Source organism: Podarcis erhardii (genome assembly GCF_964252035.2).
Source record: "Podarcis erhardii genome assembly, chromosome: 3".
Lineage (NCBI taxonomy): Eukaryota > Metazoa > Chordata > Lepidosauria > Squamata > Lacertidae > Podarcis > Podarcis erhardii.
This window is the reverse complement of record NC_138507.1, coordinates 32,930,912-33,075,090: the sequence shown is the minus strand read 5'-3', so window position 1 is coordinate 33,075,090 and position 144,179 is coordinate 32,930,912. Positions and strand designations below refer to the sequence as shown.

Genomic DNA, 144,179 nt, shown 5'->3' with positions numbered 1-144,179 from the left:
GTGTTTTAAACTTTACTAATTGTCTTGTCTAAACTGATTACTTTAAACCTTCTGCTAACACACGTAGTAGGGAAGATAAATTGCAAAATATGTCCTATCCTGCCTATGAAATCAATCCAACACTCCCCAAAAGCTTGATGTCACTTTAATGAGATGTGTTAATTTAAGACTTTAAATGTGTAAAGAAAAGGATCCCAAAATATTCTGTTAATGTAAGACTTTAAATGTGTAAAGAAAAGGATCCCAAAATATTCTGTTGATGCTTGTTTCATTGATATATCTCATTCTGCCCTTTCTCCCAAGCACTGAATGACACAGTTACTCAGTGGAATATCTGCAGGAACAGTTGAAGCAGCAAGCTGACGAACATTCTGATACACATATGATATGATGCCAAAATATAATAAAATTTGGAGATGTTAAAGGCAATCCAGCTAGGGAGATAAAAAGTACCCAAAGAGAAACTTGGAGAATATCCCACTGCAGAATAATTGGAAAAGTATATTGTGTAATACCCAAGAGCAGATGGAGACAACAGTAGCTGGCAGAAAGGATTGAGAGACCCCTTTGGATATACCAACCGTGGTTTAGCAGACCTATAATCCATTAAGTGCAGAGTCTCAGAAAATAGCCCTTTTTTAAAGCATGACATCAATAAGTAATCTATAACTAAACACCAAGCCATAAGCAATATTTCACTCTTATTAAATCTTATTTCACTCTTATTAAATCTATTTGTTTATCTAGCTAGAGGCCACTTTTGACAGCAGGATTACATTTCAAAGAGCAAACTGTGGTTGTTGTGCTATTCCTTGCTTGTGTTGGAACGTTTGACTGTCGCTCCAGAGCTAAAGTAATCACATTTGCTGCAAAAGATTTCCTTGAAAAAAAGAAAGAAAGAAAGAGGATCTAAGTGCTCTACAAAAAAACAAAAAGGGTTTTGTGATTTGCAAATAAAATATCTTGAAAGCATGTCTTCATACAACTTCATAATAAAATATATTTAATGATGTAATTATTATCATAATCACACTCAGCTTCAATTTCAACAATAATAATTTATGTTTGTGTTAGATTTAGAATAATGAAGACTTTGCAGGTGAGCAAGAGGCATTATGCATTGAGAATGTTATAGGGGATATGAAGGGTGGGGAGTTCTGTCTATTTCGTTACTGTATGTTTTGGACAGCAACAAATTCTTGGAACTGCAACCAAGTTTAATGTGGTGCTTTGAAGTCCCTAACCAAGCAGTAGGGCTCACTATTCCATTCTACAGACAGCAGGAACACTTAAAAGCACTTATCAGTTTCCTGATTTATTTTTATTTTTTAGCATGAGAAGAATGAGAGAAACTGAGTGTAGAAGCACTTAATACTATTACATTCTGTTTCATAATGTAGAACCAGCAAGAACACTAGAAAAGTACTTATCAATTCCCTGACGTATTGTTATTTTTAAGTGTGAGAAGGATGAGATAGTTTGAGAGAAGCTGAGCAATGAAACACTTTGCCACAAAGAAAGTACTGTGGCGTTGAATTTAGCAGTTTCCAGAGATTAATTACAAACCAGTAGGAAATGATGGAAATGGTTGTCAACTGATTGTGCCAATGGCCTCAGTAATTTTCAACTGTCTCAACTAGGCCCTGTGGGTAGAAAGTTTGAGAACCTTTACCCTGTTTTAATGTTTTGGTTTGGACTCCCAAGCCAAGCAGTAGGAACTGTATACACTGTTCCATGCTGTTCCATAAAGTACAAATAGCAAAGCACTTATCTCGTCTTTGATTTTCTTTTTTTAATGTGAGGATGAAGTAGAAAAGGGGATAAAACTGATTGTGTGTTGAGGCCCTGACGTGACCACCCTGTTCCCTAAGGTATAAATAACTAGAAAACACACAGAATATTGGTTTTGGATCAAATAAGACCACAACTTTATTGGTTTTTGTTGTTGTTGTTTAGTAGTGACCCCATGGACCAGAGCACGCCAGGCACTCCTGTCTTCCACTCCCTCCTGCAGTTTGGTCAAACTCAAATTGGTTACAAATGTGAAACTAAAAGGACTGGCAGGCCAGCAATTTATCCCGGCCCTGGACACCAGGCCAAGTGCTGCCATTGGGCGATAGTCACATGCCCAGAGAAAACTCTCTAAAATCTGCCACCATTGGCTGATTTCGTGGCAGGGAGTCAATCTGACCTGCAATTAGCCAGTTCACAAGGAGGCCCGGGGCCTGCCTATAAAACCGCCTGCCCTAGAAGGAGTGAACGGACACAGATAAAAGGAATCAGATTGAGTTATTTTCCTATCTGTGTCCTTCCTTTTCAGAATTGTGAACCAACAATTGCTTTCACATCATTTTTCTTTAAACCTCAAGACATGGAGGGGGCTCCAGCTTTACCATTCCACTCTTCTGTTTTGGCAATCCTCCATCAATATTATTCTGCAAAGGTTCTGTGTCCTCTTTTTAGCCTCCTCATTCTCTGCTCCATTTTCATTCGCCATTTCATGCATCTCAGCTGTGAACAATTTCAGTTGCTCATCCAGTAATTGCCGCACAATGCCAACAGTCAGTGGGGTGTGACACATGGAGGAGGCTCATCGGCACGGATAAATGGCATACTTTCTCTAGCTGAGAAAAGAAGGGCAGTTCAAATGGAGATTCAGATTCAAAAACTCTGTCACCTCAAATACAATGCTTTGAAGTCCACACATACAATCAACCATCAGCCATTCCAAGTAATAGTAACTAGCAATACAATTCTTTGTATGTCTGTTCAGAAGTAAGTCGCATTAAGGTCAATGAGAGTTATTCCCAGGTAGGTGTTTGTGGGTGCAATTCTATGCACACTTACTTGGGCCCATTGAACAAATTGGGAAAGGCTTCAGAGTAAGTGGACTTATGATTGCCCTGAATGTGATATAAAATGCATGTGTGAATCCACCCAGTGTATACAGGTATCTCCTCTGACAGCATGAATCACTCTGAAGGAAGCTGATTTACTCACTACACTGAACCTCCAATAATTCTCTGTTGCATTCTGTTAATCCTATAAATATCACCTTAATGAACTTAATGAATTTGCCACTCACAACCTAAAATGGAATAATGCACTCTTGTCTTATTTAAATACTATCATGCAGTTTTGGCACAAGAAAGATAGCTCCCCATCTCAGCACAAATGGAAATACAATTTTTAGTTTCCACAGGAATCTATCAAAGAGGAGTTGTCACTTTGTTTTCTGAATAATTTCTTAAGGTCAAATGGCCCTGATCCAGCTACATATATTAGAAATAAATTCCACTAAAACCAATGGAACAAGTTAGTCATGACTAGCTCAAGTTCCATTGCTTATAATGGAACATGCAAGCTTATGTAGACAGCGTCTCATTTTGTTCAGCGGGCGATGCTCCCAGGTACACAGGACTGAAAACTTAGTCATGACTAACTTCAGCTGGATTGGAGTCATCACATATCCAGAATCAAGTAAAGTAAATCCTAATGGCCTGTGGTAGTGTTCTTCACAGTAACAGGTCACGGTAAATTTTAGGACTGATAGCAGGCTTTTAAGCAGCTTTAACTTCAGCCACCTTAGTTCTTTCATCTTGCTTTTCATGCCTGTGCATCTGAGTCACAGCTTCATTGCAATGAACAAAATATCTAACATGATGCAACTGTAAACAATTGAGATTTGCTGTCTTAGTTCAACAGGTCAGAAAATGTCTTGGAACATCCTGAGTACTTCTATGTGAAGAAGGATGTTTTTCAGAGGAATGTACAGTGGTACCTCGGGTTAAGTACTTAATTCATTCTGGAGGTCCTTACTTAACCTGAAACTGTTCTTAACCTGAAGCACCACTTTAGCTAATGGGGCTTCCTGCTGCTGCCGGGCCGTTGGAGCACAATTTCTGTTCTCATCCTGAAGCAAAGTTCTTAACCTGAGGTACTATTTCTGGGTTAGCGGAGTCTGTAACCTGAAGCGTATGTAACCTGAAGCGTATGTAACCCAAGGTACCACTGTAAATGATGCAAAGAGCAAAGACTGTGAAACTGTAAGATAAGTGCAGGCACCAGCAAATCCATAAATTTGCTTTTGAAAATTACAAGTATTTTGCAGATTTCTGTCTAAACTAGATTTTATTTCTATGATGATTTTGCTTAGCAATTTGATTTTAGAGTTGCTTTTGTCCCTGTAGAGCTTATACAGTAATGTCTTTTTCTAACACCACCATATATATTTAGATTTCTGTCATGTCTCTGCAGACTTTAGGGCAGAATGATAAACACACTCCTAATATTAATTTGCAAATAATACATTACGGTAACCATTTTAACATTTGTACCAGGCAAATGCACCTGAATTAGAACATATGACTGTGAATTAACTGTGCACTAACCTTCAGGTCTCTGTTCCCTCTCTACTCTTGAAGTATGCAAAACATTGCTGCAGGCCTACATTAAGAGTTCAGTCAGGGGTGGTTGTGGCACATGCCAAACTCAGTTTAATGAAGCTGCTTAGTTACTGAAAGTAGTTGAAGTTCGACAGAAAACACAGTACCAAGTACACAGCCAAGATGGTCACTATTAAAAGGAAACCTACTGCTAATAAGAAGACTTTCTGCTTATCTGCCTGAGTGGTAGCAGCAGAGAGATTCAACAGGGAAACAGGGTACGAGTAGTTCAAATATATCAAACACACATATCCTGGGAAACACAGCTCCACCTCTGTTAAGAAGAGACTAGTGTAGTCCAACCAAAAACTGATTTGTAGTAGAGCCGTTTCCCTTCCCAGGGGAAACTGAGCCAACGGCAGGTCACAAGCATGCCCCATGCATTGGGGGGGGGGGCGTTTCTAGCCCCTGCATCATAGGGAGTCCTTGGCTGCATTACTCCTTTGGCCGACCAATCCAGTCGGCCAGGGGGTGTGGCTTGCTCTATTTAAGCAGCCTGTGGCCAGGGACTCGCCCTTCTCTGTTCCCACTTGCACAGTTTTCCCTCCCTCCCTAAGGTTAGGTTCTTAATCCTTTGACCTTGCTGTGGACCTCGGTTGGTCACCTGTTGAAGGGGCCTGGTAGGAATTTTATCCACTTGGCAAATTGGCACCAGCCATTTGGTTTTCTGCCTACCTCATAGCAAATTGTAAAGTTTGGCGGTTAGGCATTGGAGCGTTCGGTTGGAGGGGAGGGGAGGTAGTGCCCATCACCTACCCCTCCTATTTCAAGGGTATTCCGTTAAAGGAATCTGAGGGGCATGGTCTGTGTCCGAAGCCCAGGCAGGGGCTAGGGCCATGGCACAACCTCTATCGGTGACCCTGGGGGGAGATCCTAGTTGATGTGCATCAACAGGGCTCCCCCTACTGGTGGTTAACCCTTCTGAGACTTCCTGCAGATGGGCAGGAGTCAGATATAGTCCAATGCCTAAGCCAATACCACTCACATTCTGTCGCCAATAAAGTTGTGGCCTTTTAGCCCATTAACCTAAAATACTGGTGTCAAGTGTCTTTATTCCAACAAAGGGGGAGGGTTCTGGGCCTTGTCACACAACTCTTTTCAGTTCACCTGTTCCTGCCTCCCTTCCTCCGAAATCTTTGTAGTTGCATCAAACAGGTTGCATCGCTGTCATGAGAAAAGCTGCACCGGATGAAATTCTTCCTGTGATGTAGTTCTTAAATGTGCAGGAGGCATCTCAGTTGCTAGCTCTAGCAACCCGGGCACAGAGCCTTATGGATCAAGGCAGCAGCACCAACTCTAGAAGGCGGAAGGGGCTTCAGCCCCCTGAATATTTGTGGGTAGGGGGCTGAGCCCTACCCCCCAATACTGAGGGGCCGCCATCCCCCGCAGCCCACCACTGGGCAGCGCTTGAATGCCAGACAGGCAGAGGGGTGTGTGACATCATGCATATGATGTCATGCAATGCCAGGCCCCCTCAATCTGGGGGGCACGTCAGCACCCCTGGATCAAGGAAGCTTGTTGCTATTGTTTTATTGTGACCCAAGCGAGTGGTGGCAGTCTTGACAGAAAACCAGAGCAAAGCTGAGGGAATATCATGTTCTATTAGATGGCAGGTTAGATTTTCTTTATTGTTGGGAAACTGTGTACATGCAGCTACTCACACAGAGTCAATTAAGGTTTGGCAGCCAAGCCGCCAAGTCACCAATTGCTTCCGTGGATTCTGCGTTTACTCTGCTGGGTCTGGCTAAGGTCCTGCAACTGGTCAGAAGGTTGCGAAACACTAAATAGGTTTTGCCAATATTTATTTCTTAAGGGCTTAATCCAAGGACACACAGCTGCACTATTTGTTGAATACCAGCAAAGTACATTGTTTCCACTTGTAGGTTAAGTGTTCATTGCTGGATGTTCATTAAGAGTCTCTGTGGAAAGCCCTTGAACATTCTGCTAGTCAGAGATGGAGGGCATATTATTGTGGGGGTGAATGAAATTTCTGGCCACCTGGGACACAGAGGAGTTGTTAGATGGGAACCAGTGTAGTTAGAGTGTCAGACTAGGGCTTAGGAGGTCAAGGTTGAAATCTCCATTCAGCCACAAAGCTCCCTGGGTGACCTTGGGCTGGTCAATATTTTTTAGCCTAACCTACCACACAGGGTTGTCATGACAATATGTTTCTCTCTGTATTTAGATCTCTCCTCCCCCCCCCTTTCCAGGCTGTGAGTCCTGGAAGACCTGCTCCCTGCCTTGCAGGCACCCCCCCCTTTTTTTAACCTGGCCTGGGAAGGCACAGTCCTGATTGACTCCAGCTACAAAAGCTGAGGCTGCTGAACAAAATCTTGGGTTGGAGTATTGCTTAGGGTTGGTTTTTTGTTGTTGCTGGAAATTGCTTTATTTGCTTGAGTACTTTTTAATGTTTTATTTATTGTTTATGGCTACTTTTGTTGTGTTTTGAATTGTGTGGTGGTTTTTTTTTCATGTTGTAAGCCACCTTGAATTTTAGCCGTTGAAAGGTGGCATACAAATAAAATTATGTATGTATGTATGTATGTATGTATGTAAATTGTGGGACAAAAGTCTTGGGTGGTGACTGTTATTAACCCAATTGTATGCCGATGCTTTAGTGGTGGCAGTGAAAGGAGAGGGCATTTCCTGTCATGTCCGAGGCAGCAGTATTTCATGTTAGATGCACAAGGCTGAGTTGTACAACTCTGTCTCACTTCCTGGAAACCTCATCAACGTAAACAACTTCCTCCTCTATCTTGCAATCAAAACGATGGATCTATGGGACGGAGACAGATTTGTTTTGGACTATTAGTTTTGCATTATTAGATGGTGTGAGAGGGAATCTCAGCGTCAAGACCTTTGCTGGAAATGAATTAGGAAAACCAATTGCTACTTCTGGTACCATTACAATGGATCCAGCCCAGCCCAAAACTGGGCAGCTAGATACTTTATTTCCTTGTGTGCATATTTTGTTTAACCAAATATATTGTATTATTTGATATATGGCTACAGCACAAAGATCCAGCCATGTAGCTAGTTAGAAAAGACCTTGACAATTCTAAGAAGAAAATGTTTCTCTCGCTCATGCATGCTGTGTGTGTGAATGTGTGTAGTTTTCTCGGAAATCCAGTGCTTTCTGCACTGTACTCTATCCTTATAAAGTGGAACTAAAGTAAGGCACTAAATTGGTCGGATGTCAGCATTTAAGACACATTTTGAAATCTGCCTGTTTTTCAGTCTTATGTTCATGACAGGAAGGTTACATTTAATAGCCTGTTCCTGGACTCATTTCTCTAACATTATATTTAATGGCCTTCACTTTCTGCTCTGCTCAGTAGGATATATTCACTTACACAACTTGAAGATAGAAATGGAAAATAACGACAACAATAAATAAAGTAACCTTTCCACCTGCCATTGAGTTTTCTGTTAATTCACGTGAGTATCCCACACCATCACATTCATTCCACCTGCCCTTTTTCTTTCTCTTGCTGGTTTGTAGTCAGTTGTGAAGTACCCATCACAGAACCATTTTCTCACCCAAAGAAGGACTCTTGGTTTGAAATTGTGGCTTATGATTTGGTTTTGGTAACAACTTGTACCACACTTTTCTACATTCTGCCATTGTGTGGTCTATAATGTGCTCCCCCTCTGTCATTATATATTCTGCAACTGATACTCTGTCTTTTCCCCCCTTTTCCTTTTCTAGCAAATCACTTGGTTTATACACCTAGGTCAACCTGCACACAACCTGCATTTTCTAGTGAGAGATCACTCAAGTGCTTCTTCTAGATTGATATCTAGTGACAGCAGCCATGTTTCTGGAGCTACAGTAGATCATTATAGATCATTAGGACACTTGATAATGTAGCAAGGAGATTGGTAGTGTTATGTATTGAAGTTCTCACCCTGGCCACTAGGAGTATCATGTGTATAGTTTTCCTTCAGGTCCAAGTCAGTTACTTTAGGCGGGAAACCCTGGGTTGTTGTTGCTACAATGTTGACAGCTGGCTGCCTATAAAAGCAGGCCAGCTGAGCTGTTTGCTGTTCAGTTCTGTTCCAGCTTACAAATAAAGAGCTGCTTTGGAGAAATTGCTGCGTCGTCTGCTATGTCTACCCACTATTTAACAGGTAGCATGAAGGTGTAGGCCAAAGAGGAGGTGATATGGAGTGCTGTGTCCCCATCCCTCGTGTTTGACATTTGTAGTGACCTGGAAGTTGACATGAAGCTGAGGAAGGGTTAGGCAGTGGAGAGAATGGATGGCTGGTGAGGCCCAGGGAGGCCACAGGAGCAAGTATAACATGGCTAAGGGGTTAGGGGAGAATGGCAAGAGGCAGCAAGGAGAAGCAAGAAGAGGAGGAAGTGGGAAGGTACAGAGGAGAACTGCAAATAGTGGTGGGATACAGAAGTGGAGGAAGGGTAGAAGAAAAGCTAATGAGTTGTTTTCTTTTTCATAGGCAATTATAGCCAAGTGAGATTGTCTTCCACGGACACGGTCTTAACAGTGTGTCTGTAAGTGACTGTGGAGGCCAATTCTGGATCCACACATCCTTCCACAGTGGAGACATAAATTTCTGGATGGGAGTTGATCATGGTATGGGTTTGCCAAACATGCCTTCTTCTTAGTACATTTCTTCCTTTTGTCCTGAGTTCGAGCGTCTTCGAAGTCCATGACATCTTTGGTAAAGGCTGTTCTCCAACTGGAGTGCTCGCAGGCCAGTGTTTTGCAGTTGTTGGTGTTTATCCTACTCTTTAAAGTTTTGCCTTGAGGGAGTTTTTAAAGCTCTTTTGTTGACCACCAGCTTTACACTTTCCATTTTTAAGTTCAAAATAGAGTAGTTGCTTTGGAAGACAATAATCAGGCATCTGAACAACATGACCGGTCCAATGAAGTTGATGTTGAAGAATCATTGCTTTGACACTGGTGAACTTTGCTTCTTCCAGTACACTGGCATTAATTTGCCTGTCTTCTCAAGTGATACGTAGAATTTTTCAGAGACATTGTTGATGGAATCTTTCGATGAGTTGGAGATAGCTTTGTACAATAGCTTTGTAAACAAGCATTTGGGTTTCCCTGCAAATGTCCTGGTCCTCAAACACTCTCCACTTCAATTGGGAGAAAGCTGCACTCGCAGAGCTCAGGCGATGCTGGATTTCGGCATCAATGTCAGCCCTTGTGGAAAGATAACTGCCCAGGTAGATGAAATGATTGACACTTTCCAACGGTACACCATTGAGTTGGATTTGTCGTGCTGCAGAGGGGTTGTTTTGTGCTTGTGGGTGCAGCACTTTGGTTTTATGGATGTTGAGCAATAGGCCAAACTTTTTGTAAGCTTCTGCAAAGATATTTAGGATGGTTTGGAGGTCATCATCTGAGTGTGCATCTGAGTTGTCATCAGCATACTGAAGCTCTATGACGGAAGTGATGGTACAGTGGTGGTGAGAGGAGATGTAGTTAAAAGTAGATGTGAAGGGAAGAGAGAGAGAGAGAGAGAGAGAGAGAGAGAGAGAGAGAGAGAGAGAGAACTGGAGCCCAATGGAAGAAAAGTATGGCTAGGCTGAGGGATATTTTCTTTTCCCCACTTTAATTTATATACCACCCTTCATCGGCAGATCTCAGGGCCATTCACAACATAGTGGGTTACATGATTTCCCCACAGGCAACCTAGATCATCTGGTCAAGTGATTTCATATAAGCCCCATAAGAATGGGGAAAAGGTTCAGGAAGCATTAAATATTTCCTTTTCCAGTGCCATGCTTCTTATGTAGTCTCTTTGTATCTGTTTGTCTTTCAAACCCTGGCTTGATCCTAATCATGGATTTCCTGTATCCTGTCTCCTGTACCAGCCCTTCTCAGATCTTCATTATCTATGAGGACTGACTCTACAGTGGGAGGATGACAAGCTCAGCTGCCCAACCTATGCAAATCCACATGGCCACTTGGAGAGGGAACCTCTACAAACATTCCAATGACTGTGTAAGGCAGAGGCTGAAGGATGCTCACCCTCCCCACATGGATTCAGTATGTCCATGCCTGAAAGAAAGCTCCTAGGTAATTCTAAAGGGGGGGGGGAGGCAGGTTGTAAACAAGGTTTTTTTTTGTATTATGAGTTATTAGGTCATCAAGCATAGATGCATTTCCGCCCTCAATGCTTCTTTGTTTCACTAGCTATAATTGGTTTGTCTTTCCACAGGCTCTTCGTCTTCCCCATCAGCCTCTCTCGATGCTGGACATAATAAAAGCTACACCCTGAAGAGTCATGTAATCCATTTAATGGAAAGGATGTTGGGATGCAGTGACTGAGCAAACACTCGGGTACAAAAGTTCAGGGCCAATTCTAGACAGGCTTTTAAAACATGAAGGAACTGTCAAGCACTGAGCAGTCCCCTGATAATTAAAATTGGTTGTGGTCTCAGTCTTAACCTTGACTTTCTGTACGCTTCCTTGAGTATATTATTAGTACTTTAATCAAGCCTTTGAGGACCATCCTAGATAATGAAGGAGGTGTGTGAATAAATACACCATTATCTGTAAATTTTCACAGATATAAGCTATGGAATCAGGGCAACACACACATTTTTCAACTGGCAGAATTAGCAGCTGAGTTGTAATCTGTTCCATGCATGCCCAGGTCCCAAGATGGATTTCCTTCCTTCCTTCCTTCCTTCCTTCCTTCCTTCCTTCCTTCCTTCCTTCCTTCCTCTCTCTCTCTCTCTCTCTCTCTCTCTCTCTGACACACTTACACACACAGCAGCTTTTTGAATGTTTTACTATGACTATGTGTTCATCCTGTTTCTTTGGTCCTGTTAAATAAGCTTTAGAATTCAAAAACTTTATATTTTGATGACTTGATTTTTTTCCCTGTGGATTTATTCTATTAATATTACTTTTGAATACACACCTAATATTATGGCTCAGGGGGTTTACCTGAGAGCCAATTTCTAGGATTTCCCCAAATGTGCTGAGATGTAAGCAAAAGTCATACCAAATAAAACACGATTAAGTTTAGTAAAAACTATCATCCTAAAATAATTACAACAGAAAAATCTAATAACCAAGAGTTGCCACTTGCCTTATCAGAAGGAAACATTTTAAATATTTTGTTCACCGTCTGTTGTAGTCATACAACAAAATAGCCACCTAACAACTAAAAAAGTGCTTAATTCAGTGCTGCGCCAATTCAATTTTGCTCTCGTTGGTTAAAGAAAGGCTTATTAATCAGGTGGTTAACCTTCAAATTAAACCAATTAGCGATTGCAACATTAGTTTTACTGTGGATTTTCCGGAACCATACGCAAGATTGATTCCACAATGAAATGGCCCACTTTGACTTCAACATTTTTGCCAATATAATTAACTGGCAGTCTGTCCCGATTAATGTAGCAAGATACCCCCATGCATACTGGCAGGAAATTTGGTCCCAAATGTTTAAATCTCAGCTTCAGAAATAAGCAAATAAATAAATTAGTGCAACCAGCTATTGAAACATTCCCAGCATCTGATTGTGACACCTCGTTCAAAGTGATAATTGAACTATATCCATTATGCACTGCTGATCGCATGCGGCTGATAACTGTTGGGAGACAAACACCTAGCAGATGAATTGCTTGGTTGTGGCCACACAGTAATGAAACAAACCCATATAACTTATTGTTGCATTAAAAAGCTGCTATTAGACATCATGATATCTGGAAAGGATGCAGAGAAAGGTTAGATGGAGCACAGAAGGCAGAAAACACACCCACACTTCGTCTCTTTTTTTCAGACTGCATACATACTAGACTTTTAAAGCACCCCCTGAGAACTGTAATTTGTTCAGGGTGATGGGAATTTTAGCTCTGCAAGAGGTAAATTACAGTACCCAGGATGTGTGTGTGTGTGTGAGAGAGAGAGAGAGAGAGTTTTTTATTTATACTTTTCAAATTTATACATTTCATTAGTTTTACAATTCATTTATCATTTCAAAATTTGACTTCCTTCTCCCTCTTTCTGTGGTTCCTTAAATTTATTTTTTAAATATCTTCTGCATATCCAAATTCATTTAACTTGCTCATTTAGTTATCTACTATACATATATACTCTTCTAAAACTGCAGGTTATCACAATTACCTTGTGTGTGTGTGTTTTAAAAATCTATACCAGGCATAGGAAAACTCGGCCCTCCAGATGTTTTGACACTACAACTCCCATCATCCATAGCTAACAGGACCAATGGTCAGGGATGATGGGAATTGTAGTCTCAAAACTTCTGGAGGGCCAGGCTTGCATATGCCTGGTCTACACAGCCTCAGTGTCAAAGAACAGGTGAAGGCAACATTTTTACTATCTGTGAACTTTTGGATGTGGGCAGGGTGTTTTTTAATGTATCTCACTTTGCACTTGGTTTGAATGTATCAATGTGGGGTTTATTGTCTCTTTGGTTGGTTGTAAGTTGCTTTGGGTTGCCTTGGTCAAGATAAAGTCACCGACACATTTAATAAATAATAATGAAAACAATCTTTTAAAACTACAAAATGGTTTTGGTAGTAAAGGAAAACTAGGAAATCATCTCATGCAGTAGACTTATAGTCTATTTCACAGTAATAATAACTGTGATCTTTGAGACATGGGAAAAAGATAATAAAAATAATAAATAAATAAATAAATAAGGAAGGAAGGAAAGAGGTAACAAAATTCTGTAATGCTAAAAAAACACCCAGATACTTTGAAAAATAACCATGATTGGAATAACTGTCAATTTATCTCTGGCCTTAGCAAAGCCCATGTGAATTTGCAGTCTACCAGAAGGCAAACTCCTGGTGGACTGTGAATTTTGTGAGGAAAATTGTATTACATAAGGTAAGCACATTGTTTTATTTATTTGGTTGGTTATTTAAGTTATTTATTATCTTGCTGTTCAGCTAAAGCTCTCGGGAGCTTTCTGTAATAAAAGAAAAAAACACAACAAAATAATATACAGTAGGTCAGGTAAAACTTCAGGAATAATTCATTGTAAACAAGTTACATTTAACAGTGCTCTGTACATTAAATATTTCACCTTTCTTTCTTTCTTTGTTTCTTGGTGACTGAAAAAAGATTTTGTGGAAAGCAGAAATGAAAAGGATGCAAGATGCCCAAGATATTTAGTAACTCATATATAATTTTCTGCACTGGCTATTTACTTCTCAACTCTATGCATTTGGTAAAATTCAGCTATCTGGTAACGAGGTGTATCTGTAGGATTACTATATGGTCAAGTATATGACCCTCCCATTCTGAACAGAGGAGAGATGAAAAGAGCTTCTCTCTTTCATGTTCTCTCCTTTGAGGTTTTATGCCTAGTCAACTCCCCAACCCCACCCAACCACCACAAGCTCAGATAATGTGTGACTGGAGAATGAGAGAAAGGACCTTTCTCTACCCATCTCATGTGAAGCAGGCCCTGGTATATTCCAAAGGGGGAGGAGAACAGAGCTAAAGGAAGCTGTACGAAACAGTTAAAAGATAATTCATGCATCCAGCATGTTTTATTCCTAACAGATTCAGAGATTGCCCTGGAGCATGATTATATATTGACATTTTATGTTTTTTTGAAGATTGAATCTTTTACTTCAGGCATGCTCTATATGCAAAGAATCAGAGTTGCAATAATAAAGCAATATCCATGTCTTTTGTTTCAGCTGACTAAACTGACTAAATTATTTGCATTTCTAATTACTAAGCTAAATATAGGAAGCTTAGTAATTGCTCACCTAGGACCTTGGAGGCAAAGGTTCAAATCCACACTCAGCCATGAAGCTCACTGGGTGACTTTTGGACCAGTCACTATCTCTCAGCCTAACCTGCCTCACAAGGTTGTTGTGAAGATAAAATACAGGGGAAGGGTGGGGGAGAGCTATATATACCACCTTGAGCTCTTTGGAAGAAAGGTGGGATATAATATATAAGTAGAAACAAAGAAAAATGAATTCTGAGGTTGTGGAGAGCTCTATAATGTTATGTGGGGTTGTAGGGGTAAAGGTAAAGGTAAAGGGACCCCTGACCATTAGGTCCAGTCATGACTGACTCTGGGGTTGCGGCGCTCATCTCGCTTTATTGGCCGAGGGAGCCGGCGTACAGCTTCCGGGTCATGTGGCCAGCATGACTAAGCCGCTTCTGGTGAACCGGAGAAGCACATGGAAACACCGTTTACCTTCCCGCCAGAGCGGTACCTATTTATCTACTTGCACTTTGACGTGCTTTCAAACTGCTAGGTTGGCAGGAGCAGAGACCGAGCAACGGGAGCTCACCCAGTCGTGGGGATTCGAACCACCAACCTTCTGATCGGCAAGTCCTAGGCTCTGTGGTTTAACCCACAGCGCCACCCACGTCCCATGGGGTTGTAGGGGAAATCGCCTCAAATTGCCTCCCCTCTGGTAGGAACCTTTGCTAGATCTTGGTCCCTCCTGTGAACAAAATGAAATGGGCCATTGGCTCCAATTCAATATTTTTATTGCGTTGCCTCAGCAAACTCATGTTCCCAGAAGGCATTTGCTAATGGAATGAGAACATGGGGGCAGAGAAAGGAAGGGGTGAGTTGCCTTGTAACATGTAATTCTGCCATTAAGTGTTGCAAGGTCTGAAAACTTTAAAGATCGTGGTGCCCGTATCAGGGAAGAATGTCATTCTGAAGCGCTCTGCGTCTTGTACTGATGTGTTCAGTACGAAGGTTAAAGTAAAAGTATGCTCCCGGGATTACCCTAATCTATACCTGTTGTCCAGACATGGTTGTGCAACTTCCTTGCGCTTCCCTGTGGGATGAGAAAGGGGGAGCTTAGCTTGTTAACATTCTGGGGAGCCCGGGCAAGCTCTTGGGATTTTGCAAGTTGCGTTTTCAGATGACTCAGTAGGGAGTTTCCTCAGCTTTATGTAGTCATGCCTGTAAACAGGAGCCTTGGTTCATTGGAGTCTTAGCTGCAAAGGGTGTGGTGTTACAAAAGCCCTTTTGAATAGGGTGGGGATAATGTGGCTTTATATTTCACCACCTTGCAGAGGATACGAACTCTTTTTACGGTATTTGGTCAGTCACGCACAACAGTGCTGGAAAGATGACTTTAGTTTTTAGGGAACAATCCTAACTCCCACCCACCCCTGCCAGAAACCACACTCCCTCTCTGCCCTTGGACTTTATGCTTATGCCTACCAACAACAAATACTGTCAGGGGAAGGGCTCCTCCACCTAATTCAACACACACACACCAATGCTGAATAAGCAAGGTTTGATTGTTCTACCTGTCTCTGCCTGTATCTCTGTGTATTTGTACTATTATTAATTACTACTGGTTTTCTATCCAGCAGCAGATGTCTATCCCACCCTTCCTTCTGTTGGAGCCCAGGGTGGCACACAGCGGCCACAAAACACAAGCACAATTAAACGACCATTAAAATAGTAACTAAAACCTGTATAAAAACTCAAAAACATGAAGTACCATGCACACAGTAATACCTGAGAAGGTTAGGTAAAGGTAAAGGGACCCCTGACTATTAGGTCCAGTCGTGGCCGACTCTGGGGTTGCGGTGCTCATCTTGCTTTATTGGCAGAGGGAGCCGGCGTAAGGCTTCCGGGTCATGTGGCCAGCATGACTAAGCCGCTTCTGGCAAACCAGAGCAGCACACGGAAATGCCGATTACCTTCCCGTCAGAGTGGTACCTATTTATCTACTTGCACTTTGGCGTGCTTTCAAACTACTAGGTTGGCAGGAGCAGAGACTGAGCAATGGGAGCTCACCCTGTCACGGGATTCAAACCGCCAACCTTCTGAGCGGCAAGTCCTAGGCTCTGTGGTTTAACCCACAGCGCCACCCACGTCCCTTTGAGAAGGTTAGAGCAGGCTAAAAGGTGCACCATCCCATGTGAGAATTATGCAGCCAATCCCAATACTAGTCAAAAATTTCATCTACATGAAATTTTTGCCAATTTCCCCCCTGTGACCCATTGAAAAGCAGCAGTGGAGAGCTGGGGGGCCCTCCACAGCAGCACAAGATAGGATGGAGAGGGGTGGGAATGGGAATCAGTAAACATTACCTACCCCACCACTTCTTCCAGCGGGAAGCATCTGCTGGATCCTGGATCCCTGTGCAAATGGAAGGATCCCTTCTAGAGCCATCTTGTTATATGGAGCAGATGGGGGGGAAAACAGGTTGGAGGAATCCTGGATATAATTGCTGTTTCCCTGGAGAATGTGTGTGTTATACACCATGAAACTGATCAACATCACATTAAGGATAGGGAAGCAAAAATTTCACACAAGGCCTAATGAAACGTATGGGATTCGGTGTTGCTGGCTACTAAATAATAATAATAATAATAATAATAATAATAATAATAATAATAATAATTATTATTTATCATTTATACCCTGCCCATCTGGCTGGGTTTCCCCAGCTACTCTGGGTGGCTTCCAACAAAGTATTAAAATACAGTGGTCTGTTAAACATTAAAAGCTTCCCTAAACAGGGCTGCCTTCAGATAACTTAGATATGCTGATGGTCTCTAGCTTACGTGGCTTTGAAGCAGTGTTAGATTACATCAGTGGAGGATAAGTCTGTCTGTGAGCAAATGTGAAATAAAAAGGGAACCTACTGTTTCAGAGGCAGTTTGCCAATGAACACCAGTTGTGGGGAGCATAAGGCTACTCTGGCTACTAACTATGATGGCTATGCTCTGCTCCCACTGTCATAGACAATAGCCTTCTCAATCCAAGTTGCTGGAGACCACAGTAGAGGCAAATGCTGTTGAACTCCTGCTTCTGTTTTCAGGCTTCCCATGAGGATCAGGTTGGTCACTGTGAGAACAGGAAGCTTGACAAGATGGGCCCTTGGTCTGATCCAGCAGGGCTCTTCTTATGTTCTTGTGACAATCAGGAAAAACAGTAGCCTTCATGCTCTACTTGTGGGATTCCTGGCCACCATGTGAAAGAAGATATTTGCCTTTGGCCTAACTCCAAAGGGCTGTGCTTCTGTTCTTATATTTCGCTGCACAAGGGCAGTCATTAGACCCATCTCCTGGAGCTCTTTTCTAACATCTTAGGAACCCATCTTAGGAAAACAGGCACAATTTCCACATGAATAGCTAAAGGCTCACCTAACCCAAATTGGAATAAACAAATGCGTTCTTTCCTGGGCCTCCCATAGTGACTCTGTACTTGAGAGGGAAGGTTGCACATGAAGGCATTGAGAAAGATTCTCATTTGCACAAATAGCCTCCGAGATTATTTTGGGTGTTTGACTAAGGAACTAAAGCTGACTTTTATAACCAGTAAATTGGTATTATTAAGATACCAATCCTTGCCTACTCCAAGGATTAGAGTTGTCTGAATTGGAGGCAGCCTTGAGATGTATTTATTTATTTGCATTTGTATCTCACCTTTTTCTCCAAGTACACGGAGCTGGAGCATGTGGCCTCCCTTTTCTCATTTAATCCTGACAACAACCATGCAAGGTAGGCTAGGCTGGAAGACCAAGATTACCCAACGAGCTTCATGGCCGAATAGGTATTTGAACTGTGGTCTCCCAGGTCCTTGTCCATCACTTGAACCACTATCCCACATGCGGTCCCTTTCACTTGCTTCACAGCCACTGCCAGGATTTTGTGGGTAGCTGGTGGTAGCGGCAACAACTCTTCAGGACATAACATCACTTAAAAATATATTTTTATTACATTTATACCCTGCATTTCTTCTGTGATGGAACCCAAGGCAGCATACATGTGGTTCCTAGGCAGTCACCCATCTACAGAACCAAACCTGCTTAGCTTCAGCAAGGTGGCAGCCTCATGACCATGCCCTGAGACACCACACAGAGGATGTCCTGGGAGAGGTGGAGGCTGGCTGTCACTGCACAGTAGCTGTTGAGAAGAGTAGCTGCCACCATCTGTGAACCATTTCCCCAATTTCACCAAAAGAATCCGAGCCACCCAGTGGCAGAAGTGGATGGCAGTCTTTTCCTCGACAAGACAGAAAGCTGCCTTATACCAGGTCTATTTACTTGTACAGTGGTACCTCGGGTTACATACGCTTCAGGTTACAGACTCCACTAACCCAGAAATAGTACCTCGGGTTAAGAACTTTGCTTCAGGATGAGAACAGAAATTGTGTGGCAGCAGTGGGAGACCCCATTAGCTAAAGTGGTGCTTTAGGTTAAGAACAGTTTCAGGTTAAGAACGGACCTCCGGAACAAATTAAGTACTTAACCAGAGGTATCACTGTATATCTAGGCCAGCACTGTCTACTCTGACTTGCAAGGGGTCTCCAGAGCCTTGAGTGGAGCTCTTACCTATCAACTGCAACCTGATTACTTTAGCTGGAGATGCCCAGGGATTGAGCCCTAGACCTTCTGCATGCAAAACCATTTGTTCAACTACTGAACTGTGGTCTCTCCCCTAACAGGGTCAGTTCTATAAGAACCTGGTTCTACTGAATCATATCTAGTCACTCATGGCCCTTAGACACTTCCTACTAGAGGTCAAGGTTGCCACCATTCAACATGGCAGGTGGCATGTCCCCTGTACAAGTAGGGCGGAATGAGTAGTGGAACAACAGGCTGGTTGTGAACACCTCCTAATCATGGATATCTGATCTTTGTTTTAATAGTTTCATTTGGAGTTGGAAAACAGTTTCGGTCATCATTAGAGTCATGCCTTGCATTGCATAGGATGCATGTTTTAAGAGCGGATATGACAGACGCAAACACAAATCCCCAGGGACTTGGAAGGGGAGGAGCAAAATAATTAGCTGCTAATGATACACAAGAGAACCAGAGATAAAGACTTCAAGAAAAAGCAACCAGCCTTGCAAGATCCCCTCCAGCTTCCTGCAAAGAAGCCTTCTTCCAGAAGTCGGGGCCTGGTTTACTCAATGCTACTTTTTATGTGATGGATGCAGTGCCGGGGGAGAGAACATCTTTCAGTCTGATGGCTGTATTCCCTCATAAGCAACCATTCCAGTGATGGGTAGGACAAGAGGCAAAAGTAGACATGGTCAGATGCAAAAGGGGACACGGCTACAAATGGAACTCTTAACTTTGTACAGTCGGCTACCCTCCAGCCATGCAAAATCCAGAGTTTTCTGTACCCCTGAATCTCTCCATCCAGGCAAGCAAAAGGCATTGTCACTGTCCACCCAGGGCTTTGGAGCAGGGGCAATGAGGAATGTGACCTGGGGAAGAATCTGAAGGACTGAACAGAGAGGGCTGCATGGCTGCATTCAGCCCCTATGGTTTGAGGTTCTTGGCACTCAGTGTAATGTGTAGCAAGGCTCTGGGGTAGAAGATGCATGACTTGATTAGTGAAACAGTGAATTATTTTCTTGCTTTTGATCTGGAGAGCTCTGGATTTGTTTATTGTTTTCTTTCACAGCCCACTCCCCTGCTTCAGCAACAGGGATTGAAAGAAACACGGCATCCAATAGGGAGAGGGAAAACAAAAGCATGAAGTTGAATTTACATCCTTGCTCTCCCGTGCTCCCGTGTTGCAGAGGGTTGGGCCAAATGACCTTTGGGATCCTTTCCAATTCTATGAATTCAGTGAGGATCTAAATCACTGGAAGCTGCTTTAAGCCTCAGTTAAATCACAGGCCTCACTCTTGAAAATCTTTATATTGTCTGCATCTTTAAGTTAGTATACTAACAGCACATTAGAGAGGCAAGATGAAGAGTAAATCTGTTCAGTGTTACATTTTCTCTGGTCTATAAACTGGACCAATGTGCTCAAAGAACCTAGTAGAGTGTGTGTGCATTTTATTTTTTTAAATTGAAGTGAATGCACCTTCTCCTATTCATTTGCAATCCATATATATTAGAGACAAACAATGAATGGGTGAACCAGCAACGGGGAAAATCATAACACCATGTGGAAGAAAAACTCCAGAGCTCTAAACAGCAGAGCTATAAGCAGAGTCTCCACTGTGATCACTGAAGAAAAACGGCAAATTAGAGGGTTAAAAAGGAGAAATGAATTGAATATGACAACAATGAAAATTAAATGTCAGGCTATCAGAAGCGAAACGGCAAATGGAATGATATTTTCTTTTCAATTGTACATCTCTATAATCTAGAGCTTATTGGTCCTAGTTCAGAAAAAGCCATTAGCATTTAAGTCCTATTGAAACATATCAAAGGGAAAATTAGTCACAACTAACTGATGTCTGATTGATTTACACAGCACGATCAATTTGAGAGATTATTTAGCTGGAACTTTAGATTTTGCTTTGTTTGAATTTCATTGAAATTGTGTTGTATGCTTTTATGATTTTATGTAGGCTGCTTTGTAAAGTGTTTTTGCCTTGAAAACCAGCTTACAACTGAATAATGAATAAACAAATGGATGTGATCCAAGCATAACTAACTTTCCATTTTCTTTAAAATATCCATGTCATCTCTTTGGCTATATACGCACCATACATGTAAAGCACCCCCTCAAGAATCCTGGGAATTGTAGTTTGTTAAGGCTGGCAGGAACAGTGGGGGCAAACTACAGTTCCCATGATTCTTTGGTGATGTGCTTCAAATACATGGTGCATACAAAACCTATAAGGTTTGTTGAAGGAAAGAGTTTTTAACTCAATTAATGGTACAGTACAAATCACAAATTTGAACTCTTGCCCAATCATGAAGCTCCCATCTGGACTGGGCAGGACATTGCAAACATCTGGGGTTAGTGATATGCATAAAACCATTCCTGAACACTTGGGATTTAGATGTGGAAGACATTGAAGAAGTTGATAGCAATGTAACCTTTTATTTTGATCTACTACTTCAGGGATAGCTCTTTCAAATGAACAATAAAATGGACTGCTCCTGGGTCTAAGCAATTAGACTTAGCTTGCAAACTTGCTTTTAACCACCTGGAATAATTTCACTCATTTATTTTCATTACTATTGGCCTTTGGAATGTTTTGATTACACATTTCAATCGAGATGCTTAATTATGGAGAGTTGTTTTGATTGGTTCTTTAAAAATGTGACATTTAAAGGATGGAACAAACTCCTTCAGAACGGCAACAGAACAGTTTGTGAGTCACCCACCAAACCTCATGCAGCTCACCAGGGTGGCCTGTCAATTACTGGATACAACAAATGTCCAGCAAAAACAGGAACTGTGATGATAGGGCTGCATCTAATCTATTCATCAGTCAAATTAATTGAAAGCCTTTTTTAGGAATTAAAAAGTGGCCTTAATTAATTGGGTAACAGTTTTTTTAAAAAATGAGGGGGGGGGGATGAGAAAAATATTTTTTAAAAAATAGAGGTGGCAAGTGACATCTTAGGAGAAACATGTCCCTTTTTTCTTATACAGAAAATAAAATTCCCTTAGGGCTCAGATTCATGGCATGCAGTCACAAGGAGTTGTGCATCCAGTACCGGTGACCCAATTTTGTGGCACCCATTCCTGTTGAACTTCTTGTATTTAACTGAATTTTATTTTATTCCAGCAGGCTTTTTAATCAAATTCTGGTTTTACGGTTTTAACTAATTTTTAGTCTTGCTAAACTATACCGGGTCTCCTGCACACTGCTTAGAAATGCTCCTGATATATATATAGAGAGAGAGAGAGAGATAGAGAGAGAGAGAGAGAGAGAGGCTGAAATAAAGATGAAATGAAATACATAACATGGTACCCTCTCTCTCAAAAAACAAAAACAAAGAATGATCTCCCTTCCTTAGTGGCTTCTTTCATCGTTTCTCTGGAAATGCCATCCTTTGTCTCCCCTCATTTTACAGACATCCAAACAACATTGTTGTCCTTCCAATGCATTCTCCATGTTCATAGAATCATAGAATTGTAAAGTTGGAAGTTGGAAGTTGGAAGGGTGGGGGGCATCTGATCCAACCCCCTATACTTTTCTATACCCAAGTTATATTTTTATGTAACATACAGGGTGTCTAGTGTGATCAGGCAAAGCACTGTTCGAGCTCTTAAGGGCTTTAAGTTAAACACATCCTTTGAGCAAATTCAGCCACTGAGTGGCTTCTTGATTAGTGTGTGGAATCAAAGAAGCGGCAAGATTAAACACAGAGAGACACCACATCTACACACACACACACAGACACACACACAGATTTTTTTCCACTTAGGAAAGGCAGGTGCTCATTTTTTGTTGCATACTTTGTGTGCAATGGGTAGTTAAGCCCTGATAACTAGGGTGCTCTCCTCCTATCCTGTCTGGAGCCAGCCATGACCAATCACTTTGTCCACATGGGCTAAACCATAGTGCATGAGCCTAAACAAACTCTGGTAGGTTTCAGAAGAAGCCAACTTCTAATCATGAGCTATTGGTGCTGGCTTGTTAACCAGTGTTTGTTCTAAACCAGGATCCCTAGTTTGAACATAACTCCAAGTTGGGATTCTTCTAAAGTGAAGCTATGCTGTACCAAAATCCTCCCAGTCACACAGTGGGAGGAGAGCACGAAGGAGTATGCAATCCCAAGTCCCTCATAGTTTAATGCTAAACTATTGTTATGCCAAACTATGGTTTAGCACTGTGTGGGAGCATGACCATTATTGCTTACCATGTGGAGGGAACAAGGAAGAGCCATTAATTAGTGTGCACATTATGGGATGCTAGCACATGTTCATCACACACTAACATTCAAAGCTAGAAAGTACTAAAATCATTTAATAAAATGTTTCTAAGCCTCTTTGTCACTATGCAACCTAAACTGTGATGTCTAGGAGAATTATGGATGTGGGCTTTCTATTATCTAACAAATCTCAGAAATAAAGTTCACTTCAGGGCAAAAATACTTTGATGTCTCATTCATAATGTAAGGCTCCCCTTCCCTCCTTTTTTGGAGCTGAAAAATCACAAGTGGATTAAGGATGTAAACCAAATGATTGCTAATAAAACCTTTATATTACCAAACTACGAACAAAACTTCACTTTAATAGCATGGCTTTAAAATTTATTGCTGCATAGTTATGCAAGATGTTATTGGTCTTATTTTTCACATCTCTTTAAAAAAAATGCTGAAGGCCATAAAATACAATTTTATGACAAAGCAAGTTGGCGCTTTTTAAGGCCAGCAAGCTCTTGCCTATAAATTCTCATTCTCTAAAGTCTGCCTCCCCTCATCTTTAGATATATACAGCAAATGGTAATAACTTAATGGTTTGTTAAACATAAGAATATAATAAAGCAAGTATGAGAATGGGCAGACTGAAATACAGTTGTTCTCTGCTTCCATAAATGAGCACAACCATCATTTTGAAGCAGCTACTATATTAAAAAAGATAGTGATATGTGGGTTTTCTGATCCGGAGACTGTTGCCTGCAGAAAGATCTGAACACGCTAATAATGTATGTGAGCACCTCCTGCACTGAATAGATAGTGGTTGCAATTGTCTTTGAAGGTGAGGCATATGGCTTAGAAAAAGAGCCAAAGGCCAAATAGAGAAGCCTGAATTTGGCCCTTAGAGCTGAGGTTCCCCTCTCCTGTGTTATGGATGTTTATACTCTCTTACTCTCTAATTTCCTGTTTCTTTCCCCTAGCCACAGTTTGATGTGATGTCTCAACTGGCCAGCCATAGCTAATGATTTGCCTTCAAACTGTATTTTGAAACCATGGTTTGAATTGGGTTTACAAACCATGGCTGGGAGCAAACAGTAACAGGAAGTTTGTTTTTATATATTTCATAAAATTTATAATGCTTGATTGTTTGTTTGCTTTAAAAAAACAAAAAAACCTCCTCATATCGGTTTACATAACAATAAAACAATAGTTGCCAACTGGGACGCAATATGGTTAGAGAAAACTGGGGGGGCTCATGTGTGAGAAAGGAGGAATGGTGAGTTTTTGTGAGCTTCAAGCCACTGTTGGAAAAATGAGGTTTGTGATATTTCAACTGTGCCAATAAAGCATATTTACATCCTATTGATTTTGATCCAGATTTACCTATCCGCTAGATTGTGCATGTTAACTTAAGCTCATTCTTTTACACTTTTTAAGGGATAGGCTTTCAGATTAATAGCGCCAACTCAAATACTGCACTTGTGATATGGACAACTGCAATTACAGTCTTCTCCAGTCATGTGTTACTTTAGTGTATGCACATTACTATCACTGCATGTGACAATATACATGTAGCTGCTGCTGAAAATGGAAGCCTAGTGGATATTGCATTGGAGGCGAGCAGCATTGCTTCTTTCGTTTATAGCAAGTCCAGCATTCAGAAAACAGTATATTCCCCCAACAGAAGCGCAACCTTGAGAGTAGACATGCAGACTGCATGTAAAAAGATTAGTAACCAATGAGCATTTATTGTGCATGAAAGCAATTTTATGGAAAGAGTGGCTCCACCTTGCATGTTTTGGCAGGGTTTATAAAAGAATGTTTATTGCCAGCACTGAGGTGAGTTACACCTCAAACGACATAAAAATGCAAATACGTATCAACAGGTCGGATTCCGAAACCTATGCTGAACAAAAGTTATATACATGTATAGCAGTGTTCTAACTCCTGTAGTGATTTGAGTTAAGCTTTACAAAAGCTGTCCAGCAGTCTGTACTTATTTACAGCAGGTATATTTTAAAAAATAAAATAAAAAAATTCCATAAGTAGGTTTCATTTATTTTTGTATATAAAATTCCCAAACTTCTGCATAATTCCTCGCAACTTGTTTTCATTTGGGTGCAAAGGGTGGTAGACACCGGGGTTGTAATTCGCCACCTGGTTGCTCCTTCCATAATTATTCCTAGAGGCCTTGCTATTTGTCTCTGGATAGTGAGCGCTGTTTTTCTGGGTGCTGCTTGCTTGCTGAGTTCCTGCTGGCTGAGCAGAGCTTTCCACTTTGCAAAACGGCTCAAAGCGACTGTAAATGCGCCTATCGCTCAAGCGAGGTCTTATTAGCTCATCGTTTGGCTTGGTGCTCGATAGACGAGGCGCCGCTGCACTGACCCTGTGCGGGGGAATAGCGGCCGCAGTTGCTGGGGGTACCCGATCCCGGCCTGCATTGGCACGCAGCTCCCTGACATCCTGATACTGAATTTGCTCGGTGTTGAATCTGGGAGCAGATGGGTCCCCTGGAGGTACTTCTAACAGCATATTTTCTATTGGTTTCACAACAGGCCCCCTTTTCATGTTCTCTTCCGATGGAGGTTTGAGAGATTTTTGAGACTTTGGTGATTTTGGAGACTTGGGGGATTTGGGGGATTTTGGAGATTTGGGGGACTTTGGGCTGACAGTAATGTCCTCTTTACTCTTATGTAAGCTCCCTTGTGAATTAGATGAGGAGTTTCGTTTTTTCCTGGGAGAACATTCCACCTTTATTTCAGCCACTTTGGGTCTTTGATTTTCTTCGCCTTCTGACACCAGAGTGTCAGAACTGCTACAAATTCTGTAAAAAGCAGGCGCTTTGTTTTTGGACAGGCTCTCTTTCTTCTCCGGTGTGAGATTCAGCAACGACCTCAGTTTCTGCGACCCCTTCTTCAGGAAACTTGGAGAATTCTTGTTCTCTTTCTTCGGTGAGGCATCTTTCCCAGGGTCATCTTTGCTCGATTCAGCTAGTGCAGCCACAGAGATGGACTTCGGGGTGGTGGGAGACCTGGTCTGTTCACTTTTCAGCTTATTACTGTCAGGTGATAGATGATTGGCTACATCGTATAAGCTTTTAGAGTTTTGTAGGTCCTCCTCTAGCGGTGGCTTTAGAGCTGCCGGTTGTCTGAGTCTATTCCTATTTAGTGTGCTGTAGACGTAGCTGGCTGACTCTTTGTTATTCCCAAGATCCAGAGCAGATTTTGAATTGTCAAACATTGGAAAACTTCGCCTTTTCAGTATGCTTTCATTCTTGAGAAATTCTACTGGTCTGCTTGTGCTCAGAGTTGAATATAGGTAGGTAGGCTTCTCTTGACTAATTGGCGGAGTTACACTAGGTTTCTTATCTTCTGAAATCGGCAGGTTGTTGTTTTTGACTACCTCAGGTTCCAGTGGGACGTGTGTGCTTGGTTCTGCCTCAACGTCATCAGCTGCATCTTCTGGCTTGGGAACATGGTTGGGCGTTCCTTTGGGTGTCACACTGCCATCTGAACCAATGATAGTCGAATTAGAAGAACTGGCACAGCTGTTTACTTCTTTCTGCTCTGGCAAAGTTGGCTTAAAGACAAAGGAGGAGCGCAGGCGAGAGTGAGCGTAAAGGGCATGGGCCTTGATATTTTCTGCTGCATCAAAGCCCTCACACCTATCACCTATCCCTGAGCCATTTGAGTCTGCTGGAAAATCTGACTGGTCATTTAAATACGTTTCAATACGCCAGTTGCGCAGGAAAGATTTCGTGGTACGTTCAAGGGTCGGCATTCTCTGCTGTAGGTAGCGGATGTGACTGTCTGTTCCATTGAAAGATCTCCGTACAATTGAGTTCCTGTCTGCAATATTCAGCTTCGGCTGTGGAAGCCGGTCAACCAGACTCTGTTGAGGCACATTGAGGTTTTTGTAACTTCCATGCAACGAAGATACAACACTGAGACTGTCAGATGGCACTTGCCAACCGTGAGGTTGATTATTTGCCCGGTTCATTGCCCTGTTGAGCATCATGTATGGAGTCCTTTCTGGTTTCTCCCCTGCATAGCTGTGCCTTTTCCAATGTTCATTTACATCGTTGGGCTGGTACTGCTGGATTCTACTCTGCATATGAAAACCTGGAGCAAACTGTGGTTTCTGAAAGACGTGGTTTCTAGGACCGAATGTGTCATTGTCATTTATTCCATATCTGCCTTGTTTCTTCAGAAAGCTGGTGTCTAAGTTGTGGGTTTTGTTGGGCCTCCCAAAAGGGTTACGCAGGCTAGAAGCTGAAGCTAAGGAAGACTGTGAATGCTGGTAGGCATCGTTCTCCCAGAGTGCTCGGCGGCTATTAATTCTAACTAATTCTGGAGCAAATGAGCTGGGAACAGAAGAACGGGCGTACAGTGTCCTAAACTCTTCATCAAAAGATTCAACCAGTTGTCCTGTGATAACCTGGACCATGCTGAGGTTTGCTTTCTCAAAGGACCACATAAAGCTGAAAGATGAAGAAATGACAATTAGTAATCCAAACCTGGAACAGGCAAACACTTGTTAACTAGTGGTCAAGTTACATAGTGATAGGTTTCTGTATAAGAAACGAAATCTGTTCTCCTCAGAAATGTGCACAGGGATCGTATGATCAATCACATTTTTAAAAGTGATGAGTCACCAATGCTTAAAGCTGGAGAAGCACGATACCTATTTTTACTAACACAAGCTATAAGTGGAGGTAGGTAGCACCTGCCGTCATCTTTGACAACTGGCCACTCTGGCTAAGGCTTAAGGGAGGTGGAGTCCACAACATTTGAAGGTCACCATGTTGGGGAAGGCAGACACACACACACACACACACACACACACAGAGAGAGAGAGAGAGAGAGAGAGAGAGAGAGAGAGAGAGAGAGATAGCTAATAGCAGCCATGGAACCACTTTTTCACTAGTGGTGTGTGTGTGTGTGTGTGTGTGTGTGTGTGTGTGTGACATTGTAAGCATTATATCTTGCAGACGTGTGTCTTTCTGCTTGAATAATGAGCACCACACAGGAGGCAAAAGCCCTAAACTGAGGGTTATGAAGTAGCTCCCCAAATAACTCAATGGAAAGTTTCTTCAAGGAGAGTCCCAGTAGCCAAACACAATCCCTGATAAATTGAGAGAAGCTGAAATGAATTTCAGACACAATATCATCATGAGTAAATAATTCCATGAATGGGAAAAAAATAATTTTAAATCACACAGTTAACCAGAATAGTATTTTATATTTCTATACTTACTGGTGTACCATAAACTGAAACCATGCAAATGTATTTTACATTAATTTTCATAGTTATTTGTCATGAGACTGTAGGATAGGTATTTACAGATATCAACATCACCTTACTAATATTTTCACATAGCCATGCTGCTCAAACATAGCAGTTCTGACTATCATGTTTTAAAATATTGTAAGTTTTGCTGGGATGTGTCTAACCAAAGACAATCCCTTGCATTCACATAATTTAACAAATACATATATTGGTCAAGCACTTTTAGAAACAACTTATTTGGAAAACACAACCCTATAAATCACTGCTTTGCCAGAAATCTTCAGTAAAGTATGCATTGCATCCCCAAATGGTCATATGTTTACAATCCATCTTATGCCAAAGTACAATCTGCAGAAGAATCTGAGGGTAAGAAAATGTAATTTACCTTACCTCCTCTGTCACATCTGAATGTAACAAAAAGAAGAAGCAAATTAAGAATCATGGGCTATTGTGAATATAATGATGTAACACTTTAAAAAAAAAAATCTGTCCATTAAGTAATTATTCCAACAATAAACTAGATTCAATGAGAATGAACTATTCTTATAAACCATGGGATGGCACTGAATATCATTATTTTCAATAACACTAATTATTATTATTTCTTCCAAAATCACTCCAGATGGCTGGCATGGCATTATCCAATAGGTCTGGTGAATGAGCTGGGAGCACCCAATCTACAATGCTGTTTAGGCAAAACAGATGCGGACTTAATCCATTTCTGCGTAAGAGACTGTGGAAAGTTCTAGGTTAGCCACTATGAGTTTTCTCAGAAGATGCTGCTGTTACTGATGTTTATTTGGTTCTCATAATAATCATGCATGCTCCCCCAAAGCACCCATGTTGACAGTATAATGTAAGCTGGAACCAAAAGGAAAAAGAGGGACTGAAATCTTTGTGTGAAGACATAAATTTCTCTGGCTACTTCATCCAAGCAATCTATGGTTTAAGAGCTCAGTCTTAAAGTGACAGATACCAATGGGTTACTTCAAATGTCTCCTCCTCTCAGTGTGCTATCAAAAATGCTTCTGTTTCTGGTGCTCCTGCGTAGAAGCTGTAAGTTCAGAAACCACCGTCCCAATTATGCACATGGATACCCTTATGAGCCACACATTTCACACAAAGTACCCATGGCAACAAAATGTACATCCTTCTAACAATGTACATCAGAGCCTTTGGTTTGCTCTGACAACATTCCTCTTGTTCTTAGGCTAACGGGACCCGAAGGGCTTCTTTCCCCACAAAACAAAAAACCACAAATTTCCAAAGGTAAATCAGCCCCTGTATTGAGGATGTTCTTCGGATTCATAGATTCCCCCCGGGAAAAGAGCCCTTGTTCTTCCTGCATTTGGGCTATGTAAAAATCTGTGCCTTAAAAAAACCTGACTTCTCTCCCTTCTTTTAAATTACCTATGTTTTCTCTCAGCCAAATGTTAGTTCCTCTTATCTGCCACACACAACCTTCATCTCTTCATATTTGTAACCTAATATGTACTCTCCAGCTTTCTTACATAGGGCAAGGACATTGATTATACTTGACCAGGCATAGACAAATTCGGCCCTCCAGATGTTTTGGGTCTACAACTCCCATCATCCCTGACCACTGGTCCTGTTAGCTAGGGATGATAGGAGTTGTAGTCCCAATACACCTGGAGGGTCAAGTTTGCCTATGCCTGTGCTTGACTCATCTATCTCCATCCCCTCTATAGAGTTAGTCTCACAGTTGCTGGTCTCTGTAAATAATCTTTCACTCCTGTAATAACTCTGATCCTGGCTCTTTATTCCATTGCTAACCCCCTTATTAGAAAGGTTCAGTTGTCCCCATGGCACACCATGTCTCTTGGCCCAAGACGACCCTAGCACATGTTCCTCCTGTGGACAAGAACACACAGCAACATTACACTGAAGATATATAAATTATATCTAACATGTGCATAGCTTCTTACCTATAGGTACCATACATGACTTTCTTACAGTCAACGAGAAGAAATTTCTGTTCCATTTTCCCATGGAATTTCGCCCCTGACTTGGAGTAATAATCTTGTCCTTTTACTGTGCGCACCCTCATGTTCTGAAAAAAAAAAGATGAGAAATTGTATGAAAAAGTCGGAATGCATTAATATAAACAAATACAGAACAATTTACAACCCGGTCTTATGCCTATTTTCCAGATTTGAGTAAAATCAAATGGAGGTTTAGCCCCAAGCAAGGGTACAGAGAGTTGCAGCTTTAAACACTACCTGTGCTGAGAAATTCAAAGCATGTTAATGCAGGAAAAAAACCCTAGTTTGTTTAATTGGATTAACTATCTAGTAATTGGATTTAAAACACTTCACAGTTCTTATTACATGTAGAAGGAACCCTAATCTCTTTAATCCAGACAACACCACAGAAAGAGGTTTTCATATCCATTTTAGTTAAGATAGAACCATAAAATAGTGTGTGAGAGAGAAAGATTGGGAGAGAGAAAGTGAGAGTGAGAGAGTGTGTCTGTCTACCCAGTGCTTTTTTTCTGGGGGTACACAGGAGTACACCTACCCCTAAACATTTTGTGAATCTTTTTACTTTTGTCCATTAACTGCATTTATTTTCTCCGATTTGAACTATAAAATGGTGATTTTCTTGAGTCAAAATGAGAGTACCCCTAAACATTTTTTTTAGAAATAACCACTGTTTCTACCTATAGCTGAGGCTGATCACAAGGTTTATCAATGCTTATCTTTCCTCTGCTCTTTCCAGGCTGCAATTTAAAGCTCCCAGCCAAGTGCCTCCTTTTTTTGGCCCCAGAGTTTTCCTCACAAAAAAACCCAATGCTCTTTAAAGTTCTATCAGAGGAAGCATCAATCGGACTTTTGCTCTGATTCAGCTTTAGAGAGTGGGTTTCTGCAGAGAAAGCTTAGGGAAACAACAACAACAAAAAGACAATGCTCACAGACTGAGCATTAAAACACAGATCTCTGCCTGGAAAGAGTAGGGGAAAAGTTAAGTGTAGATAAGCCCATAGTGCTCTGGTACTACACATATGAATAGAAGCACATTAGAAGAGTCCTACTGAATCAAAGGCTTCTCTAGGCCAGAAACCCATTTCCCATAGTGGTCAACCAGATGCCTATGGTATCCCGTAATTGAGGCATGAAGCAATAGCATACTGCATCTATTTCTGGAATGATCATGACTTGTAGGCAGACTGATAGCTTTACCCTCCATTAATCTGTTCAATTTCTTTTCAGAGCCATCTATTGGTGGCAAGCACATCTTGTGGAAACAAATTCCACAGTTTAACTAGTCACTACGTGAAGAAGTAGTGTCAGTCCCACTGGGTATTACGAGGAGAAAAACTGCTCCATCCCCTTTCTCCACATTGCATATTATTGTACATACTTCGCCACGGCTTCCTTACCTGCCTCCCCCCCCCCAAACTAAATATCCTTAAATATTATAACTTTTGTCATAAGTGTTGCTCCAGCCTCCAGATAATTTTGGTTGCCCATTGCTGCCATTTCCCCAGCTCTACAATATCATTTTTTTCGGTGTGGTGACCAGAACTGGCCATAGTTAGTGATATTCAGAAAAGCCGTACTCAGAGCAGACACACTGAAATCAATGCAGATAAGTAAATCCATTTACTTCTACCTTGATTTAGTCAGCTATTACTCATAATTCCAACTGTGGTCACATCATCGATTTATATAATGGCATTATATCACCAGCCTTATTTTCAATTCCTCTCCTAGGGCTCTCTAACATGGAATTTCTCACTGCCACATACTAAACCAACATTTTCAATGAGCAACCCTCATATATGCTTTTCCTGGTTAATCGCCCCATTATACAGCATATTTTTGATAGGCAAAATGTATTTGCTCTTTCGGTTACCATAGTCTCTTGATAAAATGAAGGGATCTTGCTAATGGAAGAGGACTTGTCAATTCCTCCCTTCCTCAGCAGCTCCAGACAGCACCTCTGACACTGTCCCAGAGAGTCTCTTAATCTTCTGAGATAGATGTTCAGAGAGTGCAAAGGGATAATAATTTTTCCCCCATTTCATATTTTTATTTTCTTTGTAACCACCCTGGAACTGTGGTATGTAATTTTTTGCAGCATAAAATAAAAATAAAAATATTATTTTACTAAGATTTGCATCACTACTAAGGAGCTTTACGCAGTAGCTGGTGTTGCTTCATGGGTTCCACCCAAATAATTGGTCAACTACAAGCCAGCCTAAGTCACCCTGATACATTATAATTGCGTACAATTTGCTATAAGAGGTGCAACACAAGTGACTTATAGGAGTAAAACCAACACAGTTGTGTGTGGGGGAAAAACAGGAACCTATTAAAAAAAACAAAACAGGAACACCCTCAGTTAAGGGCAGTTGGGTCAGATCAGTGCAATGATACCACAGTAGCCAATTAAAATTTGCACGCATGGAGATACAGCCTGTTTATCGCTTTGCCAGTATAAAACCTGTATTTGTGAAATGTCCTTGTGGCAGCTTGAAGCTGGAATCCTAGGGATTGCTCCATTTGAAGATCATAAAACATTTCTTTTTTAAATCAGAGAGCCAACAGAACATGCAATTGCTGTTCTAATCACACAGCACAGGATTCTGGTTGCCAAAGTTCTTTAAGGAAATACCTTCTGCGTGTCTTCAAAAGAATGGATGCAAATGGATGGAAGGAGGCAAAAAAACCCCCCACCTCCCATTCTCCTCACTACAGTGGTACCTCGGGTTAAGTACTTAATTCGTTCCAGAGGTCTGTTCTTAACCTGAAACTGTTCTTAACTTGGAGCACCACTTTAGCTAATGGCGCCTCCTGCTGCTGCCGCGCCACCGGAGCCCGATTTCTGTTCTTATCCTGAAGCAAAGTTCTTAACCTGAGGTACTATTTCTAGCGGAGTGTGTAACTTGAAGCGTATGTAACCCGAGGTACCACTGTATTCTCACCCACGCTACTGACTCCAAGTTTTGTTTGGCTCTTGGGCAAGATATCTTCAGGATGGCAAGCCCCAGCTCCACTTTATTGCTGTTTCTCCTGCCCATTCATTTGCTCTTTCCCTCTGGGCTAAACACACACTACTTCCAGAAGGAGATGAAGGCCCGTGGCTCCTTCTTTTTGCTCTCATCATTGCTCACTTCCTTGCATCAACGGTTTTAAGCAGCTCGCTCCCTGGAGATCCTGGGGTGCACTGTCTGCACGTCCCAGATGAAGCCCATCAGATTGCAAGCAATTACAGCTGCACACCTTTATCCTGCCCATGCTTGCTCAGAAAGAAATCCAATTAATTTCAATGGAATTTACTAATGAGCACTTGAGAAAGGGTGTCAGGTCATACTCCTTAACCCACTTATTGGAGGGTAAAGCTCAAATTGGACACAGTGTGACTTACTCCCAAGTAAACACAGATAGGATTGTGCTGTTAGAAAGATCTCGCTCTCTTGTCAGTATCACTGCAAAGGCAGCTTTTAAGGTGCAGTAGGATATTTGCAAGCCCCAGAGAAAGTTTTTCCTTACAGACATTGCTATATTCAGTTTTTGCAACTAACATGTCAATGTATTACCGTATTTTTCGCACCATAGGGCACACCGGACCATAGGGCACACGCAGTTTTTTTTTGGGGGGGGGGAAATCAAGGATAAAAATATCCCTGCCGGAGAGGTTGCACGCAGCTATGGAAGAAGGCAAGGCAGCAAGCGGGATGGATCCCGCTCACTGCTTTGGCTTCCCCTTTAGCCCCGTGCAGCATCTCCTTGCCGGGAGATGCTGGGCAGGGCTAAAGAAGCCATAGCCCCGTGCAGCCTCTCCCTGCCGGAGGGGTTGCGCGCGGCTATGGCAGAAGCCTGCATTCGCTCCATAGGACGCACACACATTTCCCCTCAATTTTTGGAGGGGAAAAACTGCGTCCAATAGAGCGAAAAATACGGTATTTTGGAGCACTTGTGTGCCAAATATTTTTCTCTCTCACCGAACAAATTACTTACCCTGAGCCTTTGAACTTGACAGCCTTGTTTCTCTGTCATCTTCAGAAAGTGGTTGAAGTTAGATTCATCAAGTAGAAGATACACTGAAATTCCCCTAGTAGATGCTTCTACAATTTCTTTAAAAATATCCACATCTGTAAACATATCCATAACGATGGCAACAACCTGCGGATAGCAAAAATTGTTGATAGCATTTAATGTACTGATGATGATAGCCATTATGAAACATTACAGAATTTAAAATGTGCACCCTACACATAGTGTTGCTGATGACATCTGTAATGAACCATAAGCTCTATGTACTGAACATTTCTTTCTTCCTCATACAGGAAAATGGAAACTGGTTATTTTATAAATTCTTGTGCTTAAATGTCATTCACAAGCAGTGCTTTTTTCAGCCGGAACTTGCTGGAACTCAGTTCTGGCACCTCTCAGGTGGGTGCCATCGCCATTATAAGAGAACAAGGGAGGCATTCGTGGTGAGTTCTGGCACCTCTTTTCTAGAAAAATAGCACTGTAAAGTATACGTTTAATTAAGTCATAGGACTTTAAACCCCCTCATACTTATTCCAAGCAAGTCCCACAGAACTCAGAAGGGCTGACTTATAAAGAAAGACATAAGCATTGCACTGCACACCTAACTGGCGAATTGATGTATTGTGGCACCTTAAAATATTAGCACATTTATTGTGGCAACAATAGCTTTAAGGTTTCACAAGACTCTTTTTTTGTTTTGTTTTGCTGCAATAAAATAGTGCAGCCAATCTTCTGAAGCAAATTGTACTGGTGTTGTAAAATTTTCTTTGGAAGACTGAGCTGAGAAAACTTGACATTAGGGAGTTTTTGCTGTTCACAGCCACCAGGTGGTGATGATTGTGGGGAAATGGTCAATGCAGGAGTTTACAGAAAGAAGCACTTATGAATTCTCTCTCACACATACAACAATAATACACAGTATAGTTGCTATGGAGAGGGTGGAAGATTTGGAGTGGAGGTCAGTTTTCCACTTACTGCAAGATACACAACCCAAAGAAGGCAAGAAGGTAGATTGCTCCTAAAACTATTAGTTTCTATTAAAAAAAGGACTAACGTTGGCAAAAGCCAAGGACTTTGGCTGTGAACAAATCTTATTCAAGGTATTTTTTTCAGGAACTGAGTGGGCAACCCACTTTAGCAAAGGTTGGGTGACCCACCTCTCAAAGGTGGATAAAAATTAGATGTCTAGACTTGGTTGTGTCTAAGGATGTAGATTACTGTATTGAGGTTGGAACAATGGGGCTTGGCAACAAATATGGGTGAGGATCATGACAATAAGTTGGGGGACCTGCAAAGAATTTGACATTGGTTGCCTATAATTGTAAATTTAAAGTGTCCCTCCCACCCCCCAAAACCCAACAACCCTAGGAATTGTAGTTTGTAGCTCTGTGAAGGTTAATTACACTTGCCAAGATTCTTGGGGTATGTTGTTGTTTAGTCGTTTAGTCATGTCCGACTCTTCATGACCCCATGGACCAGAGCACGCCAGGCACTCCTGTCTTCATTCTTGGGGTATGGTGGTGTGCTTTTGATACGCTTAAAATGTATAGCATGTACATACAGTGGTACCTCTGGTTAAGATTCGTTCTGGAAGTCCATTCTTAACCTGAGGTACCATTTTAGCAAATGGGGCCTCCCACTGCCGCAATGAACCAATGCCGCCGCCTTGCGATTTCTGTTCTCATCCTGAAGCAAAGTTTTTAACCTGAGGTACTATTTCTGGGTTAGCGGAGTCTGTAACCTGAAGCATCTGTAACCCGGGGTACCACTGTACAATACACTGTCAACACATTCAATGCCCAAATTTTGACCAATGAAAACAGGTTCCGTTTGCCTTTGGCTTTCTTGGAAGAGTGCTATGCACACTATTTTCCTTTCTCCGCACCCACTCATACCACAACACATAAATATGAGAGAGAAGCTCTACTGGGTACGGGAGGCAGAAGATATTCAGTAAGTGAGGCAGAGAAATCTGCTATTAATTTATTAATCCATATGGTATTGCCCACTGTGGTGGGATAGTGTGCTGCTTGTGCGTAAAAGCTTGATCCCTCTGGGGTTTGGCTGGTCATCCAAACCGATGCACTAACGGAGCCCCCAAAGCATGACTCCGTCAGTCGCTGGTAGAATCTGACAGTGGGCGTCTACGGAATTTACGCCAACATAAAAGCTCTTTGACAGACATGCGCTTTCGAGACTCTCTGCGTGACAGTTTCCGGCGAAGGGTGGGCGTTCCCAACGGGGGTCCCGTTACCTCTCCACTACTCTCACTGGAAGCATCCCAGAGCCTCCCCTCCGCTGTGACTCCTGCACTCCCCCTGCTGGTTCCCTCTTCTACTGCAGATTCTCTCCTATTCTCCTGTAGCCTGTCCACTACCTGTCTCTCCGATGGCAGTTCCCTGACATCCACCTCCCCCCCAGGGCCCCCTTCACCCCCTCCCGCCTCCTCTCCCACTGGCGGTGAGGGCGGAAAGCCCCTGAAGGAACTCTCCTCGTCGTCCGAGGATTCTAACACTTCCAGCCACGGCGTACCGTCTCTCTCCCCGTCTTCCTCTTCTTCGTCGGAGTCGGCTTCTTCACCCACCCCTGACTCTGGGAACCCTTCAAACTCTCCTTCCTCATCGGTGGTCCCAAAGTGTTCCCTTCTAAATCGAGCCACGGGTTGCGGTTTTCTTGGGAAACGCTGATGAAATGTTTCTATTAAAACCTCGTCATTGACTACCTCTGCTGGTACCCAAGTGTTTTCCGACTCTGCTTCCCCCTCCCATTCTACCAGATATTCCACCTGATTCCCCTTCCACCTGGAATCAATGATTCCTGCCACGTTCATGTCGCGCTCTCTCTCTTCTATCACGGGCGTTTGGGTGGCCTCTCTCTCACGCTCCCCCCACTCGCGTCCCTCTCGGTACGGCGACAGTAATGACCTGTGAAATACTGGGTGTAATTTCATGTGACTGGGCAGCCTGAGTTTGAATGCCACTGGGTTGACCTGCTGTATGACCTCAAAGGGTCCCAATCTTTTGGGCCTCAATTTCTTACTCCCGCCCTTGAACGGTAGCCCTTGGGTGGACAACCACACCCGGTCCCCCACCCTTATAGTTTCACCTTCCCTCCTATTTCTGTCTGCTTGCTTCTTATATTCTTCCTTGGCTTTCTCTAAGTTAAGTTGAAGCTGACGGTGGATCGCCTCCATCTCTTCAAAAAAATATTCCGCCGCCGGCACGCTCCACCTCTCCCCTCCCTCTCCTGGGAATGCCCGGGGGTGACACCCATAATTTGCCAGGAAGGGACTCATCCCTGTGGACACGTTCTCCGCGTTGTTGTAGGCAAATTCTGCTAGAGGTAACTTATCCACCCAATCATTTTCTCTGTCTTTTACATAACACCTCAGGTATTGTTGTAAAACCCCATTTGCCCTTTCCGCTTGCCCATTGGTTTCTGGGTGCCGGGCAGTTGAGAAATTGAGTTCTACGTGCAGTAAGCTCATAAGTTTCCTCCAGAACCTGGAAGTAAATTGTTTCCCTCTGTCGCTGACCACCCTCAAGGGGGCGCCATGCAACTTGAAAATATGTTCTACAAACAACTTGGCGGTTTCCTCCGCTGTGACTGCATGTGAACAAGCTATAAAATGACACATCTTGGTTAATTGATCTACCACCACCATGACAGCTGTTTTGCCTTTGGATTTTGGCAGGTCCGTCATAAAATCTATGGATACTGCCTCCCATGGCCTTTCGGGCGTGGGTAAGGGTTGTAATAGCCCCGCTGGCGCCACCCTCTCTCCTTTCGCTCGCTGGCACCTGTCGCAACCCCTGACATATTCCCGTACGTCCTCCCTCACCTTGGGCCACCAAAACTCCCTGGTAACCAACCACATGGTTTTGTGCTGTCCAAAATGTCCCGCTGTGGGGCTGTCATGCAACTGCTTGAGTACTCTGCCCCTCAGTTCCCCGTCGGGTATGTACAGTGCCCCTTTGTAATACAACGCCCCGTTCTTTTCTTCGAACCCCCCTGTGTTCTCCTCTGTCCTCCGGAGCTCTCTGAGTTTCTCTTGGGCGTATTCATCGTTCTCCGTACCCTCTATCAGTTCCCTCTGCCCCACCAATGCCGCCCCACACACCCAGCGGTCTTCAGGGATTACATGCCTTGCCTCAGGCGCTCCCTCCCCCTCTAAGTACTCAGGTTTCCTGGAAAGAGCGTCCGCCCTCACGTTCTCGGAGCCGGGCACGTAACGAATCTCAAAGTGGAATTTGGAGAACTCCTGGGCCCATCTCACTTGTCTCTGGTTCAGCACTCGGGCTGTTCTCCAGTATTCCAGATTTTTGTGGTCAGTTCGGACTTGAACCTTGTGCTGCGCCCCAATCAGCAAGTGCCGCCATTTCCGGAATGCTTCATGAATGGCGAGCAGTTCTCGGTCGTACACTGTGTAGTTCCTCTCTGATTTGTTCAACTTCCGCGAGAAGAATGCACACGGTCTCCATTCAGACGTATCTTTTCCCGGCTGGAGAAGAACGGCCCCCACCGCTCGGTCTGACGCGTCAGTCTCCACTCTCATTGGTTGTTGTAGATCCACGTGCAAGAGTTGCTCTTCCGACGCAAACGCCTGCTTTAAGCGTTCGAACGCTTGTTGCGCTTCTCCCGTCCAAACAAATTTCTTTTTGCTACTAAGACAATCCGTGATGGGCGCTGTTAAATGGGCAAAGTTTTTGATGAACTTCCTATAGAAGTTTCCGAAGCCCAGGAACCTTTGCACGTCCTTCTTGGTCTTTGGTGTTTTCCATTCCAGTACCGCTTGAACCTTGCTGGGATCCATGGCCAATCCCTTGTCAGACAACCGGTACCCCAGGAATTCCACCTCCTTGGTATGAAACTGACACTTCTCCAGTTTCACCCACAGCCGGTTTTCTCGCAGCTTGCTCAGTACCTCTCTTACATCTCGCACATGCTGCTCCTCATTGTCTGAGTACACCAGGACGTCATCTAAGAACGCTACGCAGTTCTTGTAGAGCAGTGGCCCCAGGACGTGATTCATGAATGATTGAAAACAGGCGGAGCCCCCTTGTAATCCGAAAGGCATAACGGTGTACTCAAAGGCCCCCAAGGGGGTGAACATAGTGGTCTTCCACTCATCCCCCTTTCTCACACGTATCAAGTTATATGCCCCCCTAAGGTCCAGCTTGGTAAAAATTTTCCCTTTTCTCACCCGTGTTAGAATGTCATCAATTCTGGGCATAGGGAAAGTCACTGGTTCTGACACTGCATTTAGGGCCCTGAAATCACATACAAGCCTGGGCTTGCCTGTGTTTTTTTTGTCCACAAAGAACACTGGGCTGCCCCCCACCGCTCGTGACTCTCTGATGAAACCTCGCTTGAGATTCTTGTCAATGAACTCCCTTAACTCCTGCATCTCACTGTCTGACATTGCATACAGCTTGCCCACTGGCAATTGTGCTCCTGGGAGTAAGGTAATTTGACAATCAAAGGGTCTGTGCGGGGGCAGTTTATCTGCTTCTTTTTCGCTGAATACGTCAAGCAAGTCAGCGTATTGTGGTGGCACCCTCCCTTTGTCCATCACTTCCATCCCTGCTAGAGTGCCCCTGGCGCCTGCCTGAGCCTCTCCCTCCTTGCAGTGTTCTAGGCAATGTGCTGATCCAAAGGAAACCACTCTCTGATGCCAGCCTACTAGCGGATCGTGTAGCGCCAGCCAGCTCATACCCAAGATAATAGGAGCTCCTCCCAAGGTGGCTACGTTAAACGCTATCAGTTCGGTGTGTCGTGCCACCCTCATTATCATTGGTACAGTCTGTTGGCTCACTTCTCCTCCCAACAGCTCCCTCCCATCAATCGTGGTAACCTGCAAAGGCTTACTCAATGGGATAGTCTGTATTTGGTGTGCAGCTGCAAACTCTTTGCTCATGAAATTACATGAGCTACCTGAATCCAATAGCGCCTTTATCTTCAGTGGGTGTCCGTTTGCCAGTTCCAGCAACACCTCTATCACAAGCGCTGGTCTTGGAGGTTCCGGCGTGGGCACATTCATTACTCCCTGGCCTGGCTGCTGTGCCCTGATGTTGGCAACCAGGCGTTGGCTTTTACTGGCTCCGTGATTTCTTCTTCCTCCTTCCCCCCAACAGTTCCCGCCATCCCTTGCCATTCCTTCCTTTGCGGACAGACTCTGGCAAAGTGACCTGGCTGTTGGCAGAGATAGCATCTCTTGCCGCTCTTTCCCTCCTTCTTCCGCCCTTCACTGGTGTTTGAAACTGCGCGCGCGCGCGCTGTTCCAAGTTCCATCGGCTCTGCTGGCGGGAAAGGCTGCTCCGGAATCTCTGGAATGCGGAAGTCCTTCCAACGTTCCCCCTTTCCTTCCCGCTTTTCCATAGCTCTAGCTTCCTGGCGTGCCCCAATGGACAGCGCTGATTTAGTCAGCTGATCCATAGACTCCGCCCTAGGCGCCCGGGAAAGTTCATCTTTCACTGCCGGAGAGAGACCTTCTTCAAACAGCATTTGAATAGGTTCACTAGCAAGGTCCCACCCAAGTCTATGAATCAGCATGGTGAACTCAGTCCAGTACTCACGTACAGATCGGCTCCCCTGTTTACACGCCATTAACTGCCTGCGCACCACTCCCTGCTCGATCTCGCTGGAAAACATCAAGTCCATGGCGCGGAAAAACTTCATTGTGTCCTTTAAGATTTCATTATTGGCTGCCATCAGGGGCCGAACCCAGTCCCTCGCCCCTCCCTCTAGATGGCCAATCACGTACGCCACTCTAGAGTTCTCGTCGGGGAAGTCATCAAACAGTAGATTGAGTGCATATTGCATCTCTGTCCTAAAGGCTTGATAGTTCCGGGGATCCCCCCCAAATTTCTGCACCAGTCCAGGCACCCGTCTGGCAAGTGGGGTGGTCTTCCCCTTATCTGCATCTTGAGCCCTCCTCTCCTCGAGCCTCGCCGTTTGCAGTGCCAGCTGGACCTCCAACGCCCTGTACCTTTGTTCCAGGCTTGGATCTGCGCCAGCTCCCGCTCCTGCTCCTCCGGTTCCGGATGGTTCGCTCATGATGCCTTCTGCTTGCACAAGCTGCTTTCAAAGACTGTCAGATTGCTGTGGTGGGATAGTGTGCTGCTTGTGCGTAAAAGCTTGATCCCTCTGGGGTTTGGCTGGTCATCCAAACCGATGCACTAACGGAGCCCCCAAAGCATGACTCCGTCAGTCGCTGGTAGAATCTGACAGTGGGCGTCTACGGAATTTACGCCAACATAAAAGCTCTTTGACAGACATGCGCTTTCGAGACTCTCTGCGTGACAGTTTCCGGCGAAGGGTGGGCGTTCCCAACGGGGGTCCCGTTACCTCTCCACTACTCTCACTGGAAGCATCCCAGAGCCTCCCCTCCGCTGTGACTCCTGCACTCCCCCTGCTGGTTCCCTCTTCTACTGCAGATTCTCTCCTATTCTCCTGTAGCCTGTCCACTACCTGTCTCTCCGATGGCAGTTCCCTGACACCCACTAACCCCGCTCTGTCTGCTAGCCCGGCCTTTCAGATAGACCAATCATAATCATGGACCAAGTCTGAACAGACAATCTAGAAATCCTCTGAAAAAGAATACTTCAGTGGCTCGCAACTTGATTGTGCAGACATAGACAAAATACTTTGGCAGAAGACGCTGAGCAGACCATCCTGCCAAATGGAGAGCCCTACCGCTGCCCTGGCTCTGGCTGTGCTTTGACGCCACTGAGTCACCTGGCTGAAGTAGCAACTTTATTGCTTTGCTGAGGAATGCTTTTTGAAAATCCACTGCAAGGCCAGTTTATCAGTAAGCTTATCTCATTCAAAGGTATTTTTCAGATAAGCGGCCTGGAAACCTTGTGCGCCTCAGTCTGTTTGGCCTAGTCAATGTCAGCCTGGGAGCCTCTCCCAGCTTGTGCTGTGCTTGCCAGCTGCTGTAAACTGAGAGGAGACGGGTTGGAGGAGGAGAGATGAGGAACCTGGAAGCCCTGAAGGAAGAGTTGGGGCCTGTCCTGTGATATTTTTCTAAACTGAGAGAGAATGGGCAGTGACTCATCACTGTAAGAACATAGCAGAACCAAGGCTGAGCAAGATGACCCTCATGGGCATTGCATAAATATATGCCAGATGGCAGAGGTGAACAATAGCCTGGGACAGAACAAGCACAAGTCAGGGTCCGTGTCTGACACAATGATACAGAGATGTTTATAGTCAGGAAGGGGAAGGAGTGGTTACCTTGCTCTTTCTTTACTCATATGTATGCCCTCCACCACAGAGCCTACAAAGATCCAAAGAATAATACCACATGATGTCTGGAGCTACCCTGATGGCAGTCAATACTGAAAGACTGCACTGAGGGCCCAAGTGACTGCAGCATAAAATGAACAGGCATATCCCACCAGCAGAGTTGTACTTAACAGGCAATCTTGGTGAAAACTGGAAAAGCAAAGTGTTTGAGAGGTATCAATTTTGGCAGCACTAGTTTGATGAATCAGCAGGAATAGGTAAGATAGCTTTCAGGATGATCCAAAGCCCCTTGTAATGATGTGTCGCTGAGTTTCAATCTTCATTGCTGCAAGGGCCACTGGACTGTCTTATTTGTTACTGCATAGTCAATAAGAACAACTGACTCCTGTGTAGAAACGCCACTGATACAGGGTGCAAGCAAGGAGCAAAGGACACTTTGTGTTAATTTGGCTTTGGGTTTTTTTCAATGTGGGGCGATGGATGGGGAATGTGAAGCTGGAAAATCCACTTTAAAAACTCTGTTGAAACCTCTTTGGAACTAATGGAGCTTGTTCTTAATCATTTGAAAATCACAACCAGCTAACACAGCATAGATTATTAGTCAGACTTCTGACTGTACAACTGGTTGTTTGTAAACAGCAGGAAGCATATCTGAATGGCTCCCCTGTATCTTTCGCATGAGTTTGCAATTTAAGTCTGCGTGGAGGAGTGAGAGAGCAATAAAGCAAAAGATTCAAGCGTTATTCATTTATTTGTGTAATTATATCCCTCCAAGGATTAGAGCAAGATTTTAGCTTCATGTCAACCTGAGGTATAAACTGAGAAAATGACTTGGGTGAAGCAGTTCGGCAAACCCCATTCTTCAAATATGATCATCAGCCTTGCAACATATAGATAGATGATAGATAGATGATTGATAGATAGATAGATAGATAGATGATAGATAATGATAGATAGATAGATAGTGCATCTCAGGAAACATGTCATGACAAACCAGGAAGGAAGCAAATGAGAGATTAGGGATAATTAAGACTAAATTGATTGATTTGCAGAGCAACAACATCTCAGCACCCTAGATTTGTCTCTTCATAGCTCCTTGTGGAAATATGTAAAAAAACAACCCAAAAAATCCCCAATGCTATTGCTTTGAGTCTGAGTGAACAAAATGTTTATGCATCAAGCTCTAAAATATACAAAGTATTTAGTTAAAAGTTTCTAAGATGAACATTTTTCATTACACCCCTCTCCCGAGTAGAAACACCAGAACATTCATTGATAGTAATAGTTATATCTTAAGGAACTTAAACAAGAAAAATATATTCAGCAACTTCTTTTCATAGAGTTCAGCTCTAGTTCGTATAGGAAAGTTCCATTTTACTCATATATTTATCATACACAAACAACAAACCACTTTATATTCCTCCTGTACCAGGTGTGGGAAGCCTTTGGTCCTCCAGATGTTGCTGAACTATAACTTTCATCAGCCCATCAAGCATGGCCAGGGATGATGGGAGTTGTAGTTCAGCAACATCTGGATGGTCCAATGTTCCTCACCCCTGGCCTATACAGTGAACCCACAATTCAAAGTATAATGACATTTGGTCCCAGGGAAGCAGTATGATCAGACACAGAAAAGATGCATCCATTTTCATCATATTATGGACTCATCAACCGAAGCTTCCATATATGATGGCAATCATTATCAATGGGAGGTAAGGTCATTTGGTGTCCTATTTTCATCATTTGATGATACTGAGAGTCAGAACATTGGTTTATTGATCCCAGTATTGCCTACCCCAACTGGCAGCAATTGTCTGTGGTCTCAGATAGGCTTCCTGGGAGCCAGTCCTTGGAAATGCCAGGGACTAAACTTGGGAACTTGCACATGTAAAGCTTCCTTTTCCTCTATGATATTTATTTTGAGAAGGGTCTGATACGAGGTAGAATGGACCTTCCTACAGCTTAACACCTTTGGTCATGATCAGCTGATTGCAAATAATAAGGCGATGGCAAACCTAGACAGCATCTTAAAAAGCAGAGACATCACCCTGCCAACAAAGGTCCGTATAGTTAAAGCTATGGTTTTCCCAGTAGTGATGTATGGAAGTGAGAGCTGGACCATAAAGAAGGCTGATCGCCGAAGAATTGATGCTTTTGAATTATGGTGCTGGAGGAGACTCTTGAGAGTCCCATGGACTGCAAGAAGATCAAACACATCCATTCTTAAGGAAATCAGCCCTGAGTGCTCACTGGAAGGACAGATCCTGAAGTTGAGGCTCCAATACTTCATGAGAAGAGAAGGCTCCACCTCATGAGAAGAGAAGACTCCCTGGAAAAGACCCTGATGTTGGGAAAGATGGAGGGCACAAGGAGAAGGGGACAACAGAGGACGAGATGGTTGGACAGTGTTCTCGAAGCTACCAGCATGAGTTTGACCAAACTGCGGGAGGCAGTGGAAGACAGGAGTGCCTGGCGTGCTCTGGCCCATGGGGTCACGAAGAGTCGGACACGACTAAACGACTAAACAACAACATGTGTAAGAGGTTGAAATTCTTTGCCTGTGTGTCTGTAACTATGCAGCGTCAATGCAATTGTTCTTGTACTAGTAATAATTCTTGCCTTTACTGTGCTTAGCTGTAGAGCAGCCTTCTTCCCCCTCTTTGACCTTACAGACCTCACGACAATAAGGTGTGATTTGCAATCACCAACTGTAGGTTCTAACCATAGTCATTTGCTTCATATTTTCGGGAAACCAGTAGGAAAAAGACTTGTAAACAAAACAAAACAATTTATAGGGGTTGAAATCAGTGTTCATTGCATGACTGACTGTCGGTCATGACTCACAACATCAAGAAACCAATGATCTCTAAGCTCTTGGGACAACACACACATCAGTCAAAATCCTATTATCTTACTCATTCCACTTAGTCAAGCAAAGCTGCTGACCTTGTCTTCTAGCTACCATAATGGAGTAACATTCCACCTAGAGAATCCATAAGATAAAACCTGAAATGTAGGCTGCTGCTGGAAAAGCCCCTGGTCTCCAGGCATGTAAATGTGCTTGTAAGAACATTGTGGAATTACTTCTGCAATCATGTAGCACGGTGGACTGATTAGCCAAAGTGGGGAAAGAGACAGCGTAAAACCCCAAGGAAATACAGAGCTTGCCATGCAGATTTCCCAATATCAGCTGCAACATTTAACAGGAAAGCAAAAAAAGTTCTGGTGTTTCTGCCCTCTAAAAACAGAACATAATTCTGCAGTGGGATTCTGCCAAATACAATGACAGACCCTTCCCCTAAGTGTCCCTATTTTCCACGGAAAGTCCTGGATTCACAGAAGCTGTCCCGGTTTCTTATTTCACCCCTGAATGTCCTGCTTTTCCTTAGGACGTCCCTATTTTCATCAGAGAAATATTGGAGGGTATGGAGTCATGCAACCCCTGAGCCAAGGAGATATATAACTATACAACCTTTAGAAGACATCTGAAGGCAGCGCTGTATAGGGAAGTTTAAAAAAAATGTTTTATTATAGTTTTTTTAATATATGTTGGAAGCCGCCAAGAGTGGCTGAGGCAACCCAGTCAGATGGGATATAAATAATAAAATTACTACTACTACTACTACTACAATGGAATAGGACATCCTTATTTTCATCAGAGAAATGTTGGAGGGTATGCAATGCGTTCTGCTATATCACTTCCACTGAGTGTTTAAGTCCTGCTTGCCACTTCATTAGGCTTCTATTTAGTTTGGAGGGATCGTTTGAATACAAGGTACAGAGCGGTGGGTCAGGTCACCTGTATTGCTCCCTGGATGTGCCACCATGTCCCCCACAGACTCCTCCTTAAGTGGGGCAGGAGATTGTGATCCTCAGGAGATCCAAAGCCCACCAGTTCTGGATCCCTGGTTGTATGTAAATTATCATTGCTTTCCATTTTGGACTATAAATGTACTATTACTCCAGTAACAGACTGCAAGATAACTGCAGAGAGCTGCTTTAGTTAGATCCTTGGAACACAGCAGAAAACGTGTTTAGTCCCAGTGGGAAAGATACACATGAAGATCAAGATGAAAAGCGGCACCAGGAATGTCAGTCAAGTTACTTAAAACAAAAACCAACCAACCAACCAACCAACCAACCAACCAACCAACCAATAAAGGAATCCTGAACCTCAACACACATTTATTTATGCTGATGGGAACTCAGTTGTTACAGATTGTTTTGGAACTCAACACTTTCTAAAATAGGCATTAGGCTTACTGAAATAGGCATTGCTTGTTACATTGCTATTGCCAGTACTCCCCCCCCCCCGAAAAAGAGAACTCACTATGTTCTCTTAGAATGGCAACAGCGCCCACCTGAGAGGTGGTTCCGGATGAAAAAAAAGCCCTGGCTATTGCCCTGTGCTAGCCATGATTTTACAAACATTTTGCCAATCCACCCCACCTTTACTCTTGCACCTACAGAGCTGCAGGCTTCCTATGACTCACTTATTTTACAAGAGATATAAATACAATTCCTGACATCCATATCAACTTTTGCTTAAAAAGTCCCCCACCCACCCTTACATTTCTACAGTATTTTGTCACTACTGCTCCCCTCCCCCCAAGGGTTGCCTCCTCTTCACAAGACGACTCATGCTTTCAGGGTCTGGGAATGAAGATGGGATCACCATTAGAAACCAAGTTCTCTGTCCTAAGTATTCTAAACACAGTTTGGGGCGAGTGATATACTTTTTCTTAAGCAAAACAAATACCCTGTGCAATTAAAAACAAACAAGCCAGTAATGTTTTGTCATTATTGCTATAGCAGATAAAGTAAATACAAATGGGCTTCTTTGGGAAAAGGGGTGGAATATTGAACAAATATTAAGATAAACAATAAATGTTTAATTTATTGAAGAAAAGGGTAGGAGAGGCCTTTGTGAAATCCACAAGTCCACATCCTGATTCTCCCCAATTGTAAACAAATCATGCCCACCCCAACAGCCTTCTAAAGTAAAGCAAGGGAAAAGAAAGTTCTGTAAAGTAAGTGTTCAATCACTTTTAACTAATTAATGGTGTTCTGGGCACTGTACAGATTTAACATGTATGTTTCATTTATATTTATATTTTATTGGAAAAAAATCAGTAGAGAAATCAGGTGGAAAAGGTGAAGAAAAATCAAAAAGAAACAAAAAGAAAAATGTGTTTGAAACTGATACAAGGTAGGAAACTTCTTTCACATCTGGTGGACCTGTGATGTGGTGAAAAAATTTTGGGGCCAAATTTACGAGGAATTGAAGAAAATATTGAAATATAACTTCCCCAAAATACCTGAGGCGTTCCTCTTAGGCATGATCGGTGAGGAAATTAGGAGTGAAGACCAAACCTTCTTCCAGTATGCCACCGTGGCGGCGAGGATCTTAATTGCGCAAAACTGGAAATCCTCTGACATACCCTCGATTAGAGATTGGCAAGTGAGACTGTTTCAATACATAGAGCTAGCGAGACTGACACAAAGAATTAGGCATCATAATAACGCAAAACTAAAAAATGAGTGGAACAAATTTATATGCTATATTGAAGTTAATCTGGGAATTAGTAATATAACAGCGGACGGTTCTTAACTCCTACGATGTATAAAATTAGTATAATGATATCTGCAGAAAGACTATAAGATTACTTAATCCTAAGCCGAGATGGACGGAGGTCCATTGTTCACAAATTTGTTATCGTTTTCTTCTTCTTTTTTGCGCCCTTTTTTGCTTTTTTCTCTCTTTTTTTCTTTTTTCTTTGTTGTTTTTTCTTTCTTTTTCACCTTTGTATGTTGTATGTCTGTATGCGGTTGTTTTCTAAAGTGTTATATATTTTAAACTGCTCAATAAAGATATTATTGGGGAAAAAAAGAAACTGATACAGTACAAAATATGGGTACTGTATATAAGTAGCATGATTATTCTAGTGGGTATAAAATTATTAACAAGTCATTGTGCTTGAATAAATGAATTCCAAATATCATTATATTTAGCCAGGGGTAGTCAACCTTTTTATACCTACCGCCCACTAATGCATCTTTCTTGATGGTAAAATTTCCTTACCGCCCACCAGTGCTCGATGGAAGGAGGATTCAGTTTGTGCCGTAGAACCCCCTACTGCCCACCTAGAATCTTGAAACGCCCACTAGTGGGCGGTAGGGACCAGGTTGACAACCCCTGATATTTAGCCATATACAATCTACATCTAAAAGCAATCTGTCTGTATGCTGCAAGAGTTGTCATATCTTCTACCCATCGTTCAAAGGGGGCCATGGTGTTATTTTTAAATATCAGTCTTTTGGCAGAAGTAGGGGCACAAAGAGACCATTTATATTGACCCTCTGTCAAACCACATATAGTTGGTATGTGGTGTAGGATAATATTATCATCTGACAATTTAATCTCCCGCAACGTACAGTGGTACCTCTAGTTACCATTTCGGGGTGCCATTCACACCCCAAAAGTCCCAAAACTAGAGCACCTCTTCTGCACATGTGTGTGGCGTGATTGAGTGCTTCTGTGCATGCGTGAAGTGCGCAGATCACTACTGCACAAGTGGCAAACCCGGAAGTAAACACTTCCGGGTTTGCCGCGTTCGTACCTTGAAAGTCCGTAGCAAGAGCGGAACGCAACACGAGGTATGACTGTAGTATTTCTACATCTTAATACATTCCTCCAAAAATCTGTGAGCATCGGACATTGCATAAACTTATGTTTCAAAGAAGCATTTTCTGTGTACAGAAAGGGAAAAAAGTTAAGTATAGTATAGGGGAAAAAACTTATTTATAGAACAGGACAGGACATTCACGGAAAAGAGATCTGAATGCAGCAGCTCAGTATTATTGAAAAATGAAAAAGAAAACCTTGGCATGTATGAGTGAACTTTTGCCACTATTCAAAAAGAAATCCAGCATTTTCGAACACTGCAATATTTCTTTTAAAAAATAAAATAAAATAACTTGAACACAATATTGTGTATACACTGTTCAGAAAAGTTCCAAAGTTCATAAAAGGCATCAAGTGAAAAAACATAAAATTCCTGTCTTTTACTTTTATTGGGATTTCAAGCCTTCTGGTGTAGGCTTTGCATTGTCTAGAACTGTGCACATCACACAACAGAAAGTTTAAAAAGAAACCCTATGATCACTTATGCCTTATTCAAAACAAACTGTGAAATTTCATTAAATGTCCTAAATGTGTTAGCATCCCTACACATGATGAGTCAGTAGCGGTTGCTGCATGGCTCCACCCTTACTGTGAACGTACTATCTGTAGATCTAGGGCAACCAGGAAGGCCTCACTGAGATAGAGAGCATTCACAGTGTGTTTTTCCTATGAAGTCACCTTCACAGTGCTCTGACCCAGGAAGAAGCCAAGCTGCAAAGGTAAAAACAGTGGTTGCCACCAGAGCCAATCCCATCAGTAGGAGCAGATTTAGCACATTGCCAATGATACGCAATGGCAGTCCTTGTCCAGCAACATGGGGTGGGGCAGAGGTACCCCACACATTTTTTGGGGGGGGGAGTGCTACTCCATACTGTGAAACAGTCCTGCAGAGCTACTACCTACCAGGCTGGGGCAGAGATACTTCTCCTCTCCAAAGAGTGGAGTACAGGAGAAAGGAATGCTTCCTAGGAACCCAGACACAGAGCCAAGCACGCTACCACGTTCAACACATCTTGGTATTTAATATGCAAAGAAATGCAAAAGAGGAAATGCAAAGAGTAGCAGTTGAATTGCCTGCCAGTTATCAGGATAAGAGCAGGAAGTGGGCAGGTGGGTTAACTTTTCCTTTCCTGGAACTATTTCATTGGGAAATGTCTGGGTATTGTGATTATTTTATAATTAAGAAGTAAAAGTTGATTGTTCACTGTATTAATGCATACTGCCCTTCTGGCAACGCACTCAAGGTGGTTTACAATTTTTAGGTTGTGAACCGCCCTGAGATCTTTGGGTGAAGGGTAGTATATAAATTTAAGAAATAATAATAATGAATAATATTACCCTTCATTGGTGCCAGTGAGGGACTTCTTCCAATGTAAATAGGCTCTGCAAGGGAGCAATATTCATAAGGACCACAGGAGCGGCGAAGGGATTAAACTCGCCCCCCCACCCCAACTGGCTGCAATCCAAATATGCCCACTTCCCAGCAGCTATTTGTATTTTTTAAAAATATGTTAATTTTAAATACAAAGAAACATTTAACACTGTTTTTAAAGGTAAAGGTAAACCATGAGGTCCAGTCATGGTCGACTCTGGGGTTGCGGCGCTCATCTCGCTTTATTGGCCAAGGGAGCCGGCATACAGCTTCCGGGTCATGTGGCCAGCATGACTAAGCTGCTTCTGGCAAACCAGAGTAGCGCACGGAAAGCCGTTTACCTTCCCGCTGGAGCGGTACCTATTTACCTACTTGCACTTTGACGTGCTTTTGAACTGCTAGGTTGGCAGGAGCAGGGACCGAGCCACGGGAGCTCTCCCCGTCGCAGGGATTTGAACCGCCGACCTTCTGATCAGCAAGTCCTAGGCTCTGTGGTTTAACCCACAGCACCACCGTTTGGCCCTAATCTATATCACTGGATACGAATCTGATAGCAGTCAGATTTGCTCCTATGAAGTCTTGCCATGATGGTTTAGCTGCCTTAGCTCATGCAGCTAAACCTGGTCAATTTGCTGTCTATCATGCACGGACCAAGGGGACAGAACATAAACCAATGCCACTTATTTGCAACAACAATAATAAGAAGAAAACATTACTGCAAGGTACAAATTTGCTAATGCTCGCAGCTCCTTGGCAAGGCATAATCTATACAAATCACCAGTCATCTCCAGAATGGAAACTAAGGGCCATTTTTTTCAAGATGGTGTCATGAATATGCATGGTGGTTACTAAACTAGCAGGTATTCAATGCCGCCTCACCCCTGGCTGGCTTTAAGGAAAAGTACAGTGCATTTCTCAAAGTATTTTCAACAAAGACTAGCTACCAAGCTTAAAGAGAAGCTGCCAGAAAGCGTTTCCCTCCCTAAATAAATATGTGTCCTCAGAGGGACTATATTGCCAGAGGGGAGAGGAAATTGAGTGGATAGGAGCATACGTGCTTAAAATGAAAAACATTTCTGGAAATAATTCACAAAGGTGACAGAAACTGGATTAGGAAAACACACACAGATGCTAAATTGCATGGGTTGGAAATGGGCTGTGCTATTTGAAAAACAGCCAGGGCATGTACCGTCTGTAAATGGAGTACAGGGGCCACCGGCTTGGACTTAATTATTGAAATTCAATAACTCATGGCGTTTTATTCCCCACTGAGCATAAATTACTGCTAACATGAAATCTCAGTGTTTGATACTCATAGGTCACAGAGTTGCAGTGTGGAACTGCTTGGATTGTTATTAGTTTTTAAAATAAAATGTTCATGGATTCCAAAGTAAGATCAAAGTCTTACATTTGTGGACAATGTATCTGGAAAACAAACAGACTATAAAATGGTAACAACATGACAGGTAAGTACGAAATAAAATGTAACCTTTTTTTAATCAGCATTTTTACTGCCTACTTGTATGTACAGTGGTACATACAAGGGTAAAGGTAAAGGGACCCCTGACCATTAGGTCCAGTCGTGGCTGACTCTGGGGTTGCGGCGCTCATCTCGCTTTATTGGCCGAGGGAGCCGGCGTACATCTTCTGGGTCATGTGGCCAGCATAACTAAGCCACTTCTGGCGAACCAGAGCAGCGCACGGAGATGCCGTTTACCTTCCCGCCGGAGCGGGACTTATTTATCTACTTGCACGTTGACATGCTTTCGAACTGCTAGGTTGGCAGGAGCAGGGACCGAGCAACGGGAGCTCACCCCGTCGCGGGGATTTGAACTGACGACCTTCTGATCAGCAAGTCATAGGCTCTGTGGTTTAACCCACAGCGCCACCCGTGTCCCAACAGCGCCACCCGCATCCCATTAACTTAATCCGTTCCGAAAGTCCGTTCTTAAACCAAAACCGTTCTCAAACCGAGGTACACTTTCCCTAATGAGGCCTCCCGCCGCCAGTGCCCTTCCACCGTTCAGATTTCATTCTTAGACTGAGGTAAAGTTCGCAAACTACTTCAGGTTTTGCGGAGTTCGTAAACCAAATTGTTCTTAAATCGGACTGTTCTTAAACCGAGGTACCACTGTATAGTCAGAAGGTGTCTTGAGTACAGGTCTTGTAATCTACTCAGCCAGAAGAGTAGGTGGCTAACTAGAAGTCTAGCCAACCAATCCTAAGTGACATTGCTTTCCACTTATTGTCATTAAAAAATGAACTGGTGCAATCTTTTTTAAAAAAGCATATCTAGGAATTTAAAATCATCAACAGCTAAACAAAACACAATTGGCTAAACAGTGATACCAGGCTTTAGGGGTAATCACAGCAACATGGAGCCATCACTGATCAATAGACTGAAGAACTTAAATATTGTATCTGGGCCCCCGTCAAGCAGCAACAATTAAACTTTTTCCATTTGTTAGTAGCTTAGCTTTGTGTTTAGGCAAGATTTAAGTGACTGGTCTGGTCGTATGTAAGCTGAACACTTGCATATTCTTAAAGTGATGCAAGCTGATCCAAAAACTAACAGAGGATGACTCCTTGGACAATAAGACTGCATAGGTTACCGGTTGTTCAAATCTCGCAGCATTCTTTCCTTGTGTTTTCAACACAATCACTGACAAACTCCTGGGAGTGCAGATACATCATTCTGTATGGAATGATGCATTGAAATGGGCTCATTTGCTTTATAAATGTATGTATGTGTATATATTATAAATACACACACACACACATATAATTATAAATGTATATATGAAAAGAAAGTAACTTGTATAAATCTCAAAACTTAAAGCAATATAACTATTTAATTTGAAGTTAATTTGTAAACATTTGGAAACACCCCCCCCCAATTATATTGGGGGGCGAAAAACCTCGCAATGAAGGAGAGTCCATTACCTCCCAAGCAAATCCATTCCACTGTTTGTAGGGGAGGGGGGGACACTTAAAACACTTCACTAATTTATTTTCAAAAATGAAATAACTACACTAGATGAAGACGTGTGCTATATTGCTGAACTTGTTCAATTACGTTTATTACTGGTGCATAGAGCAAACGCTAAATTAAATCCCAGAATGCACAAGCACATAATTTTCATATAGTGTGTGGAGAATATTTTGAATTCTGACTATAATTTTAGCATACTCAGATGTCTTCAGTACCAAGGAGGCTCATCTAATTGCAATTTTTATTTTATTTTTTAAAGAGCTAAGCACTCCAGTTTAATACAGGCTCACTTGAACCTAACCAAGAATGTAACCACCAGCTCCTATCTATTATCCTTGTCTATGGGGATTGCCTAATCTGTTCCCTATGTGTGACAGATGCACATGTTCAGTCCTGTGGATATACAAAGCACTGTACAGGCAGGAGCAAGGCCTTTGGCAGCTCTGCGTGCAGAGTAGCATGGACAGGAGGACAAGAGAAAGATACAATGAGGTATTATCATGGACACCTGCAGGATTTTTTTTTCCAGGGGGGAGGGGTAAATACTGCAAACATGTATCACTAGCATCAGAGAACTGGCCTACCACTACTGGAAGAAGTGATGACTGAGCTGCACTGAGGTCTGAGTAGATCTGACCTCCGAGAAACTAGTATTCCAGGTTAGCCCCATCTCCCAGTCTTTTGTTGTTTTTCATTGGGTAGAATTGCTATTCATCTATGGATTGACCTACCTCCTGACACCCTCCAGTCCTTAATTAATTGCCCTGCTGCTAAAATAAACTTAACACCCACACTGCATTTACCTAGCATCCACACCCCCCCCAAGATAAACAACGCTGGACTATACTTCATTGTTGACATACACTATTTTAATTCCCCCCTCCACCCAGTTAAATACTCCACAGGGCTGATATAACCTCTCTCAGCCACAAGCCTATCCCTTGCAATATGAGATAATAATGATGGACTTTATCCGCATTGGTGCCAGCAAAGCAATTTTTTAAAATGTTTACGAAGTTGGAGAAATAACCTTTTTGGGGGGAAACGTGAAAGAAGATTTGACTTGGAAAGGTAATGAACTCCCACTATTACTGCTACCTTTCAGTTTTGGGAGAGTCGCCCACCAGCTCCTTGCTTACCACATTACCAGCAGAATATGGACTCAGCTATACAGCTGCAAATAGAACGTTTTAAGTGCGTTTTAAGTGCACTATACAAATGTGACTCTAGATGGTGATGGTGAGCTTATGGCAAATTCAATATATCTTTAAAACTTTTTTTAAAAAGCATTTTCACAGCGGGTTTTTTATATATGTGTCTAGATTCCACATGTGTGTTGTTTGTTGGGGGTGGGGGAGGCCCTCCAGACCAAATCTTCTTGCACTCTTTACTCTCACACATATTAGGGCATCAGTAAATAAACTAGGCTAAGGTGTGTTCTCACAGTTTTGGGTCTACACTTAAGTGATATTCAAGAGAGTTGGCAAAGAATCCTGCTGAGATGATGAAAAAAGCAATTTCTCAATCCAGTCTTCCACACCCATCTCCTGCAATACATTTCCTTCTACATACAAAACATTTCCTTTTAATACAGATGCAGAAATTTACAATGCTTAAGTTAAAACAGTATATTTAGTATACACTAGACTTCAGATAGTTGAATGCCAAGGTCTTGGAAATGCAAAAGGAGATAGTTTTTTTCACACACACCCCCCCCAAAAAAACCAAGCAGGTTTTGTTTTAATGGCTTGTTATGCTGAAACTTAGATCTGGCTAATTAAATCCAGCTAAATTAAAGCACGCATAAGTAGCTGTGTTTTTGCAAGGGCTTGCATTTCTTTCAAGTCATATCGAACTGACAGTACACAAGTTCTGTCATGACTCCAAAAGCACACACACATGTATTTATTTTTACAGACAAGTTCAGTGCAGGTCAGGCCTATTTGCAATCTTCACTAGCAATCGGTGAGGTTCTTAACTGATCAGAGAAAAATTGCCTAGCCTGCTTTTCTCAGCAGCTCGGTGTATAGAAATGAACAGATGAAGGTTTTCACAGAATGGAGGTAAATGCTTTTACCATTTGCCGATCGCCGTGTCACTGTTTAAAAAGGATAGCTAAAGGCCAGATAAAATGTTAGCAACCCATTAGTAATTTCATCATGCACAACTGCAAGAAACAGTATTTTCAGATACTGTTAAGCTGGCTGTCGAATTTAGGCTACAATCCTAAACACTTACCCTGGAGTTAAATCCCACTGAACCTAATGGAACTTGCTCTGAAAAAACATTCATAGGATGAAGCAGACCTTGCCAACTTGGTGGCTAGGGCTGGGAGATGTATCAATATATCATCTAAAACTGGTTTGAAGTCCATAGAGCGATATCATTTTCATAATTTTTGACCTGGCAATGTATCGTGAATCATGATGTGTGTTAGGACTGGGTGATATATACAAAAATCATGATGTGGGAAAAACTGGGAAGCCAGCCAATGCCTCTATCCTCATTTCAGACATCGTGGCATATCATTATATCGTGATGTTTAGCTGGTGATATGCCACAATGTTGAAAAGCAGATATTGCTCAGCCCTACTGGTGACCTTCAGCTGCTTTGGAATACAACTCCCATCAGTCCCAGCCAGCACAGCAGGGGGGCAGGAGGTTGATTAAGGCTAGGATCATAAGACAGGTTAGGCTTGGCAGAACTTTAGAGCTTTTCCCATCCGAAGAGGGAAAAACAATGGAGAAAGCAGTTGGGTATCTTTAGGATTTGTGGTCTCTGTTCTCAAGGAGAATCAAAAAGCTGCTTCTAGCAAAGTAGGGTATGTGAGTGGAGATATGAAGGCTAGATCTGGTCCTTGAGATAGTTTTTTCCTGAGTGCCCAGAGAACCAGGCCTACTTTTAATCAAGATATGGTGAAATGTTTTCACCCAGTTTTCCACTCCTAAGCAGCAGATGGGATATTTAAGTGCATAAGAGGAACCCTACTGGATCAAGCCAACATCTGTCTAGTCCAGCATCCTTCTTTCCCACAGTGGCCAACCAGATGCTTCTTAGAAGTCCACAAGACAGATACAAAAATAATAGCCCTTTCTCAGTGTGGTTCCCCAGCTACTACTATTCAGAAACATACTGAATATGAATGTTCCCTATGCTCATAATGTCTGATGCTCACTGATAAGCTTATCCTCCAAGGATAGACCCAATCTCTAATAAGTGGCTAAGGAATATTTAACTATTTAATGTTGCACGTCTCTTTGAAGGCTTGTAGGCAAGATGTACATGTGTGTACGTATGCTATGCCCGAATGGAGGAGGTGCATCATTCGTGGCATGCTGTTATTGCTATATGGTGCCAATTTTCATCACATGTGAGGTGGCCAGTTTGCAAAGCAGAATTCACTTCCATAGCAGAGCACAGAAGACTTGGAGATTCTGCTGTCCTTGTACCAATCCCTGTGTATCACTCAGAGGGAGAGACAGGGCCAGGGATTCACACTGAAAATTGAAGTTGTCTGGAGGGGTCAAGAAAGCTAAACTGATGTGCCTTTGGAAATACTACGCGGTCTGCCAGCCTCATGTGCTATAACCACGTAGCAGATATTAATAGAGACATCAAGAAGAGAGTCTTTAGAGCAGGCACAGAATCATGAGCAATTTTACAACATTTCTTGTGGTTCGAGGACCCGACCCCCGTGAAGTGAAATGAAGACACAGGGACACGTGATATAAGGTTCGACGAAGGGACGTGATATAAGGACGACGAAGAGAAATGAGGCCGAAGAGAGGCTGGCGCTGCAGCATAAAGGCTGCTGGACACCCCCCCCCCATGGCACCTGGTTGGATGGCTACCGGGGGGGGCATGAGCCCCAGCCAGGTGAGCTGGAGGCAGGGGGCAATGCCCCTGCTAGGAGCGGTGTTCGGGCTCCCGCCCACAACCACTCCCCTCTCTTTCAGGGAGGAGAGTCTTTCTCAAACAAATAGAAGAGAAAATCCCAGTTAGAAGACACAGTGACCTTATTCCAGAATCTGAATTACTACAGAGGGCAGCAACAGCAGATGTTTGTACACTTTGTCATAATTACTCCAAGAGGGGGGGCAGAATTAAAGTTCCAAAGCAAGTGCATCCAGTATTGTACTCCAGAGCTCTGCACATCCAAGGGACTTGTGAAAATGTGGAGTCAATATTATAAAGATGACAATACCTGCAATACTACTTCATCTCAGGAGCCGAGTCGAGTCAAGGGCTTATATTGACTTGCATTTTTGTTCTGTTGGAACAATTTTCCATCCACAGTCTCTCATTTATTGGGTATGATTATTATGTCCAGTGGTGTTTAAACATCTTGACATAAAGGGAACACTACTGATCATTAATTACACACATGCTCTCAAAACCTGCTCTACTGTTTTCTTCCTATAATAGAACATATTTATCATTAGTTGGAAGTTGATTAATGCTTTTTTCCAATCTGAAAGCAGATTTTTATTAAGCTTTGTTGTAATAAAAATAAAGGGGGGGGGGACAGCCTCTGGTTTTCGTATTAAAAAGAAACATTAGTTCTCCTAAAACCACTGTATCACCCTACTAACTCTCTGTAATAGCACCCATCATCTATACCAGACTACAAACTTAATAACTTATCATAGAAGGCATACAGAGGAAATATGAGGGAAACTTGCAATAAACCAAAAGAAACCAACAGAACTCTCTCCTGCCTGGAATTGTCATGGACTCACAAAACAATGCTTGATAGGTGAAAATCTATTGGAGACATTCAGGACTTGAAATTCCTACTCTTCAAGCAATAGTTTAAGCACATACCACATTTATTTAGTTGCCATTTTGGTGTTAAGTGTTTTCACTTAGGAGTAAAGAATTCCCCACTTAGAGCTTCCAGTATTTTGTTTAACTTCCATAGCCGCATCAATAGTAACAGCGGCCAAAGCCATCACAAGTTCCTTAAATGATATTGGTCTTTAAAAAAGAGAGTTTCATCTTGTAAAAAAAAATAAAAAAAAAATCAGAACAGTTTTTGTGAGCTTGGAGTCACACTGTTCCTTTATATCAGCAGTTTGTGTTGTTCACGGTATGTCTTCATCATATTCCCCATTAGAATATTAATTACCGAACAAACTGGATATAACAGCCCTGATAATGAACGCTACCATGCTACTACTCATTGTCCACCCACTGTTTTCAGACTTTTCATTAGTTCTAATTCGATTATATGGTGGAAAAACTGCTCAGCCCAACACCTCTCTTTTCGCAGTGTGACATGTCTCCATTTTCAAATGATTAATAAATGCCACAATGCTTTTCAGCAAACATACCCACATTCTGAAGATAGGATCTGAATGATTTGTGCATTTGGTGTGACCACAAGCAGCAAGACAGAAGCTTTTGTGAAATTGCAATCAGATATAGTTTTCATAGTCCTATGAATTCAACCTTTATGAGAAGGAATGGTAACCTGTGCTGACCCTCCTGATGTTCTGGGACCCCAACTCTCATCAGCCCCAGTCAAAAATACGTTTATAGAATAAGCTAGCATGTTTCAGTAGATGCTCCATGGCTGGGGAATAATCTCCCTAGGTGTGCCTTGAACCCACAGTATATTCATTTCAACATGTGAAGAAACCTCTTACATTAGGCTTTTAGAGATGGAAAGCTGTGATAGGTGAAGTCAGTTTTACATATGATGCAACTTACTCTGTTATTACTTGACAATTTTATGTGAATCTTTTTTTTTAATGTTTTGCTGTGTTTTATCTTGTTGTACTCTATCCTGTGACTGTTTTTTAAAATTGCTTTTTTATTAAAGGTTTTATGGGGTTACAAAAGTACATACATAGCCACTATTTTCAGATCGTAAAGTCCTTTCTACAGATCAGTTATATTCAATATGAGACTTTGATGTTTTATACAGTATAAGGTTGGGGGAGAAAAGAGTTGGGGAGACAGCGTAGTGTGGGGAGAGAGAAAGGGGTAGTAAACTTTCATTCTTTTACATGGTATATGTGCCAGGTTTTTGTGTTGGCGTCACGTGGGAAAGGTTCCCTTTCTATTCTTTATTAGTTACCATTGGCACTGAGAGGAGGGGTGGCTTCTTCTGACAGCAGAGAGACTTGGCTTGGGGATAGGATCCACAATATAAAAAACACTGCTCCAGAATCCCACCAAACCCCTCATCTCAATCTAAAAACAATGGGAGCATAGCATAGGCTACGAAATAAACCCTACCCAATGGAACTATGTTCTAAACCGCCCTTTAAATCCACCTCAACCAAAAGAAGGGAATTCACCATGAAACTTATCTTTGGATGGTACCTAACACCCTGTGACAGTTGTGAAGGGTGATATAAAAATATCTTTATAAAATAAGTAGTCGTCAGGGATAATGGGAGTTGTAGTCCAGCAACATTTGTAGGGCCAGTTTTACAATATGCCTATGATGTCCATGTAAGAAGCCAAATATTGCTGCTCTAACCTTCATTAAATTTGCTTTTCTGTCATAAAAAAATTATTTGGGTGTTGTCCAGTGGAATCCTGGTCAATAGTTGCATCCTTTGATGTTACTTTATTGAAAACATGTTGCAATCCATTTCACTCGTCCAACATCAGGAGGACCCTACTTGTGAATCATTACCACAATGGAGTTCCAGCATGGATAGGCAACAAAGAGAAGCGCTGATGGCAACATATTGTCTAATTCTCCTTGAAAATGTATTTCAATAAATTCAGTCAAGAACTCTCAGGAATGTGTATCTCCTCCACAATCCCTTAGATCCCTTAGATATAACCAATGCACCCAAAAAAACCCCAAACAACCTTTGCAGTATAAAACTCTCCACCAGTCAGTACAGTATTTTAGTAGCTGTCATCTTCATGGCATTTCCAAGCAAAGGGGTGATGAAAATGCCTGCACTGGTATAAATTGTTATTTTCCCAGATCAGCGATTAACACTGCTGTTGAAAAGGTTTAAGGAAAGGTTTATCTTGAGGTAGACAGTACTGGCCTTTTCAGAGTGGTCTCTGGTATAACTGTGCTCATTGGTTTTCAATTTATTTGTTATATTGCTTCAAGGTCAGTTTTTCAACTTATTATTTGTTATTGTGTGTCCTTTTCCAAACATGAAAGAACAAAAATATGCAATTTGTTTCAAGTTAGGAAGTCTAAAATTATAAACTTGCTTTTTTATACAAAGTACCCTGAGGAGACTGCTTTATATTAATCGCCCCCCTTTTTTTCTTGATAGATGCCATTTCTTTTGGTCAACCTTTATATGGAGAAAAGTAACCAATTTAAACCAAAGTCTCTCATAGCTTCATCAAAGGAAATGGATGGGTTCAACCCTTTCTTGAATACCTTAGGTTTTTTTTTTATTATTATCAAAAATGCTATATGCATATACACAATAGGAATGAGGTTTGGAGGAAAACTGGGAAAAAATGCAATGATACACAATGGGGGAATAGAATAAATGAAGAGGGGAGAAAGGGTCTTAAAATAAGCCTTTAGGTTGCTGAAGAGAGAAGAACTAAAAGCCTGCTAAGAGCAGGCCTACATGCTGCTGCTGCTGCTGTGTCAGCTGGAAGAAAACAAAGCAGGATGGTGCTTGCCCTGCTCCTTTAAGTATGCGGGTGAAGACACAAATTCCCCTTAAGGAAATGAGTTCTTTACACAAAATTCAAAGGCTTTAGCGTCTAAAAGTTCCAAACATGCCTCTGTGCTGGCACAAAGCCTATGTTTATAGAATGGGTCAAGAAAGTGCTATCTGCATTTCAAAGATTTTTTTAAAAAAAAACACAACAGTATTTAAAAGATTTGTAGGGCAGTCTATAGGTCAATGAGCAGCAAGGATGGATTACAAGAAGATGATAGGCCAGCATAAAATAACCTCGTCTGAAAAAACAAACAAACTTAAAACCAGCAGATTAAAGCCTATATTCCAAAACAGCAGTTACCTAGAAATACCTCACGCAAAAGCCAATTGTAACAAGTGTAAGTTAAAGGCATTTTTAAAGGTCAGTACTGTATTGATGGACATCTTAAGGTATAGATCTTGGGGCCATGCAGAAGCTCTAGCAGCGGCGATAAAGCAGGGTCAGCCCAAGACATTTTGGCACCTAAGGTAACCCCCAAAATGGTTCCCCTCTCCCTGCCAGGGAGGAAGGGGTAAGTGAAGCTCTACAACATGAACTAGGGGTATTGAGAAAGAGGATAATTGTGTGATTGTACTCAAGCTGATGTTTATTATTGCTTTTACAAAAAGCTTTCTAAATAATTTTAAATGAAATGCCAATAGCAGCTTCTGAGGGGCAATTTTACTTGAAAGCCTGGCAGGGTGAGAGTTAAAATTCCCTCTCCATTATCTTGAGACAACTCAGCCTTCCCTGCAGTAGCTATTTACAAAACACATAGTTGCATAAATGTAATCCTACATGTATCTAATTCAGCCCAAGTTACAGTTTCTTAAATTATTGAATAAAGCTAGAATGTAGAATGTAGAATAGTCATTGGATGGGGCTGATCTTATTTCAGTTCTCATTTAAGGTGACACATGTGCTCTTCTGAGCTGGATTACAAAAAACAGACTTCACTGTTTTAGTTCGCCTATAACCATTCACTCATTTGAACTTCAAAGGGAAGTTTTCTTTACACAGTTTATAAACTGCACTGACACAGAACCCAAAAGAAACTGTAAATCAGACCAACTGATAATTTCATAGGAAAGTTCTATAATACAAGACTCAAATAAACCTCTTTCTCCACTTTCAAGTCTGAGCGATTAACTCAGTTAGTCAATCCATCCACACAACATTGACAATGGTCTTAAAGACAATGTTTTTCACTTTGTGTTGTAGTGACTGAGGTATACTGTAGTAGCCAAATAACCTTTGTGCTGTCTCATCTGTAGTCACTTGTCAGCTAGTAATGATGTCATTAAATAAATTGTCCTCTTAAATCCTACAGAAGCGGCTTAATAAAACAATGACTCAATCCAGAGTTCCATCTGAGTTCAAAAATGTTGCAAGTGCCATTTATTTCACAGGAAAGATCTAGCCCAGTGGTTCCCAAGGTGGGTGGTAGTACCTTCTCAGAGGCACTGGGATTACTTGGCATTCCATTAAGAGGGAAGGGGGCAGGAGGGGAGTAATGGGGTGTCAATGGCTATCAAACTTTGAAAACCTGGTATCACTGGATCAAGTGAATCAATGTTGTTGAATTTATTAAGCTAAATGGTTTCAACTGGATTTTGAATAAATGTGGCAATTAATTGCTATTTTAAAAATGGCTGTTGTGTTACCTTAGTGGGTTGGGCAACCTGCTATTCTTAATAATGCTTTTTACAGAGTAGAATATGGGGCACCAGGCATGAATATATGGAACAAAGGTGGTTGTGGCCTGAAAATGTTTGGGAACCATGGTTTGCATCCCAAGGTATCTGGCACAAGTAGAAAATCACTTCCTCACCTCTCCCGAAACAAATAAAAGTTCCCTAGAAGGCACAGGAATGCTATGTAGGCACAAAGCAGCACAGAAGGAATGAATATACCCTTAAATTTTAAATCACCAGGAGGAAAAAGGGAGGTAGAAACAAAAATGCAAAAAGATGATGGGGAACACACATAAATTTTGCACACATCTGTCAATACTTTGGGTGCTTATGGTGGGAAGGAGCTATAAATGAGTGCGAGTGAGTGAGTAATACCTTTGAGAGAGACATTACACTTTTAGCTAGTTATATTCTGGTATTTCAAGTTTATGTTGCAAAGCCAAACCTCGGCAGCCATTGCCAATGCATCTGTGTTGCCTGCAAGGTTATCTGCTACTAATACTACTGCAGAGGGGAGGCTGATCGCATACAAATAAAAATGATGATGATGATTGATGATCTAAATACACAAACATTTGTCTCTTCCAAAATTAGTTCACACAGAATTTAAACATACCACAATCAAGGAACAAAAATGTAGAGTGATTACAAATATGCATGAGCTGTATTGCTTTCCTGCTTCGTACAACTGGTTGTTCTCATGTTCCAAACTTCTGCAACCCATGCAAAGGAAATCACAATTAAATCCCATTGATTTAGCTACAGAAGTGGTAAACTTCCTTCACTGAAATCCACCAGCATTAAAAATGTGTTTAATAGTTTGAGAAAATAAAGAAACTAGGGCCAAATGCCAAGCTATACTGGAGATCCATTTTTGGAGCTCCGCAACTAATTTTCTCTTTGTAAAGGCACCCATGGGCCCCTCACTTTAGACTGGGGGAACAGTACATGGAACAGTCTAACCATTCCTCTGCTATGTTATCTAGATAGTCTGCAACCACATTCAGCTGCAGTTAGTCACAGCTTACCTATGGAGGGGGAAACTTGTGGGCTTAAACATTTAGATCACACACACACCAATCTATATCAGCAGCTGCTTTTTCAAAAAGGAAATTGTTTTGAAAGTTTTAACACCAGAGTTGGTGATGTCTTGCCCCAGAGTTTATTTTTCTGCTTGCTTCTCTGTTTCTTGGTTTGCTATATATTTACTACTACATTCCTAATTTATTTTATTGATTTCAACTATTCGTATGCTGCTTAATCATTGTCATCTCAAAGCAATGTACAGGAGGTCCAGTACAATAACAATAAAAATGAGTTTCAACTATTAAATCAGAATTAAATTTAAAAGCCCGGCTGCAATTGCAAAAGAAAGAGAGTCTCATTGACCATGCTGCCACAATGGCTACATTCTTATGATTCTTTCACAAGTAGCTCAACATCTGGGTGGAAGCACTTTAAGTAATCTGACAGATAAAAGTGTCCCTTTGCATTGTAATGAACTTCAGTTTCACATTGATATGGATAATGAAATAATGAAATAAAAATGTGACTTATCTATTATAAATTAGATGCTTCAAAAAGAAACTATAGAAGTTTACCTTTCTTGCTTCTTTTACCATCTTCCTAATAGTTTCCTTTATTGTAAAAGGTTGTATTCGAGGGGGATGGAAGAGCAACTCAATATTTGTACCACCATTAATTCCAGGCATTACATAAGGCCAACCCAAATCAAGATTAGGAGCTTCCACATCTGATTCCATCGGCCAATAAGTTCCTGAGGAAGAGGTATCATCAGCAGCATTGTCAGTAGGACAAACTGTGTTTTGAGGGATTTTCTGAACTGTGTTCAGTATATAATTGATTTCATCATCTGCTAGAAACTCTGCACATCTCTCCTTGGAAAGAAATTCTTGGTAAGCCTCTGAACCGCTTTCAATCAACACATCAATGGCAAGCCTGTAACATTCCTTGTAGTGCGGTTCAAGGTAGTTGTCTGATCTACAATCATCATGTAAGGATGACAGCAGAGATGAGGTTTCCATTTTCACAGTAATTTAGGAGCAAGGCTTCTTAAATGTCCATTCATGCACTATGGGATGTATCTGAGAACAAAACAGAAACAAACAACAGTCAATAGGGTGTGCAACAATATTTACATTATTTTAAGCACTGTGCAGATATAATATGAAACCAAGAGAGAGAAAAGACCTCCCTTGTTTTATCATCACATTTCTTTTTCTTTTTAAATGTTTTTAGTAGCAATTTCAACATACCAAAATATCAAAACATATCATATTCATTATTTCCCCCTTCCCCGCCCATCAAACCCCCCCCCCCGAGACTTCCCTCAGCTCCTCTCTCTGATTTCTCAGCACATATTATTCTCTGCATGTTATAAAATTATACAGATCCTTACATTATCTATCTACCATGTTATCAACCAATGAATTTGTCTATGTTTATTCAAAACCTGCTAAGGAGTCCAATTCATTTTGTTGTCTTTTTAAATAATTTGTGAAAAGTTCCCATTCTTCCTTAAAGTCACAGTTGTCCTTGTCTCACTGTTTATATATCAATTTAGACAGTTCTGCATAGTTCATCAAATTCTCTTGCCACTGTTCTTTTGTCGGGGTTTCCTCATTCTTCCACCCGTCCGCTATTAAGACTCTTGCCGCTGTTGTAGCATACATAAATAAGTTCTTTGTTTTGCTTGGCAGGTTTTGTCCTACAATCCCTAACAAAAATGCTTCTGGGTTTTTGTTTTTTTTACAAATGTCATTTTAAATATTTTCTTCTTTGCACAGTGACTGAGAGCCTATCATGGACAGACTGACCATATTAGTCTCTCACTGATGGCTCTTTTAACACATGCACATTGCAACCATCATTGTTGTCTTATTACGAGTTTAGCATCATTTGATTATAATGTCCATCAAGGCCACTTCACAGATCTAAGTTGGTTCCATTACTGTCCAGTCCAGCCTCATCTCCCATCACCCTAAGCACCTGCTTCTTAGAAGACTAGCTTGAAGGCATTCAAACAGTTGGCACTTGATGCCGGTCTGATGGGCAATGCTTTTTTTTTTTTTTTAACAGTGTCCTTCTAAAAGGCAGGACACAAAACAGACAAGGCGTTTTAGAAATGGTTAATAGAGACAGAGATACTTTATTACAAGGGAATGGGTAGGATGGCTGGGAACAAGGAGAACTATATTGCCACCTGCGAGTCTGCAGAATGAGCAATCGCCTTCCAGCTACTGACACACCCAGGTCTCATCAAACTTTCCAGACCTCTGCCAGCCTGGTTTGGGGAGTGGTGTGGTCTGTGGCAGCGGCGGCTGTCAATCTTAACCTAGAGACTGATAAGGAAGTATAACTGTACCCTTTTGACCCAGTTGTGGCATTTAATGTGGCTGAAATGTTCATGACAATGTCATGAGACTTCACAGGTATGTTAAGAAACATTTGGTGCAGAGATTCCAGAAAATTAAGACAGGAAGGTGCTTGTCGTCAATCCATGATATTCCCTGTGAAGTCCCTCAGGGTTATTGCTGGTCCCTAAACATTAGATATAGACAGGGCCAGCCAGGACATTTTGCCATTTGACACCACCAATAAAAGAAGACCAGAGAGCTGGAGGTGACACGCTCCTCAGTCACCACATCTGCTCCTTGAGGTGAAGAAGAAGAGGAGTTTGGATTTGATATCCCGCCTTTCACTCCCTTTAAGGAGTCTCAAAGCGGCTAACATTCTCCTTTCCCTTCCTCCCCCACAACAAACACTCTGTGAGGTGAGTGGGGCTGAGAGACTTCAAAGAAGTGTGACTGGCCCAAGGTCACCCAGCAGCTGCATGTGGAGGAGCGGAGACGCGAACCCGGTTCCCCAGATTACGAGACTACCGCTCTTAACCACTACACCACACTGGCTCTTGACTGACTCATCTTGCCTTATGGGCTGGATTTAAGAGCACCTGAATGTATACTCCTCTGTGATTTTATACATTTTTAAACAACAACATTTTTAAATAACAACAACAACACCACATATTACTGTTGTTGAATGTCATGAACAGTGAGAAGGAAAACTTCAATGGTTGCAGCTCTACACACATTTATCTGAGAGCAATTCACACCGAACACAACAGAACTTCTACATAAATTTGCACATAACAGCATTGTAAAAACCCATCCTTGCCTTCTTTTCAAACACTTTCTACCTCTCATGCCTCCTGTACACAGTTTATAGAAAGGAGATACAACTCATCCGCTGTTCCCTAGAACGTGCCCTTGAGTTTACTACATTCCTCTTTCTTTTCCCATGCTGATCTAATCCATTTTCTGCTTGCCTCCACAACAAACCTACATCTCGTCCATGACTAATTAGCAGAGAAACGCTTAAGAACTGCTTTTCTCCCACACCTTGTATCAGACACTGAATCAGCAAGGTGGTTATAGGTATCCACCCTGATTGCTCTCGAAAGCAGCAACATATATCTGTAGCGATATCAAAACTTGTTCATTATGTCTTGCATTACAAGCAAAAGCCGCTCAGTATTGCCACAGGAAGAGATACCAGTTAGGGTTAAATGTAAAACCTACATTCGTTGCTAATCTTTTATAGAGTTTAAGAAATTGTCTACATTCGTGTGATTTGCCTTTGCAGCAGGGAGAGGAAGTTCTGTTGAACAAGTGCCAACAAGACAACTTTGTTGACTACAACTTTCTCTCTCTCTCTCTCTCTCTCTCTCTCTCTCTCTCTCACTCTACACATACCCACACCCATCCCTTATGATGACAATACACTTGATATATTAATTGCTGAGAAAGAGAAATGCATAGAAAATAACACTGTGCTACATGTGTTACTAAACATACACAAATCGCTGATCACACTGCTCTCTTTTGATTTATTTCCTGTATAAATCTTGTATATACCTTTCGTTCAAGGTAGTGTACATGGTTCAGCCTCTCCCCATTTTATCCTCACAACAGTCCTGTGAGGTCCATTTGGCTGAGCTTTTAAATCCTTCTGCTAATGATCTGGCACATTAGTAAATGCATACCTTGGCCATTGGGCATTATCTGATTGGCTAGTCTTGTGCACCCATTGAGAATGAGATCCAGTGCTTGTGGAAGACCAATTAGCTTTGGTAATTTAACAGAGCTGCCATCTTTCGGTGGAATACCAAGATACAGTGGTACCTCGGGTTAAGAATTTAATTCGTTTTGGAGGTCCGTTCTTAACCTGAAACTGTTCTTAACCTGAAGTACCACTTTAGCTAATGGGGCCTCCCACCGCCGTCGCGCCACCGCATGATTTCTGTTCTCATCCTGAAGCAAAGTTCTTAACCTGAGGTACTATTTTTGAGTTAGCGGAGTCTGTAACCTGAAGCGTCTGTAACCCAAGGTACCACTGTACATGCAGGACACTCTCAAGATAGCACTTCCTTCTACCAACATACAAGTAGCCAAGAAGGACAGCTCAAGTCCAATAGTCACTGCATCAACCACTGGCTTAGAACATTTTCCCTGTGAAACACCCATGGGACCCAAGAACAAGCTTTGACTGATTCAAATACTAGGAACTGTTTTGCATATATATAATTCAATCTATAATCTTCGTATTCCCATATTGAAAGGCCCCAGCAGAATTCCTTTATGAATCATTCTCTTATGAACTCTCTTGCCCTGAAAGCATTTTCTTAATGGCCTTCACTTTCCTCCCTTCTGAGATACATGCAGCCTGCAGTCAAAGCCTAGCCAACCCCTATTCATGTAGAGAATCTCTATACCACTTGATCAAAGGGTCACTCCAAGAAGGGCACAAATAAAACTGTAAAGAAATTCCACAAACCAATAAAAAGCAAATATCCAATAATATTTGTGTCTGGGTAGACTTGCCGGAACGAAAATAAATAAAAAAGAGAGTGTTCAAAAGGCACCTAAAACAATATAGCCAGGATTTCTGGCTGATTTAAATTGGTAGGGAGTTCCAGAACATAGCAATAGATTCCTCAGAAATAGACCTTATGTGGGGAACTTGCAGAAGTGCAAGTTCTGCAGGTTGAAGAAACCAAATTGGCACATGCGTGGCAAACTGAGTGCTTAAATACTAAAGACCCTCTTCTATAAGAGACGGGGTAAAGGTATTTTTTATTAGTATGCACTGACTGGTTAGAATGATCTGAGCACATTGTATTGTATATGACAATTGCAATTTTTTTTCTTATTACTATAATTATACAGGTTGAGTTGTATTTTAATAAGTGTTTGTTCATTCAGCTTTTGAAATTTATTGTCATTCTTTGCTTTTAGCCTTTATTTTGTTGGACATCTTGGGTGGGCTAGGTTCAGAATGGCAGTTTATGAAGATAACTCACCCTGAGAAAAGCTTTAGCTGTAGATTTAAGATCTGCATCCCAATTAACCGGAGAGACTAGCAACAAGCTAAGACTTCAGCACTTTCAATTAGAGAAGTGCTGGTTTCTGTAAAGGCCACACAAGAAGTGCCATCTCTCTTCTCCCCAAGTCAAATTTGATGGAGTTTAATGATTTTCTCTCTCTTCCATCTTGTTTTTGTTTTGTTTTTTTACAAAGCTGGGAAATATTTTCTGCTTTAACATGAAACTCTTCTAAAGTCTCTCCTAGCAATAAAACCCAAAAGCAAATGAAGATATTTATTCCTCAAAGCCAATGTCAGCACATATTTTACACTAATGTCATCTTAAAATGTATTTAGTATTGGGTACTTAATTTCACTGTTGATATATTAAATCAGGCATCCCCAAACTTGGCCCTCCAGATGTTTTGGGACTACAACTCCCATCATCCCTAGCTAGCAGGACCAGTGGTCAGGGATGATGGGAATTGTAGTCCCAAAACATCTGGAGGACCGAGTTTGTGGATGCCTGTATTAAATAGTGCTTTTCTTTAAATGCATGAGCAACAACTTTTTAATTATTGCATCAGGAGTTCTTACATGTAAGACAAACTGTTTCATTCTTTCAGGATCTTCAAAGGATTTGTAATACATAACTAGAAATGTAAAAAAATAATTATTATTCAGTTAATTAGTTAAAAACCAGCCTTTCTGGGCCATAAAACTGGCCACAGATGCCCTGCTTGCCAGCTCACCATTACAACCCAGTAGGTTTGAGAGGTGAAGTACAAGAGATTGGGCCTTTTCAGTAATGGCCCCATCCTTGTGGAATTCTATTGTGTGGCTCCTTCCGTGATTATCTTTCAATGGACCTTGTTTACCTGGCTGTTCCAAGTTGCTTCTAGCTGAAAAAAACTGGTGCTTTCACTACGGCGTTATGTGGCATGGTTAATTGCTTTATGTTTTAACTTTTTATTATTTAAATTACCCTGAGAGTACCTTTGGCTCTGAAAGACAGCACAAAGATATCTTAAATAAACACAACCTAACATGGCAGGCACTGTAGTATCACGTCATCAGTTTTCCCTGAATTAACTTTCAATTTGTTCACCAGCCACAAAATCTCTAACCTCAGTGAGACAGTCCTTTTTCAAAAACAAAATACAAAACATCAAATGGAGAGTTTCTTTTGGTCATTATTCCAGTTTTTCACAGATTCCGTGAGGACACTTGTAGATTAGTTGGAATTTACCTTTTCCCCAATCCTACTCCCACCTACCAACATGTTTATCTATTAATAATCTGGGAATCACAAGTGGGAAGAGTGCTGTGGGACTCAGGTCTTCCCTGCTGGCCTCTCATAGGCATTTGTTTGGCCAATGCGAGAACAGGATGCTAGATTGGATGAAACACTGGCCTGATCCAGTAGGCTCTTCTTATGTTCTTGGTCAATGGAGCAATCAACTATAAGAAAACTCAGCTCAGTTTAGTACAGATCCATCTACAACCATGAGTAATAATCTGTGCCCCCCCCCCAGGTGCTGCTGGGCTCCAAATCTCATCAGCCACAGCCAACATGGCCAGTGGGTCAAGGATGATGGGAAGCGAGCTTGGCAACATTTGGCAGGCCACAGGTATCTCACCGCTGCCCTTAAGAGTGTGCATTTGCAGGAGAGAAGAGCTACTAGTAGTCTATATGATAGAACTAGGACTGGGCGATATTCTGGTTTTCAACATCGTGATATATCACCAGCTAAACATTGAGATATATATCACAATGTCTGAAATATGGATGGAGCTACGTAAAGGCATTGGTTGGCTTCACGTTTTTTTCTCACATTGTGATTTTTACATAACACACACACACACACAAACATCATGAAACCAATTATCATGATATGGGCTTGAAACCAGATTTGGACAATAATATCGCCCAGCCGAATATCATGATTCGTGATATATTGCCAGGTCCAAAACTCCGAAACCAATAACACCTTATGGACTTCAAACCAGTTTTAGATGATATATCAATATATTGCCCAGCCCTAGACAGAACCTAGTGAGAAAGTGTAGGAAAATAGAATTATTACTTTACCCAGGCTGAAAATTCAGATTTAATACCAGTGTGGTTTTTCAGTGGTTAGATCCACTGTAATATAGTGCCTAGACAGACATGCACTAAGTGGAACTAATTTAAATCTCTGCTCAGCCATGAAGCTTGCTAAAGTAATCCTTGGTCAGTTACACACATTCAAGACTATCCTACTTGACAGGTGAAAATGCCACTCTTATCTTGGGGGAAAGTTGTGCTATAAGTTTGAGAAGTAAATGTTTCTTACACAGAATACAGTTCTAGCAAACTTAAATTTCACCTCACTTTGGTTTGGTATAGACTCTATAGAGACCATTACTGACATCAAACAGATCCTCAAAAACATCAGCTTAGCCATTAGCAATTGAATACACAAATGTTTTAGCTTAGGAACAGATCTGTGCAAACCAAAGGCTGCATTTTGTGCCTCACACCCCATAATAAGCAATGTGCACAGAATAAAAAAAGCAAGCAGATATTAATATAGATGTAAATGAATCGCATTTGTATACGTTTAAGGCAGCAATCCCACACACGTGATCTGGTAGGCAGATGTGCTACCCACATTATACTGCATGTGGTTAAAAACTGGGATGTGAAGAAAAATTAATTACATGACAGTTATTAAAATCACTGAATTAAATCCAACAATTTCCTCATAGATTGGTGTTGGTTATTTATGGACAATTAACTAAATTAGCTGAAGATTCTACTGCTGAAAACAGTATACAGTACAACAAAAATCCAACAAAATCAAGTTATGCTTAGACCCAATCTACCAGTCATTTCTAAGGCACTCATCAGTACAGGCTCCAGAAGTGTCAATAATGAATGAAATGGAAACTACAGAGCACAGTTGCATTATAAAACAGTTCAATAAAAACATTTGCCACCTCTTTGGGTTCTGGGAGGTGTGTGGAACAGCTGGAAGCAACAGCTCATCACTGGCCTTAGGCAAGTTACTAGGTCTCAGGCTAGTATCCCATCTCCTTTTCGGGAATAATAATAATTAAACCCATACACACGCACACACAAACCCTCTATAGAAAATCAAAATGTTAAATTGCAGTGTCTTTTAACTTTTGGCATTGTAGCTGATCCCTGGAAGAAGCTGAATGGAACCAATAAGTACTTTTATAGCTGGATCAATGGTCATAGTAAATAAACTTGGACTTTTTCACAGGGTCAGAGACCAACACCATTGTTTTGATCAGAAAACAAATGTATGCATCCCTGTTAAAACTGATTTACAGCACACCTGTTTTGTTCCAAAACGCACACCTTGGAAAATCCTCTCCTATTCTTCACGAAAGACCAAACAAGAAAAGCAGCAGTTGTAAGTGATCCATGCAGATTAGCACGTTCTCAAATCCCCTTCTGAAACATAATACCCCACCCAATTAGGACATTATGAGTCTTGCTAAAACAATGCTTCATTAAGCAACAATAACTGTTTCAGACACTGTTGCACAAGAATGCCATTAATAACACAACAAATAAATGTCTACTAAGACCTACCCACACCTATGGCACTGTTGAGTTGATTACTATATAACACCAATACTAATGTACCACAACTATTAAGTGTTATTTCATCCCTACTGTCTTTCTTCATAATTTGTTATTTAAAAAAGATAAACAGTTCTTTATAATATAGGTCATTAAAAAATATCTCTAAAACAAAACAAACAGATTAGTAATATCTGTTTAAAGCAGAGGTTTAACTTTTTGAGTCCATGGCTCCCTTGACCAATTACCTTCTTTCTGCAGCTCCCCTGTGGGGCTCAGGAGCCCAGTTATGTCACCCCTTGCATGCAAAGCTGGCAACCTCTCACCCTTTTCCAGACTCCCTCCCTTGTGGAGTGTTCCCTCAGCCTCCTCTCCTCTCCCCTCTCATTGGGAGTCCTCTGGGCAGCAGCTGCTGCTGCCCCTGGTCTCTGAGCTGCCCCTCCCCTCCCCCCCATCCCAAAGAGAGGCTCCTCCTCACGCTGCCCCACAGGGGCCTGGGACTTGTGTGTCCATTCCCAACAGCAAGGGCTGGCTGACTGGGCTCCCTCACCTGCTTGCTTGCTTACTCCAAGGCTGCCTCATCTCCTGGCAACCAGCACCCCCTGACCAGCCCCAGAGGCACCATTTGCCTTGGGAGCTTGGAACAAGGGCTGCTGCAACAAACAGCCATGCAAGCCTTTGGGAGGCAGAGACGCAAGAGGGCATCAGAGGAGGGAGGGAGTGAAGGAAAGAGGAACAGAGGCCAGTATTGCCCGCAGCACCCCTGACCATCATTCAAGGCACCCCAGGGTGCCTCGGCACAGTGTATAAACCACTGGTTTAAAGCAAAGAAAGTATCAAAAACTCTGATGCAAAAGACCTACTGCCCTATATTTAAACATGTATATTAATATATTATCTACCATTTATACAAAAAGGGAGAACAAATGTGATCAGATTTTTGTTAGGGACAGGTATCCATATACGTTAAAAGCTTAAAATATTATGGCTTCAATTCTAAGGAGACTTGCTTGGGAATAAACACAGTGGATACAGAGGGACTTCTTTATAAACATGCACAAGAATGTGCTGTAAGGCTCCAATTCTTTAAATGCTTAGTAGGAAGTGGGGCCTACTGAAATCAGTATGACCCACTTCCAAGTAAGCATGCACAACAGGCTACTGCCTAGTGATCAAGCTGCAAAGACCACTTACAGCAGATGGGAACAAATTCAAAGAAAGCGCTGAAATTTAATATGCAATGTTGTTTTATTTGAAGCTTAGGTGTCTAATGGGAATTGTCAGGGGTTCAGGGAGAGAGACGCAGAGTGAGGGGGAAGGATTCCAGACTGACGAGGAAGAGGATGACAATGACCCAAGATTGTCCATGAGTCCGTCCAGTGAATCGGAGGACTCCCAAAAGGGAGCCCCTCTGGTCAAGCCAAGGGGAGCTAGAGGGGGAAGCAGTCAGGAGCAGGGAAAGGAAGGGGGAACCCCCAGTGGGAGTTGGAGAGCGAGACCGGCTGCTCCGCTGGAACGGAGTGAGGGGGGAGGAGTGACCAGTGTGTCAGAAGGAGCAGAACAGGAAGCAGAGAGGGGAAGGAGATCAGGGCAAAACGTGCTGCCGGAAGGGGAGGAAAGTAGTATTGAGGGCAATGTAACTGTCGAAAGGAAGGTCAAGAGCAACTTAAGCGCGCCAAGTTCAAAATGGGAGGCGCGCGGAAATGAAGAGAGTCCTGGGGAGGAGCCTGGTCCCAAAGCCCGAAGGAGGGGGGAGGAGGCGGCAGAGGATTCAGCCTCGGGAGAGTCCCGAAGGGAGAGAACACAGGGGGGCAGAAAGACCCTGCGGAAAAGGAAAGAGAGAAAGAGGTGGACCAGTACAAGCCTCTTAAACTGGTGTCGAGGGGGGAGCGAGTCAGAGGGGACTTCAGCGGTCTAAGGGTAACAGACGTAGGGTCACGGACCTCGGATCTAAAGCTACTGATGTTCTTGAATAAAAGCTTTTGTACATAAGCTGGAGTCGACTTTGGTCTCTTGTGAGCTGGGACCACGGGTGACTCTGACAGCAAGTCCCCTCTCGAAGAACGCAAAATTTTTTTTTGCAAAGCTCACGAACGGTGGCAGCCATGAGTGCGGAGGAACAGCTGACAACACTGCGCAACGCAGTTACGGAACTCACCGCTGCAGTCATTGCATCTCAGAAGAAGAGTGATGAAGCGGAGAAGCGCTGCCAGGACCTGCAAATAAGGTGGGAGCGTGCTAGCAAGGAGGGGTTCCCAGGGTCCAGATCAGAGGGAATTGGACTTGGAAGGCGGGGGGGCAGTCTAGTCACCCACTTCGATGGGAACCTAAAGCACTACCCAAGTTTCAGAGCAGACGTCTTGTATGCACTGCATTTGCTTCGTAATGACTTTAAAGATGAAGAGGAGAAAGTGGGGTTTATTGTGTCTCATTTGCATGGGGAGGCAAGAGCTTGGTTGCGCAATTTGTGGCGCGAAGACGGCCCTGCCCGCCGCGATTCTGATGAATTTATTAAAGCGATGGATGCTTGTTTCCAGTCAACCGTGGATCTTGATCTTGCACGCAGGGAAATGCACGGGTTGCGGCAAGGGAGAGCCACTGTGCGTCAGTATCATTCGCGATTTTTCGCCTTACTGACTGTATTGGGCTGGGAGAAGCACTGCAAACCAGTGAGAGATTTGTTCTGGGAGGGTCTCAGCGGCCCCATAAAAGATGAACTTGCCAGGGGAGACAGACCTCAGACCCTGGAGGACGTCGTGCAGAGGGCTCTTGCAATAGGGGTACGCCACGAAGAACGTCCTTGGCACAATGAGGAGGGACGCCAGGCGCGTGCACCGGCAAGGACGCCTCCTTTTCTCCCCAGAGACTTCAGCCAGGCACATCCCTCGCCTCTGGCGCGGCAGGGGGAGGAACCGATGGAAATTGGTGGTGCTAAGGCTCAGGCAACAGCCAGAGTTCCAGCATCCGGTGCAGTAAAGGCGAAGCCTCCTAGAGGGAACAGGAAATGTTACATCTGTGACAGTGCACTACACATGGCGAAAGAGTGCCCCCAGAGGCCCCAGAAGCACACTGCAGCCTTAGCAACAGTGGCAGCAGAAGTGATGCAAGAGGAGCAGCCTCAGGGAAACGACAGTGCCTGGCTGGAAGCAGAGCTGCTGGGGCTCAGCCAGGCGAATCTGTAGAGCAGTCCCCAGTGCCTTTGCAACGTACAGACCCTTTACCACCCAAGCCAACGGTGCAGCTCACTGCAACACTCCAGTTGCCGAACGGAACCACCCTGGAAGTCCCCATCACGATCGATTCTGGGAGCAACGCGGACTTTGTGGGGGTGCAGTTCGTCAAGCAGCATCGCATAGCGCTTCTGCCCGCAACAACGCCTCTAAACGTAGTCACGGTTGATGGCAGGAAATTGCTGGGAGGACAAGTTGTGCAACAGACGCCTCCCATGGAGATGCGGATTGGACATCATAGAGAAGTCATCAGCTTCAATGTCACCCGCCTGTCGGACACGCCTATAGTACTAGGCATGAGTTGGCTGGAGAGACACAGTCCTGCGATAGCGTGGTACCAACGGCAGATCACCTTTTGCTCATCGTACTGTGCTCAACATTGTATCCAGTCCAGCCAGGAGGAAGGGGCGGAGCAGCAGCTGCAACTTGGCATGGCGCAGGCAGTTCCTCGCAAGTACGAGAGTTTCCTGGAGGTTTTCTGCGAGAAGGAAGCTGACCGGCTGCCGCCCCACAGACCTTACGATTGCGCGATCGACCTGTTGCCGGGGGCGCAGCTGCCGACTGCGAAGCTGTATTCCATGTCTGAGGACGAGATGCAAGAACTCAGGGAGTTCATAGAGCATAATTTGAAGCGTGGATTCATCCGGGAGTCCAAAGCAGTGGGGGGCAGTCCTGTGTTTTTTGTAAAGAAGAAAGACACGCCCCAGAAAAGACTCATTGTGGATTTCAGGGCCATAAATTCCATGACCAAGCCCAAGGCCTTCCCCATGCCCAAGATTGATGACCTCCTAGCGACCGTGCGGAAGGGGAAGATCTTCACCAAGTTGGATCTGCGTGGAGCGTATAATCTCATCCGTATCCGGGAGGGCGATGAGTGGAAGACGGCCATGTTCACGCCTCTGGGCACGTATGAATACAGAGTTATGCCGTTTGGTCTCCAAAATGGATCTCACGTCTTCCAAGCCTTTATGCATCACGTGCTGGCGGGGCTCCTCTACAAGAAGTGTGTGTGTTTCCTCGACGACATCCTGATCTTTTCGGAATCGCAGGAGGCTCATGAAAGAGACGTGAAGGAGGTCCTGCAGAGACTGCGAGAACACAGGCTCTACGCCAAGTTGGAGAAATGCCAGTTTGATGTGACGGAGGTGGATTTCCTCGGCTACAAGCTGTCTGACAAGGGGCTGGCCATGGACAGCGTCAAGGTCCGCGCCGTGTTAGACTGGAAGAGCCCACGCAATCGGAAGGAGGTCCAGAGATTTGTCGGGTTCGCCAATTTCTACCGCAAATTCATCAGGGGTTTTGCAAAGGAGACAGCAGCAATCACGGACACCCTCAGTTCCAAAAAGAAGAAGTTCGCTTGGACGGAACAGGCAGAGCGCTCTTTTAGGAAGCTTAAAAGCCTCTTCGCTTCCGAGGAGCAGCTGCTGCACGTGAATCCGGGCAGACCCATGCGAGTAGAGACCGACGCCTCAGACAGAGCGGTGGGAGCCGTACTCCTGCAAGAAGATTCCCAAGGAGATTGGAGACCCTGTGCCTTTTACTCCCGAAAGCTCAGCAAGGCGGAGCAAAACTACACCATATGGGACAGAGAGCTGTTGGCCATCCACGCTGCCTTCAAAGCATGGCGACACTTCCTCATAGGTGCCAAGCACACAGTGCAGGTCCGCACAGATCACAAGAACTTAGAGTATTGGCGCACGGCGAAGCTCCAGAGCCAAAGACACATGCGCTGGGCTGAATTCTTCGCGGATTTCGACTTCAGGATAGAATACATCCCGGGAGAATCCAACGTTATAGCCGACGCGCTCTCCAGGAAACCGCAATATCTCGAGGAAGCAGCGCCAGTGGCAGCCAAGCACATTTTCGCACCGCAGGCGTGGACGTGCGCTACCATCGCAGTTGACCTGGACGCGGTGCGACGTGCGTTGCAAGTAGATCGATTTGCACAATCCAAGATGGAGGCGCTGCGCAGGGGTTCGCAGAGAGAAGATGAGTTCCAATTACGCGACGGGCTGTTAACTCACAAAGGTGCCCTCTACGTACCGGGCGAAGAGCTCCGCGCGAGGGTTCTGCAGCAGTTGCACGACGCCCCCAGTGCGGGCCACTTCGGCAAGGAGAAGACAATAGAACTGGTGGCCAGGGACTTTTGGTGGCCCCAGATGCGGGGAGAGATAGCGGATTACGTCGCCAGGTGTGACACTTGTCAGAGGTCCAAGCCAGTGCACCAGAAGCCAGCGGGGTTACTGGAACCGCTGGAGACGCCACAGCAACCGTGGGAGAGGGTGGCGCTGGACTTCGTCACTGACCTGCCCAGCTCCAGAGGCAAGACGGCGGTGCTGGTGGTGGTGGACTTGTTCACCAAGATGGCGCACTTCATTCCTTGCGCGAAGGTGGCGACGGCGGAACAGACCGCCAAACTCTTCATCGATCACGTGTTCAAGGTGCATGGGCTGCCACAATCCATCCTGTCCGACAGGGGGCGCCAATTTGTTTCTACTTTTTGGCGGAAGCTTCTAGGTATCCTGCATGTCAAGATCAACCTAACGTCGGCAAGGCATCCGCAGACCAACGGCCAAGCAGAGAGAGTCAACGCGATCATGCAGCAGTACCTGAGATGTTACGCCAATCAGCGCCCGGCGGCGTGGGTAGACTACCTGCCGATGGCGGAGTTTGCCTACAACAACACGAAGCACGCGTCGACGGGGGTGACGCCGTTCTTCGCGAACAATGGTCGTCATCCCAGAACCTTCCCGGGGTTCGTAACACCGGGAGAGGGGGTGACGCAAGAAGCCGACCAGTTCGCAGCAGAGCTGCAAGAGGTGCACGAGGAGCTGCGGAGACATTTGGAGCTAGCCAAACAAGCATATAAGGTGCAGGCAGACAAAAACAGGAGAGTGGGAGAGGACATCCAGGTGGGGGACTGGGTATGGTTAGCGGCCCAAGCGATGCCAGCCAGGTCGTTGGCTAAGAAGAAGCTGGGACACAGGCAGCTAGGGCCATACCAGGTGGAGGCTAGGATTAACCCTGTAGCTTTTCGACTGGCCCTCCCCGAAGGTTCCAGAGTGCACCCGGTCTTTCATAGGTCGGTGCTCACTCCCTACAAGACCCCGCACAGGTTTCAGGAGTCTGACACAGTACCGCACGCACGCACTCAGTCACCCGAGAGGGAGGGGGCGCCCAGGGCCGAACCACTCAACGAGGTCACTGAGATCCTGGACTCGAGATGGGGGGTAGAGGGAGTAGAATACTTTCTAGCCAGAGAGGGTACCCCGGCCAGTGCCAATATTTGGGTGCCGGACTACGCTTTAGACGAACCTCTTCTGAAAGACGAGTTCCATGCACTTTTCCCGCATAGACCCATGCCAGCCGAATATTTTGATGACTGGCTCTTTACGCCCACACTTTCAGACAGTACTTTCAGGGGCTTTTCTTCCGCCGAGGAGAGAACGCCAGAATCAAGCCCGCCCAGGGGATCGAGTTCGGGGGTAGACACAGAACCCTCTTACTGGTGGGACGAGCAACCAGAGGACGACTGGCGCAAGAAATGGCTGACGGGGCCTTGGCAGGCAGCACCAGACGAAGTAGCAATGGAAGAGGGAGCCGAGAACACCTTGGGTGAAGAACCCGCATTCGAACACACATACACCGAGCTGCTAGCAGAGGACATTGAAGCAAACGAACTGTATCCTGCATCTACCTCCGAGGAGATGCGGCTCCCACGACCTGCCTCCGAGGGCCGGGAGGGGGGAAGGGGGGGCTTCGAGGGGGGGATGGATGTCAGGGGTTCAGGGAGAGAGACGCAGAGTGAGGGGGAAGGATTCCAGACTGACGAGGAAGAGGATGACAATGACCCAAGATTGTCCATGAGTCCGTCCAGTGAATCGGAGGACTCCCAAAAGGGAGCCCCTCTGGTCAAGCCAAGGGGAGCTAGAGGGGGAAGCAGTCAGGAGCAGGGAAAGGAAGGGGGAACCCCCAGTGGGAGTTGGAGAGCGAGACCGGCTGCTCCGCTGGAACGGAGTGAGGGGGGAGGAGTGACCAGTGTGTCAGAAGGAGCAGAACAGGAAGCAGAGAGGGGAAGGAGATCAGGGCAAAACGTGCTGCCGGAAGGGGAGGAAAGTAGTATTGAGGGCAATGTAACTGTCGAAAGGAAGGTCAAGAGCAACTTAAGCGCGCCAAGTTCAAAATGGGAGGCGCGCGGAAATGAAGAGAGTCCTGGGGAGGAGCCTGGTCCCAAAGCCCGAAGGAGGGGGGAGGAGGCGGCAGAGGATTCAGCCTCGGGAGAGTCCCGAAGGGAGAGAACACAGGGGGGCAGAAAGACCCTGCGGAAAAGGAAAGAGAGAAAGAGGTGGACCAGTACAAGCCTCTTAAACTGGTGTCGAGGGGGGAGCGAGTCAGAGGGGACTTCAGCGGTCTAAGGGTAACAGACGTAGGGTCACGGACCTCGGATCTAAAGCTACTGATGTTCTTGAATAAAAGCTTTTGTACATAAGCTGGAGTCGACTTTGGTCTCTTGTGAGCTGGGACCACGGGTGACTCTGACAGGAATGTACCGTATTCTTGAATCAAACTGCTCATAGAGAGGTTGCTCAAGGCATTTGAATTTAATGGACATCACACTAAGATCCCTGTCTTAAACATCCCCCCCCCCACTGAAGCCATATTAACTTACCTTTTGAATCAGGGATTTCATCTCATTAATACATATAGTTCTTTGATATGAATAATAGAAATTCATTGTTACGGGCTCGATTAGCTACAGGATAAAAGTGCAAGCAAATATTGTATATGGGAAATATTAAAAGAACCCAGGAGCAAAAAAAGCACCGTACCCAACACTCCCTTAGTTTTTGTGTCTTGTTCAGTGTGGCATAATGTAACAACCAAAAGAGGGTATTTTGGGTACATAGTGATGTCCTCCAAACAATTTTTTAAAAATTTAAATAAATCAGGCCCTTTTGTACAACCATAACAGCATCATATTGCCTCTGTTCTCTAGGAGGCACTAGACTTAATTGTACTGGGGTAGAGTCGGGTGGAAAAGAAACAGGATGGAGGTAGAGTTGGGTGTTTCCTGTGGCTGTGTTGTTTTTTGTGTTTGAGAAAAATAACACAGTTCTTGTTTAGCTTCCAGATGACTGTGTCCTCCAAGCATCCATGACATTTGGGACATGTGATTTAAAAGTATGCATGTACATAAATGCCCACATAAGATGTACAGTCACCTTGAGAAATGGCTTAAAAGTAGGTAGCCAAAACATAAGGCACCTTGAGAAAAATAAGTGGACTGCAAGTTTGAATGAACAGTATGCCTCTCATCTGCCAGCCTTCATTTTACATTACTGCTATTTTTCTAAAAACTTTAAGGACACCAGCCCCCCCCAAAAAAAATTCTAAACATTCCAATGCTCTACCCATTTGACCTTAAGGGTTTTACTATTGAAGTTAATTTATCCACTATCACGCAATATGAAAACAAATTATTATTATTTCTTTCATCTGTATACCGCCCATCATCTGAAGATCCAGGGTGGTTCACAACATAAAAATACAAGACAAGAACACAAAATCCATAATAAAACAAAAAAAAGCAATAACACCCCCCCCAAAAAAATAACCCAACACATTTAAGAGGTCATGGATTGTTAATCAGCCAAAGGCCTGGTTATAGATGAACAAATGATGTGTTGCAAAATTAGATGGCTGTTAGCATCCTAGCAACCAAGTAAAGATTTTTTGGGTTGATTAATTGTGTGGTTTTTAATTATCTAAACCTCAATAAAAGTGCCTTCGTGAGACTATTGATTTAACAGAGGTTGAACTCTGCGACTAATTCTGCTTCTACTCCTGTCGTGTGGCTGCTGGATGAATTTGATTTTAAGAGAAAAACAAATGCACTGTAATACCAGTTCCTAAGAATTGTAGGTGGGCAGTGTTGTTGCGCTCGGGTTGGGCCTGCCTGCTTTCCAAAGACATCTGTTTGGCCACTGTGAGAACAGGATGCTGGACTAGATGGGCCTTTGGCCTGATCCACTGGGCTCTTACCGGTATTTCTGATGTACAGGTGAGGGTTGCTTTCCACCGGTCCAGTCTTTCTACTAGTACTGATTGAAAGCTAGACTCAGATGCTGAAAGCAAGCTCACCATGTTTGAATGACTTACTCCCAGGTAGCCTTACAACCTGAATGTACACCATAAACCATGTAGGTTTTGCATTTGCCTTCCTCCAGATCAGTTACAAAACAAAACAAAACAAAACAAAACAAAACAAAACAAAACAGACAAATGTAAGCCTCACAGGTGAAAATAGCCTGGAATTCTTAACCCTGTTCTCTTCCACATGAAACACATCAAATGTTACTGCGGCACTTGAAACAGGAATGATTTTTATCTGGTGAGAAGGAGACAACCAGATCGTGCCAACTCTGCCCTTCCCATCATGTGGTAGCTCTTCACCTTATCCTTACTCCTTGGTCTCTCCAACCATGGGTGCCCAGATGATCTTGGACTATAACTCCAATCTTCCCCAGACAATTTAGCCAATGGTCAGGGATGATGGGAGTTGTAGTACACCAACACCTGAGAACTTAAGGTTGAAGAACACAGCCCTAGTCAAAACTTTGTTGCATAGCTCTCTTATTTTCCTGTCCTGCCAAGTCCCTCTACGGTATACAACCGGGTATCCTTTCTTTACAACGCAACGTCCTTCCCTTTTACAAGACCCATTAACTCCAGGGCTTGTGCCGCGTCCGATATGGGCTGGAGTGAGAAAAGCCTCCTTGGAGTCCACGTTTTTTTTTTCTCCTCACGTTGGAAGAGCAGCCCCTCAGCCCTTTCCCATCCATGTTTAACTAGGACCTATGAGAATGTCTACACACTTGGGCAAACAAAAAAGCACTAGAAACCGGAGTCAGACCTTTCCCCCCTGTGGACAGAAAGAGGGCGTCAGTGGAGAGGAATGTGAGATGACCAGGCGCGCATCGGCTTCTGTTCAAAAAGAGAACGGGGGGAAAGGGGGGGGGAACTAGGCTGGTGTTTTGGCAAATTGGAAACTCCCTCCGTTGCCTGCCGTGCACCTTCAAGAGAAACTCGCCCAAACTGAGAGGGCGGAGGGGAAGGCTGGAAAAGAAACTCGGGACCACTTACTTTGCTGCGTCCCCGCGCGCTTGGCCGTCCGTCCCCTCGGAAGCTTCGCCTAGCATGGGAATTGGCGCGGAGGCAACTGTGCGCACCGGGGGAAAAGTGGCGAGCTTCAAGTTGCAACACGGCTCCCCTCCTCGCAGGTATTTCCCGTCCTCCTCGCGCTCGCTCTCAGGAGCGTTGTGGGCAGGGATGGGCGTGGAAACCAGTTCCAACATGCTCGAGAAGTGCAAACCCAGCCCTGGCGGCCGCCGCCAAAAAGGAAAGAAAAGAAAAGCAGCAGCAGCAGAAGAAGTGGAGCAAGAGCTTGGTTGAACCCAAAAGACCCAGCCCTTTCCCGAGCAAAGTACATGCCTCCTTTCCATTGTCAGCTCAGCAGCTGCTGCGGCTTCAGAGGGGCGGGTGCTGGAAGGGCGCCGAGGGCAAGAAGGTGGCCTCAGAGGAAGTGGGAGACTTCTTAAGGTCTCACCAGGGCCGGCCCGTCTGTAAGGCCCACCGAGGCAGCTGCCTCAGGCGGCGCCCCCTTCCCACAGAGAAGCCAGCTCTCACATGATTTGTCTTCCATCCAGGCATTCATCTCATTTTTTTTTTAGGCACCAGGATGCGTGCCTCCTGCCAGGGTTGCCATATTCCCGGACGTATGGCAACTCTCCTAGTGCCCCCTTCACTGGCGAAGTTCTAGGTTCTGGTCACCTGCAGGTGCTTCTCCTTGTTTCTCTGGTGAGGGTGGGTGGGCAGGAGGCACCTACAGTGGTGCCAGGGAAGTCCTCTACTGCCTCTGCCACCCAACAACAATTTATTTATACCCCACCCATCTGTTGGGAGCCACTCTGGGTGGCTCCCAACAGAATACACAATAAAACATCAGACATGAAAAACTTCCCTAATCAGGGCTGTCTTCAGATCTCTTCTAAAAGTCAGGTAGTTGTTTATTTCCTTGACATCTGATGGGAGGGTGTTCCACAGGGTGGGCGCCACTACCGAGAAGGCCCTCTGCCTGGTTCTCTGTTACCTCACTTCTCACAGGAAGGGAACCGCCAGAAGACCCTCGGAGCTGGACCTCAGTGTCCAGGCAGAAAGATGGGGGGTGGAGATGCTTGCTACCATAAGAGAAGCATCATAAGAGAAGCAAGGAGAAGCTACTATCATTCCTCCTGTGCTGGTGGTGTCTTCACCGCTGGAAGCTGCGCAACCATCACTATTTTTCTATATATAAAAAATAGATGCCAGAACTCACCATGAACTCCTGCCTTCTTCTCTTATAATGGCTATGGCGACCACCTGAAAGGTGCCAGAACCAAGTTCCTGCGAGTTCCAGCTGAAAAATAATTCCTGTGCACAGCCTTGGGTTCAGGAGTGAGTAAATGGCAGAGGTGGCAGTTGCCAGGTGAGACAGCACCTTCCTGTTTTGCTTCAGGTGGAAAAATGGGTCAGGCCACCACTGGTCACTTCAGGGTGATCTGTAAATTCCGCTGGTTTATATTGATTCAGTTCAAATGGTAATTTATTTGCCAGTGGCAAAATAAAGTCACCTCTGCTGCTTCATCATCTGGTGTCTCCAAGACTTGTGGTGAAAGAGACTGATAACGAAGAGTGAGCAAAGCGAATGGTGACTGCACTGCCTGCCTCCTGCCTCTGGGATGGAGTGAAGGCTAACTAGCTGTGAGGGCCCGAATCTCCCAGTGGGTTCTCTCACACTAGCAATGCTGCATTTTTCAGTCACAACTAGTCATAAGTTGGCAGTTGTGGGTCCACTCAAGGCACTGGGGCCTTGGCACTGGCTCATCTGTGATCGTAGTTTTGGCAATGATTGCATCAAGCAAGTTTGAGTTCTGGTATATTTGCATACAAGAATGAATTACTGGTAAGTCTCACAAGAATTCTTTTGTGTCTAGTAACAATGGAGAAACATGCACAAGTTGTCTTCCCAGGTTATGTTTGTGCTCATGATGCACACATGTAAGTACTGCCCAAAAACCTCTTTCATGTGAAAATCCTGAAATGTGTACACAAAACGTGCAAGTGATTTGCACACCCGGAGTTAAAGTTGATGCAAAAAAGCCACCTTGGAAAGCACTTTGTTATGTGGATTTTAACTGTCTGAAATTTAGGCTGCCCATATTATTTCTTTTTATTAGAGAACTGTAACCACTTGTGGCTATTGTTATTATTATTTCCATTTACAAAACGGAAAATGAAGCTGAAAGATAACGACATTCCTAAAACCATATATCAAGGGGAATGGACTATCAATAGAAGTTTTTGTGTTTTGGATTAAGGAAGTCGGAGACACTTCCATAAAACTGATTTATTTTAAAGGACTTCCTTCTTACTCTAGAACAGTAACATTCTACAAGCATACTTGATGCCTCTCTCGCCAGAAAAAGAAGTGAAAGCTAACAATGGATAGATGGGGGAATTAGAAGAGGGGGGAGGAAATAGGGAAAATATTTAATTTGATTTTTTAAAAAGTTTATTTGGTTGAAGAGTTCAGTAGTTTTGAGGATGTTGAAATGAAAAGCAACTTTCTACTAACAGTCTGATTCTTATGTGTAGAGGAACATTAAATCTATAGCAATCCAATTAAAAACACTAGCACCATTTAATTAAATTAAATGCATATGCAACATTTCCAATGCCAATTTCAGGAAGTGGTGCTTAACAATTCAATGAACAGGAGGCAAGGCAGTCATTCTCAGGTTTTCATCTGTGTTACTGGTTTTCTAGGAAGCTTCTAGCAGATGATTTTTTAACAGTTTTATGGGGTGAATATTCAGAATTTGCAGTGGCAGGTAAAAAGTATGGATATGCTTCTGAAGGATTCTGTTTATAAAACCCTTTGTGAGATACAGTTTACCTGGTTATCTGATCGACATTCTTCTGCTCTGCTTTAGGAAGGATGGCCAGCACACAAAGGGGTTGTTGATTATTCAACTAGCAGCAGAGTTCTGTTATGTTATGTGCTCTACAAAGAGTCTTTCAAAACACAGTGGACTAATAAGCTTACTTTCCTGAACACCTGTTATATTCCATCTCCTTTTTCTAATGATATATGCCTTCTCTCTTTGTTCTGTCTTCAGCTTACACGCCACAGAAGATGACACACAAGCCATAAATTACAGTTTCTATGTTTCTTGGTCCATGATGAGCAAACGCTTCTCTTAATTAAAAAACAAGCAAACGAGAATTTGTAACGGTGCACTGCTATGCATTCATTCAGGAGCAAATCCCTTTTAGTTTAGTAAGGCTTTTTCTTGGGAACATGGGTATAAAATTGTAACCTCAAAGAGAGCAATCCTAGGGTATGGTAGAAGTTTGTGTTATCAACAGCTTCAAAAGCCCATTTCACAGTCAGTGAAGGAAACACCAAGCTAAACAGTAACAGTGATGAACAGGCCACATTTTAGAGAATGAAGCACATGGCAGAGGCATGACAAACGTGCTTTCGAACTGCTAGGTTGGCAGGAGCTGGGACCAAGCAACGGGACCTCACCCCATTGTGGGAATTCGAACCACCGACCTTCTGATCGGCAAGTCCTAGGCTCTGTGGTTTAACCCACAGGGCCACCCACGTCCTCAGTTCTAGCATACCATCTATCAAAAGCTCATAATATCAGGGTGTATTGCTATTGGCAAATGTCATCATAAACTTATAGTGGTACAGGCAACTATAGGTCTCTGCAGGCACAGCATGGCCAATTCCAAAATGGGCACAATAGGATCCCTCCATTCTGCTTAATCTCTAGGCTAGGAGGTCACAATTAGTAGTCTCCTTCAGATCGGTTTTGTATGGGAACGTTCTTATTCTAGCAGTTATCCTTTGATAGAAAATGTTGCTTCCTGACCCTTTAGTGCCTCCTGAAATCTTGCACTTTAAGCAGGGTGTGCCCAGGGTATGCCTGGGGATTCAAAGAAATACAAGAATTTAAAGAAAAATAAAAAATGTGTAAATGGGAAGTGTGATTTGTGAGGTTAGGGGCTGTGCACACACTCACAAACTGACACACAGTACCTGATGACATCTAAACATACATAGAAGCTGTTTTCTCCAACTCGGGAAGCCTTGTTTTTAACTGTCACGCCAAAGTCATATTTGATCTCCCATCTTAAGTTAAATTGGTGTCTGGTGGCCAAACATAGACAAAGATCCCCACCGCCATCTTGGGAACTCTCATACACTGAAATATGCCACAACAAACAGGGCAGGGATTTATTTATTTTTTTAAAAAAAGCCATTCTAAATGAATCATCAAATGTAATATGTGTTAGAAGACATCTGAAGGCAGCCCTGTTTAGGGAAGCTTTTAATGTTTGACAGACTATTGTATTTAAATATTTTGTTAGAAGCCGCCCAGATGGGCGGGGTATAAAATAATTTATTATTATTATTATTATGAGCTGGGAGCTTGTTACAGAATACTACAAGCGATGACATTTCAATTGGTTCCTAGTTAAATTCAGATATTTTAAACTATATATTGAGTCTGTTGCTTGTGGATGACATCTGTTTTCCCCTCATTTCTTGATATTTTTATTGTTTCTGTAGGGCTTCACTCTTCATTGATGAGATCACTGTGTGCTAGTTTAGGCTAAATATTTTATATGCATATAAGATGGTTGCTTGCCTCCCAGTGAGGTCAGGTTTATATGGGATTGTCATATTTCAAAAAGTAAAATTCCTGACACCCCCAAAACAGTGATTCTGAGCTTTGGGAACTGTTTCCGCTGCTTTTTCCATCATGTTGCCATAGATATGGGTTTCCCCTGACATTTTGCAGATTCAGCAAAATCCCCCCCCCATGCCATTTTTACACCTGAAAACCAGGACATGTCAGGAATTTTCCTGACATACAGCAAGCCTGCCTAGGTTCAGAATTCAGTGCCATTATCATCATTCAGGGCATGGCAGTTTTGTTTGATCTTTTGCAAACAAACCTCTCCAAAGTGTTTTTTTAAACCTTCGGAATTCTGAAACCTCCCTGTATTTAAAAAATGCCTTTAGGCTGCATAAAATTTCATAATCCATTCTTGTTCAGCAGTTGCTGAGAAAGCTGCCTTTTCACTTCTATTTTAAACGCAGTTAATGAAGTTGAAGGTTTCTTCATGTTACATTCAGGGTTGTTTTTCTGCTGTCCTCATAGGCAGCATAATTAGTTTTGCTTGGTTTCTTCACTTACATATACCTCCTTCTTGACAACACAATATATTGGCCCAGACATGTTTTACTAAATTCCAAACATTTTACAATTCCTTTTTACTTTTGCCTGAAGCTGAGTTAATGAATTTCTATAATGCGTCAGAGAAACGAATTACTCCTCCCATATTCTGAGTATGGATTTGCCATTTATGCTTATTTATTTATTTATTTGGTCAGGCGGACGTAGCTATAGGGGTCTGAAACTGCTAACCCATGGGTAGGCAAACTAAGGCTCGGGGGGGGGGGGGGCGGATCCAGCACAATCACCTTCTCAATCCGGCCCATGGACAGTCTGGGAATCTGTGTGTTTTTACATGAGTAGAATGTGTGCTTTTATTTAAAATGCATCTCTGGGTTATTTGTGGGGAATAGGAATTCGTTCATTCCCCCCCTCCCAAAATATAGCCCGGCCCCCCACAAAGTCTGAGGGACAGTGGACCGGCCCCCTGCTGGAAAAGTTTGCTGACCCCTGTGCTAATCTATACATGCAACAGTTTGTTTTTCTTAGATACAACATTTACAACCCTATGCATCTGAAGAATAATTCGCCATATAGTCAGTTTTTACATACCAAGCATTTATAAAGATGCCTGTACTCCTCATGAAGTTGTTACAGTAAGTGCCACACTTTTAAAATTGGGGGGGGGGGAGAGAAAGAGGTGCCAGTATTGCATACCCTTGAAAAGCACTGATCAAGATGATCATCAAAGAATCAAAAATGTTAGCACAAAGTTTTTATAACAGAGTTTGAGTTGTACAATCCACAGTGAATAAGGTCAATAGCGATGGATGTCTGATTTTATTGTCTCCCCAAGAAAGAACTAAAATTAATATAATATCATGCATTCAAGCAGGGGTGCCAACTTGAATAAAATATTTGTGGCGGGGGGGAGGTAAGCCCTGCCCTCCCTAGTTGATCACATGATGCAGTGCATGCACACCATTGGAATGGCAATGCCCATCAACTTTAGGCTGGGTGACCCCCTCAAATGTTTTCCGGGGGGGGGGGGCGAAGACCCCTTGGGCCCTAGGAGTTGGTTCCTATGTATTCAAGGATAGCTCAGTCGGTAGAGCATGAGACTTAATCTCATGGTCTTGGCTTCCAGCCCCTTGTTGGTTAAAATGCCCCGTTGGACAGGGTTGGACTAGACAGCCCTCGTGGTCCAACTCTACAATTCCACCATTTAATTCAATCACTAAAAAAAAACTACAAAAAGACATATGATCTAATTGACATCTGGGACAACAGAAGAACATAATAGCAGTCCTTCTGGACCAGGCCAGTGGCCCAACTAACCCAGTATCCTGTTCTCAGCGGCCAACCAAATGCCTATAGGAAGCCTGCAAGCAGGACTGGAACATAACAGCACTACCCTCTCCTGTAGTTTCTGGCAACTGGTATTCAGAAGCATGCTGCCTGTAACCATGAAGGCAAAGTATAGGTTCTAAAGTCATCCAAGTCGGTGCTTATCATTGCCTCCTGTGCAAATATGTTCCATAATTTATGCCCTCTGTGAATAAGTATTTTCGTTTGTCTGTCCCGAATCTTCCGACATTCAGCTTTCTTGGAGGTGCATTAGCTCCTACAGTTATGAGAGATGGAGGAAAACGTTCTTTTTTCCTGCCATGAATAATTTTGTACCCATTACCACTTACCTTTTCTCTAAACTAGCCCTAAGGAAGCCAGACTATCCTCCACCAGGACCAGGGCCAGGGCTTTTTCAGAGACGGCTCCAACCTGGTGGAATGCTCTGTCCCCTGAGACTAGGGCCCTGCAGGACTTGATCTCCTTCCTCAGGGCCTGTAAGACAGAGCTATTCTGCCTGGCCTTCAATTTGAATTAGCCTGATCCTCTATTCCCTTTTCCTTTTCCTCTTCTATGAAGAAACCCTTTCTGGGACCCCACATTTAAATTCTTATTCACACACATCCTCGCTGGCCCTAGTAGGACCAATTTGGCCAGTTAGCCCTGGTGATCATTCGATGTCTACTGCCTGGGGTTTTTTTTTTCTTTCAAAAAATGACCCCTGAATTTTTGAATTTATTGATATTGATGCTGCATTTTATGTTGTATTCTATGCTGTTTTTAAGTCGTATTTTAATCAGTGTTTTATATTTGCTGTTAGCCGCCCTGAGCCCGGTTTTTAAACCGGGAAGGGCGGGATGTAAATAATAATAATAATAATAATAATAATAATTTTATTTTATTATTATTATTATTATTATTATTTTATTATTATTATTATTATTTTATTATTTATTATTATTATTATTATTATTATTAAACTAAAAAGCCATAAATGATTTAAGTGGCTCTGAGACACTACACAGGAGCACTTTATGAGCCTGTAATGTTTACATTGGTCCTTGGAAAAGGCAAAAAAAAAAAAAAAAAAAAAAGATCCTTCGCTGGATCAACAAGTTCATTCAGAAAACTATATTGGTATGTTCCACCAGTTATTTAATGCATGGTAAATAAGTGGCCACAGAGAAACAGGATAATAAGTGAATCATAAGATCCAGTTGTTGGTTTTTTTTAATAAGACAGATAAGCAAAGAAACAGACATTTTAAAAGGGGTATTATACAATGCAGCAGCTACACTTCTGCTGCAGGGCTTAAACGGCGTTACATCAATAAATCTAGAACACCAAGACCATACGAAAATGTCAAGTCGGTAGAAAGGATTTAAATACCATGCAACTGTATCTTTCAAAACTGCCTGAAAATCGAAGGCCATTAAAATATGCAAGATATAGAATCGACTGAATGAAAAACATGTTGGACTATTCATCTGAAATAAAACCATAACTGTTCCTAGATTTTTATTAATCTGTAAACATGAAGATTTTGTATTTTATCGTGGTGGGTTTTTTGGTAACTTCCCTGGACGTTTTTCTGAAAGGTGGTACATAAATCCTTTAAATAAATGAGTGAATTCTGGAGAACAACCTTACAGCTACAGATAGGTAGCCGTGTTGGTCTGCCATAGTCAAAACAAAACAAATTCCTTCCAGTAGCACCTTAAAGACCAACTAAGTCAGTTCTTGGTATGAGCTTTCGTGTGCATGCACACTTCTTCAGATACACTGAAACAGAAGTTTCCAGACCCTTCTATATAGTGAGAAGGTGGGGAGGGGTATTACTCAGAAGGGTGGTGGGAAAGTCAACCTTACAGCTGACTTTCAGCTGCCTAGGAAGCTGTGCAAGTGTTACTTCTCCTGTGGAGAAGGAGTGGTGCCACCAGAACATCACTTATGGTGCCAGAAGTAAGAAGCTCCACTGCCACCGTGTCCTGCTGGCAATGTTCTGTTGTAAGCAGAGACTGAAATGGCGGCATTATGGATCCAGGACATAGCTGTCAACTTTCCCCCTTTTTTAAGGGAAATTCCCTTATTCCGAATAGGATTCCTCGCAAGAAAAGGGAAAAGTTGATAGCTATGAGCCAGCAGTGGCGTAGCGTGGGGGGTGCAGGGGGGGCCGGCCGCATCGGCCGCAACATCTGGGGGGCGCGCTCGCCGCCTCCGGAGTCGCTGAAGAGCCTCGGGCGCAGGCTGTAGCAGAGCCCCATGTCTCGCGGAACCGACGAGCTGTGCGCGCGTCCGGGCTGAAGGCGTCCGGCAGGCAGCGGCTCTCAGTGCTCGCCGCGGTCCCCGCGCATCAGGGCCGCGGAGGGCGGCCAGGCAGCCCCTCCTCACAGCCCCGCCGCCGCCGCCGCTGCAGCAGCTGCTGGGCCATGTTGCATTTTCCTCGCCTCTCTGCCCTCCTCCTCCGGGCAAGCGGCGTCGTTTGGGCGGCAACTCGCCTCAGATCACCTGACACGGACCCGCCGCCGCCGCCGTGGCTACCTTACCGTAAATACCCCAGCCCAGGCAGCAGCAAGAAGAAGCTGGCAGCGGCGGCAGGTTAGGGGATAGGGGCGCAAATTACTTGCCTTGCCCCGGGTTAGGGGGCGCAAATTATTTGCCTTGCCCCGGGTTAGGGGGCGCAAATTACTTGCCTTGCCCCGGGTGCTGACAACCCACGCTACGCCGCTGTGAGCCAGGATCCCGAGGATCCCAAGCCTTTTTGCTCCCCTGATGTGCCTCTGAAATGCATGGCATCCACAATTGCTTAACTCATTTTATCTCTTTCATCCCCTTCCTTTTACTGCAGGTGTTGTTGAACTCAGCCCCAGCCAGTATTGGTAATGGTCAGAGATGATGGGAGTGCTCATTCAGCAACATATCTCATATCTACACCATAATTTTAAATTATCCAGCTTCCCCAAAAGAACCCTGGAAACTGTAGTTTTAAGGGTGCTGGGAATTGTTTCCAAGATTCTTTGGTGCAGGTAATGACTTCGTTCCTTACATTATTTCCTTATATCATTACATGAGCTCTGTTTTTAAACAAATGTAATGGAAGGAAATCAGTAATTTAAATGTAATGGAAGGAAATCAGTAATTTAATTTCCCAGTCTATTTAGCACACAATGGAATAAAGTGGACTGTCTTATAAACAGGAATCTTTCAATGAAAGGCACAGGAACCCCTAAAAGCCTCAGGGGCATTTTGCCTGCTATTACTGGAGATAAATGTGCTGCAAATGCTTCTTTTTTTTTAATGCCACCAATTTGGGAATAAATTAGTAACAACTTGCATATTTGTTTTCTAAAATGTGGGTTTTATCTAGATTTCCATAATTTTGTAATGACTACATGCTTTTGAAATCTGTTGATGTCACTGCCATTTTCTTGTGAATATTTCATGTAAACTACCGCTGGTCAGGACCAGGGGGAGGGGAGAGTCAAAGTCCCCTAACTCCACAGTAGTATTTTGATCTTGATAGGGGCCCACACTGAGAATTAGGGTACACAGATAGGTAGCTAACACACCATCTCATTGGGCCCTGAATCAGGATGATTATGAGAGTGACACAAATCATATGTTGTTTTCTCAGCATAAAAAAAGTGAGGAAAGAGATAATATCTGACTTCAGGCCAAATGTAGAAGCTAACACAAGAGAGGCAACCAGTTCATTGTTTACTTATCCTTGCTCTCCTATGATTGATCTGGAAATGTAGCAGAACATATATTTTTATTTTTAAGAACCACCACTGAAAGACTGTTTCAGATGTATCCTATAAGGCTTTTCTGAGCCACTGGAAATTCAGGTTAAAAGAAATACCAGTTGCCTGTTTTCATTTCTGTTTTTTTGTAAGCTCAAGCTGTCTTATCTCTATTTTGCAAAATTCTCCTCCTTAGGCAAACAGAGGAAAGTTGATAAATGCAAATATTAACCAGTTTTATGCCAGCTTTATTCTAAACATTCATGTACAGACATGCTTGCTAGTATTTTGACTATCTTATTGGTACTTGTGATCACCAAAAGACTTCAAGCCTTTTTTTTTTTTTTTTTGCTTTCTCCATTAAAAAACTAATGAAAAGCAGAAATTCTTGCCTCACAGTCAGAATCCCAAAGACAACACAATTCCCTAATTTAGGAGTGAAGTTCAAGAAATTCTGTGATGTGAAAGCAACTTTTTAAATAGATATATATATATATATATATATATATATATATATATATATATATGCTTTCGTATATATGTTATATATGTTATATATATATTATATATGTTATATATATATAACATATATATATATGTTATATATATATAACAAGCAGCAACAGAAGTAGTAACAATCAAAAAGAAAATGTGTGGTTACTTCCATCTCATACATACTTCTTGTAAATATGATCAAGAAGTAAAGCACCAAAATATTAATTAATTTGGAATGATAAACCAATTGTGATAGTTTGGAGTGATCTATCGCATGATTTCAGCATATTGTATAACATCCGTTCAAAACATTTGAAAAAAGATATGTGGGCTGCAATCCTGTGCCAAATTGCCTGGCCATAAAGCTTATTGAGAGGGCAGCGTGGTGTAGCAGTTGCAATTTTGGACTAGGATCTGCATAACGCAGGTTTTATTCTTTGCACAGCTATGAAGCTCATTGAATGGGTCCATCCAACTTCACAGAGGTTGACAAAATATTGCGGGGGGGGGGGCTGTAGGATGTAAAGAAAAGTTACAAAAATGAATTTTATTTTATAAAATTACTCTTATTTACCACATATAAAAACTACTGTAAATAGACAGAAAAGGCGTTCTTCACCATTTCCAAACCATTAAAAAACCATTCACCATTTCCAAACCATTAAAAAACAACACCACTTGAGTTGCTGCAATTGTAAAAGAACAACAGAATTTCCCCAAGACAATAGCCAATTTTCCTGCTTAGTCATTTTAACATGTCTTTCCTGTATTCCTAAATTTTGTCATGGGCTGAAGATGGATTGAGAAACAGGAAGAAAATGTTTGTTTTTTAAAAAAAACTTGATTATGCAGTTGATAAAGAAAAACAGAAAATAATTCCTGATCATCTCCTGTTCACATCATTAGATATATTGTGTCATATTGATTGGATTTTAAATTGCTTCATACTGCCAAGTGGTTAATTCCCTGCTGGAAGTTATGATATTTCATGTTGTGATGGAAGTGGATCATTTGTTTTTTCTAGAACTCCAATAATATTATTCTGATGCTCCGTGCCTGTCAGTTTCACTACTGGTAAGATGACTTCATCAATATTTCTACATCGTCTCACACAATAGTTCCCCATTCCTGACCCCCAATAACAAAATATTAGACACCATCACTCTAGTCCAGCAAGAATGACCCAAGCACTGAATTAGGTCACCTTCCATAATGGAAACTCAACACGCAAAAACATGATGCGTCTGTTATTCTCATTGGCTGAATCTCCACATCCTTTACCTCAGCCGAAAGTGGGCCATATCTACTTTGTGATAGCGTTTGCTACTTTTGCTACTCCCTTCCTTTCTAACTGGTGCCTGGCAATAGCAAAGCAAACAGCACTCACCATCTGTTGTGTGTGTGTTTGTGTACAGACCCATGTACACAGGAAGTGGCTACACACAGGGAGTTTTTCCATTGGTGCCTGTCTATATCACACAAATTGCTTCTTTTCATTTTCTTTCATCTACAGATCTAAATGCTGTTATAGCCACCAAATGAATAAAATAATAGAATCAGAAAGCAGAAATTAAGTCCATACCTGGGATACGGCTATTTAATAACATAGTACACTGCAGGATAAAACAGTTGTCTACCACAAAGCAAAAAAAGTTCCCTTTATGTCCAGAACATGTAATCACCTGAGCTGGAGTCTGTTGGCACTAAAGGAGGGACTTTGTGAAATACTGAATACGTTGAAGCGATAGATTAAAGGGTGTGTCTGATTTTTATGGATTGGCTTCATTTCAAGTCATCCTTGCCAACTTTTATTTAACAGTGAGACTTCCTGGTTGAAATTATCAAATCAGCTAGCTGGAATCATTTTCTGTTCATTATATCTTTAAAAAAAAACCAAGAAAAGCTTTCAGACTTTATATATTTTATAAGAATTATTCTACCGCAGCCGATACTGAATTATAGATTAGTAACTCCTGGGAAAAGGAAATACGCCTCCAGTCTATTTCAGGTAGTAAAAGACAAAGTTACAGTAACCCAACTGACAATGAAGTGTTTCCAGAAATAATGATTCTTTAAACAAAAAAACAGCTACACGTGTAAGAATATATATAGGTATACATGTATAAGATACAAAACTACAATACACAAATACAAGTTCTCCAAACTTTCTTAGATAACATACTGTATATTTAAAAAAATCAAATTCAAACCTGTAGTCCAAAAGTGAACCATTTCTGAATTGTAGGCAAGGAGCAAATACTCCTTGTTCATACTAATGTTCATGTACTGCTCCTTACACAGTGGCATTTGGCTGAGCTCTTATATAGGGGATCAGTTGCCAATCCATGTATCTTCAACAGCTGTTATTCTCATAAGTGGCTCCTACACATGAGTAAACCAATTGCTCTAAAGCTGAACTATTTAAAGGAAACCTGTCTTAACATTTACTATTCCTAAAGAGACAGATAACAGCAAGGTAAAATCATTTCCAAAAAATGCAGACCAATCTATTTTAGCATTTACCCCCAACCAGAGATAAGGTGTTCAAAGTATATATCCAGTCTATTGCAGAACATAAACTCCCTTCGTCCGTTCATGAGAATTATTTGAGAGGGAAATGAGAACTTGATCTATGCCTAGATGGGAAGCCCTGGGAGCCTGTCTAAATTGCTCTGAACTTTCCAAAGAAAGAGCAGTATTTGCAGTATTTGCAGAAGGAACAAATAATAAGCACACACACGTCGTAACAAGCGGGACCTCCAACAGAATGTTGCAGCATAGAATGTTCCTGTTCAGCACTGAAGCCAGTTGTGGCTTCTTTCAGGATATTCCACTACATATCAAAGAGCTCCCCCTTTGTAAGGTGAAAATATAAAGATTCTCAGAGTCTCTTAAAAAAATCACATCTGCTCTCTTATCTATGAACAGGATGATGAAGGCAGGAAATTAAGTCTACACAGGGAGAAAATCCATTGAGACAGTTTTCACTGCATCTAAAATTAATGCTAAAGAGAATTTAATGCATCAGTTATAAAAATTAGCATAATTAAGGCCACATGAGTTGCAGGTAATAAAAATCCTTTGTGGTGCAAAAGAACAAAGAATTTCACTAGGTGCATAGTAGAATATTATTATTTTTTAAGCCTCCACAGACCTGGGACTGCCTGTTTCTGTGGGTTTTCATTCACTGAGCTGTTGGAAAAGTTACCTGCAAAGTAACAACTGTGATTTCTGGGCTAATATTTCATCAGCACTTGTATTTCTCCCAGTTAAGCTGAATTAAACAGCAATGAATAGGGTGTGTGGATATGGGACTGAAACACTATTTCTCAATCGCCCTCGCTGTTAGCACAGCCTCAAACTCTTAACATGGAAGGTTAACACTGAATCCGGACGACTCCTTGATGCTGAGGTCCCATCTTGCCAGATGAATCTCAGCAGCATGGGAAAGCAGACAGGTTTGACTCGTTTGGCTGCTGTCTCCATATCCTTGAGGTAAGGCTAGGTACCATTGGGCTTGTCCTGCTTTAGTTTCATTGCAGTTTCAAAAGACTGGCATTCTCTTCTGGAAAAAAAGAACGAGCCTCTTCGTTCCTGCTAACTATAAGAGAGACGCCTCCAGCAATCCCAGTCTAATTCAGATCACACGTGAAGTATCCCCCCCCCCAATCTCCCTAAAGTGATTGCAATGCAATTTTATATATATTTCGTTTTATATATAATGAAAGCAGTTATCAGTTATTTATTCCGATGAAGTTGCAACTATTTATTTATATATGTAAGCCAGGCATGAGAGGACCCAACCCCCCACAGTAGGTTGCCAGGAGCGGATAAGACAAGGAAAGTTCTTACCAATGCTATTTATTCAATATTCACAGAGAGAAGCTTAGAAATGCAGCCTCTTAGAGTAATGTTGTGGTGCTGCTTTGAGGGAGTCCCCACCCCCTCTCTCTCTCCCTTCATGTGTCATCACTATGGATGCTGAGAAGTGCCCTCTGCCTCTGAGCTCTCTGCTCTCCTACTTTCAATGCCTGCCGGCTTCTGGGAGAGGGGGAGTTTGGAATTCTTTCTAAAGACACTGTGTCCATCAGCTGTCCCCCCTCTGGTGCTGCTTCTTCCTCTTCTCCCATTATTTCCCAGCTTTTCCCCTCATCTGCCTCTGAGCTGTGATCTCCCTCAAACTCCTGTTGTGATTCTGAACTGTCTTCTTCTTCTCTGGAAGGGTTGGGCTGAGGAGGTGGTCTCCACTATTCCTCCTCTGCCCAGTCCCTTAAATCATATTTATTCAAAACATACCAACACAGGAAGTTCCCTTATACTGAGTCACACCAGCAGTCTTGCTCAGTGATATCTACACTAACTAATGGTGGGACACTTTAGGGTTTTCTACCTGGAGATGTCAGTGACTGAACTTTGGACTTGCTCTATTGAGCTACAGAGCTTTCCCCAATATATACATGCTGTATTCCATCTAAGATTAAGAATTGATCTAGGACTAATCTATACTGGTCGACTTAAAACGTTATAAATGCGTTATAAGCCTGTGACACCAGAGGGCGCTATAGAGCAGTGTAAAATCAGCAATGTAAAATTGCACTAATGTTTCTTTTTTTAATGTTTTTACAATCAGTATAGATCCAGCCCTATACTGAATTGGAAAATGCTATTTTTTAAAAACTCTCTCTATAAAAAAGCTCTCAGTGCATTTTCTCTTTGGGACGTATTGTAGCTCTACAGCGCCCTCTGGTGTCGCATGTTTATAGCGCACATATAACGTTTTAATTAGTCCAGTGTAGCTGAGTCCTAAGGCACTCTGGGAAATGAACATCAACAATTGTTTTTAAAAATAAATCACATAATAAATGTTACAAGTGTAAGCCATCGCAGCAAGGAATCAACAAGACATTTGGTCAACAGCAACAGAGCTAGGAGAAACCATTTAAGAGTTGGCCCATTGGACCAGAGGTACATTAGCACTATATGGTCATCTTAGTGTTATCTGGAAGGGAGCTCATGGTGCAAGTTGTTTCACAACCTTGGAGAGGACTCTCTTCTGTGTTCTAGTCAGTCCCATATCTGATAGTGGCAGGATATGGGGTAAAGTCTCTCCCTAGGCAGGCAGTATCATCTTGGAAGAGAGGGCCATTCAACTAATCTGCTCCCAAGCTACTCATTGCTTTTGTTGAGTACGGAATTAAAGTGTTATTGCCTCAGAGCCCTGACTTCCAGCTTCTGACACATTTGATTTGTTGCAAGTCAGCCAGCAACAAATTTAGGAACATAAGGGACCATTGCTTCACCTAGTTCAGTATTGTCTGCACTGACTAACAGGAGTTGCCAAGGATTCAGAGAGGAATCTTTCCTTCCAGACTCTTGCCTGCACATTCCAGGGATTAATTCTGGGACATTCTGAATGCAAAGCAAGCAACCTACACCCTGAGCAGCAGCCCTTTGTGAAATGCCAGAGAAAGCTTTAAAGTCTTAAACTTTAAGACCTGCAGCTGTCAGAAATCAGCACCGCCTCCAACGTAAATAAAGGGAAGCAAACCCCCGTATCTGAAGAAAGATGATAAGTAATAAGAAGCAGTATATTTAAGCATAGTTTGAATTCCCAATTGCAACTCATTTGGAGAGTATGACATCTGGCAGGAAGAAATCAAAGGCATTATATTCCTGCTTCTTAATCTGGAAAAAATATACAGTGGTACCTCAGGTTACATACGCTTCAGGTTACATACACTTCAGGTTACAAACTTCGCTAACCCAGAAATAGTACCTCAGGTTAAGAACTTTGCTTCAGGATGAGAACAGAAATCGCGTGGCAGCAGTGGGAGGCCCCATTAGCTAAAGTGGTGCTTCAGGTTAAGAACAGTTTCAGGTTAAGAACGGACCTCCGGAACAAATTAAGTACTTAACCCGAGGTACCACTGTAATGCAAGTGAAACACAAAATATTTTAGGGCAATTATCTGATAGCTGAGAAAGGCTGGTTTTCTTTCTGCAAAACTTTGCGCAATCCCAGATAAGGTATGTTTAAATTTGTAATGGAGTGTTTGCATCAGCTGTCTTCGGCATCCTGATTAGGAATTGAATTGACACTCAAAGCAGCAGTGGTGGGGAGGGGGCTTCGGGAAGAAGCACATTAGCCATGCCCTTGCCTCTCTCTCAGATGGCTGCTTCCATTGCCGTTCATAAGCTGAACTTGTGAAGTGAGGAGCTGCACTTATGGAGACTCTCAATGAGATTTTAGAACCCTGATTTTCTAGGATTCTGGGAAGTGTCGTTGTTTAAGAGGGCTGAGAGTTGTTAGGAGGCCCCCCATTCCCCTGACAGAGCTACAATTCCTAGGGATTGGTTGTTAAACTACTCTGGGAATTGTAGCCCTGTGAGGGAAGCAGGTGTCTCCTAACAACTTTTAGCAGACTACAGTTCCCAGATTCTTTGGGGGGAAACAGTGACTGCTTAAAGCAGTATGATACCGCTTTAAATGTATGGTGCAAATGGGGCCTCAGTCATTGTTTTCCGATTTCCTTGATGATTTTCTACCACTCACATTTTTGCCAAATACAGTGATACCTCGGGTTAAGTACTTAATTCGTTCCGGAGGTCTGTTCTTAACCTGAAACTGTTCTTAACCTGAAGCACCACTTTAGCTAATGGGGCCTCTCACTGCCGCCGCGCCGCCGAAGCATGATTTCTGTTCTCATCCTGAAGTAAAGTTCTTAACCTGAGGTACTATTTCTGGGTTAGTGGAGTCTGTAACCTGAAGCGTATGTGTCAGGGGTTCAGGAGCAGAGGCACAAGAGAAGGAGCAAATGGAGAGTGAGGAGGAGGAATCCGAGGGGGGTGTAGGCAGTGACAGTGGTCAGAGAGATTCCACGAGTCTCTCCAGCGAATCGGAAGATTCACAGAGAGGAGCGCCGATGGCCAGGGCAAGGGGGGTGCCAAGGGGGAAACCCCAGAAGGAAGGGGCCAGCGGGGACTCCCTGAGCAGCAGTTGGAAATCAGGACCAGCGTCCCCACCAGAGCGTAGTGGGGGGGAGGAGTCCCAGGCATCGGGACCAGTCTTCTCACCACCAGAGGGAGGAGATGAGTCAGGATTGGCCACACCTCCATCGGAGAGCGGGGAAACGGTCAGGAGGAAAGTCACCGGCTGGGCGCGCGCGCCAAGTTCAAATGTACAGGCGAGCGGCACAGCAGGTAGCCCGGATAGGGAGCCAGGTCCTAAAGCCCGCCGGAAGGAAGGGCAAGACTCAGGGGGGTCAGCGTCAGAAGAGTCCAGGAGGGAGGAAACCCCAGGGGGCAGAAGGACCCAGAGGAGGAAGGAACAGCGCAGGAGGTGGAGCCGGGCTAGGATCTTAAACTGGTGCGGAAGGGGTAGTGACTCAGAGGGGACTTCGCCGGTCTAGGGCCAAGATGTAGGGCTGCACACTCTGGGGTTTGAAATGGAAACTAAACTTCAATAAAGACTTTTGTACATTACATCAACCGAGCGTTGGTCCTCTGTGAGCTGGGACCTAGAGGCAGCTCTGACAGTATGTAACCTGAAGTGTATGTAACCTGCGATACCACTGTATATGATCTGAACTGAAGTGATCCTGGCAAACCTTCTGAACAAAATTGTTAATGGACGATAAATTGTAACAACAGTGTTGGAGGGTCTGTTATTGTTTAGAACTGGTAAAACTTCTCTTTGCCAGAGACTTTTTTGCCTGGTTAAGCAATGTGAAAGAGGCAGGCCTCCAGATACACCCAGGGCACTCCCTGCAGGTCAGGACGGAGATGTTTTCGTCATACAGTGGCGAGTAACTTGTGATGGCTTATCTTGGTTGTAAAATGAGTTGCTTTGCGATTCAGTTTCTGTGCAGTCCATGTTTTACTTCTTGAAGAAGACTGGTTTCCCAGCCTTGACAAACATTTTCCTTTTCCTTCGTGCTCAAAACAGGCTTTCAAGAAGTGAACACAAAATCAGTCTGATGGTTGCCGCTGACTTCAAACACTTCATGGAGGAACAATCTGTCAACACTATAAGATGGAGCTTCCTTGTTCAGAAGTCCATACAGTGGTACCTCGGTTTATGAACTTAATCCGTTCCGGAAGTCTGTTCTTAAACCAAATCCATTCTTAAACCAAGGCTCGCTTTCCCTAATGAGGCCTCCCACCTCCAATGCCCTTCCACCATTCGGTTTTCGTTCGTAGACCAAGGTAAAGTTCGCAAACCGGATGACTACTTCTGGTTTTGCGGAGTTCGTATACCGAATAGTTCGTAAACAGGGCTGTTCTTAAACCGAGGTACCACTGTATCGCAGGATACCATTTGCATAAGGGAGAACAGGGGTTGCCCATGGCCTTCATCATGCTTTGCTTCCTGGAGGCTTCCAGTCGGCTGCAGCAAAAAACCGGAAGTTAAACAAGGTGACCTTGGGGTCTGGTGGGCAAGCATTTTTTCTTACAGAAATGTTTGCAAAATTCCCCTTGGCATGGATGAATATAGTGCATTGTTGAAATGCTCTGACTCTGTGGTCTTTTATTGATTTTTGTTTGTTGTATTGCTGCTTTTGCCACTCTTTTCACCCACATTGTGGGAGTGCTCAGTATAGTGGGATTATGAAACACTTGCTTTCTAGGTAGCAAGAAGCCAGATTGCAGCCTGCAGGACAAGTTCAGCAACACGTGGCTCTTTTAACTGTACAGCCCTCTAGTGACCACAAACATACTTACACTAATACACCACAAAGTAGTTCCTGTTTATGACACAGTGACTATTCAGTGTTGACAATCCCAGGTTAGTGCCATGAATCCCAGAAAACATAGACCTGTTTCACCCAGAACTCACTGGAACTCAGTTCTGGCACCTCTCAGGTGGACCTCATTGCCACTCTCTGGACTCAGCTAGATTGGTAAAGAGAAAGTGTTTTATATGCGTTGTATATGTGATATAACACTGTGACACCAGATGGCACTGTGGAGTTCCGTCTTTCCCTACTGGATTTCCCTGTATGAATTTACAACGTGTTTAACTGAATAGCTTCTTTGAAGTATCTAGATCTAGCCTAAGAGAACAAGGTAAGTTCTGGCATGCCTCCCCTAGATCAAGTAAAAAATAAATAAATACTTAACTAACTGACCAATCACGTCAGTTCTCCCCCCCCCCACCAAAAGCCCTGCCCCCCTAACAAAGTATTGCCCCCTGTCCTAACAAAAGTCCTGGCTACACCCATGAGTTCCGGCATCTCTTTTTCTAGAAAAATAGCACTGGCTTTAATCAATGTACAAACACATCCCAACACATTAGTAATCAGTAAGGGTGAGAAGACAGATTAAAGAAAAACTGCAACAGATTGAACATGCGTAGCAGTCTGAGTAGCATCTAGAAATAGTGAACAACAACAACAACAACAACAACAACAACAACAACAACAATTTTATTATTTATACCCTGCCCATCTGGCTGGGAAACCCACTCTGGGCGGCTATCAACAGAACACTAAAAACAGAACTTCAATAAAACTTCAAACATTAAAAACTTCCCTAAATAGGGCTGCCTTCAGATGTCTTCTAAAAGTCAGTTGCTTATTTCCTTGACATCTGATGGGAGGGCATTCCACAGGGCGGGCGCCACTGCTGAGAAGGCCCTCTGTCTGGTTCCCTGTAACTTCGTTTCTCACAGTGAAGGAACCAGCAGAAGATCCTCAGAGGAAGACCTCAGTGTCTGGGTTGAGTGAAGGGGGTGGAGACGCTCCTTCAGGTGGTCACTTATGTATTGACATCACTGGGGTGGGGATCAGGAAATTCAGAACCATTATACACAACACCAAACCAGGGAGCAATTTGGATGGGAGAATTTCTCTGCCGTCACCATTCCCTCCACAAAACCAGCTTCGATTCAAATTGAGAAAAAGAACAATGTGGCTGAATTTTAAGTCAGTAATGTGTACCCAGCCTAATTCAAATGAATTGCAGTGCAATCTTATACACGTCTTCTCAGAATCATAGAATCATAGAGTTGGAAGAGACCACAAGGGCCATCGAGTCCAATCCCCTGCCAAGCAGGAAACACCATCAGAGCATTCCTGACATATGGTTGTCAAGCCTCTGCTTAAAGACCTCCAAAGAAGGAGACTCCACCACACTCCTTGGCAGCAAATTCCACTGTCGAACAGAAGTACGCCTCCTTATATTCAATGGGGCTTACTTCCAGATACATAATATTGGATAATAGCCTTAATCTATGATGAGCTCAACTCCCGCTCCCTCTTTAGTTGCTCCCTAACTTCTTTTTTCATCAATACACTGAAGAAACCATGAAAAATTGCAATAAAATAGCCAATCACAAATCATGTCAGAAAAGGCTACAACAGATCTAGCAAACATAAAGGAAACAGATGAAAAACAGCCCTTTTAACAACCACTTTACGATTCAGTTAGTGTTTTGACAAGCTCCTGAGATGTCATGTTTAGAGTTTCTGAAATGACATTTGCCTTTTATTTCTCTCACTGCTGTTTTGATATCTAGTGCAGGCTTTTTTATTATTATTTAGGGACTGTGAATTGGCTGTTATTTTTGCTGTGAAAGCAGGTGTCAAGGCATAAACACTCAAAACAACATCACTAGCCTTTTGTAATGACCCCAGAGGAGTGTTTTCTAACAGGGAAGTTATTTGCATTATTTTGTATTTCAAAGACGGAGAGAATATGTGGCATACAGTCATTGTGAAACTTCAAGTGTATCCTTGAAAAGTCAATATTGTCACTAGTTAAGGTTGATATAGGTGTTCCTGTGTCTAATTTTGTGACATATATTTTTATTAGTAGTATTTATTAGATTTATCTACCACGTTAACTCTGGAAGTGTATACTCGATTCTGACCAAACTAAGCATCCTCATGTATAACATGCTCTAGAAGACTTAGTTTGGTCAGACTATGCTAAACTAAAATACAGTGGTACCTTGGGTTAAGAACTTAATTCGTTCTGTTCTTAACCTGAGGTACCACATTAGCTAATGGGGCCTCCCACTGCTGCTGCACCACCTCCACACGATTTCTGTTCTCATCCTGAAGCCAAGTTCTTAACCCGAGGTACTATTTCTGGGTTAGCGGAGTCTGTAACATGAAGCGTATGTAACCTGAAGTGTATGTAACCTGAGGTACCACTGTACATAACCAGCACTGCCCCAAACTGTCTCCCCCTCCCTGCCAAACTCAAAATTTTTCAGAATCATTATTACATTTCTGTGATTCTTGAAAACAGTAGAAATAATGGAGTAATAACACAAGTAGCATTTGAAAATGTCATAAAAAAGGAAAAAGAATTACACACGTCAAATACTTTATAATTGGGCTTGTTATTGTGAAAAGCTCATCCGTTTGTTACAGCAGACTGTATTTCTTAGAAAAAACAAAGTGTTTCACTCTCAATGTACTGGAATACAGACTGATCAATCTTCCGCAAAGTGAATTCAAGAGTTACATTGCTATGTGCAATCAGTGTGTTTCCTAACTTCAAGTTTAACTACAGTTTTTCCCACTCACACAGTAGCCCAAAGGAGTTGGGCAACGGCCAGTGTGATGTTATCCTTTTCAAATTACCCTGGAGACATGTAGTATAGTGCAAAATTACAGACTGGCTTACACGGTGAAAGAAAATAATGAATGGTTTCCCAGCAAAACAGATTAAACTATCATTAAAGTTGCTCTTGTGCTTAGAGCAATGAGACAGATCAAAGACAGCTTAATTCTGCTATCAATATCACCCCAGATGCTAATTTTAGTGCTTAAATAAGACATATGATCAAAAAGCTTTGGTAACAAGCACATCAAACAGAACATTTTGGGTAAATGCTACCATGCCGTGATGTATCATTTGACTGCAACCCTATAACTTGATGAAGATAACAATGGCCAGGCAAATTTCAATGCACAACATACAAGCCCAGTGTATGAAGTCTATCTTTAGCAACGCGTTATTAGCAATTGAGATTAAAATCAAGAGTAGTGCCATCTTATGATGGTTTATTGGGAATGAGCCTGCTGGATCAGGCCAATGGCCCACCAAGTCCAGCATCCTGTTCTCACAGCGGCCAAACAAGAAATCCACAAGCAGGATTTGAGCCCAAGGGTACTCTCCCCTCCTGTGGTTTCCAGCAACTGGTATTCAGAAACATTATTGCCTTCAAGGGTGGATGCAGAGCATAGCCATCATGGTTAGTAGCCATGGAGAGCCCTCTCCTACTCCAGGAATTTGTCAAATCCTCTTTTAAAGCCATCGTACCTACGGGACTGCGTCTCCTGGTATGTCCCACAGAGGAACTTACGGTCTGTAAATAAAAACATCTTGAAGATCCCAGGCCACAGAGAGGTTAGGCTGGCCTCAACTAGAGCCAGGGCCTTCTCGGCCGCGGCTCCAATCTGGTGGAACGCTCTGTCACAAGAGACTAGGGCCCTGCGGGACTTGACATCTTTCCGCAGGGCCTGCAAGACAGAGCTGTTCCACCAGGCCTTTGGCCAGGGCGCAGCCTGACCCCCCTCCTCTGGCAATCTGCACAGAATTTTGCTTAATGGTTGCCATCAATTTGATTTTAATTAATTTTTATAATGAAATGTTTTTAGAATCGTTGGATTATTTTGATTGTTGTTAGCTGCCCTGAGCCCAGCTTTGGCTAGGGAGGGCGGGATATAAATAAACATTATTATTATTATTATTATTATTATTATTATTATTATTATTATTATCTAGGTTGGCAGCCATTGCTACCGCTTATGGGAGAGAGCTCCATCATTTAACTATTTGCTGCATCAAGAAGCACTTACTTTTCTCCACCTCGAACCTTCCAACAAAAATTCACCTTTACTGGCTGTCCACTGTGTTTGCTGGGACCAGGTAAGTGTGTAAAGGATTGGAACCTAAAACCACAATGTGTTTTGGACACATAACATTCTGTTTGAACAACCAATACCACCACAATCTGTGTGCTTTTTTTTTATGTGCTTCATCCATTAATGACATGTATGAATTGTATGTAAGACTGCTTTGTAAACATGAATCAGCCAAAATCGAATCAGTGGAGAAATGGCTAAATAGCAGCCAAATTACTGGCAATCCATATTTGAATAGGGAATAACTCCAGGGTCTATATCTGGGCTGTTGGTGGATATCTCTCTGGGGGTAGACTTTATTGCAAGGCAGTAAAGATGCTCACTTGCTCACTTGGAGAGCCAGTGTGGTGTAGTGATTAACAGCGATAGACTCGTAATCTGGTGAACCAGGTTCGCATCTCCGCTCCTCCACATGCAGCTGCTGGGTGACCTTGGGCTAGTTCTTTGAAGTCTCTCAGCCCCACTCACCTCACAGAGTGTTTGTTGTGGGGGAGGAAGGGAAAGGAGAATGTTAGCCGCTTTGAGACTCCTTTTCCGCTTTTTTAGTGATAAAGCAGAATATCAAATCCAAACTCCTCCTCCTCCTCCTCTTCTTCTTCTTCTTCTTCATCTGTCGTCAGAACTATTTGTTAATGCACAAACTGGAACATCATTTTCCAGCCACATATTGCAGGCAGCTACTTGATCCACGAATGCATACATACCCTTTCAAAAAGTCCCAGGCAGGAAGCAGGGGGTTTTCTGAGACTCTAGTGGCCTGCACTCAGGTAGGTAGGATTGCCAGTTATGCAGATGCAGACTCATTTGATTGATCTTTTGGGATTGATTGATTGATTGATTGATTGCATTTTGTACTTGACTGCATCATAAAATACCAAAAACTGAAATTTCATTGGGAGCCCAGTTGATGCCAGTTGATGCTCCTAGTGTTACGAGCATGCCAATTTTAATTTTTTAAAAGAAAAACACATAATGGTGACATGGTTCAACCCCTCAAGGACCCTTCGCAGAGATGGACCTGAAAATGTGAGAGCAGGTACCGGAGGGTCAATAGCAAAGAAACAAAGAAACAGTGTTCAGATCTTATGGTCTTAGGCTGGTTGGCACAGATCTTCCCCGTGCCATCGATGTAGAGGAAATGTGGGAGAACGAAGTGGCGTTGGATAATTTATATTCCACTTAATACTCAGATGCCTCCTAAGCAATTTACAAAGCATTAAAAAAATCTGATCGCACGACATTGTTAAAATACAGAATAATTTAAAAATGCACTATAATTAAAATAAACAATAAAGCAATCTCATTAAAACATAAACGGCCATGATTAAAATGTGCGGTGGAACAATCCTGCTAAACAGCACAGCAATTAAAGCAGGAGACAGTGGCTCAAGAGATCACAGGAATGCTTGTGTAAACAGCCAGCGGGATGCAGGAAGAGCCCGATCCTTCTCTCCTCCCACTCTCTGGCTCTGACACCTCTAGGAGGTGGAAGGGGTGAGGCACCAGGTCCTCTCCTGCCCCTGCTCCACTGCTCTCATTCACTGTGCCCCACGGATACTTAGATCCGTGAACTACTTCCAGAAGACATAGTGACTGCCTCTTGAGAAGGGAGAAGGGGGAGGCAATGGAAGGAGAATGTGCTAATGCATTGTTGATGGTGTGTTTTTACTCTGGATATTCCTAGCCTTGACCCCCTTTGTCAATGCACAAACAGCGGAGGGCAGTACAAACACCCACAAAGCTTGTGGTCTCTGCAGTGCCGGATTTACGTACAGTGGTATCTTGGGTTACATACGCTTCAGGTTACAGACTCCGCTAACCCAGAAATAGTGCTTCAGGTTAAGAACTTTGCTTCAGGATGAGAACAGAAATTGTGCTCTGGCGGTGTGGCAGCAGCAGGAGGCCCCATTAGCTAAAGTGGTGCTTCAGGTTGAGAACAGTTTTAGGTTAAGAACGGACCTCCAAAACGAATTAAGTACTTAACCCGAGGTACCACTAAGCTAAACAAGCTATAGCTTAGGGCTCCACTCTCTTGCCCCCCCCCCCAAATTATGGGTCTTTGTAAATTGTGTTTTGAAAGGAACTTTTGTTATTGCCAAATGCCAATGTGTTTGCATTATTAAGTATGTTATGAATAAAAAATCATTTTAAGTTAGAGCTTAATAATTAAAGGTAAAGGTACCCCTGATCATTAGGTCCAGTCGCAGATGGCTCTGGGGTTATGCGCTCACGAGGGAGCTGGCATTTGTCTGCAGACAGCTTCCGGGTCATGTGGCCAGCATGACTAAGCCGCTTCTGGCGAACCAGAGCAGCGCATGGAAACACCATTTACCTTCCCGCCAGAGCGGTACCTATTTCTCTACTTGTACTTGATGTGCTTTCGAACTGCTAGGTGGGCAGGAGCTGGGACAGAGCAACGGGAGCTCACCCCGTCGTGGGGATTTGAACTGCCAACCTTCCGATCGGCAAGCCCCAGGCTCTGTGGTTTAGACCACAGCGCCACCCGCATCCCTAGCTTAATAATTATTTCACTATTAATATACTTCTTAATTGTATTTCACTATTAATATACTTCTTAATTGTATTTCACTATTAATATACTTCTTAATTGTATTTCATTATTAATATACTTCTTCGTAATTGTATTTCAGTTCAACAATTACTTTGATAAAATACATATCTTGTTATGTGCAAATGGCTTTAGATACCTATTAGGTCCATAAATTACCATATAGCATATATTCAACACACAGAAAAAGCGACAATTTGTTGTTGACAAAGGACAGCTCGACATATAAAGGGCCCCATTATTTTCAGTAGCTTAGGGCCTCATCGACTCTAAATCCGGCCCTGGGTCTCTGGCATGGCAAGTGAACATGTGTACAGGTGGGTTGATGGAATAAACCTTTAGCCTAGGAGTGGAGAATGTCAAGGACCAGACAAGGCTTCCAGGCCTCTCTCCTCCCCCATCTCACAACATGTCTATCACCAGCTCTCCTCTGTCTCCTCCTCAAGTGCTTTTGCTTGGCTGGAATGTTGTGCTTTGTTGTGCAAGAATGCAAAAACCAGAGTAATTGTATAACCTTAACTTGCTGATGTGTGGTTGAATCCCACATGCAAATTAGCGACATTCTGGAAGTTAGCTTGGAATTTTGAAACCTGTCTCATCTTCCACCACCCAATGCTGCATTCCTTAGTATCTTGTGTGGGAACTATCCCATTCAAGATGATGCCCAAATAAGCAACCCAAGATCATAGTAACCTGTAAAAATAATTGGAGTTTCCTCTTCAATGAAGCACAATGAGGCCCACATCTTGTAAAACTGTAACTGTAAATTTAGGGCAGGGGTGTATTTTCAGTTGGCCCAAGATATCTTTCAGAATTAATTAGCTAGTGTCTGTGTACCCATAGATAAGGCATTTCTACAAGACTCTCATATCAGCTGTGCCATAAGCTAATCAAAGTTTCAGTGCATGGTTGAGGTAGCTTCTCCTGAAATCAATGGAAACTTTGCATTATGATTATGATGATTTATTAAATTGGTATGATGCCTCCATCCAAGGATCACAGGGTAGTTCAAAACATAAAAATACAAAATGAGAACACAGCATGCATAATAAAACCAGAACCAGACCAAACCAATAATCCCCTCCCACAAATGCATTTAAAAGGCCATAGAATGTTCAACCAGCCCAAAGCCTGATTCTAGAGAAGCATTTCCATGTGGCACCTAAAGAGATTTAATGAAGGTCCCCGGTTAGCCTGCCTGGGGAGAGCATTTCACAAATGTGTAGCCACTGCAGGAAAGGGCCATTCTCGTGTTGCCGCCCTCCAGGCCTCCTAAAAAGGCGGCACATGACGAAGGGCCTCAGATAATGTCTCAGAATGTTTTGAACAAATGTTTGATGACTCTTGCTCAGATTGCAAAGTTACTCTATAAAGGGGGTTTCAAACATTAAGGACTGGAAATGAGAGCCAGCGTGGTGCAGTGGTTAAGAGCGGTGGACTCGTAATCTGGTGAACCGGGTTCAATTCCCTGCTCCTCCACATGCAGCTGCTGGGTGACCTTGGGCCAGTCACACTTCTCTGAGGTCTCTCAGCCCCACTCACCTCACAGAGTGTTTGTTGTGGGGGAGGAAGGGAAAGGAGAATGTTAGCCACTTTGAGACTCCTGAAGGGGAGTGAAAGGCGGGATATCAAATCCAAACTCTTCTTCTTCTTCTTCTTCTTAATGTTTTTACACATTTTTACCCTTGAGCCAGCTATTCATCCCACACTTTTCAATGCATCTCCCTGCAACTTTCCAAATTGCTGTGTGTGTGTGCGCACGCGCATTTGTTGTGCTAGGCAACAGAGCGCTTTAATCCACTCTAACTGTCCAAACCCAATGTTCTAGTATGCAAATTAAATACTCCCACAGAATATTAGCAATCTGGAGGTGCTCTCAATCGGGGTGAATGTGGGGGGAATACATAATTTCCATGTTCTTCTCTCATACCATAAGCTTCCCTATGATATTCACATGAAGGCAGGTGCTATCTGTAAATGTCACAGCACAGCTATTCATAATCTCTTTTCTGTAATTATTGTTTCCAGCAGTACCTGTCTCTCGCATCGACTTGCATAGGCACTAATTGCTAGGCTGTTTGCATAAGCGTTCACAAACACAGACACACACTTTTCTTTACTTAGCAATCAAAGTACATCAAAATTGGCTCCAGGAAGGTGCCTGCTTATTTATTCATTTGTATGTATGCTTTTGACAAAATGTCCCTCATTTAGTCCAGCTCACAGGGCACAGTTCACTGCAGTGACTCATCACAGCCACCTGCTTAAAAAGAGAAAGTACTAGGTACAGAAATAATACATTTGTACTTCATTGATGAATTTTAATAGGCAGCACTGCTTAACATAAGACAAGGGTGAGGGACTGTAGCCTTCTAGATGCTACTGTACTGCAACACCCATCATCCCTTATCTTTCGTCAAGCTGACTGGGAGTGATGGGAGACAGAGTACAACTCCTTCTCAGACACCACCAGTTTCTCTACCCCTTGATCAATGGTCGTGATCTTCAGCCTGCTTGTACTTAATGGAGACACTGAAACTCCTTGAGAAACTAAATGTGCTAGAGGCAACCATGTTTCCTGCTGATGTGGGGAGGCTTTTGATTTTCCACCCAAAGAGGTGCCAAATTCACCCCTTCCCTTGCTTCTTCTCTGTGCCCCATTTCTTCCAGTCCAGCTCTCAGGCAAGGGTTCTCTTAGTCACCCATTTATTTGTTATAAAAAATAGATTTGTTGCTTAGTCGTTTAGTCGTGTTCGACTCTTCATGACCCCATGGACCAGAGCACACCAGGCACTCCTGTCTTCCACTGCCTCCCGCAGTTTGGTCAAACTCATGCTGGTAGCTTTGAGAACACTATCCAACCATCTCGTCCTCTGTCATCCCCTTCTCCTTGTGCCCTCCATCTTTCCCAACATCAGGGTCTTTTCCAAATTAGATACCAAGCCTTAAATGGCTCAGGACTGCAATACCTCAGGGAGCAGTGCTTAGGGTTGCCCTATTTCAAAAAATAAAAACCAGGACACTCCGAAAGTTGCTGAACATTTTTTAGGAAGACCTCAAAATTGTTGAGATTTTTCTTTTTTTTAACGCCGCCTTTAGGAAATTCCCCTCAGTCATCAATTTCACCTTTGAAATCGCGGACATATGGCAGTCCTGATTAAATCCTGTGGAGGCTCCTAGCCAGACAAAATCTTGGGGGGCGGGACAGGGAACGGGGACGATTTGTGCATGAGCTCTAGTGGGATAATAATGAACTAAGAAAGCTTGATTGTAATTTTCTTTCAAGATCAAATCAATATTATTTTGATCATTGTCTCAGGGCCCTTCAAAGGCATGGGGTCCATAGGCTGGTGCTTTGCCTATGTGGTGATGTGGCACTGTCAAGGACTACCTCACAGCACATGAACTGACCCTCATAATCTGAGGCCCTTCTTCGTGTGCCTCCCCCACGAGAGCTCTGGAGGGCAGCAACATGAGAAGGGGCCTTTCCTCTGGTGGTTCCCTGCTTATGGAATGCTCTCCCCAAGGAGGCTTGCCTGGCACCTTCATTGCATTTCTTTAGGTAACAGTCAAAAATGTTTCTCTTCAACCAGGCCTCTGGCTGACTAACGTTCTATGGACTTGTAAACTATTGTGTGTGGAATTATTGTTTTTGTTTGTTGTTATGGTGTGTATTTTTGTGTTTGTATATTGTAAACCACCCCGTGATCTTTGGATGAAGGATAGTATAGATTTAATAAATAATAATAATAATTAGATGACGATTTCTACTTTATGAATGGGGTAGATATGCGGATAAATAAACAGAGCTTCCTATAACATTCATTCTGGCACTCGGGAAGTTGGCAACCTTAATCTTGCAACTATTTGTAACAGACAGTTTTATTGATCAATTTAACACCCACCTCTGAGTGATAGAGTTTTCCATTTTCTTGAAATGATGAGCTAGTCTTATTTCTTTACTTTCCAAGTGTGCAGTTCCATTTATTCCCTCCCCCTTCACTTGGCAGTCTTTTGTATTATAGTGATGTTTCTGGTCATTCAGCCTTCAAATATATCAGTAAAAGCTTTGGGGAAGGTTTTATAAGCAGAGGTTTAACTCAGGCATATTCCCAAATAAAGCATATGAATGCAATTGGATTTGAAAACATCTGAAGGAAATGAGCCTATTTGGTTTCAAGCAGTTGAGAAGCTTGAAGAGGTAAAACTCAAACTGACATATGCAATTATTCCAAAGGTTGACTCACACTGACAACAGCCAATTTTCACTTCATGATGCCTGAAATGCGATTTAAGAATGATTGGTAAAGAAGTATCCTGATAATGTCTAGACTCTAGAGCAACTTGATTCAAGTCAATATGGCATGCATTTGGGTCCACAAACTGCAAGATTTGTTGTTGCTCCTTATCTGTTTGTTTCGAAGGGAAAGGCTGTTTTGAGAGATAGTGTGTAAGGTAATAGTTAGGAAAAGGTGCTGGCATCAGAAATCCCTGATACAAAATACAAGGTTCTTTCTAAACCTAGCATTCTCCACTGTCTATTATAACTGTGCCATTGGCATGCACAATAACAACTCTATCACACCGAATCAGCATCTGCAAGTGGTTCTTATAAAAATTATGATGCCATTATGTGCAAAGAAAGAAAACAAGCCAGAAGTTTGGCCATTATGGCCACTCCTCAAGAGATGGAACGATTAAGGCCAAAATCCACCCCACTAGGTTTGGCTAACCTAAGAGAAACAGACTCCTTTCCAGGCCCACAGGAAATTCAACAACAGCCTCTTATGCACCTGCTTCTGATGACCCAGTAAGTCATTTGAATAGGCTTGCAAGTACAAAAGTGTGGCAAGGATTTTGCACCCTGGAATGGACTGGATACTTTCTTCTTACTGGCTTGGAATTTGAACAGTACTTCTGGAAGTAAGATAGAGGGTTTTTGTTCCAACTTAAGGTAATAATTATATGACTATACTGCAGTTTTGTAACTGTAAACTGTGTGTGTCGCAAGGCCTGATAATCAGTGTGTTCATTTGTGTGTGTGAAAACTCACCTGTTTTCCAGCATGTCTACTTCAAGAAAATAATTGCTCTCACCCAGAGACATGTAATGTGAACAGATTAGTCCTTGCATAAAAGCATTTGTAGTTATCAATACCATTTTGGCAAGATGCTATTGGAACATTGTAGATTCTTTTGCAGACCCAGAGAATTAGACGACAATCATAAGCATACTTATTTGGGGGTGTTACTGAATGCAACAGGACTTACTTCTGTGCAAGCCCCTATATGCATGTGCTGCTAATATGGCATATGGAGAACAGAGAGTGGAATCATTTGATTACATGTACCCACCTATCCAAGATAGGGCCATGCAAAGTAGCCTTCTGCAAGCGTAGAGGATTTAGAATCACAGCTACCTTTTGCATAGGGATGCTCATTGGGTCAGAAAGAGCAGAGTGGCTGTGGGGTGTTGTTTTTTTTAAAGTAGATATATCTAGAACCACCACTCCTTACAACCAGTTGCTTTCAAGAGCTGGATGGGAGCCATTGGTCACAATTCAGGAGAAAAAATAGACATGTTTGATTTTTTTCATCCCATTGAAATCTATGGGATTTACATAGGAGCCAATTCCTAGGAGCCAAGTTCCCTTGGTCCCCCAAGTAAAATATTTGAGGGGGCCAGGCCCCACCAAAATTTGACAAGCATTGTCATTCAAATAGTATTCGTGTGCAGGATCTTATGATCAGTTATGGGGGAGGGGACTGGCTTACCTGGGCCCCACAATATTTTATTCAAGTTGGCACCCTGGTGCAATCATATTCATGTCTACTCATGAATAACCACTGTGTTCAATGAGACTTACTCTCCAGTAAGGGACACACGTGGCACTGTTGTCTAAACCACTGAGCCTCTTGGGCTTGGCTATTGGAAGGTTGGCAGTTTGAATCCATACGACGGTGGTGAGCTCCCGTTGCTCTGTCCCAGCTTCTGCCAACCTAGAAGTTCAGAAGCACACCATTGCAGGTAGATAAATAGGTACCATTGTGGCAGGAAGCTAAATGGCATTTCCATGCGCTCTGGCACTCATCATGGTGTCCCATTGCACCAGAAGCAACTTAGTCATGCTGGCCGCATGACCTGGAAAGCTGTCTGCGGACAAACGCCGTCTCCCTGAGCCTGAAAAGCGAGATGAGCATTGCACCCCTAGTCACCTTTGACTGTACTTAACCATCCAGGGGTCCTTTACCTTTACCTTTTACCTTATTCTCAGGTAGAAGTGCATAGGATTATAGCCTTAATTGGATACCATGTACACAAGCAGCAGGTATATTGGCATATATATGCCACATGCAGCCTGTGGCATCACAGTCATTATTGGCACCTACTGAGTAATGACACAGCTGCTACAGAAGGAGAAGGAAATGAGAACTGACTGTTATACACATATGCTACCTTCCATTTGTGCCATTAATGAAGAAAAAGATAGCCAGACCGCCAATATCCTTGGAGCTGGAAGCAAAGCAAGTAACAGAATTTGATCATGCTGGATGTACAGCCATGTTTTAATTCACACAGAAATGCAGTACGTTTAAGTGAAGGTAAAACAGCCACTCAAAGAAAACATAAGGATGCACAAAGACATTATAGATGGTACATTCTGGGTATATAAAAAGCTTTTGGAGTGTAATAATGATATAAATGAAAATCAACTAAAGGTGACACTTAGTAGCTATAATGAGCTTTTCAATATCACATTCGTTTTCTCCACGTAAAATCCTGAAATAGCCATTTTCTCCCCAGGAGCTCCCCCAAGAATTTGCAGCAATCTACAGGAGGGGAAAGAAATAACTTTTTATTACTGTGAATGCCCAGATCGTAGTGAAGCAGGGATGTAGTGAAAGGAGGAAAGGAGTCATATCGCCAGTGGCAATAATAGTACTGTCCTCTTCCAAAAGGTCTGCCACTTGCCCCCATATCTTATAAAGAACTACTTTATATAGAGTGAAACTTGTAGTATATCTAGCCCATTAGCAATACACTGACAGCACCCAGGCATTACAAGATTAGACTAAATGCTATAAAAGACATGAGCTGAAGTTGTTCTGTATCTCCTTCTTGTAACCTAATACTCCCTGCTCTGGGTGGTGTCTTGTCCACTGTCCAATGGAGCTGTCAAGGGTTATTTGAGCTAGGGAATGGCTGGAGGGAGGGCTTAAGCAGCTTCTCTCCATCCAATCCAATTTGTAGTCTTTCCTGGCTAGCCTCCAACACCCCCCCCCCCCACACGCTGAACTCTCTTTGACATGTGGTAGTCTAAGGTTTGGGAAGCAGTTCACTTACAATGTTAACCATATCTATCCTGCATCTATCCTGTTGCATTCTGAGAAAGGTATTATGAGGCATCCTGTTTATGCTGGCTAAGGGAAATGATATTATTAAAAAACACTGATCTTTTAGACCTTAAAGGTCATGACAATATGTATGGTTGGCATGCATATTTGTAGTATGAGAAGGTTAAAGCAGCTGATCTCTTAGTTTGCCATATCTCAAACCGGAATCAGGCCAGTGGCCCATCTAGTCCAGCATCCTGTTCTCACAGTGGTCCACCAGATGCCTGTGAGATTAGAGCACAAGAATTCTCTACCTTCTTGTGGTTTACAGTAATTGGTATTCAGAAGCATTTGTGCCTCCAGCTGTAGAGGAAGAACTTAGGCCTCATGACTAGCACTCATCGATAGTCACTGGAAATAGTCAGCAGAACTTTCACTCATTCTGCCACCAAACATTGCTATACTAATATAAGGTGAGAAAGCAGAAGGAAAACAATGACATTTTGCTAGAAACAACTGGCATTATTGGCAACCCAACCACAATGTGAGCCTCCAGTTTTGGTAGTCATGGAAGATCACATGGACTTGATGCAACCAATGAATGTGAAACAGTAAAATGGGAGGAGGGAAAGACAAATTTAGATAATTTACATGAGCAAAAAAGGCTATGACCCCAATCTAGAGAAAGATAGTCATGCTCGAGTAAGTTCCACTGAAAGGGATGGTTAGTTAATTTGCAAGTTGACCCATTCATTTTCAGTGGGACTTAAGCAGAAGCAACTTTTTCTGGTTGGGGTCCTCTGTCTTTGCTCTATCTTACTGCCCAAGTACACTTACCCAGAATTTCTGCTTTTGTCCATCTGCACCTGGCAGTGCACCCCACCTATCCAAAGAGATGGCATTCATCAGACATGCTATATTTTTTTCCTCCCCCTCCCCCGTACATCAGGGTGGGGGTGATGAAATAAACATCAAAGGAAGGAGGAGCTTTTGACTGTGTACACCTTTGCGTACAAGCTTTGAAGCACTGCAGTTTGGTGTTTTCTAAAAGCACTTTTGCAGACATCATTTTGCAACTGTCTACACCTGCACACTATGCAGGCAGCATGAGAAGCTGTTGAAACGCTGTCATCTGTACACACAGAAGGTGTGTCTAGCACACATGAGTTTCTTTGCTCCTTCCCCTTTCAGCACCCACTGACGCTCCTTTTAAAGAAAAGTTGTCCAGAAGACTGCCAACCCAAGAGAAGGCACTCTCAGTTTCCACAAGTACTTCAGAATGCATTGCAAAATTATAGCAAAAGACACTTTATAAACACCAAAGCCAACAATATGAAGACTACAATGAGTGAACTCTGGCCAAAAAATGTGTCTCCACAGGGCAGAGAAGGCACCTTACTGCTGTGTGTATCTGTATACACCCTTTGATTTGTTTTGTTTTGTTTTTAAATGGTGAGCAATCAATATAAATCATAACAGAAGAGTGAATCTGAAAGTATATTGCTCATTGCTATGCTGATGAGACATGTATTTTCAGTGTCAACGTGGAAATTGCAGGCAATGTTAGAGCTTAGACTTCTTGTCAGCTAAATAGCTTTTTATTTTCTTTAATGGGCTTTCTTCTGTGGGGAAGATGCCAGCTCACTGAACCAAAGTTAAACAGAACGAGAGTAAGTAAATGTGAAGACCTTTCCCCTGAGTTTCTGCCCTCTGCATATCTATTTCAGCTACCCATTCCTTGGCCCATGATAAAATTGGCAGAATTGGGACTACAGACCTTTACAGATACTGATTAGACTACAGAATGGATTATCACCAGCCTCTAACTATAAAGGAGTGACTGCTAGGGGAACAAAGGATTAAATAACCAGCTATGCAGATACCATGGTACCTTCTGCTGTCATTGACCAGATGAATCCCTCTTGAAATTGGTTGCATGAAGGGTTCCAGTTCAATAGACTCCATACTTTCAGCAAAGCTCGGTTTCCTGATTTTCCTGACTACAGTGCCCATAGCAGCCAGTTTGTGATGACCCCTTTAGAAAATCTAGTTTCACTAAGGACCAGACTTAGATGCTTGCTCAGTTATGTAAAACACTAGCAACCTCGCAGCCACATCCAAGCAGCATCTATGCAACTCCATCACAAGCCACCTTGGGCTTCAGAAGGGATGGAGGTTGACTGGAGTGGCCTGGCACAAGATGTGTCAGGATAACTCCCCCTAGTGCTGGAACAAGTTGGCACCAGAGAAATAGTGACAAGAAAGTTGTGGGAATTCATAAAAGCTACCAGGGAGGCACAAGGAGAAGGGGACGACAGAGGATGAGATGGTTGGACAGTGTTCTCGAAGCTACCAGCATGAGTTTGACCAAACTGCGGGAGGCAGTGGAAGACAGGAGTGCCTGGCAATGTGGCGTTTGCCTCCTAGGATGGGTCATAAGGAAAGGGTTAAAATGGGTGTAATGTGATTGGCCAGTGAGAATTCAAGGGGAAAGTAAAAGTTAGAGTGGGAGCTGTTTGAGAGTCAGTTGAGGTTTGGGAGTTGAGAATTGAGGTTTGGGAGTTGGAAAAGTAAGAGGGAGGAATAGGCAGTGGGTTGGTCGAGTTGTATTGTGAGAGGGTGAGAGGAATTGTTAGGTTGAGTCAGATAGATAGTTGGAATAATCAGTGTGGAGTTGTTAGGAACTAAGATTAAGAAACTGACAAGAGAAAAATAAACTGAAACCATATGCTTGTTCCTGCATTTAAAAATAAACTTGATTATTTGTTCATGTTAACAACTGTCTGGACTCCGTGTGTCCCCGTGAGCAGCAGGGTGGTGGCAGCAAAGAAAGCAATCACAGTGGTGGCACAGGGTCAATAGACCGTCAAACGTCCGGGGGCGTGCTCTGGTCCATGGGGTCATAAAGACTCGGACACAACTAAACTACTAAACAACAACAACAACAACCAGGGAGGCAAGGCACGGCTGTGAAGTGCTTGCCCTCACAGAAGATGCTGTTTTAGCTGCTGTAGCAGCACAAAGCCTCTCTTGGCCTTCTGGCAGCTAAAAAAAGACAGTGAAGACAATTTCTTGGGAAGCTGATACCCACTCATACATAAGATCACGAAGCATCACTTATTAAAGTGCAAGTGTGAAGAAACTTAAGGGAGCTGGAAATGTATTTTAACTGCAGGCTTGTAGCATTAACGATCCACTCAGTGATCCGTAAACCTCCACTTCTACCGCATATCAATAATGGCGAGAAGCAATTACTTTTAAAGTAGAGTTTTATACATTTAATTTATTCATTGGAAGACTCTCAAGTCCTAAGAGTGAGCATCAACCAGGGCAATAGAAGTTGTTGTGCAAAACAATGGAAAGGAGGAAATGTTGAAGAATCATAACCGCACCATACATTTAAAGCTCTCTTATACCACTTTAACAGTTGTGGCTTTCCCCAAAGATTGCTAGGAACCATAGCATGTTAAGGATACTGAGAGTGTTTAGGAAACCCCTCACAGAGCTACAATACCTAGCACCCTTAAAAACTACAATTCCCATGATTTTGGGGGGAAAGTCATAGCTATTAAAGTAGCGTAAGAGTAAAAACTAATTTTTAAAATATTTTAAAAATAAGTAGTATAAGAAGAGTGCTTTAAATATTTGGTGTGGATGTGGCCTAGGTCTGTGCCCAGCCACTGTGTCCGCTTTAGGGGCTATAGCTCTGAAGTGGAAGGGGAAGCAAAACAAGGTGTGTATATTATATTCTCCACCCCTGTGCTTCAGAAGCCAAAATGACTTCAACTATAAGTCTGCCATTTAGTGTCCATGGTCCCATGCAACAGGACACTCTTCCGGCAGAGGTTCAGCAGGGATCCATGCTTTCAGACGTCACTTACCCAACAATCTTGACAGAATGGGTTCTCCTGTGATTCTCATGTTGCAGCTGCCCACCTGTCCTCCAAATGTGCTTATAGATCCCGCTCTTGTAAAGGAAGAAATCACGATACACGTGCATGACAGCTGGATTTAAAAAAGGAACCAGCAAGCAAAGTCAATATTCATTTTCCTTATTCTTCCCATTTTACCTATGGCTCATTGCTGACAGGTCATAGATTAACAAGGAACCCTGCTTATGTCCCAAGTATGAAACATAAGCAAAAAGGTAAGTGTAAAACATTGGTGTAAGTGGAAGCAAAGCAGTTCTGTCTTCCCATTCCTGGTGTTTCCTGCAGCTTCTTTCATTTCTCCATTCCTAGCCTCTCCAGATAGGGTCAAGAAAGATGCATTTTCTGAAATCCTGGTTGACAGCTGCCAATCAGTGTAGACAATGAGTTCGACGGACCAACGACCTGACTGTCTGAGACACCTTCCTATGTTCCTAAGGACCAGGGGAAGGAAGACAACATGTGCAGGGAAGACATTGCCATTATAGTACTGGTAGAGATGTTATCAGAGCCCTCCCTCTAAACAGAGGTGAGCAGCCCTATCAGTGATACAGACATCTGTTTGATGCTTGGCGTGACGTGTGGTGTTGGCACAAAGGACCTTACACAGTGCTTGCTTTTATGTGTGGGCAGGATGCAATAATTTGGTTTTGGTTTTGCAATCAAGAGCATTTGTTTTCTTTACCTTGCACTGGCCCGTTCTCCTTAATTTCTTTCATTATGTCCGTCTCCTAAAAGTGGAGGGAAGAGACATATACTATTTTTGCATATATTTTCCCACATTTAACATTTCAGAATGAGTTGGATATAAAGCTTTTACAACGGGCTGAATTTAACTATTGTGATAAATGGTCTGATCTTCCGGCTGCACTGGCTAATGTGAATGACTAGCTGCCACTTAATGCTTTTTCACTTTCCATGCTTATTGGTGCATTAGTAAATTTGTAAGTGCCTCAACTGTTGTTTCAAAGTAAAGATTTTATCTCTAGAATTTCATTGGGTTTTGTTTATTGTCTTGTTTTAAAGGAAATTTACCTGAATGCCTTCCTCTCAGGGGACACAAAGTTTACTTTCACAGTGATGATATAATAACAAACTTTTATCCAGTGCTGTAAAGTTTTGAAAGAACTTTCACATATATTATAGCAGTCCTGTAATGCAGTAATGCATTTTATTATCATATATCTGTTTTTAACTTTATGGTTCATTCCATAGTTCAAGAAAGGTACCAGATACCTAGGTGGAATCTAGACACATATAAAAACCCTTTGAAAACACTTTTATTTTTTTAAAAAAAGCGTTTTAAAAAATACATTGAATTTTCCATGGCTCACCTTTGCCATCTAGTGTCACATTGTATATTGCACTTAAAATACACTTAAAACGTTTTATTTGCAGCTGAGTCCCTGTTGTCTGCACTTACCTGTGAGGAGATTCTGTAGGGAGAACTGCACTGATAAATGCGGTTGGATGGTTCTAAGGCATTTGGACATGGTCGCGTAGCCTGCCTTTTCCCAGCAGCATCAGCCACACTTGAAACCCCACAAGCAGCCGGGTCAGATTGATTCCAGAATAATGGGTAGCAAGCATGAGACACCAGCCTATTGGGATCAGACGACACATTATTTATTATTATTATTTTTCAATTTGTGTTTTAATTTCTAATTCCTCTTGAACCTACCAGAGCCAAATTTTGGGAGTTCATGGGGAGAGGGGGAAATCCCCTGTTGCACAAGTAGAAATCCTTGCACAGGGTTTGGGTTGATGGGAGTCATTAGTTGAATCCTGCCCATAGTTTGGAAGCAATTGCTTTGGAGTAATGATGGAGAATCTATGACCCTTCAGATGTTTTTGTGCTATAACTAACATCATCCCTGACTGTTGGTCATATTGGCTATGGCAAAGGAGAGTTGAAGGGCAACATCTAAAGGGTCTAAGGATGTGTGAATGTGACATCATGTGACTGCACCTTAGTCCACTTGCACTTTTATCCACCATTTTCCATTCCACTGCAAATGGCTTATTTTGCACAGGTCTTCCTGAAGGAGCGTCTCCACCTCCATCGTTCTGCCTGGAAACTGAGGTCCAACGCTGAGGGCCTTCTGGCGGTTCCCTCACTGTGAGAAGCCAAGTTACAGGGAACCAGGCAGAGGGCCTTCTCGGTAGTGGCACCTGCCCTGTGGAAACCCTCCCACCAGGGTGGTGTAGTGGTTAAGAGCAGTGTACTCATAATCTGGTGAACTGGGTTTGCTTCCCCGCTCCTCCACCTGCAGCTGCTGGGTGACCTTGGGCCAGTCAGACTTCTCTGAAGTCTCTCAGCCTCACTCACCTCACAGAGTGTTTGTTGTGGGGGAGGAAGGCAAAAGAGAATGTTAGCCGCTTTGAGACTCCTTCGGGTAGTGATAAAGCAGGATATCAAATCCAAACTCCTCCTCCTCCTCCAGATGTCAAAGAGAAAAACAACTACCAGACTTTTAGAAGACATTTGAAGGCAGCCCTCTTTAGGGAAGCTTTTAATGTTTAACAGACTACTGTATTTTAATACTTTGTTGGAAGCCGCCCAGAGTGACTGGGGAACCCAGCCAGATGGGCGGGGTATAAATAATAAATTCTATTCTATTTTATTTTGTCATCCGCCAATACAGAAACATATGTTTTTAAAAACATATATCGAGCCAACGATAGATGCACATATCTCAGCCATCAACCATTTACAAATATTCCCTGTGTGTTGCCTTTCCAGAGGGGACGCCCCATTGCAACAAAACCAGCAAAGAGCCTTGTGGCACAATAAAGACAGAGTTAACGAAGTAGATATGAAGCAGTAATGAAGTAATGGTGATGAACTGCTGATAGCTCAGTCAATAGAGCATGAGACTCTTAATCTCAGGGTTGTGGGTTTGAGACCCACATTGGGCAAAAGATTCCTGCATTGCAGTGAACTGGACTGGATGGCCCTTGTAGTCCCTTCCAACTCTACAATTCTGTGATCCTGAATGGCAATAAATAAATAAATAAATAAATCCAGGTAAGTAGGGATAGGATTATTCCCACCTTGGTCAATCAGATGCTTTTAGGACAGGGTTGGCGAACCTTTTCAGTCTGAGGTCCACATCCCCTTCTGCACGATCTTCTGAGGGTTGCTATTTTTCACCATCTTGATTTTACAATTCCATATATACTCATCAGCCTGCTTTGTTCCCCTCTGTGAGTCATCCAGGAAGGACCACTTAGCATCCTGTTGTCATTTTGCTCTGAATTCCCACATTATATTAAACATTTTATAAGCATGCTCTGTTGCCCCTTAATCACTTAGAAGTCCATTTTATGGCAAAATAATATATATATATATATATATATATATATAAAGTTATGTGTGTGCATCTGCTGAAGTAATGCTTAAGGTCATTTATGTGTTAAATGCTTGTAGGAAACATGGTTTTGTATTTAATTCTTTTTTGTGTCAATTAATTTCTGCCATGTGACAAGAGCAGTAAAGAAAAATTTGTTCCATTGGTTTTCAAATGCGCTGTAGGAAAGAGATATAGGCTGCCTCTAGCAATAATGAACAACAAATTATACACATTCAAGGTCAAGATAGACTTTTACTGAATAAAGTCTGATTGATTTGGAAAGTTCTTTCCTTCGCTTATTTCTTGCTCACGCACAGGAACACATCAGGCGTGGAAAGGGAAACCTATGCACACTTCCTATTGGGTATGGATGAACCCAGATGTTGTTGGACTCCAACTCTCCTTGGCCCCAGCCAGCATGGCAAATGGTCAGGGATCTAATGGGACTTGTAGCAGTAGCGTAGCATTGGTTGCCAGCACACAGCTGTACTGAGGTAGCACCAGGTGCTGAAATGTTGTATCCCTAACAATTTTGCACCTGGAGCAATCACCCCTGTGTCCCCTGCACTACACCACTGACTTGTGGTCCAACTGGTCTCCCATCCCTGCCAGAGTGGCATGCAACATCCTCACAAACAGGCTGTTTGTAATATGAACAGCCTACTTGCAGCAGATGACACCAGTGGATGCTACTAAGAACTATGAGATGAACACATGAGACTCCCATTGCCGCTGGTAATGGCAGGTGTGCTGTAATGCTGTTTGAGGTGGTGGTGGTGGTGGTGAGTTTAAAGATTCAGTTGGAGCCTGTGGGCATCTATTACTGGACATACACCTCTTTGATCTTCCTTATATTGGTTTACAGGGTTTTTTTTAGGCCAAGCAGCCTCCTGGCAATTCAGTTTTATTCTGTATATCCCTTTGCTACAGCTGGATCTTTCTTTTTCATTTGACACATGGACAGACTGCACATCATTTTATTTCTGTGCAAGGCATTTGTGTGTTAATTCCTTGGCATGTCATTGATGATAAATGGTGAATGAGTGTGGGGTGGGGAGAGCAAAAGGCGGCAGAAAAGATTAAAGTGCCAAAGGCAGGGTAGAAGATGCCTGGTGCAAAGCAGAAAGAGGGAGGCTCATCTATTATTTTAGAGTTGCCTAAGAATACCTGCATAATACATTAAATCAAATAATAAGGCACGGTAAGGACATTTGATACTTTCAGGGCAAAAGAAGATTGTCGAATAATATGCCAAATCATTTTCTGTATTATAGCTTTCATCTAGTTAATTCGATTTAGAAATGCAGCTGGGACTGGAAGGCAAGTTATTGAATTCAAAAAAGACAGAATCAGGCTGAAAAGATTGCATTCAGCTGGGTCCTATTCAGAGAAGACCCACTGAAATTAATGGACTGAAGTTAACCATGCCCATTATACTCTGAGTAGCTCTAACTTTGTATACAACCTGGAGCCTCTTGAGTCGAGCTCAGTCTGGTGACCCTCACCCATCTAGACACTGGTCTTGCACGATACTTTCATAGCCGCACCTGATTTAGGTATTTCAGGGAAAGAGCTGAGCATCATCAGCACAACAATCATGCAGTGCTCCAAAACCTCTAATAACAAAATACTACGCTGCAACAAAAAAAAAAGCAGAGACATCACCTTGCCAACAAAGGCCCAGAACAGACATTAAGAAAGGTCAATTACTGATTCTTCTTTTCCAGGATTTGAGATATCTTCTAAGGCTTCCAGTGTGCTTCTAAAAGACTTTAAAGTATTAGTCAGCACAACTGTTCAGTTAGAAAAGCAGTATCCTTGAACTGCTCATTCTGTGCAGAAGTTCTCAATGACTGGAAGTCATTGAAAATAATGCTAGACAAGGTAGCATAGAAGGGGTGGAGAAAAATAGCTCCATGTTGTGCCTTATCCACTCATTAAAATTGTACTTGTTTATACCGTTCCTCAAAAGAGCTCGGGGTGGCACACATGGTTTTCTGCCCCTTCCCCCTATGCATTTTATCCTCACAATAACCCTGTGTGGTAGGTTAGGCTAAGAGACAATGACTAGCACAAAGTCATCCATTGAGCTTCCTCAAGAATGTGGCATTGTACTCTTCTTCTCCCAGGTCCTAGTTTATTAACTCTCCCCGCTACACCACATGGGCTGTGACCAAAATTCAGCAGACATCTATGGGATCAACAGGTATCTTAGAGTCCACCTTACATGCTGAATGAATGGTGCAGGGCATGGGAAATGCTCTCATAAGAAGCCTTTGTAGGTGCATCCACGTTGTGTTAAGCAGTCTGCATCTCAGCAGGCTCACTGCCTTCTAAATCAGGGGTGGAGAACCTGTGGTCCTCAAGGTGTTACTCTCCAATTCCCATCAGCTCCAGCCAGCATGGTCAATGGTGAGTGATGATGGGAGCTGTAGTCCATCAACATCTCTAGGGCCCCAGGTTAGCCATCCCTGTTCTAATTGGAGGCCCTTCGTCTCTCTCAACAGGGCATCTCAACAGGTAGTTCTTGTCCAGGTCCCCATCCATGTCCCTGCTACTGAAACAGGAGAATAATGGGCTATTGGGTGCCTTAAATCTAAACCATGGAGAGATGCCTTCCATTTAGTAGGATGGGCCTTCCAAAATGCTCAGCACAACAGTGGTCCACTAGCTATGGTAATGTCCCAAGATGCCAGATGGGACACCTCTCTGGCTTCTTAAGCCTGTAAGCTCTGCAGCCAAATCTGTACCTGCAGGATGGCAGACTTACAATGTAATCTTATACATATCTCTTCAGAAGCAAGTACCATTGAGGTCAATGAGGCTTATTCCCTTCCAGGTTTATTGGTATAGGATAACCACCACAGATAATTAAATATTGATATAGGGAGCTGCCTAGAGATGTTTAAATTTGTGTGAGAGCCTATTACATTTTCTTAAGAGCCTTGTCAAATCAATTTAGAAAGTTAGCATCCCACTGGCATAGAATAACTACAGTTAGTGCAATACTGACAAATGAGTCTTGCAGCAGTCACATTTAAGCAAATAGGACGTTTAAACTGCAGTGAACAAGCAGGTAAAATTTTAGGTTTCTCCAGTGAAAGGGAGTCCTAATTTTCATCTCTGAGATCTGTCACATCGCCACAACATGCATAATTACTAGTGCTGATGAGGCTTTGTTACCAACACAGGATTACTTTACATTTAAATCCTACAAAAGCGACAACATTCCCCCCCCCCCCGAGATAAAAGCCCAATGTGCTTCTTCTTTTAAAATGCACTTTCCTTCTAAATATTCTTTTAAGCATTCTGACAATTTTCTAAAGGAGGATTATAGGGGGATTATTTAACTCAGTAGGTAGAATTATTTTCTACTCTGAAGGACTGATGGCAGGAAGGAATGGCAGAAGGAAGAGATCTGGTAGTGAAGCTAGAGAGGGGAAATCTAGAAGGTGCTTTCAATTACAAATGGAATATGGCACTCGCTTTAAAGTTCCTTAGATCAGGGATAGTCAACCTGGTGCCCTCCCAGTGTTGCCGGGTTCCAGCTTCCATCATGCTGGCCTTGTTGTCTGGGGCTGCTGGGAGCTGGTGTCCAATAAGATCTGGAGGGCACCATGTTGATTTGGAGGAAAAACTGCAGCGTAGAAGAGCATGTGCCGAAATCTGTAGAAATCTGGGAGTAACCGAATGCTCAGCACATGTCCCTTAAATTGCTCAGACACAGAATCACTTGCACAGACTTGTGGTACAAGACACATGATTCTACACATCTGTTTGGGGGCTGCTGGATGCAGGCTTCTACACCCATTCCACTCTCTACTAGTTGGTGTCTTGCCCTGCTATACCTGTGTATGGAGTACAGTCTCTGAATCTAGCAGCATTATTATAGTAGGGTGGAAGCGAGAAAATAAGAGAAGTAGAGTTGCCGGAGCTATGAGGGCCTAAAGATAGGATCTGCTGGGCAGATGAGCTGTCTTTAAGAGAGGCCATGCCAGCTTCTTCCCTCCTCAAGTGCTATAATGGCAAGGGATGATTTGTATGTTCAGAAACATCCACTGCAGACTGAGCTTTCATACTCTCATTTTCTCAAGGAGAATGACTTTCGGTGACTACGATCCACTCATATTGAGCTGTGAGTGATCAAAGAACTTGTGCTTACGCAAATCCTTTATTTAAGAAAACTGGCAACACCCTTTTGGCTGTCATTTCGTGCTCATTGGGGAACAAGGAAGGCATAGAATGAATGTTATTTGAGCCATTACTTAGCCATCTTTAAGGATTTCAAATCCTGATCAGCACAATCTACAGTGACTGACAGCAGCCCTACAGGGTTTCAGATGAGGGTCTCTCCTACTCCTGCCTGGAGATACCAGGGATTGTACCTGGAGCTTCTGTGTACAAACGAGATGCTCTGCCATGGAGCTATGGCTCTTCCCTTTAAGAGACTAAGGTGTGTCTTAGGAACATGAGAAGTTCATTACTGCAGTGTTTCCCAACCTTGGGCCTCCAGATGTTTTTGGCCTACAACTCCCATCATCCCTAGCTAGCAAGACCAGTGGTCAGGGATGATGGGAACTGTAGTTCAAAAACAGCTGGAGGCCCAAGGTTGGGAAACACTGCATTACTGCACTGTGCTGCTGCCTCCAGAGTGGAGATGCATAACCTCAAACTTGAAGGGAGCATGCCTGGGCAGAGTAGGCTGAGAGGTGACAGATGCACCTAATGTAAAGAAGTCTCCATGGTAGGCCCTGAGGGAACCATCACACCCTTCATTCCAAAAAGAATATGCTACAGGTAAAAGTCACTTCCGTGTGACATTCTGGTTTTGATGTATGAATCAGCAATGAGCCATTTATGAAACAATACATGTCTACACAGAAGTAAGTCTTGCTGAGGTCAACTGGGCTTTCTCCCAATTAAGTAAGTGTAGGATGCACTTAATCTGGGCATTAAGTATCACTGAACCTCACAGGGCTTACTTCTGAATGGGGGCGAGGTATATAGGATTGTGTTTTAAGTTGCTAAGAAAACAAAGAATCCAGTGGCATCTAAATAACTAACAAATTTATTCTGACAAAGCTTTTGTGGACTAGGGTATACATTATTTAACAGCAGCAGCAGCAGCAACAACAACAACAAAACAACAACAACAACACGCTCATCTGACTGGGTTGTCCCAGCCACTCTGGGTGGCTTCCAACGAAAATACAGGAAAAACAAAACAACAAACATTAAAAGCTTCCCAATGGGGAACATGCAGGAGAAATGATTTTGTGGAAATATGGAAGGTGTTTGTAGAATTTGTACTGTTAAAATGAAAAGGATGGTGGAGTGCACATTTTTGTTCTTATTTATTTATGATCCTTACTTTCTCAAAATAAAATCATCATCTAATAAAGAGAGAAAGAGAGAGAGAGAGAGAGAGAGAGAGAGAGAGAGAGAGAGAGAGCGAGCGCTATGCTTGTCAGCTGTGATTATAAGTCATTTTATTTCTAAGTAGATGATCCTGTCTTGGACAGGCATATGTCTTAGGGAATTATTTGGATGTATCATTTTGAACATTTTGGCATCTGTTTTTGAAGAAGTTGATGTTAGTAAAGCTTTGAACAACAACAATAATACAAAAGCTTCCTGAAATAGGGCTGTCTTCAGACGTGTGTATATATATAGAGAGAGACAGAGAGAGTTGCTGTGTTTAACTCTTTGACATCTGTCAGGAGGGCATTCCACAAGGCAGGTGTGACTACTGAAAAGGCCTTCTGCCTGGCTGCCTGTAGCTTCTGTTTTCACCATGAGGGAACTGCCAAAAGGCCCTCAGTGTTGGACCGCTGTAGCTGACATATCCAATGAATCACAGAATCATAGAGTTGAGGTAAACTCAAGTAAATGAAAAGGTATGTTATAATATATTTGCTTGCCTTTAAGGTGCTACAGACCTCACTGTTGTTTCAGCAACTTACAGTACAATCAGGACTGCCCCACCCATGAGGCAAGGTGAGGCAAACACTTTGGGCAGCAGGATCTACAGAGGCAGCAGATCCAGCCTCCAGGGAATACATCACTTGCTGCCACTGCTGGCTGCAGCACGCTACTTGCCTAACCAGAAGTTGTTTTTGTTGCAACAGGCCAGTACAGCTTCCCCTCTGGATTTAGCTACCACATTCAAATAAACATACCCTGACAATCAAGGAATTGTTGGTCAAATGTCAAATTTGATTCAAAATTAGTTTTGAAATTTGCTTATGACAGTTATTAGAGAGCTTGATGACCATAACGCGTCCCAGGAATCAACCCTATTATATTTGCACCAGTCCTATTTCTAAGGTTCAGGGTGACATCAGTATTATAGTGTTAATCTTTGTAACAATCTAAAGAGGTTGCTACTTTTTAAATGTTACAGATGGCGCACTGTAACTGGTCCAAGAAACTGTGGGTGGATCTAAACACAGAAAAAGAATTACATAAATAAGTCAGAAATTAGTTCGTTTTAACAAAAGGGAGAAATCTCTATGGAAAATCACGTTTTAAAAATTCCTGCTCTCTGGCGCCATCTGGTGTTGCATGTTTATAGCACATTCAGATCTCTGTTTCTTTACTAATGTAGCTGGGTCCTAAGGCCATCCGTGAGTCAATGAGGGAAGTCATATTTGCACTCATATCTCCTGTGTACAGTTCCTTGCATATGAATGGCATGGCTTAAGTATGTGAATACATTAACATTGCACTCTCTGGACAATAGATCTGCAATTCATATGGCACTTCTTATTGATACTGAGAAAGTTATTGGGAAATCTTATCAGGTTTGCATTTATGCTTTGCATAAATTTAAAATATGTCAGTTTGGTGACTTTGTTTTTGTTTTGCTTCAGGATGTTCACATATATAAGTTGCTTTTCTTAAAACATTATTGTTGTTGATTGTTTTAAACTCTAAAAGCACAGTAAGTAAATGATTTATTTACCCATATTTTTTGAGGTAAGACCAAGCCCCATTTATGCTTCCTCCTCTGCATCCAAGCTGGTTTCTGGTGTCACAAGAGATCAAATTTTGAGGGGAAAGGTTGTCTGTGAAACGGCCTTTGGACCCAATTGCTATTCTGTCTGCCGCAACACCTGTTTTATGGGAAACAGTTGGATTACTAAGTAATCTATATTGTTTGGACGGTTAGAATTTTCTCTGTGCCAGACATAATAAATCTGTGTCACAAAATATATATGGAACCACAGAGTTTCCTTTAATTCTAGCAAATTGCTATGAGGGAATGCCCTCAACTTTAAGGTTTCAAATTCCCACACAATTGGAAATGGACTTTGATAGGTTGCATCTTCAAATGCGATCAATCCCTTTGGCCAGCTGGAAGGGAAGTTGAGAAACTCAAGATGCCCCAATTTGCTTGCCTACAGGGTATATCCTACCTAAAGCATACCTGAGAAGTCACTGTATGGCTTAGGACCTGGGATTTCTTCCCACACAAACGTGTGCATCCACTTCTGAGAGTGACCCTTAGGAACACAGGAAGCTGCTCCATATCTAGTCGGACAATTGGTCCGTCTAGCTCAGGATTCCCCACATTAACCTGCAGCCACATTCCAGGGTTTCAGTTAGGAGGCATTCCCAGTCCTACCTGGAGATGCCAGGGATTGAACCTGGGACCTTCTGTATGCAAAGCACATGCTCTACCACTGAGCTATGACCTTTCTCCTTCTCTGTGTCCCACCACTGCCAGAGCTTCCATTGGTGACTTTGTGGGAGAAGCCCTTCTCTAGGTTAGTGCCCAGGTTGCTTTGGATGGTGACTGGAGCAAAAAAGCAGACTCTAGTGCTGCTATTCCACTCCCATAACAACCTTTGATCCAGCAGATTCCTCCACTAATGGAAGAGGAGGAGATGGGATTGCTCCCAATTCCGCCCCTCGTCCTGGAGGCCCCCAAGCCAACTTCCATGGTGTTGTGGAGGGTCTGGGACAATTTTTGTGTGTGTGCGAGAGAGAGAGAGAGATACAGGAGGCACTAGAGGGAAGATGAAGTGGTCAACACTCCTCTCATATTGCCAGAGCCATCTGCTGGTTTAAAAGCCATGAAGCAAGTGGAATGGCAACACTGGATTCCACCCAGAACATCCTGCCACTCCTTTCTGCTGCCAGAGGGCAACTAATCATGGCTACAGATAGGTTTTTCCTAGAGAAGTAGATGGGAAGGAAAAGCAGACAACTCCAGTGCATGGTTGGTCTCCAGCCAATGGCTAGGGCCAAGCTGCTCTTCCGCTTTCTGGTGCTGATGAGGGAAAGAGACCTCTGAGCATCTTTTCATCAAATTCTATCTTCCCACCCCCACCGATTTCTATATTGCTATGTTATCCAAATCAACCATTGGTTGCAAAAATCTACAACTTCCTGTAGATCAGAAGAGTAGTCCATTCTCTTTCAGCAAGGGTCACATGTATCCACAGAGCCTTTCCCCGCCACCCACAGGGTTCCCTGCTCCCCATTGAAATTAGGCTTGAAATAAGTATCATACTTTCTCAAACAGAATATGTTTCAGTGTGTGTTTGGTTGTGGCATCTGTGTGGTGCCCACAACAGATGTTGCAGATGTGTCCACAGACCTCTAAAGGGTTGACTGACCTCTGTCTTATGCTGATCTCTTGCATGGGCACCTGTGTACACAGAGAGTTCCCATCTAAGGAGGATGCCTGGCTGCATATTATAGACATGCTGTTTACTCTATTGATGTGGTTAGGGAAGATTGCATTTGCATGTTACTCTGCACCCCAAAGACCAGACTGGGTCTGTCTTTTATTCTAGCTTACGATCCACCTCCCCATTTAAGGGGCATTAGAGGGGAGGCATTAAATTAGAGGAGAATCCCCAAGGGAAAAAGACTACCCTAAACAGATAAAATAGTAAACCCTTTTGAAACTTTTGGAAAAGTAAAGAGATGCACAAACCTCCTCCAGCAAGCAGTGAACTTCTAACTGAAATATTCTATTGCAAGTATGGACAGCCTCTCTCATACATTTAGGGTGCAAGAAAAAGGGGGGACACATTACTTGCAGTTGAAAAGGCCCAGGATGCTGCACAGTTTCTCTGATCCAGTGGGTCATGAATCCACCCAGGCCATTCATACGAGGCCACAAAAAATTCGGGGAAATCTGTTTCTGTGATCAGGTTTTCCTACAAGAAACCCAAGGCATTTGACTGGATAACTATATTCAAACATACATATTATGACCAATAGTGACTCTCTAGGGCAGTGTTTCCCAACCTTTGGTCTCCAGCTGTTTTTGGACTACAACTCCCATCATCCCTAGCTAGCAAGACCAGTGGTCAGGGATGATGGGAATTGTAGTCCAAAAACAGCTGGAGACCAAAGGTTGGGAAACACTGCTCTAGGGTTTCAGATGGCAGGATCTCCCAGGCCAAACTAGAGATGCTGGGGATTGTACATGGGGACCTTCTGCATGCAAAGGAGATGCTTTGCCACTGAGCCACAGCCTTTCCCCATTTGACCCCATGGGTAAATTTCTAAGGACCACTTTTTCCAAGTGTTATATGTTTTCTAATTGTTACATGTTATTTCAGGCTAATGCTATTCTAGGCTCCATCAACAGAAGTCCAGTGTCAGATCAAGGGAAGTCATAGGACCACCCTTTTCTGCCTTGGACATACCACACCTGGAATATTGTGTCCAGTTCTGGGTGCCACAATTTAAGGACACTGACAAGCTGTGCAAAGGAGGGCAACTGAAATGATCAAGGGTCTGGAAACCAAGCCTTATGAGGAATGGTTGAGGGAGTTTGGTATGCTTAGCCTAGAAAAAAGGAGATTTGATAGCCATCTTCAGATATCTAAAGGGCGGTCACATGGAAGATGGAGCAAGCTTGTTTTCTTCTGCACTGCAGGGTATGATCTGAATGAATGGATTCAGGTTACAAGAAAGGAGATTCTGACTAAACATCAGGAAAAACTTTCTGATGGCAAGAGTTGTTCGACAATAGAACAGACAAGTGGTGGACTCTGTCATGGATGCTTCAGTTGAGATTCCTGCATTGCAGGAGGTTGGACTAGATGATCGTCAGGGTTCCTTCCAATTCTACAGTTTTATGATTCTGTGATTCTTTGTGCTAATCTGAGTGAGCAGCTTTCCCTCAGAGGAAGATTTCATTTTCACATATAAGAGAATCATGGTTTTCACCTGGTTAGCCAATTGCCTCTGCTTGACGCATTATTTCAGTGTCATGCCCAGGATGATAGACAAATCCACCTGAAGCGTAGCTTGAGGATGACTGTGGAGAAAGGCTCCATTGAAGTTTGCTGTTTGAAGAGAGGAGAGAAAATGAAAACCCACCGTGACTTGTCTTGTGTCCAGCAGGGCAGCAGATGGGGGAAACGTGCCAAGACGATAATAGAAACCTTCTTTCAAACTCATTCCCCAGAACTGGCTGTAGTTCGTAGCTTTCCATCTGCCTCGGTGATAAAAAAATAGTGTGTTAGTCATGCATGTTTAGCTCTATGGGCAGTACATCATAGATGTTGCCATTTTTAAAAAGTTTTGAATGAAGCCTTCATAAAATTTCCCTTCATAGAAAACGATCTTCCACTGATGTGGGAAATGGTAGCATTTAAACTTGCCATTCAGGGTCTGCATTCGTACAATAAAAAGGAATACATTGCCCATTCCTTTTAAGATAATACTTTGATAATTCTGGGCCATTTCCCTCCTTTCAACATAAAGATGGCATTCTGAGTTTCATCATTCACACAAATTCACACCATTCAGTGCACTATCATGCTATAGCTTAGTCATATTGCTTATCAGCTAGTACTATGTGCAAAATTGCAGTGAGTTAATCACAGAAGATTGAGCTTTGCTATAGATATGCACAACCACAAGATTTATTTCTGTGCATCCGTTCTCAAGATTTATCACTCAGATTTTATCTTGAAGGTTTCTTTCACATTTGTTTGTTTGTTTGTTTGTTTGAAATGTTCCCCTTGCATCCACCATAGGTATTTCCCCCCTGTAGTGTTGAAATGCCTGATCCATATGTGGTGATGTCCAAGGCTAGTCATATTCACAGTAGACCTATTGAAATCAATGGGTTTCAATGGGTCTACTCTACAGCTAACACTAGGTATCACCCACAGCAAACCCATTTCCAGGAACCATGATGATTTAGATTTCCAAGCTCATGTTTATCACATGAAACTTTGCTGACACAAAAATGGTGGTGGGACAGCGATCATGGTAATCTCACCTACAGTTGAAATGCAAGGGGTCGTCTTTTGCTGCAACAGTACTTACACATACATAGTGTGAGACACACACATCCCTTCTTTGTCTTATCTACTGGGAGCGGGTGGCACTGTGGTCTAAAGCACCAACCCCCTTGGGTCAGCAGTTCGGAAGGTCAGCAGTTCAAGTCCCATTGCTCTGTCCCAGCTCCTGCCAACCTAGCAGTTTGAAAGCACACCAGTGCAAGTAGATAAATAGGTACCGCTGCAGCAGGAAGCTAAACAGTGTTTTCGTGCACTCTGGCATTCATCACGGTGGCCCATTGTACCAGAAGTGGTTTAGTCATGCTGACCACATGACCTGGAAAGCTTTATGTGGACAAACGCTATCTCCCTCAACCTGAAGTAAGATGAGCGCCACACCCCATAGTCGCCTATGACTGGACTTAACCATCCAGGGGTCCTCCTATCTTAAGAAATAGGATCTGATTTACTGAGGGTTTCACCTGGCAACTGCTCAAGAACATTACTTAAAATGCCCCACTAACAAACACAGAGTTATTTTACATTAACAAATGTTATTATGGGACAGGGTCTACTTTATGCATGGCTATCCTCCTATAGTGTGTGTGTGTAAAATCATGGATACAAACATAAATTTTTGGAGCAGAGGGAGTTATTACAAAGTGAAATCCGGGTTTGAATTTAGTCACCTTTTAATTGTGACATATCTGCTGCTTGTGATGTATAGACCTGCCAGGCCCAGGCAGCAAGATATGGGAATTGCAGCAGAAAGTAATACTGTTTCTGCATTTTGTCTCCCATGGGCTCAGTTAAGATGAAAAAATCTTGGTGACACAGACTCATCAAGTCGTGCTGCACAGAGCAGAAATCCCTAGTGGAATAAGTGACCTATATGTTCAATATAAAGAGTCATCAAATCATGAAGTTATAAAAATCAATGTGCTCCTTCTTGAAAATGGAAACTAACTTCATGGGGGCACTCAGCATTCAATTTGTGTGTGTGAAGCCATTACTCTCAGTATGTAAATCATCGGGGGAATAATGTTCGGAGCTTCAGAGAGAGGTTGCTTCTCTATGCTGTTTAGAGGAAAGAAGAAAATCACATATCTTGCACTGTGCTCACAGAAGAGGTGTAATAATAAATGCATACACACACATCTGTGGGCATGGTGCTTGAAGAAAAAGATATCAAGGCAATTGCGTAAGGTTCAAGTGATCTTTTTCTCTGTGAATAAAATGGGAGCTATTTCCAACTTAGTGCTGCAGAACAGGACTTTTCTCACCCATAGTTACCATCATTGATTTGCTTAATTAAGCTGGGCTGCACAAGGCACGTTTCTTCTAGGCAGTTCCACTTGCTGCTCATGCATTTGCTGAAAGGAATAAAAGGAGAGAGTAAGACGTACATAGGAAAAGTTTGTGGAGAATAATTACAAACACATAGTATTTGGTCCTGAAACAATGATCTTATAATCCTCTTTTCATCTCTCCCTCTCTGTGTGTGTATCTGGTGAAGAACATTTGGGCTTCTGTCGTATATTCCTTCTTTGTTTTATCTGCTTGGTGACAGGTTTTTTTTTTTAATCAATAATCAAGATTAGTGGGTATTCAGTAACTCTTATGGGCCCCACAAAAGAATGGGTTCTTCTAAATTTACAGTTTACAGATTTACAGTTGTCCCCCAGAATATAGCTGTTCTTTGGAACAGATGCCTGCCCTATCTCAGAAAAATCTTCCACACCACTTTCATCAGAGCTTCTTAATGAAAAGCACTATGTTGAGGGAAACCTGTTAGAATTAGGGATATGGGTGGCACTGTGGTGTGAACCCACCGAGCCTCTTGAGCTTGCTGATTGTAAGGTCAGCAGTTCAAATCCGCATGAAGGGGTGGGTTCCTGTAGCTTTGTCTCAGCTCCTACCAATCTAACAGTTTGAAAGCATACCAGCAGGAGTAGATAAATGGGTACCACTGTGGCAGGAAGATAAACAGCGTTTCTGTGAGCTCTGGTTTCTGTCATGGTATCCTGAAAGTAGAGTTGAGCACCACACCCCATAGTCAAATTTGACTGGACCTAACTGTCCAGGGGCCTTTACCTTTTTCACCTTTGTGACAATGTCCTTAAAGTGAAGAATCATAAACTGTCACATGCCTGCAGACCTGTTCCCCAGATAGAAATGGAATTCATTCTAGGGTTGTACATTCTGCTTTCCAGACCATTCACAGTCCAAATGCTGCTGCTGAATTGTTAGGATGGATTTGGGAATGGAATCTGGCCAAGACCAGCACCTGGGTCCTCAGATACAACACACAATCAAGAAATTAGTCGTGTTAGTGCTTTGCTCTCTTTGTAATGCATGCAGTCATGCATTGAAAATTGCCCGATTAATATCCATTTGAAAGAGAGGTTAATGGGCTTGTTAATGCATTCAAAATAAGGTGTAGATGCTCTCTCTCTCTCTCTCCTGTATTGCTTGGCAAATGCTGTGGGATTTTAGTTTAAATATGCTCCTGCTGCCTCAGGCTGCAATCCTAAACCCACTTGCCTGGTAATAAGCCCCACTGAACATAGATAGGCTCACCCTGTTAGTTGCCCTAACTTAAGATGTAATCAAGAATTACATTTAAAGGGCAGGGAAGAGACAATATTTCAGTTCTCTTTCTTTTTTACTCCTCTTCAATCACATTGATCTGTATAAGGTCAATGACTAATAACTAAGCAAGCTTTTAATTATGGATTATATTTAATTATGCACCAGCAGCTTTTCTGACAGAGATTCCAGTATTCTTTTCCCTTTCAAAAGAAACCCCCACACCATCTAAATTCCTTAGCTGAATTTGAAAGGGCAACTGGAGTCTGTGATCTCTTACTTCACAGTCTCTAATTAATAAATTTGGTGAATCACCTATCAGCCAAACAACATTGGTACAATAATGACCAAATCCTATTTCAAATAGTCTCAGTATCTATAGGTAAAGGTAAAGGGACCCCTGACCATTGGGTCCAGTCGTGGCTGACTCTGGGGTTGCGGCGCTCATCTCGCTTTACTGGCCGAGGGAGCCAGCGTACAGCTGGTCATGTGGCCACCATGACTAAGCTGCTTCTGGTGAACCAGAGCAGCGCACGGAAATGCCGTTTATCTTCCTGCCAGAGCGCTACCTATTTATCTACTTGCACTTTGACGTGCTTTCGAACTGCTAGGTTGGCAGGACTCAGTATCTATACAGCGACTTAAAATGCATGAAGTGTTTCACATCCATTATCTTGTTGGAATCCTTGCTACACATTCTGTCTATATTGCAGGTGGGAGATGAATGGGTTGCCTAAAACCAGCTAGTGAGTTTGTGAGATAGACAAGATTTGAGCTGGTTTCTTAAGGCTGATCTCAAGAGTGAAGACATTCCATTTGTTTCTCTCAATTACCAGGAATTGCAGTTGTCTTGAATCGTTGCTCCTTCTTCATAGTACCGACCACCTTTGAAGCATCCTGCCAATGCAGTACATAGAGAAAGGAGGCCATAATTAGCCAAATGCCAGCGAGGTAATTGATTGTACATAATTTGCCTAAAGACAGAGGATAGCATTCTGTCCCACTGCCCAGTTTCTGCCAAGTAGACATTTTAATTTTCTGCATCAGTGAACTTGATGAATAAGTGAATCATGCCCGTACAAATTGAGAAAAGATTTCATTATATATTCTTGTAATGCTGTTTACATATCCCTCTGCTTCCAGCATAATTATTCACATTCCTAAGAAGGTTTAATGATCATTCCTTTGTTTCCCCATCTGAAAAATTTATGCTGTGTACTCACTTTAAGCAGAGTACACAAGCATCATTAGATTCATCTAAACATGGAATGAAACATGCATTTTCCTGTCAGCTAATTCTGAACACAGTATAGTTGAAAAACTAATGGATCTGGAATGTCTCCAAAAAAGAAAGAAAAAGAAGTCACGAATATTAGCCAAAACCCTACTAAAGATAATTGTGTGATACAGTCCTGTTGAGAGCAACAGACTTACGCTAGTCACAACTAACATCCTCTGTTTATTGTGTAGGCCAACCCTGTGCATGTTTACTCAGGAGCAACTCTGCTTGATAGGGCTTATTCCCAGTGCCATATCTCTGATATTTCAGAGTCATCTTCTCTAACTCCGTGGCCACTTTTGGAAGTAACGCTAAGCCAAACCAGGGCTTGGCTTGGCATTAACACACAAATACACAGGTTCCTGAGGAGAGGATCATGGCCATTTTGCTCCTCCCTGGTCTTTTTATAGTTCAGCTTGGTGCATCAGCTAAGCCACTGAGCTACAGCCCTTCTCACATGTAACCATGTTTACACCAACTCCCATGTTTACCCCAAAACATGTTTCTACCATTCTTCCGTTGTTCCCCCAAGTTTTCATTTTAGATTGTAAGCTCATCAGGGCAGGGACCTGTCCTCTTGTATTCTCTAAAGTACCATATACAACCGATAGACACTGAATCAATAGAACTGCAGAGACTTGCAGCTTTAGATAATATTTATGAATCGAGGCCACTAATAGTTAATAAGGTGCCTCCAATCCACCAGGCGAAAAAATTATACAGACCTTTTTTGTGATCAGGAGACAATCACCCCTCTCTTTTCTAAGTAGGAGATAGATTTAGTATTATTTTTCAGTTCATAGAGGCAGAAATAGATGATAGATGATAGAGATAGATAGATAGATAGATAGATAGATAGATAGATAGATAGATAGATGATAGATAGATGATAGATAGATGATAGGTGATAGATAGATGATAGATAGATGATAGATAGATGATAGATAGATGATAGGGATAGATAGATGATAGGGATAGGTAGGTAGGTAGGTAGGTAGGTAGGTAGGTAGGTAGGTAGATGATAGATGTTTGTATCTGTAACAGGCTTTAATGGGCTGATGTGCACAGCCCACTGCAGCAAAGAGAATGCTGCCTGAGGTGGGAAAATGCCAAGTGTCTTTCTCTTCCTCCAGCTTCCTGGAGGAACAAGCCTCACTGAATTCCACTCTTCACAGCCGCTTCACAGAAAGTCCTTCTGATCTGCGCTGCCTCAAATGAGGGAGCCTCTGCCATCATTAGCAGAGAATAGATATTCCCCTCCATGGCGTTTCCTTGGCAAATACAGCTCCACTCCAGGCTATCAGCTGGAAGAATGGTTTGCCGGCAATTTAACTGAAAGGAGCCAACTTGCTATTGGTACTCAGCAGAGATTCTCTTTTCTTTCAGAGGTGTGTGGAAATTGGAGGGCGAGAACGGAGCCCTGTCCCTTTCAGCGTTTCCTTTTCATGCTTTTCTGCTGGAACTAGAGCCAGGTTAGTGCTTGCATTATTTCCGTGGATAGCCTTGCTTAATTCAGGGCTAGTGATGTTGTCGGACTCCAACATCCATCAGCCTCAGCCAGCGTGGTCAATTGTCAGGGATAATGGGAGTTGTAGTCCAGCAATACCAAGAGGGACATCAGTTCCCCCTCTCCCAACCTAGTTGGCAATGGATTCCATGAAGAACACATGCAATATCAGAAATTTGTAGACCTTTGGTCCCATGTGTAATCCATGTTCTGGTGATACTCTTGCTACTATAGTCCTTAATATTATTTGAGTCTGGTTTGGTTTGGAGTAGGAGAGGAGAAGCAGCTGGTGTAAAATTGGTATAGCTCTCTTAAAGTCTACCACTGATTTTGGGCCTTAGCTCAGTGGTAGAACATTGGCTTTGCATGCAAAAGGTCACAGGTTCAATTCCAAGCATCTCCAGATATTTGAAATCCTTGGAGTGATTCTGCTAGTCATTGTAAAAAAAAGGTAAAGGTAACCGACCCCTGGATGGTTAAGTCCAGTCAAAGGTGACTATGGGGTTGCGGCGCTCATCTTGCTTTCAGCCGAGGGAGCCGGTGTTTGTCCACAGACAGTTTTCTGGGTCATGTGACCCATGACTAAAACCCTTCTGGGGCAATGGAACACCATGACGGAAGCCAGAGTGCATGGAAACGCTGTTTACCTTCCCGCCACAGCGGTACCTATTTACCTACTTGCACTGGTGTGCTTTCAAACTGCTAGGTTGGCAGGAGCTGGGACAGGGCAATGTGAGCTCACCGGTTGTGAGGATTCGAACCCCCGACCTTCTGATCAGCAAGCCCAAGAGGCTCAGTGGTTTAGCCCACAGCACCACCCGCGTCAGTGTATGCAGTATGCAGTGTGTGCAGTACTTAACTTGATGGACCAATGGCCTGACTCACAGCTTCCTACATTGTTGTTCCCATGAATTACACAAGGGTTTTAGAATCTAGAAGCAGAAACACGAGGTCCAGAACCGAAAAGACAAATGAAAAAAAAAGGAGGATCAGATTCCATCTAAATAGGAGCAAAGCCACTTGTTTGTTGCTGCTTTGCTGTACATTCCTGTCTATAGATCTAGAGCCCTGACTCATCTTCAGAGATGAGAGGGGGAATACAGATTTGCCAGGGAGGTTTTCCTTATTAGATCTCAGAGGATGCCTTTAAATATTTTTTTCTGAAACAGGTATCGACTTTCCAAACATTATTTGAATTCATCTTCAAATCTATGACTAACTGAAGTCCATTGATTTCAACTGGTCTAATCTGAGTAGAGCTTATGTTAGCCTCTACGATTACAGGTGGTAAAAGCATAACATAATTTTGTGTGCTAAATTACTTTACGGTATCTGTCACAGCGCAGTGTGTGAAATCTAAGAGCATGTTTTGTTAATAACTTCCGATGAAATTTGAGCAATGTCATTTGCAATACATTTTGATTTCTATTAAAATGTGTTTAAAATGAGCAATGCTACCAAATGTATTGCTTAATTTTGCAAGTTCACAGATTCTATCTGTGGGGAAAGTTCTTAGCTCAGTCATAGAGCGTCTGCTTTTGATGCAGAAGGTCCCAGATTCCATCTCTGTCATCTCCAAGTAGAGGACACACCTCCTAACTTGCCAATAACAGTTTCTAAAAAAATAAATAACGTTGTAGCATTTGGCCAGTATACATTCAGGGGGACACATAGGTTTTACGCCAAATGCAGCTGGATATATATTCAACACTCACCCGCTAGCACTGATGAAGCTGTAATAGGGTGGCCCCGGCAAACAGTCCAGAAATCAGGGCAGCAGTCTACAGAGCCAGGAGGGCCTGAGGAACAGAAAGCATCACAGTAGCAGGTGGCATTCCTGGCATAGTACAGAAAGGTGCAGCCATCATCTCTGCCTGGACAGCAGCCTCGTAGCCTACAGTATCTTCCCCCGGATAGCGTCCTTTTGGCTCTGTTTTCCGTCGAATGGTCTTTCAGCAGAATATTATTCTTGGAGGCATATAATCTGTCCATGCAAAGCATGACTGCAAAGCAACAAAAAACCAAAAGGCAGGTATAGATCTCCATTCTGGGGTGTTTGTTTCCCAATGGTAGATTTTCTAGGTCTCGCTGAGCAGGACTCTTTCAGAATGGTTCTCTACCAAGTGTGCAGGTCAAAACAAAGCAAAAAAAAAAAAAAAATGCTCATGATTCGAGCAAGAAGTCCAAACAGAAGCTTGGAAAATAATGTTCTCTGTGATGTGGAAAACATTTGGACTTTAACCATTAGTCAGAGATGTTATAAAATGCCCTGTTTACACAAGATTTTTACACAAGCCGCTGAGTATCACATAAATACTGGACACAAGGTCCGAAGAAATAAACAGAAATCCTTTCAGATAATTGGAACGATAAACAACTGGGCACATCAATAGAGCTGAGCTGTAAAATACTTTTCTAGAAAGCTACATCTGATCTCACCATTGTTATGTATAAAGTATCTTTGATAGTTTATGGGTCTATCTCTGGCAAGATTATTATTATTATTATTTTTTTAATAATATTTATTAAAGTTTTCCAATTAATTACAAATTAATAAAACATCCAATTTCAAATCTTTTTCCAATTACATCCTTTCAGGACTTCCCCTTCCCTCCCCCCCTTGTATTCCAAATCTCTCAAATGATCTCAACAAGTTCTTCTCCTCAATTCAAACTTGTTATCCTTAACCCAATTTTTTTTTTTTTAAAAAAACATTATTTTCCATTCCCCTAAAATCGGTTTATTCCCACCACGAGTTCCCCACTTTAGAATACCATGTAGATGTATATAGCCTAAATAAAACATAGTTTACGCCTTTAAGGATTCCACATTTCCCACCCCCCCTTTTCCCGGTTGCGTTCCCAATGTTCCTCAATGTCCGATATTTCCACGTCTCTCTAAATCATAGTCCTTTGCCAGTCCTCTTTAATTTCGAATGTCCAATCATGGAAGGATTCTGTCTTAAAGAGAGGCCCATTTTTTCCATCCAGATTTTTATATCCAGGAGTGAAAAACTCCAAATTATAATCCTTAAGCTTGTCAAATCTGGATGTCCCAAATGTCCCCACTTTTGACTTGGTCCAATTCTTGTTATTTTATTATTCTTATTGATCACACTCCTCTTTCTATTTCTTTCTGTCCCTGTTTTCCTGCACAAATGTCCTAATTCCAAAAGTTAGTTCCTTTACAGAGGCTTGTTATTCAGAAACAAAACATTACGTCAAGTTCCTTTCATTCCACAACAGATGATTCCATTGTCTTCTTCGGTGTAGTAGCCTCTGTAGTCATAATAATGTTCCATTTCTGCAGTTTCCCAGGAGATAAACAGTTCAGTTCCAATTTCCAGCTAAAACTTGTAATATCCCTCGGCTCCTCTAGGTGGATTGCAAAAACTGAGTTCTCTTCCAGATCGCATCCATTAGCCCTAGTAACTTTGTAATCCTTATTTAAAACAATTTGTATCCAATTTATAA

At 42.8% G+C, this 144,179-nt stretch overlaps 2 protein-coding genes across 3 annotated transcripts; both read right to left on the bottom strand.

Moving 5' to 3' along the window:
- Nucleotides 1-24,699: 24,699 nt before the first annotated feature.
- On the bottom strand, nt 24,700-83,437 carry FAM83B (family with sequence similarity 83 member B). The gene is made up of 5 exons (XM_081856893.1): nt 83,277-83,437; nt 64,523-65,026; nt 34,245-34,409; nt 30,207-30,331; nt 24,700-27,451 (listed from the first exon to the last, which is right to left on the bottom strand). The coding sequence occupies exons 2-5, from the start codon at nt 64,964-64,966 to the stop codon at nt 25,024-25,026; spliced, it is 3,162 nt and encodes a 1,053-aa protein (XP_081713019.1). The 5' UTR covers nt 64,967-65,026; nt 83,277-83,437; the 3' UTR covers nt 24,700-25,023.
- Nucleotides 83,438-115,978: 32,541 nt separating this feature from the next.
- On the bottom strand, nt 115,979-142,940 carry TINAG (tubulointerstitial nephritis antigen). 2 transcript variants are annotated; one of them, XM_081857250.1, is made up of 11 exons: nt 142,422-142,940; nt 138,754-138,817; nt 136,625-136,704; nt 134,421-134,539; nt 133,123-133,246; nt 131,038-131,188; nt 122,144-122,321; nt 121,406-121,451; nt 120,673-120,796; nt 117,629-117,674; nt 115,979-116,287 (listed from the first exon to the last, which is right to left on the bottom strand). In XM_081857250.1, exons 1-11 carry the CDS (start codon nt 142,750-142,752, stop codon nt 116,171-116,173), a joined length of 1,380 nt encoding a protein of 459 aa, XP_081713376.1. In that variant the 5' UTR covers nt 142,753-142,940; the 3' UTR covers nt 115,979-116,170. The 2 variants fall into 2 exon arrangements, with proteins under 2 accessions (XP_081713376.1, XP_081713377.1); XM_081857251.1 differs by having other exon boundaries at nt 115,980-116,287; nt 134,421-134,535; nt 136,615-136,704; nt 142,422-142,709.
- Between the last annotated feature and the right edge of the window lie 1,239 nt (nt 142,941-144,179).

What these genes read in the sequence shown, in the direction of transcription:
- FAM83B (XM_081856893.1), bottom strand. Translation starts at nt 64,966, where the DNA reads ATGGAAACCTCATCTCTGCTGTCATCCTTACATGATGATTGTAGATCA. An exon ending in TGGTAAAAGAAGCAAGAAAG is followed by an intron (nt 34,410 to 64,522) that starts GTAAACTTCTAT and finishes TGCTATCCGCAG; the next exon opens with GTTGTTGCCATCGTTATGGA. An exon ending in GTCATGTATGGTACCTATAG is followed by an intron (nt 27,452 to 30,206) that starts GTAAGAAGCTAT and finishes TTCATCTTTCAG; the next exon opens with CTTTATGTGGTCCTTTGAGA.
- TINAG (XM_081857250.1), bottom strand. Translation starts at nt 142,752, where the DNA reads ATGGAGATCTATACCTGCCTTTTGGTTTTTTGTTGCTTTGCAGTCATG. An exon ending in TCTTACCTCAAAAAATATGG is followed by an intron (nt 122,322 to 131,037) that starts GTAAATAAATCA and finishes TGATCCCAATAG; the next exon opens with GCTGGTGTCTCATGCTTGCT. An exon ending in GACAAAAGCAGAAATTCTGG is followed by an intron (nt 116,288 to 117,628) that starts GTAAGTGTACTT and finishes CCCCTCCTGTAG; the next exon opens with ATTGCTGCAAATTCTTGGGG.